Consider the following 105,067-nt stretch of genomic DNA (forward strand, 5'->3'; position numbering starts at 1 on the left):
AACATTAGATCTCCTAATGCTATCCCTCGCTCCTCCCCCCTCACCTTGCTAATTTTCAATGAAAGGATCACTTGAGCCCAGGAGTTTGAGACCCTGTCTCTATTTTAAAAATTAAATTTGGCCGGGCATGCTGGCTCACGCCTGTAATCCCAGCACTTTGGGAGGCTGAGGTGGGTGGATCACCTGAGGTCAGCAGTTTGAGAGCCGCCTGGCCAACATGGCAAAACCCCGTCTCTACTAAAAATACAAAAATTAGCCGGCCGTGCTGGCATTCACCTGTAGTCCCAGCTACTCGGGAGGCTGAGGCAGGAGAATCGCTTGAACCTGGGAGGCAGAGGTTGCAGTGAGCCAAGATTGTGCCACTGCACTCCAGCCTGGGCAATGGAGAGAAACTCTGTCTCAAAAAAAAAAAAAAAGAAAATTTTTTTTCAATGAGAAATTTAATCATACAATAGACTGGACACTGCATTTACCTGATAGTCAATTCTCCTCTTCTTCTGAAGGGAATGGTTCAAGAAAATGCAAATTCTCAGATCTGGTGAGCTTAGGACAAGTCAGACAAGCCTCAGTTCAAATCCTGCTTTGCTGGCTGTGTGAACTTGAGCTTGTTGCTTAACCTCTCTGAACTAAGATACCTCTTCTTTTTTTTTTTTTTTTTTTTGAGACGGAGTCTCGCTCTGTCACCCAGGCTGGAGTGCAGTGGCGCAATCTCGGCTCACTGCAAGCTCCGCCTCCCGGGTTCACACCATTCTCCTGCCTCAGCCTCTCCAAGTAGCTGGGACTATAGGCGCCCGCCACCACGCCCAGCTAATTTTTTTTTTTGTATTTTTAGTAGAGACGGGGTTTCACCATGGTCTCGATCTCCTGACCTCGTGATCCTCTCGCCTCGGCCTCCCAAAGTGCTGGGATTACAAGCATGAGCCACCGTGCCCGGCCGATACCTCTTCTTTTTTTTACAATCCTTTTTTTCTAATATTTATAGACTGCCTGTTATATTTGCTGTGTTCACGAGAGTGAACAAAACAGACATAGACTCCTCCCTTATGGAGCTTACAGTCTAGTGGGGGAGACAAACATTTAAAAACACAGCAAAAATTTATAATGGCAAATATGTAAGTATGAAGTCTTGTGAAGCAGAAGAATAGGAGATAATGCCAGCCTGGGACAGGACCTAATTTAGATGGGCTTAGGAGCCTCTCTGAGGCTTGACAATTTTTTTTTTTTTTTTTTTTTTTTTGAGATGGAGTTTCGCTCTTACTGCCCAGGCTGGAGGGTGGTGGTGCGATCTCAGCTCACTACGACCTCCACCTCCCGGATTCAAGTGATTCTCCTGCTTCAACCTCTCAAGTAGCTGGGATTACAGGCGTGTGCCACCATGCCCGGCTAATTTTGTATTTTTAGTAGAGATGTGGTCTCACCATGTCGGCCAGGCTGGTCTCGAACTCCTGACCTCAAGTGATCCACCCGCCTCGGCCTCCCAAAGTGCTGGGATTACAGGCATGAGCCACTGCGCCTGGCCTTCACATTTGAGCTGAGATGGGAGGAAGGACGTTGGTGACAGGAAGTGGAAGGAGAAGAGCATACCAGGCCGAGGAAACAACTGGTGCAAGAGCTCCCAGCCTGGTTACCGAGAGGCAAGGGGTGGAAGCTCGTACCTGGGAAACAAGAGGTGTCGCAAGCCGAGGCTCAGAGGCAGGGCCAGGTCATGGAAGAACATTTGCAAAAATCCTAAGAGCAGTGTGTATCAGCCAGTATCAGCTGCAACTGGAAATCACAGAGCCCTGAATGACAGTGATCTTAAATAAGACAAAGTTATTTCTCCCTCAGGATGAAATCTGTAGGCAGTAGGTGATCTGTACCTGGTCCACCCAGGGCTGGCACGGCAGCTCCAGGATGTCATCAAAACAGACTCCTCCAGCTCTCTGCTCTGCCCTGCCAGCCGACACAGGAGGAATAATTAATCCCCAGTGGAACATTATGAGGAGAAGAACTGAGAATAGTAATATAAAGCTAAATGTTTGTTATATAGAGAGTCAATAGATAATGTCTAAAGTTGAAAATAAAGGCTGGGTAGTATGGCTCATGCCTGCAATCCTAACACTTTGGGAGGTTGAGACAGGAGGATCACTTGAGCCCAGGAGTTTGAGGCCAGCCTGGACAACACAGTGAAACCCCGTCTTTGCAAAAAATAAATTAGCCAGGTGTGGTGGTGTGTGACTGTAGTTCCAGCTACTTGGGAGGCTGAGGCAGGAGGATCACTTGGGCCCAGGAGATTCAGGCTGCAATGAGCCATAATCACGCCACTGCACTCCAGCCTGAGCAACAGTAAATGAATAGATGATTGATTGATAGATAAAAGATAAATAAGTAAATTAATAAAAATAGTACCTATATTGATATTTTAAAATCTATCATCTATGTATCTATCATCTATTGTATGTATAGAAGTTGCTACCAGAGGCCAGGCGTGGTGGCTCACGCCTGTGATCCCAGCACTTTGGGAGGCCGAGGCAGGAGGATCACAAGGTCAGGAGTTCGAGACCAGCCTGGCCAGCATGGGGAAATAACGTCCCTACCAAAAATACAAAAAATTAGCCAGGTATGGTGGCGTGTGCCTGTAGTCCCAGCTACTCGGGAGGCTGAGGCAGGAGAATTGCTTGAACCCGGCAGGCGGAGGTTGCAGTCAGCCAAGATCGCACCACTGCACTCCAGCCTGGGTGACAGTGACACTTCGTCTCAAAAAAAAGAAGAAAAAAAGAAGTTGCTACCAGAAGTGAAAAAACAGAATGACTTGTTTGTAATTGGGTGGGATTTGAGGAGCAACGGGGTTGGGGTCTGGCTTCCCGGGCTCTGGTCTCCCCAAGCCTTTCTAGTGGTGACTTCCGTTCAACTTCCTTTGCTGGTCCATTATTTGGACCTTTCTTGAAATGGAAAGGCCAGCAGAGCGACTCCGACCACCTCCTTCTGCTTCAGGAGCTGCCTTAGTGGACTAGGTCCCTCTCAACCGAGGCAAATCCGAGCTGCGTTGTTAAGTTTCAGCGGCGGATACAGGATGTCTGGAATTCAGTGGGATGGCAATGTCTGTCTTGAAGAGGCTCTTGGTGTTTGGGCTGGAGCTATCTCTGGACAGGAGGCGCCCCCTACTGACACCCAGAGGCCCTGGAAACTCACTTCCCATGAGGCACTGTCCGATCTCAGAACTGACGAGGTTCAGAAATGGCCCTTTCTCATTATTTCCAAAGGGCCTCAGGGGACACACCACACACGAGGGTGAAGGACCCTCAACCTGGAATTTGAGACACATTCCTCATGGTAGAGTTTCAACAGGACATGACCACATGGATTTCTGGGCTGAGTTAGTGTCCAGTCAACCGCTGTGGCCACTGGACTTTTTTTTTTTTTACGAGATTGAGTCTCGCTTTGTCACCCAGGCTGGAGTGCAGTGGCACAATCTCGGCTCACTGCAACCTCCGCTTCCAGGGTTCAAGCGATTCTCCCGCCTCAGCCTCCCGAGTAGCTGGGATTACAGGCATGTGCCACAGCACCTGGCTAATTATTGTATGTTTAGTAGAGACAGGGTTTCGCCATGTCGGCCAGGCTGGTCTTGAACTCCTAACCTCAAGTGATCCTCCCACCTCAGCCTCCCAAAGTGCTAGGATGACAGGTGTGAGCCAACGTGCTTGGCCCAGCCACTGGCTTTTGAGTGGTTGGAGTAGTGCACCCAGGCTCAGCATGGGACACTTTCCCGTGGAGTCCAGCCAGCTGACAGTTCTGACCAAATTAAATACTCTGGTTTCACACTAAACTGCCTTGATTCCATCAAACCCCTGAAAAAGATTCTCATCGGAACAAAGCTGTGGACAAAGCCAGGGTCCTCCCTAAGACTCACCCACTTCAAGGCAGGCAGAATGCCTATGAGGGAGAAGCCCTGCCTGGTCATGGGCCCATGCTTGCAGTGGTCCACAGGAGCCTGCACCCTGCTTCCAGCCAACAGAAGCAATCTATTCCTACCTGTAGTGGATGCTGCTGGTGCCCTGCCCAGATGCCCTTTACCATGGGGAACCCATCCCCCAGGCGCTGTTAGTTGGTAGCAACTCACAGCTGCCCCTTCTCTGAAGCATGCTGAGGTAGCTCAGAGAATAAGAATCAACTGCTCCAAAAACATACATTTTGAAGCATTGTCCTGAGCCAAATGGAAGCCACCTCACCCGGGAGGCAATCCCCACTTCCACTCTTAATCCTTGCCCCCATCCTTGGCCCATGACTAGCACTGCTACAAAAGGCTGTCCTTGCTTCACCTCAAAGTGGAAGGAACTCCATGGGAGAGTTTGGGCTCTAGAGTGTGTCTGTGGGATCAGACTAAAGCCAAGCCCCAGCCGAGACCACACTGCTGCTTCTTCCCCTGGCCCTATTCTGCCTCCCTTATCCCCTTCTCCCAAGAACACTCCCCCAATAAATCACTTGAACAGACTCCCCATCTCAGGCTAAGGAATCTGCATAAGATCCATCAGGCATCCTGCTGTGTTGGCGCTCGCTGACAGAGAAATTTCACTGGGACTCTTCTTTTCTTTGCTTTCTTTCTTTTTTCTTTCTTTCTTTCTTTCTTTCTTTCTTTCCTCTCTCCTTCTCTTTCTTTCTTTCTTTCCTTCTCTTTCTTTCTTTCTTTTTCTTTCTCTCTCTCTCTCTTTCTTTCTTTTTTTTTTTCAGGATCTTGCTGTATTGCCCAGGCTGGAGTGCAGTGGTGTTATCATGGCTTACTGCAGCCTCAAACACCTGGGCTCAAGCAATTCTCTCACCTCAGCCTCCCAAGTAGCCAGGACCACAGGCATGTGTTACCATGCTGGTGGCTCATCTTTTCTTTTCCGTCTTTTTTTTTTTTTGGAAATAGAGCCTTGCTCTGTCGCCCAGGCTGCAGTACAGTGGTGTGATCTTGGTTCACTATAACCTCTGCCTCCTGGGCTCAAGCAATTCTCCTGCCTCAGCCTCCCGAGTAGCTGGGACTACGGGCATGCACCATCATGCCCACCTAATTTTTATATTTTTAGTAGAGACTGGGTTTCACCATGTTGATCAGGCTGGTCTCAAACTCCTGACCTCAAGTGATCTGCCCGCCTCAGCCTCCCAAAGTGCTGGGATTACAGGCGTGAGCCACTGCGTGAGGGCTCATCTTTTCTATCATGGCAAAATGTGTATCCTTGCAGCAGTTGGATCCTTATTCAGGGTATGGGACTGACTGTCCAGTAAATCAACCCTTGCAGAATTCACACTGGGTCTTACCCAGCAAGTCATTCAGAGACACGGTAACCCTGATGACACAGAGTCTGACCAGAGAACACAGTCCACAGCAGTAGAGTCCAAGTGTGGGTCCAGAATCCATCCTGCCTGCCATGCAGCCGATGAGATGGTCACATGGGGCAGACACCTCAAGAGCTAGCTCAGATCTTCCAAATACTAGCACGCAGCGCGGTGGCCCCTGGCTTTACCTCAGGCTGGCCAACTTCTCAATAGTTGCTCCCTTTCGGGTACTGGCTCCCCCATCATACTCCCCCATAGAGGACAGGTAGGGGAAACGGTGGCCAGTGCCTACCTCACTGGGTTATTGTGAGGGTTCATTGAGATAGTGCAGGTAAGGCTCTTATCACAGAGCCCGGCATCTGCCAAGCTCTTAACTGTGCCAGCTGGTACCATTGTTGTCACCATCTCCTGGAACTACAGGATCCATCTCAGGGCCCCTCACACACTGCTCTTCCCCTCCAACCTGGAAGCTCCAGTGCCTCTCCATTTCCTGAGGTTGGGGTGGTTAACAAAGCTCTTTGCCCAAGCCTCTGAGTACTACCTTTCCAGCTCTCATCCCTGTGGGGACTAGCACTGCCCTGGGGAAGGAGACTGGTGAGAACCAACAGGAAATGTTACAGCTGAGGCTCCCGGCCCATGAGCTGGCCAGTATTGAGCTTCTGTGATGGGTCAGATCTCCACGGCCACAGAACTGAGGGAATTGGACACAGCCCTTGGAATCAGGAACCTTGCTTGTACAGGCATAGTGAAATGGAAAGGAGTGTTTCCAAGTGAGTCATGGCGTCTGATTGGCAGGCCCATCCAGGAGCAACAGTGAGAGTACCAGTGAGAGTAGAGCGAAAGACGCAGCCACGCCCTTGACTCCATGGCAGGACACTAGTGGTGGAATTCCACGTGGGGGGTAGGGGACGAGATAAGCTTGGAGAGTTTCAGTGTCTGAATATGGGATGTGACAGTCACAGGTGTCCATTTTTGTTCTACCTAACAATTGTATTTAATTTGTGGTGCCCTACTTGTCAGCACTTCTGTATGGACCCTGCTGGTCTTTGGTAGATTTGTTTTCCTGGCTCCTGCCAGGAGGCCTTAAGTCCTCTTCATGATTACTCCTGTAAAAATATCTGGCTTCACCTTAAGGCTCAGTGAGGGCCACATCAGACCACTTCTCTGACAGGGGGAGAAGATGGAACAATCAAGGAATTATTTTTGCCTGTATAGCGAATCAGCTTATCAACTGTGACTTGATCAATAAGGCAATGGAGACCCAAATTAATAGTCTCCACAGCCCCTGCCAATAGCTGGAGGAAGTGTACTTTAGAAGGAAGATATAGCCTTTAGTATAAAACCTGTAATAGACAGGGACATCATCCCTGAACCCAACAGCATAACATGAATTAAGACCCTCGGTTTGCAGAACATCTTGATCTGGATCAAACTGAAAAGAAACTATCTCAATTTCTCACTATATGAAAAGCTGATATGAGGCTGGACACAGTGGCTCACACTTGTAATCCCAGCACTTTGGGAGACCGGGGCAGGAGGATCACTTGAGCCCAGGAGTTCTAGACCTGGGCAACATGGTAAGACCCTGTCTCTACAAAATAAGTAAATAAATAAATATTAGAACAACTGGGATGAAATTTTTTAAAAAAGAAAAAAAAGTTAGCCAGCATATGGTGCACAGCTGTAGTCGCAGCTACTCTGGAGGCTGAGGTGGGAGGATTGGTGGGAGGTCGAGGCTGTAGTGAGCTGAGATTGCGCCACTGCATGCCAGCCAGGGAGACAGAGTGAGACCCTGTCTCAAAAAATAAATAAATAAAATGCTAATATGAGCTGGAGAGGCAAGAGGAATAGAAGGTAAAAACAACAACAAGGGAAATACACTTTATAAGTACAATCGATTAAATATTAAATATTTGGGAACAGTGATCTCTGAACTGCTTGGGTAAAATTCACCCTGCCTGGTGGCCTTAAGCACTCCTGCAGGTGGGACCAGGCATCCTAATTCTACGAGGCCTCTTGTTGCTGCCGTAGGTGAGCCCCAGACTCGGCCTTTCATTTTGTATTGGATAATGACCACGAGTGCCCAGATGTTCTCAGTGAGTACAGTGGGTCAAGGAGTAAACTATATCGGAGACCGTTGGATAATCATGCCAAGCAGGCTGGGGGGTTCCAGCCTTTGGGGTACTGGAATGCTTTCTTCCCCTGAGACCAGCTGAACTAGCTCTGTAGTTGCCAGGAGAGCAGTGTGCTCTAACACTTGGGCTAGTCTGTTCCCACAGGAAAACTAGAAGAGTTACAAGCAAAGAGTATAAAAGCCCAAGATATTTCTTTAGTCTTTGTATTTAGCTCTATGTCATCAATTTTTTTTAAAACAGGGTCTCACTCCTGTCGCCCAGGCTGGAGTGCAGTGGTGTGATTATGGTTCACTGCAGCCTTGACTTCCGAGGCTTAAATGATCCTCCCACCTCAGCCTCCCGAGTGGCTGGGATTACAGGTGCACACCAACACACCTGTCTAATTTTTTCTATTTTTTGTAGAGACAGGGTCTCCCTATGTTGCCCAGGCTGGTCTTGAAGTCCTGGGCTCAAGCAATCTACCTGCCTTGGCCTCCCAAAGTGCTAGGATTATTGCTACTTTCCAATATTTCTACTACAGACTACAGGAAGCCCATTTTTCAATGCCAAATGCAGAAGAAAAAGTTGTATGGATGCCCTTTCTGCCAATCATTCCAGGTTTAAGAGAGAGGAGCGATGAGGTCAGGTTCATGGAACTTGACGAGGGATGAGCCTCTTTATTTGTCCAGTGCTTGGATACACGAATCAATGCAATGAAAGACCTCACCTGTGAAGAGCTAGGAAATGTGGGCAGAATCATGAGAAGAAAATAAAGAGATTGCTGAGCAACTCTTCTGATAGTTCTTGTGCTTTTTGAATGTTTCACTCACTACTTATAAAATAACCTATTATGTCAGAGCCTGGCAAGAAGGGATTCTCTCCAACTCTTTGACTAATAATTCCCTAAAACAGGAGGTGGCCTGCAGAAGAACTAAAACCAGAAAAGTTAGGTGGTTGCCTCTGAGGAATGGGACAGAGTTGCAGGGGCGGAGCAGCCCCTTTACTGTCAACCCTTCTGAGCTCTGCTGGATGGTGAGGGAAATTATCTGTGCATATTTATGTGGTCCTCTGCCCACTCTGCCCCGGCCTGGCTCAGCTCTAGGTCTTACTCAGCGGGCCCCAGCGGGTGTGCCGGGCCTCAGAGACTGTCTCCTAAGGAAACAGGCCACCAAGAAGCCCAGGGACATGCTGAGGTCCCACAGCTGGATGGGCACAGCCGGGACACCTGAGGTCCTGCAGCTGTTGGTCTTTCCCTGGGGTCTCCACCCCAATCTATCCAGCCTCCCAACTCCCCAGCCTGTGGCTTTTCGCCAAATTCCACCTGAAAAGACCGCTTGGCTTCTGGGGGCTGGGATCCCTGCTGGCCATGCCTCCTTGAGATGAGGAGCAGGGGAGAAGCCCAGAGTCTCCTGGCCTGGAGGAGGGGAGCAGTGTCAGGACAGCCCTGGATGGGACCTGTGACAGCAATGACACCTGCCAGCCTGATGCTGCTGGACTCCCTGCCAGGCACTTCCTAAGCAGGAGCGCATTGACTCCTCAGAGGTTCTATTACCCACCCCCAAATAAGGCAGCAAGTTAACTTTGACAGGCAGGAGTAGAGACCTTTGAGCTCCAAGCTCAAGGTCCACCTCAAGACACACAGCCCATTAAATCCTTGTTGTAGAGATTACGGCCTACAACGATGTGAAGGTTATAAGCTGCAGTGTCGGGAATGTTTCGAAGCAAGCATGGTTGCTGCTGGACGTGTTGTGTTCTTGGCTTCCCTCTGGATGCTGACAGAAACAAGGGTGAGAGGAAAGGACAGTAGGAGAGGAGGGAAGGCAGGACTGGAGAAAGGAGGGGAAGGGGTAGCACAGGGCAAAGTGGAAAAGCAGGTAGCGTCCTTTTTTTCTTCACTAGGGCTTGGTGAAGACCCCTTCGAGGACAGCTCCGGGCCCATCCCTGTGGTGGCCACCCGTGGAGACAGGAGTCCTGCTCAGAGACATCATTTAGTTTTCTTTTCTTTTTTTGAGGTAGAGTCTCGCTCTGTCGCCCAGGCTGGAGCACAGTGGTGTGATCTCTGCTCACTGCAGCCTCCACCTCTAGGGTTCAAGCAATTCTCCTGCCTCAGCCTCCCGAGTAGCTGGGACTACAGGCACCTGCCACCATGCCTGGATAATTTTTGTATTTTTAGTAGAGAGGGGGTTTCACCATGTTGGCCAGGCTGGTCTCGAACTCCTGGCCTCGAGTGATCTGCCCACCTTGGCCTCCCAAAGTTCTGGGAGAACAGGTGTGAGCCACCGTGCCCCCCTTCTTTTTTTTTTTAAAGGTAGAGTCTTGCTCTGTGGCTAGTTTTCAATCAAGGTAACACATGGGCTCTCAACAGTGTGTGGAACTCTGCTAGAAAAATCAAATTATGAGAACACTTACTGTGTGATCCCCTGTTGGAAAATGAATAACATAAAATAATACACATTTAGGAAAAAAAAAGTGGAGAAAAGGCCAGGCGCAGTGGCTCATGCCTGTAATCCCAGCACTTTGGGAGGCCGAGGCGGGTGGACCACCTGAGGTCGGGAGTTCGAGACCAGCCTGACCAACATGGAGAAACCCCGTCTCTACTAAAAATACAAAATTAGCCAGGCATGGTGGCGCATGCCTGTAATCGCAGCTACTTGGGAGGCTGAGGCAGGAGAATCGCTTGAACTTGGGAGACGGAGGTTGCAGTGAGCCGAGATCACACCACTGCACTCCAGCCTGGGCAACAAGAGTGAAACTCCCTCTCAAAAAAAAAAAAAGGAGGAAAATGCCCCACAAACTCAATAGCGGTCATCCCTGGGGGCTCAGATTCCGGGGATTTTAACTTCTCTCATTCTGTATATTTCTCTAATGTTTAAATATTTAATGATACACTTGTAATGCTTTGGTAATTCAAATGACAGATGAAGAAAAAATGTTTTCAAAAAGAGGGGGTATCCATCCACCATCCTCTCCAAACTTCCAAAACAACCAGGATGTGCCGGTACGAGGAAGTATTTATGCATCATAAAGGATTTTGTCCTGAGCGCGTACCATTAATTATTAAAGAGATGTTGTCAATCCCATCAGATGAGTTTAATGTTTAGTTTCAAGATTGAAAAACTAAAGCGTTCAGTCCTTCACTTTGCACACTGTTGGCTTAGGTATTCATTTAACAAAGATGAAATGAAGGGGAAATGGTGTGATTTGGTTTTGTTTTCTTGACAGACCTGAAACACTTTTACTATTTCTGACAGCTACACTGCTTTCCTCATTTTCCAGCGTAGGAAAATTGGTTGCTGTTATAATAAATCCCCATCTAGTGAGAAAGGGAGATAGAGCAAGATGCAAAATGAAAGATAAAATGCAAAAAGCTAACAGCCTGGCTGGAGAAAGGAGGCCATGGGAGGGAAGGAGCGGGAGGGAAATAATCACATAGGTGGCTTCCTGGAAGAAGCGGCCCTCGTAGGCCTGGAAGAGGTCAGTTTGGGAACTGGGGAGAGGGCAGAGGAGGGCATCTCTGATGGAGAAGCAGCAGCCAGTGGGCAGGAGCTGCAGGGAGCCAGGTTGCAAGTGGGCCTGCTTCCTGTATCCCTGAGACCGGGTTGGGGTCCCCACCCTGGCTGTGGCCCTGGCCTCTGGGGAGGCGCTGGGCAGAACTGGGTGGCAGGGCCCAACCTACTCCGACCCTGGACTCTGCCCAGGAATTTCTGCTGAAGTGACAAGGCAAGCCAGAGCAAAAGCAGGTTGGACCCAGCTTGTCCCCACAGAGACGTGTGCTTCCCTCTCTCTCTGAGAGCGACCTGCTAACCGCAAATACGTGAGTAGAAACAGGGCCCTGCCTCTGTGTGCACTGCTGTGTGTCTGTGTGTGAGCCGGGGCATTTCCAGGCTCTGCCTGTGTGTGTGCACACAAGTGCACGGGTCTCTGAGTATGTCAGCCTAACTGGGCTGGCATTTGGATGGAGTAGGGCACCACCCAAGGGGAGAAAAAGGAGCGGGAACAAGAGAAGGGAGAGACGAGGTGTTAGTTACCACTCTTATTTACAGATGAGCTTAAGCCTATGAACTGAGCTTCAGCAAAAAATGAACTATATTGATTCTTGCAATGGAAAGTCCAGGAGTAGGATTGGTTTCAGGTATAGTTGGATGCAGGGACTGGAATGATGCCTTTAAGGATGTCGCACCTCCATCTTTCAGAGATGGAAAAGTAGAATACAATGAAGATCTCGCTTAATGGTAATAGTTTTAACCAGTCGTAGGGAGTGATGAAAGCTAGGTCCTCTCTTTAGAAAAATGCCTGTATCAGATACATATGCATGCTGTATATAATTCCTTAGTTTCCTTCCCTATGAAGTGGGCAGAATTTGCTGTTTCTGCCTGGAACTCCCAGAGTTCACAAGGACTTGCCTCTTACAGGTTCAGATGTGGGTGCAGGCTGGGGTGGTGGCTCACGCCTGTAATCCCAGCACTTTGGGAGGCTGAGGTGGGAGGACTGCTTGAGCCCAGGAGTTGGAGACCAGCCTGTGCAACATAGGGAGACCCTAGAAAAAGGAAGGGTACCTCCTCCATGTGCTGAGAAGTCAAGGTTGCAGTCCCAGTCACAAGGAGGGGTGAGCTCTGGGATGGCATAGGTGGCCCCCAGGCAGGGCTCTGGCTGTGCCAGGCATCTGCTCCCCCCACTCAGTCCTCTCCCCCTTCCCCAGGCCCCTAAACTGGGCCCTGCCTGGCCTCCCTTTCAGCGTTGGGCCCTCCCTGATTTGTCTTTCAGCTGGAAGGTCTGGGACATGGAGAACCACCCCTCAAGACGAAGAGAATCCATCTCTCTCACATCTGTGGCCAAGGGTCTGGAGAACATGGGGGCTGATTTCTTGGAAAGCCTGGTCTGTACCCTTCCCCATCAGTCATCCCGACCCCTCAGCCTCTTTGGCTTGAGCCCGGCTGCCGAGGTGATGAGGCTTTTGTTCACCACCTTCCCTCACACCCCATTCTTCTGCCCCCTCCTCACCTCTTTGCTCGCACAGTTATGAACCTCCCAGTGTGTCGGCCTCCTCAACACAAGGCAGCCCCCTTTATTTCACTCATTAAACATTGACTGAGCACGTACTGTGTGCACTATAGTCTGAAAGGGCAGGGCAGGCTCCAATGAGGAAGTGACATTCAAGCTGTGACCTACAGAATGAGAATCAAAACCAGATGATGGGGAAGGGGGGTCTCGAAGGAAATCTCAGCCTTCAAGGAGCTTTGTCTTTGCTTTCAAGTGGCCAGGTCAGGTCGAGGCACACCACCCAGAACTCGGAGCCTGGTAGGACAGCCTGCACGCTCCCAGCCTCCTCTGACAAAGCCCCCTCCCCTTCACTGCCCTTGTCTCTTGGGGTGCTCCTTTCACGCTATCATCTGCAAGAATACCCACCCCCCACCCAAAACAGCTCCACAGACTGGGGGGTGCATGGTGCCCTGAGGTCACGTGATGAGGTAGCCCTGCCTAGGGCCTCCGTTGCAGGCCTCGCCTCAGCCCCTCTCAGTCACAGCTGGGCCGCAGGTGTCTGTCCCTGCGCAGACCATGAGCTCGCTGAGGGCAAGATGTGTCTGGCATAGCCCTGCTCACAGTAGGTGCTCAGTGCCTGCCTTGCAGAATTCAGTTCAGTAGCCTTCTAATTCCTCCCTGTGCCCCAGCCCAGTCCCCTTCTCAGCCAGGGTCTCACCGTGGCCCCCCACCCCCAGCTGTAAGTTCCTGTGGGTGGGGAAGGGGCAGGCCGACCTGACGGCCCCCTGCTGGTTGTAGGAGGAAGGCCAGCTCCCTAGCAGTGACTTGAGCTCCACAGAGATCAGGAGCAGCTGGAGCGAGGCGGCGCCGAAGCCCTTCTCCAGATGGTAGGTGATCTCTGCAGAGACAAGGGCGGGCCTGGGGTGGAGGCTGCTTGGGAACAGGATGGGGAGCCGGGCCTCCTGGCGGATGGGAGCTGGGGGACGTGAACCTTTGTTGAAGGAAGGAATAAAGGCGCTTTAGCCAACACGCACAGGCACATGACCCTGGAGGGTGAGCCAAGTCACAGGCTCCCCACCGGCTTTTGAGCAGCTGAAATGAAATCCCATCAGGAATCCCAGTATGTACCGCGGGGCCTGCCCTGAACCAGCCAGGCCTCCCTCTCAACCTCCCCCTTCTGCCTTCTACCCCCATTCAGTCTCTGGGGTACCTCGGGGAGTCTGAAGACTCCGGTTAAAAATCCTGAACTGGGCAAGGTCCCTGTTTTCACACAGGGAGGTAGAAGCCTAGAGAGGGGAAGGGGCCAGCCCAGGTGGCATAGGCAGCGAGTGTCTGAGGTGAGCCTAGAACTCCGCCTCCCGATGCCTGGGCCATCTGGGTCCTTGCTGGCCAGATCCTGGAGCTGAGGACACCGTGATGGGCAGGGGGTGGTGGTGGGGGAGGGATTCTGTCTGTCTGCCTGGGCAGGGGGTATGGGAAGAATGCCTCCTCCACCCTCTCAGGAGGTGGGAGGTGGGGACTCAGAGGGGTGAGGCGCCTTAAAATGGCAGCTGGTGGGTGGATTCCAATTAGCATTGATTGGGAATCTACTCAATGTGTGTCCCATGGGCAGGTGGATGAACAACAGGGGAGGGGAGGCAGCCATCCGTGTTTTTCTTTTTTCTTTTCTTTTCTTTTCTTTTCTTTCTTTCTTTCCTTTCTTTTCTTTCTTTCTTCTTTTTTTCTTTCTTTCTCCCTTCCTTCCTTCTTTTCTTTTTTCTTTCTTTCTCTTTCTTGCTTGCTTTCCCTTCCTTCCTTCCTTCCTTTCTCTCTCTCTTTTTTTTTTTTTTTTTTTTTTTTTTAGGCAGGTCTCACTCTTTTGCCTGGGCGGGAGTGCAGTGGCACGAACCCCTCTTGAGCTCAAGCGATTCTCCTGCCTCAGCTTCTTGAGTAGCTGGGATTACAGGCGCATGCCACCATGCCTGGCTAATTTTTGTATTTTTGGTAGAGACGGGGTTTGTCATGTTGCCCAGGCTAGTCTCGAACTCCTGGGCTCAAGTGATCCACCCTCCTGGGCCTCCCAAAGTGCTGGGATTACTGGTGTGAGCCACCGCGCCCCCCACCGGCCACATTTCTGTATGTTGATAAGGTTCTGCCTTTTCAGTGAACTTCCTCCCGAGCCCTGGAGGCAGAGACTATCACTGGGGTAGTGGGGCCTGTGGGTGCTGCCATAGAGGCAGGAAGGCCTGAACCATTCCTACGTTCGCCCTGGGCTGGGGTTGCCCTGCAGCCCTGTGGGGATGTCAAGGCAAGCCCTGGCTTGCCCCTGTTGCCACTTTACCGGGGACATACCTGAGTGGAGGTTCTGAGGATCTCCCCCAGGTGGGGTCTGCTCATGCACTCATGGACCCTGCTGGTTCTGTTCCCAGGAGGAACTTGCAGCCAGCCCTGAGAGCCGGAAGCTTCTGCAGGGAGCACATGCAGCTGTTTCGATGGATCGGCACAGGCCTGCTCTGCACTGGTGAGGCTGGGGCCCAGCATTACCCAGGACACAATGACTCCTGCCTCAGCTATCCATGTCTCAGGGCAGGGTCATTCACTCACCCAGTCATTCAACAAACGGTTGTTGAGCACCAACTCAGGTCCAGCTCCCTTGCCAGGTACTGAAGCATCTGTTAAGCCAGGCCAGATCTTGTTCCCAAGGCACTCCCTCATCAGTAAGGGAGGCGGAAGAAACAGTCCCACATAATGCAGCATGTCATCTGGGAGCACCAAGGAGGAATGGGGGGTGGTCAGGGAGGACTTCCAGGAGGAGGTGACATTGGAGTCTCACAGGCTAAGTAGGAGTTAGCCAGGTGGAGGGGAAGGATACTAAGGAGGGCAAAGGCACTCCACACAGAGGAGTCACAGGAGCAAAGGTGAAAACTGGCAGGGTGTGGGTTTCGATAAAGTTTGACGTCTGCACTGTAAGGTCTGGAGGGTAAAGTTCTAGACAAGGAGTGCCAGGGGATGGGGCTGGAGGGATAGGAAAGCACCCAGGATGGGGAGTGGGTAGAGATATGGGAGGATGCTCGGGGACTTGGATTTTACCCTCAAGGCCAGAGAGAGCCACTGAAGGGTTTGAACAGGGAAGCGTCAAGGTGGAATTCACACTGTGGGACACTGGAAGGAGGGCAGGAAAGATGAGGAGACGGAGACATTGAGGGCTGCAGTGCCTGTGTGAGCATGAAGCTGTGGAAGGTGGGCGGGGCAATGGAAGAGGTCCTAGAGAAGCAATGCCAGCTGCACTTGGCAACGACTGGGTGTGCGGCACGAAGGAAACCCTGAATCAGGGCTGCCCCAGGGGCCTGCTCGGGTGACGGGAGGATGATGGTGCCTTCCACAGAGCTAGAGAACATGCGTGCAGGAGGGAGTCTTGGCAGGAAGGGGATAATTAGGATAGTTTGTTGGAGGTGCCACTGCCAGGCCATGTGAGGGAGAGAGCAGGCTCCCCAGGCACACTTGGAGAATGAATTGAGAAGTGGGTCAAGGACAGAAGCCTGGAGACCAGCCACACAGAAGGGGTTAGCGGCAGCCAAAGGAGCAAGGGTTTCAAGGAGGGAAAGATCAGCAGCATCTCTGCAAGACCCGCAGGACAAAAACTGAGCCACGTCCACCGATTTAGGGACAAGGAGGCCACTGGTGACTTAGGGTGTAGGTGCAAAAACTGAATCGGAGCGGACGGGAGATGAGGCTGTGCAGACAGCAAGTGCAAATGGCTTTTTGGATCAATTTTTATAAGATCAGGCGGGGAGGCTGAATGGGCAGGGTGTGACCCAGTGTCAAGGATGGGCACGAGTTTGGGGTGGGAGACACTTTGTGTGTACAAGCTGAGGTGGGGAATTTGTAGAAGGAACGTGAAGGAATGGGAGATGAAGAGATGTCCGATGGAGCAAGGTCCCCTGGCACGGAGTAGAAAAGCTCCCCACCCCACGGGGAGGGCTGGGTCTTTGCAGGAGCAAGCTCACCTCATCCTGACAGGTTGGAATTAAAGAGGGGCCAGGCATGGCAGGTGGTTCATGCCTGTAATCCCAGCACTTTGGGAGGCTGTAGCGGGAGGATTGTTTGAGCTCAGGAGTTTGAGACCAGCCTGGGCCACACAGCAAGACCCCACCTCTACAAAAAGTTTTAAAAATAAAAATAAATTTTAAAAAAAGAAAAAAGAAGATGGGTACAGATGCAGAGGTTATTATAGGTGCTCTGGAGGGGAGGGGCAGTGAGAGAGGTGACAGCAATGACCTGGCCTGCTTGGTGAACTTGAAAGCAGGGTCAACTGCTGAGATGGGGTGAGTCCATGTCCCTCACAGCTTCCTTCTAGAGATGGTGACGTCCACCTTTGGCAGGGTCTAAAGCCAGGGCCATCTCTGTTTCCTTGGCTGCCTCCTTCACTCAGATCTGATTTGTTTCTCTTAAAGAACAATTGAATTCTCTCCAGTAGAGAATGAAAATTACCCCTCTCATCCTATTTCCATGTTTGCCATGGCTGTCAGGAATGCAATCTGAATCATTAAATGATCCCTTGCAATGGTCAGCGGTGACTTTCTCTGTTTCTGGGTGACTTTGATTTCTCTGGCTTTTCAGTATCTTTATTACATCACCTCTTTCCTGGGGAGGCTGTTCACAGATGTTCTTGGAACAGCTGTGATAGAGAAATGAAGCTCATATTCTCAGGACTTGGCCCCTGAGCTGTGACAGTGGCTTGCTCACCTTAGGTAGGCCTTCTTCATGGGTGCAGCATGAGCCCTGGCACCATTAGACTAACAAGGATGGCCTTGGTGTCCCCAGTCTTAGAAGAAGGTGATGCCTCTTGCCAGCTGTCCCAGCCAAAGTCCCAGGGAGGTCTTCAAGGAGCTTAGCTCAGGTCCTGCCCGTCCCCAAACCAATCCCTGTGAATGGATCCTAGATGAATAAAATACTTCCAAAAGCACTTCTGTCCTTGTGCCTCGCCTGGAGCACCCCTCCACACTGCCCCCTCTCCCCGAGTCCCCGTCCTGGCCTGCCCAGACCCCCCCAGCCTTCCTGGCCTGCCCCGACCACAAAGCGCAGGTTCTGAGGCGCACAGACCTTCTTGGCCTCCTAGCCCCATGCCCTCCCTGTGTGAGGCACTCATCTCGGCTGGCCTCAGAGGCCCCACTCTCCAAGTGGGCATCACTGTAGACCCCACCTTGTAGGGGTCTTATGAGGATTCATTGTGAAAATGCATCTGAAGTGCTAAGCTCACCTCCTGGTGACCACGGAGCCTCTCCCTGGCCAGGTCCCCCTCCCCTGGTACCAGCAGCCCCAGCACCGCCCTGTGGGGCTCCACCCGTGTGTCTCAATGACACCCGTTCAGGTGGGAACTCCAGCCCACAAGCTTCCATGTGAGAGAAAGGCCATTTTATTCTTTATAACTCAACTTATCTTCTACCTCAATTTTATTCCGTGAGTGACGGGAACTCAGTTTCTGTCCAGTTGGAACCTCCCTTCATCCCTTCCTCTGGGGGTCACTGGGGGGGCTTATGTATCATTACTCCTCAAGTGTCTCCTGACCTGTCCACTTCTCCAGCTGGTCCTGGGTCCTCTGTCCTTGCAGGTGGCCATGGCGACTTCCTCTTCTCCATGGTGGGCTCATTCTGGTCTCCCACCTCTCTCCTCTTCAGGCCTCTCATAGAGACTAGTTCTGCTGTTTTGGTGCCTGCAGAGCCTCACTGGCTTTCTAGGGCCCTGCTTGCCACGCACCGCATGGACACTACTCTCTCTGCAGTCCTGGGACCTCCCTGGGACTCGACCAGGAAGCCAGGCACAGGGCTTCACTGCTTGCAATGCTGCAAACACACCTGGCTTGGCGGCCTTGCCAGGCTCAGGCGCTTTCTCTGTGATACCAGTGTCCTGGTTATTGCCTGTAGCAGAGGGGTTGGGTAGAACTTACCTTTATTCGTGATGTTTCAGATCACATTTTTTATCCATGGCTATGAGTCCTTTCCATTCTTCGAGGATTCTGGATTCTGAAATTCAAAAGCCAGGGAGAGGCCGGGCGCGGTGGCTTACTCTTGTAATCGCAGCACTTTGGGAGGCTGAGGCGGGCGGATCACTTGAGCCCAGGAGTTCAACACCAGCCTGAGCAATATGGTGAAACCCTGTCTGTACCAAAAATACAAAAATTAGCCAGCCATGGTGGTGGGCACCTGCAATCCCAGCTACTCGGGAGGCTGAGGCAGAAGGATTGCTTGGACCCAGGAGGTGGAGGTTGCAGTCAGCCGAGATCGCGCCACTGTACTCCAGCCTGGGCAACAAAGTGAGACCCTATCTCAAAAAAAAAAAAAAAAATCTAGGGAGAGACATCTCCCCCTCTGCTATCCATTCTCACATGCCTTTCCTGATGGACTGGCTGAGTGGCTCAAAGGAGAGAAGGGCAAAAGGGGAAAGGAAACTCCAGGAAGCATGGTCATTGAAGAACATTTCAGAACACAGTCCGGGCACACATGTGTGAACTCCTTCATGGAGTAGCTGATGGGCTCATCTCCTTCCTCCGTGGGGCCTAGCATGGCGCTGGACCACAGCAGATGCTCCACTGATGCCCAGTGCCTCTTACTGTTTGGCTTCATGGCCTCCTTACACATCTCCCTCACATCTGGTAAGCACTTTACAGTTTGCAGGGCCCTTTCACAACGCCTTCTGCCAGTAACTCCTAACTACTTTTTGGCACAGTAGCGGTGGTTGTTTTTATTTCCAGATGAGGAAACAGGCTCAGTGAGGTTGGGTGACTTTCCTGCCCTCCACGCTCTGGGTGGAGTAAGGTGGAGTCCGTGGGCGGGGCTGCAGGGGTCTGAAGAGGTGGTGTCCTGGCCGTTGACCCCTCCTCTGTCTCGTCCCCCAGGGTTCGCTGCCTTCCTGCTGGTGGCCTGCCTCCTGGATTTCCAGAGGGCCCTGGCTCTGTTTGTCCTCACCTGTGTGGTCCTCACCTTCCTGGGCCACCGCCTGCTGAAACGGCTTCTGGGGCCAAAGCTGAGGCGGTTTCTCAAGCCTCAGGGCCATCCCCGCCTGCTGCTCTGGTTTAAGAGGTGAGTGAGCTCACAGCCCCGAGGCAGGGCAGGGGAGGGCCCATGAGCTGAGGGGTTGGCTCCAGGGTTATGGCCAGGGCTGGAGGAGGAGGAAGGCTCTGTATCATGGAGAACTCTCTGGGGCCCCAGGGCAGGAGCTGGTGGGTGGCTTCAAACAAAGCAGCATCTTTGTGGTGTTTCACCAGTTCTTAGTCCCAGTTACAGCAGGTGACTGTGGTGGATGAAAACTGGACTCAGTCGTTTCCTCCATTCAGGGATCCCAGCCCATGGAGCAAGGAGGGCCTGAATCAGTGCCTCCCTCAGATCACCTGGGCAGTGTGAGCCAAAAAGCCACAGGGACCATCCCTGGAGTGGGATTCAGCAGGCGCGATGGGGGTCCAGGTGCTAGTATTTCTCATTAGCCTCCAGGGGATTCTGATGTAGCCAGCAGCGTCCTTGGACAACAGTTTGAGATCTGCTGCTTTTCAAACTGGATTCCTTGGAGCGCTGGAAATCTCAGCGATGTCACAGGGTAGGAGAGGGAGGCTGGGGAGGGAAAATTCAGACTTCCCGCCCAACCCACCATTTCACCAGGCAGCTCTAAATTTATGTGTTTTATAAGCCAAGGTTCACACAAAAAAAAAATTTGCTGGGGGAAAAAAAAACGGTTTCTATGGCTTAAAAAAAAAAGTCTGAGACCACCAATCTATTTCAGTACTCTATTTTGTTGACGAAGAAGCTGGTGACCAAAGATACCCAAAGACTAAGTCAGGGGGACGCAGGGGTACAGGGGTGCCTCTCACTTTCCCAAAGTGAGATCCACATACCACAGCAAAATGATTTGAGCCAGCCTGTGGATGAACACATTTAAAATTTTATTTATAAATACATTTACTGTTACATTTGACTTCTCTTTATTAAATACATTTGTAATTTATTTTTGCAATGGTCTTCTATGACAAGTCATTGATAATGGTTTTCCACTTGAGGGACTGATAGGAAGTTTCCTTTAAAAAATGCATGCAGATAAACTGGACTTCATAAAAGCTAAAAACTTTTTGATGCAATGCACACTATCAAAAAAGTGAAAAGACAACTCACGGAATGAGAGAAAAGATGTACAAATCATATGTCTGCATAAAGTGTATGCAGAATTACAACTCAACCATAAAAAGACAACCCATTTGAAGAATGATAAAAGGTTTTGCTATAGCCAAAAAGCTCATGAAAATGTGCTCAACATCAGTAGCCATCATGGAAATGCAAAGCAAAGCCACAATAAGATACCACTTCATATTCAGTCAGATGGCCATAATCAATAAGACAGATGATAACAAGTGTTGGCAAAGATGTGGAGAAATCGAAACCCTTAGACACTGCTGGTGGAAATGCAAAACAGTGCAGTTGCTTTAGAAAATGGTTAGGCTGGCCGGGCACGGTGGTTCATGCCTGTAATCCCAGCACTTTGGGAGGCCGAGGCGGGTGGATTACGAGGTCAGGAGTTTGAGACCAGCCTGGCCAACATGGCAAAACCCTGTCTCTACTAAAAATACAAAAATCAGCCAGGCATGGTGTTGGGCGCCTGTAATCCCAGCTACTCAGTAGTGAAAACTACCCATAAGTCTATAAACTGAAAAATGGATAAAGAAAATCTATATATCCATACAATAGAATATTATTCGGCCATGAAAAGGAATGTAGTATTGATAAATACTACAATAATGACAAACCTTGAGAACATCACGCTCAGTGAAAGAAACCAGTCTTGAAGAACCATATAGTGCATGATTCCATTTATATGAAATGTCCAGAATGGGCAAATCTGTGGAGACAGAGAGTTGATCAGTGACTGCTAGGGTGGATGGGAAGAAGAGGTGGTGACCGCCAGTAGTTTGGGGTTTCTCTTTGGGCTGATGAAAATATCCTAGGATTATGGTAATGGTTGCACAAATCTGTAACTATACTAAAAACCATTAAACCATACACTTTTGGCCAGGCGCGGTGGCTCACACCTGTAATCCCAGCACTTTGGGAGGCTGAGGTGGGTGGATCATGAGGTCAGGAGATGGAGACCATCCTGGCTAACAGGGTGAAACCCCGTCTCTACTAAAAATACAAAAAAAAAAAAAAAAAAAAAAGCTGGGTGTGGTGGTACGTGCCTGTAATCCCAGGTACTCAGGAGGCAGAGGCAAGAGAATCACTTGAACCTGGGAGGCGGAGGTTGCAGTGAGCTGAGATTGCACCACTGCACTCCACCCTGGGTGACAGAGTGAGACTCTGTCTCAAAAAAAAAAAAAAAAAACCAAACCAAGCAAACAAACAAACAAAAATACACTTTAAAAAATTGCTGCATAATATTATTAGATTGGTGCAGAAGTAATTTTGGTTTTGCCGTTATGCAATAAATTTTGCACCAACCTAATAAATGTGCATAGTTTCAGGGTACATGTGATAATTTAATACATTCATATAATTTGTAAAGATCAAATCAGTGTACTTGGGATATCCATCAACTTAAATATTTGTCTTTCTTTATGTTAGAACTATTCAAATTCTCCTAGCTATTGTGGAATATGCAATACATTATTGTACACTGTAGCCACCTTACTGATCTATCTGTCACTAGGTCTTATTTCTTCTCTCAAACTGTATATTTGTACCCATTAATCAACTTCTCATCATCCCGCCTCCCTCCTCCCCTTCAGAGTCTCTGGTAACCACCAAACTGCTGTCTATCTTCATAAGATCTACTTTTTAAGCTCCCACACGTGAGTGAGAACATGCAATATTTGTCTTTCTGTGCTTGGCTTATTTCACCTAACATAATGACCTCCAATTCCATCTATGTTGCTGCAAATAACAGGATTTCATTGGTTTTTATGGCTGAATAATATTCCATTGTGTATATATACCACATTTGCTTTATCCATACATCTATTGATGGGCACCTAGGTTGATTCCATATTTTGGCTATTGTGAATCATGCTGTAATAAACATGGAGTGCAGATGTTTTTCAATATATCGATTTCCTTTTTTTTTTCATGTATACCCAGTAGCAGAATTACTGAATCATATGGTAGTCCTAGTTTTAGTTTTGTGAGGACCTTCTATCCTTGAACCATACACTGTAAATGGGCAAATTGTATGGCATGTAAATTTTCTCTCAATGAAGCTGTTAAAAAATACATGAATTTGGCTGGGTGCAGTGGCTCACGACTGTAATCCCAACACTTTGAGAGGCCAAGGTGGGCGGATCATGAAGTCAGGAGATCCAGACCATCCTGGCTAACATGGTGAAACCCCATCTCTACTAAAAATAGAAAAAAATTAGCCAGGCGTGGTGGTGGGCGCCTGTAGTCCCAGCTACTCAGGAAGCTGAGGCAGGAGAATGGTGTGAACCCAGGAGGCAGAGCTTGCAGTGAGCTGAGATCACACCACTGCACTCCAGCCTGGGCGACAGAGCAAGACTCCATCTCAAAAACAAAAAAACAAAAAAACAAAAAAAACCCCATGCATTTGATTTTGGATCCCAGTCAAGATGCAGTAACAGAGACCAGGTTTATTCTCCCAGTTGAAACAGCTAAAAAACTGGAATGAATACATGAGACAAGAGTTCTTAGATGTTGGACATCAGGCAATAAAGGACACTGACCCTTGAGAATTAGGAAACAAATGAGTTTAGCCCTATGGTCTCCCTAGCTGACTGCCTGGAGAACGTTTCCAGACCACAGCACAGGGAAGGAAAACTGAGGTGCGACCAGGAGATTCCCTAAGTTGAAGAGACAGAGCTGGAAATCCAGGGAAGCCAAGGCAGGCAGGGTTCACATTGCAGAGCACAGAGACACAGTTGAGAGATCACAGAGCAAAGCCCAGAGCTATGCAGAGAATCCTCCTTGAACATGCAGTTGAGTTCTGCTCAGAGAATACAGACAAGGAAACTACCCTAGGGCTAGGAAAGAACCACCCAAAAGGAGAAGAGGGAGTCATACCTGGAATCACACAGGGCCAGGAATAGTGTCTATTCCTGACAGGTGAATAAACCTCAAAATTCACAGGGCATTGTTTAGCACACTAAGAAGGTTTTGGCTCAGTAGCAGAGAAAAAAAAAATCAACTCTAGAATAAATGCTTCTCACCCCTGCCTAACACATCTTAAAGACAAAACCTGAAAAAATTCAAACCGAGCATCGTGGCAAATATACACAATTGAAGTCTCCAGAGGAGAAGGAGGGCAGAAAAAAAATATTTGAAGAAATTATGTCCAAAAAAAAAATCCAAATAGGATGACAATTGGACACCCAAAGATTCAAGAAACTTCATGAACCCCCAGCACAAGAAACATGAAGACTATACCAAGGCAATAATCAAATTACTTAAAATCAGTGATAAAACCTTAACAACAACTAGAGAAAAAAGACATGTGGAGAGGAGCAGGAATATGGATTACTAGCAGATTTCTTGTCAAAAATGAGTGAGAAAATAGTGGAACAGTAAACAACAACAATAGCAAATACCCAAAAGGCTGTCAACCTAGAATTCTTTACCAGTGAAATCTATTTCAGAAAAGAAGAGGAAATAAGAACTCTTTCAGTCATACAAAAGCTGAAATAATTTTTCAGACATAAAAAGCAGATTTACGCTACAAGAAATGCCAAAGGAGTGGCGCACACCTGTAGTCCCAGCTACTCAGGAGGCTGAGAAAGGAGGATCGCTTCAGCTTAGGAGACATAGGCTGCGGTGAGCCATGATCGCACCACTGACTGCTGCCTGGGTGATAGAGGGAGATACTATGGCAGAAAGAAAGAAAGAGAAAGAAAAAGAGAAAGAGAGAAAGAGGGAAAGAGGGAAGGAAAGAAAGAGAGAGAAAGAAAGAAAGAAAAGGAAGGAAGGAAAGAAGGAAGGAAGGAAGGAAGGAAGGAAGGAAGGAAGGAAGGAAGGAAGGAAGGAAGGAAGGAAAGGAGGGATGGAGGGAGGGAGGGAGGAAGGGAGGAAGGCAGGCAGGCAGGCAGGCAGGCAGGCAAGCCGGCCTGCTGGGTGTGGTGGCTCATGTCTATAATCCCAGCAATTTGGGAGGCCGAGTTGGACAGATCACTTAAGCCCAGGAGTTCAAGACCAGCCTGAGCAATATATGGTGAAATCCTGTCTCTAATAAAAATATATATAAAAAAAATTAGCCAGGCACGGTGGCATGCGCCTGTAGTATCAGCTGTTACACTTGGGTGGCTGAGGGACAAGAATTGCTTGAACCTGGGAGGTGGAGGTTGCAGTGAACCGAGATCATGCCACTGCACTCCAGCCTGGGAGACAGAGTGAGACACTGTCTCAAAAAAACAAAAAAACAAAAACAGGAAAAAAGAAAGAAAGAAATGCCACTGCACTCCAGCCTGGGAGACAGAGTGAGACACTGTCTCAAAAATAAAAAAAAATAAAAAAAAGGAAAAAAGTAAGAAAGAAATGTTAAAGGAAATTCTTCAAAGAGAAGGAAAATGCTACTAGACAGAAACCTGGTTCTACAAAAAGAAACGAGGTCGGGTGCAGTGGCTAATACCTGTAATTTCAGCACTTTTTGAGGCTGAGCTAGGAGGACTGCTTAAGCCCAGGAGTTTGAGACCAGCCTGGGTAACATCATAAGACCGCATCTCTACAAAAAAAATAGATAAATAAATTAGCCAGGTATGGTGGTGTGCACCTGTGATCCCAGCTACTTGAGAGGCTAAGGTAGGAGAATCGCTTGAGCACAGAAGGTCGAGGCTGCAGTGAGCTATGCACAATATGCCTATATGTCACTGCACTCCAGCCTGGGCAACAAAGCAGACCCTGCCTCAAAAAAGACAGACAGAAAGGGAAGGGGAAGGGGAAAGGGAAGGGGAAGGGTGAAAGGCAAGGAAGGAAGGAAGTTCATTAAAATTTAATCAATTTAGGCCGGGTGTGGTAGCTCACGCCTGTAATCCCAGCACTTTGGGAGGCTGAGGCAGGCAGATCACGAGGTCAAGAGATTGGGACCAGCCTGACCAACATGGTAAAACCCAGTCTCTACTAAAAATACAAAAATTATCTGGGCATAGTGGCATGCACCTGTAGTCCCAGCTACTCAGGAGGCTGAGGCAGAAGAATCACTTGAATGTGGGAGACAGAGCCATGGCACCCGGCCTTGTCATAAATCTTTAATAAGAAAAATAACCCAATTTAAAAATGAGCTCGAGGCCAAGTGTGGTGGCTCACGCCTATAACCCCAGCACTTTGGGAGGCCAAGGTAGGTGGATCCTCTGAGGTCAGGAGTTCAAAACCAGCCTGGCCAACATGGTGAAACCCTGTCTCTACTAAAAATACAAAAATTAGCCAGGCATGGTGACGGGCACCTGTAGTCCCAGCTACTCGGGAGACTGAGGCAGGAGAATTGCTTGAACCCAGGAGGTAGAAGTTGTAGTGAGCCAGGATCTCATGCCACTGCACTCCAGCCTATGTGACAGAGCAATACTCCAACTCAAAAACAAAACAAAACAAAAAGGCTCAAGATATGAACAGACATTTAAAGAAGATGCCTAAGTGGCAAATAAGTACATGGTAAGATGCTCAACATCATTTATCAGTAGAGAAATGCAAGTTAAAAGCAGAAAGAGATACTACCATACGCTGATTAGAGTGGGTAGAATTCAAAAGACTAACCATACCAAGTGTTGGCAAGGATATAGAGGAACTGAAATTTTTACATACTGCTGGTGGGAATACAAAATTGTGCAATTGCTGGAGAAAACAGATTGGCAGTTTCCAGGCCTATCATATAATCTACCTATTTCACTTATAGGCATTTACCCAAGAGAAATAAAAGCATATATCCACACAAAGACTTGCACATGAAGTTTTGAATGTTCATAGCAGCTTTATCTGCAATAGCCAAAAACTGGAAATCACCAAGGTGTCCATCAATAGGTGAATTGATAAGCAAAGTGTGGTATATCCGTATAATAGAATACTACTCAGCAATAAGATGGAACAGACCAGTGAATCATGCAGAAACCTAGATAAATCTCAAAATAATTACACTAAGTGAAAGAAGTCAAACAAAAAAGGACATGTACTGTATGTTTCTATTTATATAAACCTTTCTTTTCTTTTTTAAAAATTTATATAAAATTCTTAAAAATGCAAACTAGGCAGGGTGCGGTGGCTCATGCCAGCACTTTGGGAGGCTGAGGCGGGCGGATCACTTGAGGTCAGAAATTCAAGACCAGCCTGGCCAACATGGTGAAATCCCATCTCTTCTAAAAATACAAAAATTAGCTGGGTGTGGTGGTGCATCCCTGTAGTCCCAGCTACTTGGGAAGCTGAGGCAGGAAAAGTGCTTAAACCCCGGAGGTGGAGGTTGCAGTGAGCCGAGATCGTGCCAGTGCACTCCAGCTTGAGCAATGGAATGAGACTTTGTCTCAAAAAAAAAAAAAAAAAAAAAAAAATGCAGACTAATCTAGTGGCAGAAAACATATTAACTGTTACCTGGGAACAGGGAAGGAGGCAAGGAATTACAAAAGGCGTGATGGATACATTCACTCTCTTGACTGCGGTGATGGGTTCAAGGAGTATACATATGCCAAAACATATCAAATTGAGCACCTCCAATATGTGCAATTAATTATATATCAACCATACCTCTAATAAAGCTGTTAAAAATAAAAAATCTGAGACAAGCATTTAAGTTTCTTTTTCTTTTTTTTGAGAAGGCGTCTTGCTCTGTCACCCAGGCTGGAGTGCAGTAGCGCGATTTCGGCTCACTGCAACCTCTGCCTACCAGATTCAAGTGATTCTCCTGCCTCAGCCTCCCAAGTAGCTGGGATTACAGGCACCCACTGCCACACCCGGCTAATTTTTGAATTTTTAGTAGAGATGGGGTTTCACCATGGTGGCCAGGCTGGTCTCGAATGCCTGACCTCAAGTGATCTACCCACCTTGGCCTCCTAAAGTGCTGGGATTACAGGCATGAGTCACTGCGCCCAGCCACATTTGAGTTCTTATAAAGTCAGTTAACCTCAAGAGAGATAGTAAGTAAAGAGAGGTACAGCTGGCACAAAAACAAGGCAAAGATTGTGCACATTGAACTGGAATGAGAAGAGTTTAAAAATATGAGCAGAAAGAAAAGCAGTAGGCTCTGGAATTAGCCTGCTTGAGTTCAGATCTTTGGTCTCCTGCTTACCAGCTAGGACCGGCCTGGATAAAACTGTAGTTAAGTGAATAGACCTAGCTTCCAGAGTGCCTAGGTTGAAATCTCAGCTCTGCCACTTTCTAGATGAGTGGCCTTGGGCCAGTTATTTAACCTCTCTGTGCCTCAGTTTCCTCATCTCTATCAAAAGAACATGTCTCTCAGCATCGGTATAGTACTTGGCATATAACGGGTGCTCAATGAACATTAACTGTCATTAGTAGTACCCAGTGAGTTGATGACCGGATTGAGTTGATGACTGGCTTGGGGTGAGATCTTGAGTACTTGATGCCAAAATCTGAGCTCTCCCACTGTTCAGGCTGCATCCTGGACAAACAAATCCCAGCCCCAGGGAGGGAAGTGTTGCTGTTAAGGTTGGATCCGTTCCTTGGTCTCAGGTGCTCAGCTCAGTGGTCCAAACTCACATCACATCCTTCTAGGCATTTTGCAGTCATGGCTAACAGTGTTGAGTCCTGGGTGGCACAGGTCCTTTCTCCCCTAAGGTCAGAGGCTGAGCTGAGCATCTCTGCAGCGGTAAGATTCCTGTAGCTGGATGGAGCCAGGTGCTTGTCACTAGGCTCAGCTTGGTACATACATCCCCTTATATAATCCTCTCAGCAACCTTGAGAAATGAGGGGTCTCTGGCTTCATTTGACCCATGAGGAAACTAGACTCAGAGAGGCAAGGCGATCTGCCTGAGGTCACACAGCCAGGTCAGCCCTTCCCAGCGTGTGGTTCCAGAGCTGGTGCTCTTTCCACTCTGCTGTGCTGTTTCTCCTCCTCCCAGCCCTGAGCACCTTTTCTCTGGGTCCCTGGGTGCTATTGTGTGTGGTTGGGGTGAGGGTGCAATGCTGAGGGTGATGGCTTTCTGCCTCTTGCCTGGAGGGGCCTAGCTCTTGCTGCTTTCCTGGGCCTGGTCCTGTGGCTGTCTCTGGACACCTCCCGGCGGCCTGAGCAACTGGTGTCCTTCGCAGGAATCTGCGTATTCATCGCTCTCCTCTTTGCCTGCTCAAAGCATCATTGCGCAGTGAGTGCTGGTTGTGGGGCCCAGGGCTGGAAGTGTTTGCCTCTCTCTTCTGCCCCTGGGCTGGATCTGGGAGCTGGGGTATAGGCAGATGCTCCTGTTGGGAGCGCCCTGGAGGCTCAGGGCCTGGAGAAGACCAGTGTGTATCAGGACAGGCTTCCTGTGAAGCAGAAGTCTTCAAACTCCCCAGCAGGATGTCTCTCCAGACTCCGAGGCCACCAGGACATTTGTTTCCTTGGTGACGTGTCCTCTGGTCAGTCTCATCCTGGTCTTCAGGTCTGTAGGCTCAGGAACCACCTCCACCCCCAACCACAGAAAACGCAGGCCAGAACTCCAGTCTGTCTGCAGAGCCAAGGGTTTCCTGGAATCATTAGCTTAAAATAGTGCTTCTCAAAGTCTGTGCCCCAGTCCAGCAGCAGCAGCACCTCCATGGAACCTACCAGAAATGTAACTTCTTAGGCCCCACCCTAGGCCTACTGCGTTAGAAACTCAAGGGCAAGGGCAGCAATCATCCTGTCAGCAAGCACAATTCTGACATGTACTAAATTCTGATGTAGACTAAATTCTGATGTAGACTAAATTCTGATGTAGACTAAATTCTGATGTGTACTCAGGCAGCCACACACCCATTTGGGAGGGCCCTGACATGGGCAGATGAAACCTTCTCTCTCTCTGCCTCCATAGCATAAGATCCCTCCCTGTTTCACAGTGTGGCTACCACCTTCCCCAGGCTACAGCCAAGCCTCCCAGGAGCTTATGATACACACCTGAGCTTGGACTCACTGCTAAGGAATTATTAAATGCTCATCAAGGAACAGCAACCTGAGGGGCCCAGCTCTCATCTGCTGGGAGGGGCATGGGATGTGGGCATGGAGAGAGTCGGGGTTGAGGTGGCTGGGAGCCCAGCCTATGGAGGAGAGATTGGAGACGGTCAGGCAGACAGGGTTCACACGAGCTGGAGAGGAGCTGGGCCCAGAGCAGTCTGGTGCTGATCCTGAGGCCAGACCCCCAGGCCACATCTCTGGCAGTGATGACCAGGAGACGAAGTGCTGTGGCATGCCCAAGGCTGGTCCAGTTTCACCTGAGTTCTTGGTTAGAATCTTGGCCCACCCCTGCTCACTGCCCAGGCCCATTCCTACCGGGCACATGGCCTGTTCTCAATCCCAGTAAGGGTGAGACCACTGGCGACAGGCCTAGTACTCTGTCTGGCTCCAGCCCCATCCTCTGGGCAGGCCAATGCCCCCTGCTCTCACCCCCACCCGGCTCCCTGCCCATCCCTCAAGTTGCTGAACTCACCTTTCTGTTGGGTGGGGTGGCAGGTGTCCTGGCGGGCCGTGTCTTGGGGACTTGGACTGCAGTTTGTACTTGGACTCCTCGTCATCAGAACAGAACCAGGATTCATTGCATTCGAGTGGCTGGGCGAGCAGATCCGGGTAGGTACGTGGGGCCTGGCTGCCCAGAGCATCTTAGGTTACTGGGAGTAGGGGAGAAGCCACTTAGCAGGGGGAAAAGTGGGTGGTGAGGCCATAGAGAAGGCTTGGGACCAGGAGGGTGGGGTAGACTGGCGCCCCAGACCAGGTGGGCAGCTGGGGGCCAGGCAATGCAGCTGCCACTTCCCTCACGCCTGGTACTGAGGCCCCAGTAGAGTAGTCTTTTCAGAGGCTGGGTCTGCAGTCAGCAGTGACTTGGAAATTGTAACAGTTAAAAGTGCTAAAAAAAAAAAAAAAAAACCCAAATCTGCAAATGATTTACTTCTGTGTGTGTTTACAAAAAATGTTTATTGAAGTTATACATTTTTGTTTTTGTTTTTTTTGAGACAGAGTCTCGCTCTGTCGCCCAGGCTGGAGTGCAGTGGCACAATCTTGGCTCACTGCAACCTCCACCTCCCTGGTTCAAGCAATTCTCCTGCCTCAGCCTGCCCAGTAGCTGGGATTACAGGTGCCCACTACCATGCCCGGCTCATGTTTATATTTTTAGTACAGACAGGGTTTCACCATGTTGGCCAGGCTGGTCTCGAACTCCTGACCTCAGACGATTCGCTTGCCTCAGCCTCCCAAAGTGCTGGGATTACAGGCATGAGCCACCGCACCTGGGACTATTTTGTTTTGTTTTGAGAGAGTCTTGCTCCGACATCCAGGCTGAGTGCAGTGGTGTGGATACGGCTCACTGCAGCCTTGACATCCTGGACTCAAGTGATGCTCCCCCCTCAGCCTCCCCAGTATTGAGTAGCTGGGACTACAGGTGTAAGCCACCATGCCAAGCTAATTAAAACATGGTTTTTTCTTTCTTTCTTTCTTTTTTTTTTTTTAGGTACAGGGTCTCCCTATGTTGCCCAGGCTGGTCTCAAACTCCTGGGCTCAAGTGATCTCACCTTGAGCCACGGTGCCTAGCCAATTCTGTTTTTTATTTTGGTAAAATATACGTAACATAAAATCAACCATTTTAACCACTTTGAAGTGTCATTAAATTCATGCACACTTGTTGTGCAACGATCATGATTTACTTTTGTCAAAAGAAAATTAGAACAAATTTAGTTTAAAGATCTTAATTGGCTTTTATTTGTGATTTTAGAACTAGGCAACACCTCATTCTGTAAAAATAGAGTGAGTGTTCCGATGAGTTGAGCAGAGGAGGTTGGCTTTATAGACAGAGAAAGGCTGAAGAAAGCAGAAACAGAAAATAAAAAGCAGATTGGTTGTTTCAAGGTCACTTTCCTTGTAAAGGTCAAAGCTGAAGGGACTGCCTGTCATGCTGCATTTGGGGATTTGGCTATACGTCTCATTCTCCTGATTTTTTGGAAGGTCAGGAGACAGCTTAGTTTTGACTTGTGATGTGGAATTTTATAGCATGAGTGATTCCATTGTGGTTTGGTCTGTTGGGAGTAGTGCAAGAGCTCAGTCCAAACCAATGGTCTCCTTTATTTAACACTTAGAATTTTTTAAAAATCTATTTATTTGTTTATTTATTTTGAAACCAGGTTATGAGACTAGCTAATTCTTCTATTTTTGGTAGAGATGGGGTTTCACCATGTTGCCAAGGCTAGTCTCAAAGTCCTGGGCTCAAGTAATCTGTCTGCCTTGGCCTCCCAAAGTGCTGGGATTATAGGCATGAGCCACCATGCTGGCCTTTTTTAAATTTTATTTTAATTTAGTTTAGTTTAGTTTAGTTTAGTTTTGAGACAGGATTTCACTTCCATCACTCAGGCTGGAGTGCAGTGGCATGATCTTAGCTCATTGCAGCCTCGACCTCCTGGAATCAAGGGATCCTCCCACCTCAGCCTCCCAAGTAGCTGGGACTATAGGCATGAGCCACTACACCCGGCTAATTTTTGTATTTTTAACACTTTAAAAAATATAAATTATCAAGGACATAGGTTAAATATGTTAATCTACTCACCTCCGTCTCACCAGCTTGCAGTTCCCTGTGCTCTGCGCAGGATGGAGCATGAGAACGCTGCCAGTCCAGGAATGTGCACACCTCCTGGCCTCGCTGACAGTAACTGTACAGGGTGTGGAGGAAAAGACAGAGAATTGCTTTTCTAGTCATGTCCCCATTTTATAGATGGGAACACCGAGGCCTGAACAAGAGAAATGACTTGCTGCCCCTGCAGTCACATTGCAAGTTCAGGATATAACACAGGTCTCCTGTAGAAGCATGGCTGGGCTCAGACTCCAAGGCCACAAGCCCGGGATGGGGACAAGATGAGGGGAGGCTTTGCCGTTGGTTGTCAGGGGCCTGAGCGGCACAAGAGGCACTGCCTTCTTCACACATCTCGTGGTTACTTCTTCCGTTGTCTCTTTTTTATTGTCCTAACAACTCTCAGAGCATTTCTTTTTTTTTTTTTTAAGACGGAGTCTCGCTCTGTTGCCCAGGCTGCAGTGCAGTGGCACAATCTCAGCTCACTGCAACCTCTGCCTCCCGGGCTCAAGCGATTCCCCTGCCTCAGCCTCCTGAGTAGCTGGGATTACAGGTGCCCACCACCACGCTCAGGTAATTTTTGTATTTTTAGCAGAGATGGGGTTTCACCATGTTTGCCAAGCTGGTCTCGAACTCCTGACCTCAGGTGATCCGCCTGCCTCAGCCTCCCAAAGTGCTGAGATTACAGGTGTGAGCCACCGCACCCAGCCCACAGAGCATGTCTTTAAAATTGACCAGAAAGGTGTCTCTTTGGCAAATATGCTTAGGAGTGAGTGCCTGTGATGGCAGCTTTAACACACCTTGCCAGGTGGTGCCCGCCCCCCAGATAAGGGCCTGGGGGAACTACGTCCCTGGGCCAACCCGCCTGTCTCTGGCCGCTGCTTCCTCCTTCCTCCCTTCCCAGCCTCACTGCCTGTTTTTGTTTGTTTTGCTTTTTTCTTTCAGATCTTCCTGAGCTACACGGAGGCCGGCTCCAGCTTCGTGTTTGGGGAGGCGCTGGTCAAGGATGTCTTTGCCTTTCAGGTCAGCTTGACTCAGGGTCCCAGAGGCCTTTAGCAGCCACCGCCCAGGGACTCCAGCTAGAGGGGAGTCTGGGCATGGTGGGGGCCTGGGTGGAGGGGAGGAGTCCTGTGGGCAGAGGTGGCCATACTGGGAGGTTAGTGAACCTTAAGCCTGGGGCCCGGGAGGAGCCCAGCAATGTTCGCCTCATGAGAAGTTTTTACTATATTTTGTAAAATTTGCAAAAGTAAGATATTTCTGTGTGTTTTTTTCTTAGAGATGAACCTCCAAATTATAGAATTACTGAGTAGCTGAGGACAAGAAGTGGGGGTAGGGGTCGTGGGGATAGCTCCTGCTGAGACCTTAGCCCCTGATGTGCTGCAGAGACTCTGGGCCTAGAAAGCAGTTTCCAGGAAGGCTTAGGCTCAAATGATCCTCTCAGCGCTCCTCCTTCAGGGCCCCTCCTTCCTGCCCCACCTCTGCCAGGAAGGCAGCCCTTACTAGTCCCGCTGCAATAGCTCCCTCCTTCATGTCCTCCTAGACCTACGATCCCCCTTTCCCTCCCTCCCTGCCTCCATCCATCCTTCCTTTCTTTCCTCCAACAAAAATCTATTGTGCATTTACTGCAATGCAAAATATTATAGGGGAAATGGAGATAAAAGCACTGTTCTGTTTCAAAGACCTTATTGTCTAATGGTGGAGCCCCAACCCTAATTTAAAAACAGGGCAGCCTGTGCGGAGGATGAGGATGCTACCGGTGGGACCGCTTCACTGTTCTGGGTGGAGCTGTGGTTGTATTCTTTTTTCCCCAGTTAACTGTTTAAGCACCAAAATGCCTTGTTTAGTAAGAACTCTAGTGTAGCCCTCTTCTGCCTGCCTCACACTCCAATTGTCTAAGACCAGCTTGCTCTAGGCTTAAGCTCCCTTGCCAGGCAGAAGAGAAAGACCTGGGGCCCCACTCACCCAGTAGCTGGCCTCAGTTTTCTGCCACTGATGCATGGCACTGAGAGGGAAATCAGGGCTGCCCACTCTGGTACATCTGGGACCACCATCACCATGGAGCTGTTATGCAAGACCCCACGTGCAGGTTCCAGAGGTTTCTGCTGTTTTTCATTATGCTGGCCACTGTTCCCAGAGCCTCCCCACCCTGCTGGGGGTCTTGGACCCAGGAGACTTTTGGCCCAAGCCATGGACTTGGCTGGACTTCTGGGCTGGTGTTGAGCCGGATCATGAGTTCAGACCCTCCTGCCTACCCCTGACCCTGACCCTGACCTCTGGTGAGTTCCCCTTGGAGCCTTAGCATCTCTTGTGCCAGCAGACTCCTAGGGAATGTCCAGTCTAACATTGTCAGCCCTAGGAGGAAAGGGAAGGGCCCAGGTTCCTATCTTCTCTGAAGTCTTCTTGCCCCCTGGGCAAATTTGCCCACCATGTTTTCTGAGACCAGTTCTGCATAGGGAGAATATTGGGAGGGGGAGCCTATGTCAGCCCCGCAAAGGCCCCTGATACCATATTCTTTTAGGGTAACGAGCGGCTGCTCCCTTACCTTTGCATAACCAATGCGGGGGTAACCGAGGTTTCAGAAAAGACCAGTAAGGTCTGCTTCAGGGTAACTTCCAGCGTCCACCCAGGCAGGGAGGCTCCCGCAGCTTCTTACACTTTAAAACACACACACTCAGCCGGGCGCGGTGGCTCATGCCTGTAATCCTAGCACTTTGGGAGGCTGAGGCAAGTGGATCACTTGAGGTTGGGAATTTGAGACCAGCCTGACCAACATGGAGAAACCCTGTCTCTACTAAAAATACAAAATTAGCCAGGTGTGGTGGTGCATGCCTGTAATCCCAGCTACTTGGGAGGCTGAGGCAGGAGAACCGCTTGAACCCAGGAGGCAGAGGTTGCAGTGAGCTGAGATCGTGCCATTGCACTCCAGCCTGGGCAACAAGAGCAAAACTCCATCTCAGCAAAACAAAACAAAACAAAAACACACACACACCCGACACTCTGCAGTTCAAACTTCCCAGGCAGCTGCGTTCAAGTGCAACAACGGAAGGGCCTGAGGAGTGCCTATAAGGAGAGATTCTTCTAACAAGAGACCGTGAGGGAGAATCCTTGAGGAGGTGGCATTTGACACGGAGTTTAGGACAGAAGAGATTTGGACACACTGAGCTAGGCAGGAAGAGGAAATGGCATGGGCAAAGCGTGGAGGTGAGAACGTGCTGGTGTGTCCACAGTGCAGGGCGGAGTTCAGTGGATGGGCAGATAAGCTGTTTCCCAAAGGGAAATTAAAGCCTCGTTAGCCAAAAAGCAGGGAAAGAGGTGCTGGGCGGGCAACGCAGCTGCTGTCCGCTGGAGCGCCTTCCCCCGCCCACCACTGGCCTGCATCTCTCCCGCGTCATTGCTGGGCTTGCCTCTGTGTCTGCCCCCTGGCACATTAGCTATGTCTCCTCCCAGCCTCTCTGGAAGGATGTGTGCACACCTGCTGCTTGCATCTCTCCCCGAATCACCCTTTAGAATCATGGATTCCTTGACCGTTGGTACCAGGAGGGAGCTCAGTGGTGTTTGGGCCTCCCTTTTGTATTACCGATGGTCCAGCCAAGCCCCAGAGAGGAGCAGTGAGCTGGCCACAATGGCACAGTGAGTTAGGGCAGAGCCAGACCTAGAACGCCTCCACTGGACTTCTGGTTAAGGGATGTATTCTTCCTCATACTATCAGCAGAAATCAACGGCCTCATGTGTCTCCCCCAAATACAAAAAGCACTCTGAATAACAAAAATGATCATTTAAAAATGTATCCATTAGGCTGGGCATGGTGGCTCACGCCTGTAATCCCAGTACTTTGGGAGGCTGAAGTGGTTCGATCACTTGAGTTCAGGAGTTCGAGACCAGCCTGGCCAATATGAAACCCCATCTCTACTAAAAATACAAAAATTAGCCAGGCGTGGTGGCGGGTGCTTGTAATTCCAGTTACTCAGGAGGCTGAGGCAGGAGAATGACTTGAACTCAGGAGATGGAGGTTGCAGTGAGCGGAGATCGCACCACTGCACTCCAGCCCAGGCAACAGACTGAGACTCAATCTTAAAAAAAAAAAAAAGAAAAAGAAGAAAATAAAAATGTATCAGTGGTGGCAAAAAACTTTGAAGTTGAATGTTCAGTTAAGACAAAAACAATAGTGAGGTGGGTTTATCATTAACCAGCCTCAGCATTTCCCAACCAAACACTAGCAGTTTCCTGGCCCCTGGCAGGCCCCGTCCTCTGGACAAATTCCTGGACAGTGTATTGGCTGATGCACCATCCTTAGCAATGCCGGGAAAGAGGAAGGAGGACTAGGATAAATGCTCTGTGGCCACAGAATTCTCTTTCTCACTAATCACAGCATTTTATTCAGCCTCCCCCTCTCCTCTATATCACACACATATGCTTGGGATTTGCCCTCAAGGTAGGGGTGGTTTTGTTGAATGCTGAGCTGAACATAAGACTCAGGAAGTTCTCTCTGTTCTTTCTATGAATCATACACACCTGGTCCAAGGCCTTTGGCCAATTTCAGTCTGGGGAAGTCTTCTCTGAGCTCACTCAGATTTTCAGAATCCAAGCTACTTCCTACTGGGCCATGGTCCAGCTGCTGTCTTCTGGGGGGAAGTAAAGTCTCTCCCTGGGGCTTCTTCAGCCCTCAGCCTGCCCTGGGCCTGGAGTCCAGCACAGTGGATGTGGCAGTCACCCCTTGGCTGTATCAGCTGGATTAGTCATTTCACCTTGGCTCCGTCTCCCTTCTAGTAACTTTCCACCCTCATGTTCATACTCCCCTGGGTCTGGCTGACCCGGGAGCAGACTCTCATTCTTTCACTATTGTTCTAGCCTCTGGAACAAGCACCCACTGCTAAGCTCAGCAGTGCTGCTCAGATTTTCTCTGGAGGAACCCCTAGGGTCATGGAAAATGTCTTCATCTCCTGAGAGTTCCGGGATGTCTGATGTAGACTCTGCAATCCCCAGGGGTCAACAGTGCCAAATTTTGCACACACACACACACACACACACAAAGATCAAATAAGGACCAAAAGGTACCAATGGATTTGGTAGTTAAGGGGTAACCGGTAACCTTAGTGAACATGGTTTTTGGTGAAGGGAATGGGAAGTAAATGAAGCCTGCAGTGGCATGGCTGAAAGAAGGGAGATGGGACAGCCAAGGCAGGAGGCATCTTGTTGAAAACCCAGGATCCAGGCAGAAATGGGAATGAGGGGCAGAGTGCTGAGGCCATTCTGGGCAAAGGGATGGCACAAACAGGAAATCAGGAGGCGTAGCTAGGGGACAGCCAGAAATGCAGCTGCTCTGGACTTGCAGATGAGTCCCTTCCACTTTCTGGTGGTGGTGCTGGTACAGTGCGCACCGCAGCTGCTGCCCTGAGCATCTTCCAGCTTTGGGTTTTTGTGGCTTACGGTGGCCTGGGGCTGGTGACAGGGCACTGTCGACAGTGCTCAGGCCTTGGGATCTGGGGACATGAGGGTTTGCCCAGACAGCCTTGGGAAGTCAGCAGGAGCCCTGGCTCAGCTTCCTCCAGGGAGAGGAGAGAGCAGGGCGTGTCCTTAGTGGGTTTTGTCTGGCCTTCAAAGCCTGTTTCTTGTCCCAGGTGATGAAGTTTGCTCAGAGTGTCTAATCTAGGCTCCAGGGCTGTGGTTGTCAGAGCGTGGTGTCCAGGTCAGCTGCACCAGCAGCATCTGGAAAGGCCAAACATCAGGCCCCACTGTAGATCTATTAAATCCAAAATATTTCTAGCAAATTCTCAGAGGATGCTGCTGGTCCACGTGCTGAGAACCACTGGCCTAGAAGAGCTAGAATTTCCTTCTTCCTTAAGTTATGGTACTAGCAGGACCAGCCTCCAAAGCCATTTCTACAAGGCAGTGGTCAGGACTTACTTGGCTCTTCCTTGAGGGGGACTGCCTTCGTCCGTCCAGGAGGCCATAATGAAAACCATAGACTGGGTGGTTACAAGCAACAGAAATTGATTTCTCACACTTCTAGAGGCTGGAAGTCTGAGATCAGGGTCCCTGCAAGGTTGAATTGTCTTGAGGCCCACTTTGCTCTCTGCCCACTTGGTCGTCTGTGTCCTCACATGGTAAAAGAGGTGAGGGAGCTCCCTGGAGCCTCTTTTATTTTTCATTTTTATCTTTTGAGACAGGATCTCACTCTGTTGCCCAGGCTGGAGTGCAGTAGTGTGATCACTGCTCACTGCAGCCTCCATCTCCTTGGCTCAAGCGATTCTCCTGCCTCAGCCTCCAGAGTAGCTGGGACTGCAGGCACATGCCACCATGCCCAACTAATTTTTTTGAATTTTGGTAGAGACAGGGTCTCACTATGTTGCCCAAGCTGGTCTTGAACTCCTGAGCTCAAGGGATACTCTGGCCTCAGCCTCCCAAAATGCTGGGATTACAGGCGTGAGCCATTGTGCCTGGCGTGGGGCCTCTTTTCTAAGGGTACTAATCCCATTCATGAGGGCTCCACCCTCATAACCTAATCACCCCCAAAGGCTCCACCTCCTAATACCGTCACCTGGGGAATTAGGTTTCAATATATGAATTTAGGAGGACACAGACATTCAGTTTCCAGCAAGGATGCATGCTGCCCCTGAAGGCAGAGAAACAAGCCTCCAGGACTGTTGCCAGGGCAAACCTCCCAAGGGGCATGGCAGGACCTTGGCAATCTGCATGGTGGCTGGGAGGTACATCTGCCTCTTTGCAGGTGTGTGACCTCGGGTGGGTAGCCAAGATCTTACAGCCTCCGTGTGCCCATTTGTGAAGTGGCAACAGTTACATCCACCACAGATGCTGTGAGGATTGATGAGTCCCCACATATTAGGGACCTGGCCCAGGACAGGCCCTCATGCTTGGCACACAGTGGAATTTAATGGCACTTGCCTCCCCTTTCCACAGCAGCGCTGCCTCGAGCTGCTGCCCTGTTCTGCCATCTCACATCCTGCAGGCCCCAGAGGTGTTTCCTGGGCTGTAAGATGATATTGGCCACAGGGACCTTATTTAGTATTCTATCCTACCTTAGAAAATTGGGGCCACCTCTTTTCTCTTTCATTCCCCTCCCCTCCCTAGACAGTCCCCACTTAATCCAAAACATAGCTTCTCTTCCACCATTCTCCATCTCACAGATAGAAAATCTTTTGATTGCTGGCAGGAGAAAGTCCCAGTGCTGCAGTGGGGTCCTGATGCCCCGGGCACTCTCCTTCCTGGCGCGGGCCCATCCCTGCAGGCCTGCCAGCTGCCCTGCAGTCTCTTTCAGGATCCGCTGGACAAGCAGTCTAGACAGTACGTGACCCTCTCTGCATCTCAGTCCCAGGAGTGGTGGAATGATGTCATCATACTCCTGCTGGAGGTGTTTCTAGCCCCAGGCGGGAGGAGGAGTCACAGGGCAGGAAAAGGGTTTCTTGAGCCAGTTCTGGTGCTCTCTGTCAGGTGACTTCCCCACCACAGTGACGTTGGTGACAGATGACAGCAGAGCAAGTCCAGATACAGCCTGCAGCATTGGTCTGGGAAGGGACAGAAGAAAGAGAAGGCCTCAGCAGGGCTTGCTTCCCAGCTGCCCGGGGCAGAATCTCCATTCTCTTCAGGGTCCATTCTGTAATCCCAGGTCACTTTGAAGTAGGCCTAAATTTGGTTGCTGAAGACTCTCCCTTCTTAAAAAATAAAAGCAGCCCTTTCTGGGCCCTCACCAGTCTCCAGCAGCGAGCGCAGTGCTGCTTCTTGCACGGGCTGTCCATTCTTGTAGTCTCTCCTTCTTCATGTCCCACTTCCACCTTGGCTCCCTGACATCAGCCTCAGTCCCCACCCTTCCTCTGACACTGCTCTCACCTAGATCACGGGCGCCTCCAAGTTGCTAAGTCCCAGGGGTCTGGCTCAGTCCTTACCATTCCAGAGTTCTCTGATGCCCCTGACACAGCTGCTAGTGACTATCCCTTCTTGAAAAGCTGCCCCTCGATTTCCATCCTGCCTCTCTCCTGGCTGTCCTCCAACCCTTGGCTATTTCTTTGTCTCCTTCACAGGCTCCTCCTTCCCCTCTCACCCTTTAATGACACACTGACCACAGGGCCCTGTCCTTAGCCCCTGCTCTTCTCACTCAGGGTGATTTCTGCAGTGAATTGCATCCACCAGCCACCTCAACCTGTTGTTGTTGTTGTTGTTCTTCTTCTTCTTATTATTATTTTTTTTTAGACAGGGTCTCACTCTGTCACCCCAGGCTGGAGTGCAGTGGGATGATCTCGGCTCATTGCAACCTCTGCCTCCTGGGTTCAAGTGATTCTCATGCCTCAGCCTCCCGAGCAGCTGGGATTACAGGCACCCGCCACTATGCCTGGCTTATTTTTTTCTATTTTTAGTAGAGACAGGGTTTCACCATGTTGGCCAGGCTGGTCTCGAACTCCTGACCTCAAATGATCCATCTACCTCGGCCTCCCAAAGTGCTGGGATTACAGGCCTGAGTCACCATGCCTGGCCATTTTTTTTTTTTTTTTTTTTTTTTGACATGGGGTCTTACTCTGTTGTCTGGGCTGTAGTGCAGTGCTATGATCATGACTCACTGCAGCCTCGAACTCCTGGAATCCAGTAATCCTCCCGCTTCAGCCTCCAGAGCAGTTGGAACCACATGTGTGCACCACCATACCTAGCTATTAAAAAAAAATTTTGTGTGTGTAGAGATGGGGGCCTGCTTTGTTTCCTAGGCTGGTCTCAAACTCCTGAGCTCAAGCAATCCTCCTGCCTCGGCCTCCCAAAGTGCTGGGATTACAGGCATGAACCACCATGCTAGGCCAGCCTGTACTTCTTATGAAAGAGCCCCAAGCCAAAGCCTGGCCCAGATCTCCCTAACCCTCTTATCCAGCTGCGCACTTGATATTCCACAGGCATCTCAAATTCAAAGTTCAAAGCCAAACTGATCTTCCCACAAACCTCTCCTGCCTATGCTTCTTCCCTTGAGAAATGTCCACCTATTATTGAAAATTATAGGAACAACTGGGCACGGTGGCTCACGCCTGTAATCCCAGCACTTTGGGAGAATGGGGCGGGCAGATCACTTGAGGTCAGGAGTTCGAGACCAGCTTGGCCAACGTGGTGAAACCTTGTCTCTACTAAAAATACAAAAATTAGCTGGGTGTGGCAGCAGGTGCCTGTAATCCCAGCTACTTGGGAGGCTGAGGCAGGAGAATCACTTGAACCCAGGAGGCGGAGGCTGTAGTGAGCCAAGACTGTACCACTGCACTTCAGCCTGGGCAACAGAGTGAGATTCTGTCTCAAAAAAAAAAAAAAAGTAGGAACAGATGAGAAATTCAGAAATAAAGAAAAAAGAAAACAACATTTCCATAGCCCCAGCACATAGAAACAAGTCCTTTGACTATTTGGGAGTGCTTCTTTCTATAATTTTAATATTCCAATTTTCCCATTTAACATTGTAGCATAAGAATGCTCCCGTGCTATTACCAGTTCTACATGACTATTTTAAACTGTTGGGAACACAGGACACAGAATAGAGCAAACATTCCAACACAAAAGTGTGTAAGGTAAAAAAGAAACCTTCCTCTCATCCCTGGCCCCCAAGGCACCCAGTTCCCTCCCCAAGGCACCTGCTGTTGCTGGCCTCTTGCACATCCTTCTAATGATTCCTGCGCCCATACAAGATCACACCCAATGCCCCTCACACACATGCTTTTGGAGAGGCAGGGGATCTTACTATGTTGCCCAGCCTGGCCTTGAACTCCTGGGCTCAAGCAATCCTCTTGCCTCAGTCTCCTGAGTAGCTGGGACTACAGACAACGTGCCACCATGCACAGCTACCCCCCACCCCCTTTTTAAACCCACATAACAGCATAGCATACACTCTTGTGGTACACCTTCTCTTTTTTCATTTAACAACATATCTCGGAAATCAGTCCACAGCTGCCCATAGACAGCTTCTGCATTCTTGTTTCCTGACCTTTAGTGCACTAGTGTATGTCTGTATCCTAGGTGATGAAACTAGTCTTCCACTAAAAGACCTCTCCATTTTTTGCCAGTTTGTTATTAAACATCAGACTACAGTAAAGAAAGACCAGGGTGCAGAAAAGCAACCTCCTTTTCCATGGGCCTGGAAAGGAGGGAATGGGTGTGAGAGAAATTCTGAAGGGAGAATGGGTGAGCTTGGAGTGAAGGAAGAGGAGTGTTAATTAAGCCTAGTACTAATAATAGGAAATGGGGTGATAGGAGGAGATGCTGGCTCAGGTCTGGGATAAGCCTAATTCTGAGCCTGTTGGTGCTGAGGGGAAGTGGAGCCCCAAAATGATGAGGGTCCCCTCATTCAGGCCCAAAGCCTGAGAGGGAGGTTAAGGCCAGAGTCTGAGGCCAAGGATTGAGCTCATGGAGAAGGGTGCACACTGCCACCTTCACAACGACCCTCAGATGTGGGCATTTTACTCCCATTTTAGAGACAAAGAAGCAGGAGATAAAAGTGGTGCACTCAGGCCCCACCCTACCACAGCACAGGCCTACCTGTGCTGAGGAGAGGGGGCGGTCTGGCAGCTGGTCACTATTTAGAGGGGAGCCGAGAGGACAAGGCTGCCTCCAAAGAGGCCCTGCCTGTGGAACCCTGGGACTTCATGCACTGATCTCAGAGCATCTTCCTGGATCCTGTCAGGCATCTGAGTGGCAAGGTCTGGGATGGAGTGGGCTGTCTGGGGTCTCCCGGGCCCTGTCTGGCACCCTGAAGCCTGCCTGCCTCTAACCTGTGGTCCTATGCTCTCCTTCCCGGCAGGTTCTGCCCATCATTGTCTTCTTCAGCTGTGTCATATCGGTTCTCTACCACGTGGGCCTCATGCAGTGGGTGATCCTGAAGGTAAGTTCCCAGTGCCCATGACCAGGGCTCTCCCAGAGTCACCAGCTCACAGGGTTCATACTCTCCCAGAATGCCTTGCTCCCAGAGCCCAAACCTCCCCAAATACACTGCTCCCCAGGCCCACACCCTTCCAGAATCCCCTGTTCCCAGAGCCTCCACCTTCCCAGAATCCCCAGCTCCCAAGTTCCACACCTTTCTGGAATCCCTTGCTCCTGAGGCTCATACCTTCCCTGAACCCCCTGCTCTTAGAGTTCACACCTTCCTAGAATCCCTTGCTTCTGAAGTCCATACCTTCCCTGAACCCCCTGCCTCCAGGATCTTCATCCTCACAGAATCTAGTGCTGACCAAATATCCTTTCCCAGGGTCTCCTGTCATGATACTAAAGAGAAATAGCACCAAAGTCTAATGTGGTCTTTGCTGGAGGAAAGGTTGCAGTTTTGAGGCGGCACTGGAAAGGTGTAGAGGGAAGAAAATAATTTATACCGAAAAGATATTGAGAGACCGTAGCAGTGGACCATATTGGCCAGACTTAGCTGGTATAAATGTCAGATCCTGTGCTTATGTTCATAAAACCTGCTGCACAAAACCAGGATGTAGAAGATAGCATTGGACAGCAACAGATAGCATTGGACCTGGCAAAAGATTCCAAGGTTTTAGCCGATTGAGCTCAGAATAAATCAGCAACATCAGATGGCTTCCAGAAATGCAAAAGCAACCTGTGGTTATTATCTTTGTTCATTTTCTGTTGCTATAACAGAATATCACAGACTGGGTAACTTATAAAGAAGAGAGATTTATTTGGCTCATGGCCAAATAGAGGGTATGGTTTCAAGATTGAAACCTTGGCTGGGAAGGCCAAGAGCATGGCACTGACATCTAGTAAGGGCCTTCTTGCTGTGTCATAACATGGTGGAAGGGCAGAAGGCAGAAGTGAGCATACAAGACACAGAGAGATCAGGGCCAAACTTACCCTTTTTATCAGGAGTTCACTCACATGATAACCAAACTACTCCTGCAATAACAGCATTAATCCATTCATGAGGGCAGAGCCTTCATAACCTAATCACCTCCTCAAGGTCATGCCTCTCAACATTGTTACGATGGCAATCAAATATATATATATATATTTTTCTTTGGCAATCAAATTTCAACATGAGTTTAGGTGGAGATATTCGAACCATAGCAGTTATGTTAAGAGCACACACAGCATAGCATAACGGAGGTGATTCTCCCCAGACCTGGAGACTGTGTTCAACCTAGAGGCCATGACAAACTGAACTATAAGCAGGAGAGTGAAAGGGCTTGAAACCATACCCTCTACAAAATGGTTGAAGGAATAAGGAATGAGGAGCCTGGAGAAGAGGAAGTTAGGGGAGGATAGCTGTCTCCAAATACTTACAGAAGAGAGATTAGGGAAAGGGCAACCTGAGAGGCACCAGCAGTGGAGAGAATTCCAGGGAAGCAGATTTCATCTTGATTAAAAAAAGAGCTTTCTAGTTGGGCGTGGTGACTCATGCCTGTCATCCCAGCACTTTGGGAGGCCAAGGCAGACAGATCACCTGAGGTCAGGAGTTCAAGACCAGTCTGGCCAACATGGTGAAACCTCATCTCTACTAAAAATACAAAAATTAGCCGGGCGTGGTGGCGGGTGCCTGTAGTCCCAACTACTCAGTAGGCTGAGGCAGGAGAGTTGCTTGAACCTGGGAGGCAGAGGTTGCAGTGAGCCAGGATTGTGCCACCACACTCCAGCCTGGGTGACAGAATGAGGCTCTGTCTCAAAGAAAAGAAAAGAAAAGGAAAGAAAAGAAAAGAAAAGAAAAGAAAAGAAAAGAAAAGAAAAGAAAAGAAAAAAGAGCTTTCTAATAGAGTATTTCCCAAAACCTTTTCCACAAAACTCTAGTTCCACAGCGTGTTAGTAAATGTTACCAGGTAAAGGTAGCCTAATCCCATGGTCAAATAATTTAGGGAAACTAGGCTAGACATTATGCTACATAAATTTAAATAGGCTTAATGCAGGACTTCTCAGAGGATTTACTAAGCTAATGTGTATTGGTAATCTCCAAGGTGTGTGTGTGTGTGTGTATGTGTGTGTGTGTGTGTGTGCAATTCACAATTCTCAAATATTTTTGGCCAGGAAATCCTTTCTGCATTCCTATGGTGAAATGGGTGGCCTTGGGAAGGGGTAAGCCCCCATCAATGAAGATACCGAAGAAGATGAATGGACCTTTTGGGAAAATGTAGATGAAGGGGTCCTGGGAGTTGGGAGGAAGGTGTGTAAGGTTTTCCACTCCAGCTCCCTCTGACTCTGGGGTTTGCTGATGTCAGCCCACAAAGAACACTCTGCTTCCTTCTAGATTGCCTGGCTGATGCAAGTCACCATGGGCACCACAGCCACTGAGACCCTGAGTGTGGCTGGAAACATCTTTGTGAGCCAGGTGAGTATGGCAGCCTCCTACCCTCATGCTCATCAGCAGCTTCCCCAAAGAGGGCAGTTTCCCTGGATCCCCAGAGCTCTGATTCAGTCCAAGGAAGTCATTTGAACCTTCTCGCAGGGTTATCAAAGTCTGCTGCCCCAGGGATACTCTGTTTGGGGGATGCCTGGGTCATGCCAGGGAGGATGTCATCTGTCTGGCTTCTCTTACCACTCTAGCCCTAGGCGGTCTTCATCAGCCCAAAGACTCACAGATCCTACAGATGGAGTCCAGCTTCTTATTTTACACATGAGGAAACAGGCTCAGGGGATGGGAATCCCTTGACCAAGATCCCACACATAGAAGCCATGGCTTCAAATCCAGGTTTTCTTCTTTCTGGTCAGAGTTTTTTCCACTGCATCATTTTGTCTTTTCTTTTCTCCCTCTTTCTTAAAATGTGTTTTCCAAAGTAAATGTGACTCTGAAAGTACCCTCGGTGCTGAGTCCCTTTCAGAAAGCCTGATCCCCCTGAGGATGGCCCTCTGGAGACTCTGCCAAGGCCTGTCCTGGCCCATCTGCCTAATGTTTGAGTCACCAAGAGTCACACTAGTCAAAAGATGCCATATTTCACTGGACAGTTTAGGAAACTTTGGAGAATATTTTTATCTTTTTTGCTATGGTGCACGTGTGTTGATTTGAAAGTTTTTGTTCTGGTTATTTTTTGTTTAGTTTTGTCTTGTTTTTAGCCGATGAAGGTAGACGTGCTCTCACATTAATTGTCAAAAAAATCCCTTAAGGTGTTCAAAATGAGGCAAAAGAGGAAAACACTAGTAAAATGCAAAGCAGTTATTTTATATAAAAGGCTGCAAATGTGTTCCATGTGCTTTGCTGGGAAAATCTGTAGGTGAAGGTGACATTGGGCGATGCGAAGCACTGCCAAGGTGAATTCACTTTGGACAAGTTGTTGATCAAGCTGACCTAGATGCCGGGGTCTACGCCTCATTTCCCCCAAGAGGGGGCAATGGGGAGCCTTCAGGGGTCAGTGGCATCATTTCAACCTCTCTACATGTGGCAGGCCTGGGCCCTCTCCTCTTGTCCATCCACACTCCCTCCCTGCAGGATCACATTAGCCCCATGGCTTTAAACACTTTAAATGTCTCCCAGGTCCTGCTCTGCAGTCCTGATCTCCCATGAACTCAGGACTGACAGGTCAACTGGCCCCTTGGCCATACACTTGGAGATCTAAGGGTGTCTCACATTAAGACGCCAAGTCCAAACAACCAGAACTGTTGCCCTCCTCCCTCATCACCCCTGCCCCTCTCAAGCCCTTCCCCTCTCGGCAAGTGGGAACATCTTCCACAGGATGGTTCAGACGGAGCTGGAAGAGCTGCCCTGCCTTCCTCCGCTTCCCCCACTGCGGCATCTAGTCTATCAGCATTCTCGCAGCGCTGCCTCTGTGGCCCATCTACAAACCCCCGCTGCCCGGGCCACCTGCCTCTCACCTGGACACTGCCGTCTCCTCCTACCTCTTCTTCCTTCCCGTACTATCCATCCTCCACTCATACACCCGAGTGACCCTTCAAACACACAAAGCAGATCATTCCACTCCCGTCTAAGCAAGCGCGTCCCTCACCCTGGCTTCCCAGCCCCTCTGTGGCCCACCTGCCCCATCTGCCTCTGTCTCAGCCAGCTCCCCTGCGCCCATCTGCAGCAGACATGCTGACTGCTATGGCTTTTGGACCTTGCGGAGCTTCTTGCTGCCTTAGGGCCTCTGCTATTCGCTTGCCTGGAATGCTGTGCTATCAAACCACGTCACTGGCTCCTTCAGGTCTCAGCCAACCCTAATCTAATGTCACCTCCTCAGAGAGGCCTTTGCCGATTTCTCAGTTTCTTTGTTTTTGTTTTCTGAGATGGAGTCTCGCTCTGTCACCTAGGCTGGAGTGCAGTGGCACAATCTTTGGCTCACTGCAACCTCCGCCTCCTGGGTTCAAGCGATTCTTGTGCCTAAGCCTCCCTAGTAGCTGGGATTACCAACATGTGTCACCATGCCCAGCTAATTTTTGTATTTTTAGTTGAGACGGGGTTTCACCATGTTGGCCGGGCTGGTCGGGAACTCCTGACCTCAGGTGATCCTGCCACCTCAGCCTCCCGAAGTGTTGGGATTACAGGTGGGAGCCACCATGCCTGGCCTACTCAGTTTTAAACACCCCTAACCAGTAGGCATTCTCACACATCTCTCCATAGCTTTCATCACCATCTAAAATGACATTGCTTACCTGTTGGTTCCTTGTTGATTATCTATATCTTCCCACCACCTGCTAAAGCCCCCCTCCCGCCCTCCAGTGCTCCCAGGATATAAGCCCCATGAAGACAGGGACTTTATCCTGTTGACCCCATGTTCCTATTCTATAGAACAGTGCCTGGAACACAGTAGGTGCTCAATAACTAGTTACTGAGTGAGTAATGAAGGGCTTCGGGCTGCCCAGATGCCCAGAAATGCACCCGTCATCCAATGCCCAAGCTCCTTTCTTTTTGGCCACCGCTGTGGCTGCCGGAGAGCTTGGGCCTGCAGCAGGACCTGCTTCCCATCCTTTTACATGAGCAGGGGTCATTCCTGGAACCCCTCCAAACCTCTTTTGCTCTCCTGGAAAATGGAGATGCCCAATTCTATCTCAGAAGGTTGTGAGTAACAAAGGTGACATGCTTAGCGGGGTGCCTGGCACGTGGCAGGCCATCGACACGGGAGCATTGTCAGGCCGGGAGAGAGGGATGGGGGTCCTTCTGCAGAGGCAGGCAATGCTGAGGTTCAGAGAAGCTCAGCCAAGTACAGACCCTGGTCCTTACCCCATCCTGCTGCCTCTTACCGTGGGACTCCCAGGTGCTCACTGTGACCTGTGAAGGGAGAGGGTGTGCCCAACCACTCCCACCCTGCTTGTCTGACGTCTTTTCTGTTTGCAGACTGAGGCTCCATTACTGATCCGGCCCTACTTGGCAGACATGACACTCTCTGAAGTCCACGTTGTCATGACCGGAGGTTACGCCACTATTGCTGGCAGCCTGCTGGGTGCCTACATCTCCTTTGGGGTAGGTAGAGCCCTCCTTCTGCTTGGCTATGTTGAGGACCTGAAGCCCATCTTTGTGGGAGCCCCACACAGCTCCTGGCCAGAGCAGCCCTCGAATCTTCTCTCTTGGGCCTGCTGTGCTGGCAAAAGGAGTGGCTTCCCCTGAGCCAGGCAGGCCCAGTGGGCTGGACCATTTGCTCAGGCTTTGAGCATGGCCGCCTGGGGCAAAGCTTCCCGGTGTTCCATTTACTGAGTGCGTACTAGGTACCAGGCAGTATGCTAGCTGTTTTAATATCCCCATTTTCCAGATGAGAAAATTGAGGCTCCAGAGTAAGTGAGATGCCCAAACCCAGATCTGTCTGACTCCAAAATTCGTGCTCATTTCTCCAGTCTCACACCTGGGCTGTCCCTAGAGATCCGTCCTACTCCTTCCCTCCTCCCCTTCCCCACACTCTCTCTGGGCTTAAGTCCTGCCTCTGCTCCTAAATTATTGCCTGTGCAGTTTACACAGCACAAAGCATTTGCAAGTCAAATTCCAGTGGTGTGAATTAGGCCCTTAAAGCAATCACAGTGCTACTGCATGGCGGGCAGTGGGGAATTTTCAAATGCATCCTTCACATAATGCCCAGTAATAATGCTTTGCATTCATAAAACACCTTATGCTTTCACATTTGTGCTTTCACAGGCAAATCTTCAAAGGTCTCAATTTTATTTCCTTAATGATCAAAGAAATTCTTGCTTATTGCAGAAACAAATAAGTTTTTAAATCTCTTTCTTAACCCCACTTCCCATGGGTAACTGCTTTTATTTTTTTATTTTTTATCAATTTTATTTTTTTTTTGAGACAGAGTCTTGCTCTGTTGCCAGGCTGGAGTGCAGTGGCGCAATCTTGGCTGACTGCAACCTCCAGCTCCCCAGTTCAAGTGTTTCTCCTGCCTCAGCATCCTGAGTAGCTAGGATTACAGGCACGCCCCACCACGTGCAGCTAGTTTTTTGTTTTTTTTGTTTTTTGTATTTTTAGTAGAGACAGGGTTTCACCATGTTGGCCAGGATGGTCTCGAACTCCTGACCTTGTGATCTGCCCACCTCAGCCTCCCAAAATGCTGGGATTACAGGCATGAGCCACCACAGCTGGCCTGGTAATTGCTTTTAATAGCTTAGAACAGCTATTCTGAAAGTGGGGTCCATGGACCAGCATTGTCAGCATCACCTGCGAACTTGTTAGAAATACAAATTCTTGGGCCCACCCTAGACCTGCTGAATCAGAAACAATGGGGGAGGCCAAGGCGGGTGGATCACCTGAGGTCAGGAATATGAGAGCAGCCCGGCCAACATGGCGAAATCTCATCTCTACTAAAAATACAAAAAAATAGCTGGCCATGGTGGTGGGTGCTTGTAATCCTAGCTACTCGGGAGGCTGAAGCAGGAGAATCACTTGAAACTGGGAGGCGGAGGTTGCAGTGAACTGAGATTGCACCACTGCACAGTAGCCTGGGCAACAGAGTGAGACTGTGTCTCAAAAAAAAAAAAAGAAAAGAAATGATGGGGGTGGAACCAGCATACTGCGTTGCAACAGGCCTCGCAGGTGATTCTGATGCTCGCCCAATTTGAGACCACTGACCTAAAATGTCATTCCAAATCTTTCTGTGTAAGTAGTCTTTTAGGTATACACACCTGAGTACTCACATACTTTCTCTCTCTTTTTTTTAATAAAAGATGAGAATCATTGATCAGGAGAAAATAGTTCACAAATTATAAAAAGATATTCAAGCTCACTGATGTTCAAAGGAATTAAAACAATAATAACTTATCTTTAAGAGATATGCAACCCTTTATGTACCTCCAACTGGCAAAAGTGTGTGGTCCTCACCCACTCACGGTAAGAGTTTAATTTACTGTAACCTTTTTGGTGAATGCCTATCAGTCTATTTATTTTTTATTTATTTTATTCTATATATAATATTTTATTATTTTATCATAGATCACTTAAATTTTTTATTTATATAATAAAATATTATATTTTTATTATATAGAGCACTTAAAAATATTTATTTTTTCTTTTTTAACTCCCCACATGACACCAACATGTATTTATATATATAGAGAGAGAGAGAGATAGAGTTTCCCTCTGTTACTCAAGCTGGAGCACAGTGGTGCAATCACAGCTCACCATAGCCTCAAACTCCTGGACTCAAGCAATCCTCCCACCTCAGCCTCCTGAGTAGCTGGGACTACATATGTGCGCCACCACCCCTGGCTATTTTTTTTTTTTTTTTTTTTGGTAGAGATGAGAGCTTGCTGTGTTGCTCAGGCTGGTCTTAAACTCCTGGGCTCAAGCAATCCTCCTGCTTTGGCCTCCCAAAATATTAGGATTATAGGCATGAGCCACTGCATCAAGCTTTAATCACTTTAAAAATACTCTTTCCCTTTGATCCAGCTAGAAAAATTATGATATAGGGACATTCTCACAAGTGTTCAAGAAATGCAAAATTTCAACATTATTTGCAAAAGCAAGAAAACTGGACAGCCTAAATGCCCAGCAGTACAGTCATGAGCTGGGTAAGTTGCTCCACACAAGGTGGTAGCATTCAGCATGAGAGCGAGGTGGCCTCTGTGTGATTTGGAGACTGACCCTGCCCTGCCTTAGCCTGACCCCCAGGCTCTCTGGATGCTGTGTGTGTGCGTGTGGGGGGCGGGGTGGGGTGGTGGGCGGTGACCAAAAAATGACCTACACTGTCCCCTTCTTTAGTCCCAAATTCTACCTGTCTCTCTCATCTCTGTCCCTGGGGATGATGAGGGATGGGTGAACAAACAGCCAGCCTGCCCCTCCATCTCTCCTTCATTCCGGACGCCTGGACCACACCAAGAAGCTCAGCTCTACGTCCCACAGAGCTGTCTGGGCAGGGCCGGCTGTTGCGTGACTTTTCAAGAAGTCCCCTTGGGCTCGGGCTTTGGTTTCTGGCCTGTCACCCTCCCATCTAGAATTCTAGAGACTGTCATCTGGTTTGCACCTGTCTTGCTGAGGCCTAGAAAGGGCTCATTAAATCTGGTGTACCCACCCACCCCATCACCAACTGTTTTTGGAAGTGTAGGGGCCAAGGGAAAATTTCCCCTATGCCCTCTGAAGGTTCACTGAAAAATCAGCTCACAAAAGGCAGATTAACAGGAGAAAGGCACACAAATTTATTTAATGTATACACACGGGGGTCTTCAGAAAGAAGACCCAAAGATACAGGGAAAATTGTCCATTTTTATGCTCAAGTTCAACAAAGTATGGACAGCCACATAGAAATAGAATTGGACAAACAGAGTGTGATCTAATACTAATTGACTGAGTGGAGGAAAAACAGCAAAGCCTGTCTGTGTAGACTCTTCTTGGCCTCTCTGAGCATTTCTTCCTTCTGGGTATGGAGCAAGATCCTCTCTGGAAGGGGGGGTCTTATGACCTACAGTCAAACAAGGCAGGTCAGATAATTTCTTTATTGCCACTTTTTACCCAGAAAGGCAGAGGGAAGTTAGAGCAATGTTTTTAGGCTTTATGGCCAGCTTTGGGGAAAAGGGCTTCTGGTCTCCGTGCTCTGCCTTGGAGAAGGGGAATTCTAGTTTTTATGGCTAGCTTTGAAGGAGAATTGGACTGGGAAATGGGAGGGCAGGAGAGAAAAACTTCTTCTGAAGCTACTTCTGAGCCCTTCATTCTAGGTTTTGTTTTCAGAGTCCCAACAGAAGGAATTTGATATTTCAAAAATAGAAACCCAAAACTTTGTTCCTGAAACTTTTTTTCGTGGCAGGATATTAGGGGAGGGGATGCCATAATATTTTCAGAACTTAGGGCTTTAAATGTCTTAACCTTGCTCTGGTCCCCTTAGCCAACGAAAAGAATAACCCTGGTGTTCTTCCTAGTCATTACTTAGAACTTAAACCCTGGAAGAATGCTCGCCCATTTCCACAATCTGGCTTAAAACTCAGCCCTCTTTTCTTCCCTTTCTCAGGCAAAATTCCAGGCCCAGCCCTGGGCAATCTGGCTTCCCCATTGACAGGGCCTGGGTACCCACTTCCCTTCAGCTGCACAGAATGGGCAGAGGCAGCCAGGATCATCCCTAGGTGCCCTTGAGCCTCCATTTACAGTCTCTGGTTTGAAAGCCCCAGACTACAACTATAGCTGGCCCAGAGGAAAAGCACCTAACAAACCTTCCTTCCCTTCAATCTCTGGATTTGCCCCAGTCTTGTCTCCAGAGCAGCTCTCTTCTGCCCCCACCTGGCTCATGACAGTCACTGCACCAGCCCTGTACTGCACTCCCTCTAACTTCTTCCCCAGTCAGTTCCTCAGTGTCTTTGGCTCTGCCCTAAGCCCCTGAATCCCAGAAGGTTCTCACTTGCCCTTTGCTTCAGGCTCCCAGGTTCTGTTCTTTTCTTTTCTTTTCTTTTCTTTTCTTTTTTTGAGACAGAGTTTCCATCTGTCGCCCAGGCTGGAGTGCAGGGGCTCGATCTCGGCTCACTACAACCTCCACCTCCCAGGTTGAAACAATTCTCCTGCCTCAGCCTCCCAAGTAGCTGGGATTACAGGCATGCGCCACCATGCCCAGCTAATTTGTGTATTTTTAGTAGAGACGGGGTTTCACCATGTTGGCCAGGCTGGCCTTGAACTCCTGACCTCAGGTGATCCACCCGCCTCGACCTCCCAAACTGCTGGGATTACAGGCATGAGCCACTGCGCCCGGCCTCCAAGCTCCCAGATTCTTAAAACCACTTTGTTGCTCAATCTCTGGCTCCCTTCTCCGCACATCCCTCTTATTGCTAATATCTGGATATTTCTAGATCTCCACTGTCCAATACAGTAGCCACCAAACACACCTAGCTATTGAGCACTTGAAATGTGGGTAGTCGTATTGAAAAAATTTTAAGATGTTTTATTAATTTTAAATTTTTATTTTGTCATCCATATTGATAGTTTTATATTGATTACATGGGTGGAAAGAAAATATTTTGGATATATTGAGTTAAATAAGACATTATTAAAATTAATTTAACCTATTTCTTTTTCCTTTTAAAATGTGGCTATGGCTGGGCGCGGTGGCTCACGCCTGTAATTCCAGCACTTTGGGAGGCCGAGGCGGGTGGATCACCTGAGGTCAGGAGTTCCAGACCAGCCTGGGCAACATGGAGAAACCCTGTCTCTGCAAAAATACAAAAATTAGCCAGGTATGATGTCAGGTGCCTGTAATCCCAGCTACTCCGGAGGCTGAGGTGGGAGAATTGCTTGAACCCAGAAGGCAGAGGTTGCAGTGAGCCGAGATCGCGCCATTGCACTCCAGCCTGAGCAACACAGCAAGACTCTGTTTCAAAAAAACAAAAAATGTGGCTACTAGGCTAGGTGCAGTGGCTCATGCCTGTCATTCCAGTACTTTGGGAGGCCAAGGCGGGACGATGGCTGAGACCAGGAGCTTGAGACCAGCATGGGCAACATAGGGAGACCCCTATCTCCACAAAGAATTTAAAAAATAAAAAATCACTTGGGCATGGTGGCACACATCTATAGTCCCAGGTGTTGGGGAGGCTAAAGTGGGAGGATCACTTGAGCCCAGGAGGTCAAGGCTATAGTGAGCCATGATCATGCCATTACACTCCAGCCTGGGTGACACAGCGAGACCCTTTGGGTCAGAGAGAGAAGGGTCATGGGCAGGCGTGGGCCCTGGGATGCTAGGATGGAAGCCTCTCCTGACCAGGTGCCTGGGAGGCAGGGCTGGGGAATGTCACAGCCCTGCAGAGTAGCTGGCAGTGGGGAGGTGGGTGTGGGCTGGCCCAGTGCCCAGGGAGCCCTGCCTGTGCAGGACTCAGCCCTTTCCATGATGAGCTGGAAACTAGCAACTGCAGCATTTGAGGCTGTGACCACAACTGGGTCACCCAGGGGACAGTGTCCAGGAACGTGACAACTGCAGGGTGTGTTCTCTGCTGTGACTCAGGTTTACAAATCAGATGTAATCTACAAGTCAGAGGAAGGGGCAGGGTCCTGCCTGGTGGAGGGAAAATCCCAAGATTCCAGGTGTGGCACCATCCCAGCTGGGGCTGGGCAACTGAGGAGGAAGCAGGTGAAGTCCCAAAGCCCAGCCCAGGAAGTCCAGAGAAGACACCTGCCCCGAGTGGGTTTCATCCAGCAAGGGGCAGGGGCCCAGGCTTGCACACCCAGTGTCCACACAGGGCCCTGGGGAGGTATCAGGCTGCTGCCAATTCTTGTTCACATTTTAAGGAGTTTTGTCAATCATTAAAAAGAAACAACTGGAGTTTAGAAAAAGAAGAAGGACCCAATACCTGGGATTCAGAGCCTGAGAGGGTCTCCAGCCTGGCTTCTCAGCAGCAGGCCTGGCACTTCCCTGCTTTTTTTTGAGATGGAGTTTCACTCTGTCGCCCGGGCTGGAGTGCTCGGCTCACTGCAACCTCTGCGCCCCGGGTTCTATCCATTCTCGTGCCTCAGCCTCCCAAACAGCTAGGATTACAGGCACCCACCACCACACCAGGCTAATTTTTGTTTTTTTTGAGATGGAGTCTCGCACTATTGCCCGGGCTGGAGTGCAATAGTGCGATCTCGGCTCATTGCAACCTCCGCCTCCTGGGTTTAAGTGATTCTCCTGCCTCAGCCTCCCGAGTAGCTGGGATTACAGGCACACACCACCACACCCAGATAATTTTTCTCTATTTTTAGTAGAGATGGGGTTTCACTATGCTGGCAAGACTGGTCTCGAACTCCTGACCTCGTGATCCTCCCGCCTTGGCCTCCCAAAGTGCTAGGATAACAGGCATGAGCCACCGCGCCTGGCCTAATTTTTGTATTTTTAGTAGAGATGGGGTTTCACCATGTTGGCCAGGCTGGTCTCGAACTCCTGACCTCAAGTGATCTGCCTGCCTTGGCCTCCCAAAATGCTGGGATTACAGGCGTGCGCCACTGTGCCTGGCCTGCTCTCTGCTTTTATCAGCCTGAGTGTCTGTCTTCAACTTGCCTCCCTCCTCCTTTTTGTTTTTATTTAACACTGTAGAACGCAGTTGGCTTATTACAAACTTTAAGAAGAAACATCTATTTTGCTTTTTTGTTTATTAAAAAAAATATTATTGTGGACATTGTGAAAGATACCAAAACGCCTGTAATGCCAGCACTTTGGGAGGCCAAGGCGGGCGGATCACGTTCAGGAGATTGAAACCATCTGGCTAACACAGTGAAACCCTGTCTCTACTAAAAATAAAAATAAAAAAAAATTAGCTGGGCATGGTGGCAGGCGCCTGTAGTCCCAGCTACTTGGGAGGCTGAGGCAGGAGAATGGCGTGAACCCGGGAGGCGGAGTTTGCAGTGAGCCAAGATTGCACCACTGCACTCCAGACTGGGCAACAGAGTGAGACTCCGTCTCAAAAAAAAAAAAAAGATACCAAAATGCAGAAAGAAAAGAAAATCGGCCAGGGATGGTGGCTTATGCCTGTAATCCTAGCACTTTGGGAGGCTCAGGTGGGCAGATCGTGAGGTCAGGAGTTCGAGACTAGCCTGGCCAACATGGTGAAATGCCATCTCTACTAAAAATACAAAAATTAGCTGGGCGTGGTGGTGCACGCCTGTAATCCCAGCTACTCTGGAGGCTGAGGGAGAATTGCTTAAACCCAGGAGGCGGAGGTTGCAGTGAGCCAAGATTGTACCACTGCACTCCAGCCTGGGCAACAGAGCAAGACTCTGTCTTGGAAAAAAAAAATAAAGCAAGAAAGAAAATCACCCCTGGCCCCAGTAGCCAGGGACAGTCCATTCATTGCCATTTTGGTGTATTTCTTTCTAATCTTTTCAGGCGTCATTTTGGAGTTTGTTGCCCCGCTGCCCCCAGTTTTGGTTATTCTCTACCTGCAGTGTTGTGGGCCCTTTCCCACTTCATTGTGAGGCCTTGATGACCATCATTTTCAATGACAGCCTGACGATGCTTAGCCAGTCTCCCATTGTTAGATGTCTGAGTTGGTTCTAGTTTCCCTGCTTGGTAAATGACACAGTGATAGGGGGAAACGTGTCATATTTCTCTGTGGAAAAGAACAGAGAAGCAAAGGGTTTGGGGTCCCAATGAAGATAAAAATTCAGGAAGGGAGAATCCCAGGGGCCGACATTGCTCTGCCATCTTGCTGGGAATGGTTTTCACAGCGTGGCTCCCACAAGGAGACTCAGGGCCAAACAGTGGCTGTCATAGAGGCAGATTGCCTGAGAAGGAGTTCTCAAACTGCAGGACTGGATGTGATGGATTGCCTTGCAGTGGTGAGTTCCCCGTCACAGTAAGCATTCAAAGAGAGAGCCTAGAGAGGGAGTACCTTCCTACGCTAGTACATACCTACACTAAGGTGGAATTGGGTTAGCTCTTAAATCCATTTCATTTCAACTCTCAGGTTCTGGAGCTTTGTCTGAAACCATCACAAATTCCTCCACTAAGGGGGAGACCTCAGCTAACGGAGATTAGTGGTCAACAGTGACAGCCTAAAAAGGAAGAAAGAACCTTGAACTTGGAGTCAAAAGATGTGATGGGCTCTATTCCTTCTCTTCCTTTATTTTGGGAAGCCATATTTAATCCTTTGGAGTCTCAGTTTTCTTGTCTGTAAAATGAGGATAACGATATTTGTCATTCCTAACTTAGGGAAGCACCAGGAAGAAATAGAAGGTCCTATACATATAGCCTGTGACCTTCTACACATAAAAGGTATTATTATTATTATTAGTGATGACAGCAGTTATGACAATGAGGACGTATCAGTGGGACAGACTACACATGTGTAGTCTGCCCTGGGCCGCACTCCTTGGTCACCAGCATTTCTTCTGACTGTCCACCTAGAACCTGCACTCTCGCTCTTGCAGATCGATGCCACCTCGTTGATTGCAGCCTCCGTGATGGCTGCCCCTTGTGCTTTGGCCCTCTCCAAGCTGGTCTACCCGGAGGTGGAGGAGTCCAAGTTTAGGAGGGAGGAAGGAGTGAAACTGACCTATGGGTGAGTACAGCAGGAGGTCCTGCAGATAGGGTAGTGGTACAAGGTGGGGAGAGCAAAGCAGAGGGTCCCGTTCTCTCTGTCCATCACTGTCTTCCACTAGCCCGGGCCCATCTCTCCACTTTCTCTGCCCTGGTTTTGGCTTCATTTGCTGTCTTAGTCCATTTTCCATTGCTTATAACAGAAATCCTGAAACTGGGTACTTTATAAAGAATAAGAATTTATTTCTTACAGTTATGGAGGCTGAGAAGTCCAAGGTCGAGGGGTCATATCTGGCGAGAGCCTTCTTGCTGCTGGGGATTCTGCAGAGTCCCAAGTTGGTGCAGGGAATCACATGGCGAGGGGTTGAGGGGTGCCAGGCAGAGAACTGAGCATGCTAACTCAGATCTCTCTTCCTCTTCTTAAGAAGCCACCAGTCAAGGCCAGGTGCGATGGTTCATGCCTGTAATTCCAGCACTTTGGGAGCCTAAGGCAGGCAAATCACTTAAGGTCAGGAGTTCGAGATCAACCTGGCCAACATGGTGAAACCCCATCTCTACTAAAACTACAAAAGTTAGCCAGGCATAGAGGCTCACGCCTGTAATTCCAGCTACTTGGGGGACTGAGACATGAGAATTGCTTGAATCCGGGAGGTGGAGGTTGCAGTGAGCCTAGATCGCACCACTGCACTCCAGCCTGGGCAACAGAGCGAAACTCCGTTTCAAAAACAAAACAAAAAGCCACCAGTCCTACTCCCATGATAACCCATTATCCCATTAATCCAACATTCAGGAATGGATTAGTCCATTCAGGAGGGCAGAGCCCTCATGACCCAATCACCTCTTAAAGGCCCCACCTCTCAATATTGCCGCATTGGGGATTAAGTTTCAACATAAGTTTCCAAAGGACAAACATTCAGACCACAGCATTTGTAAAAATGCACACTCCAGTTCTCACATCTTAATTTCCAGTCTTTGACCAGCAGGAAACAATGGACTGGGCAGGGCTTGGGAGTGTGGCCTGGTTCTTGGGTCTGTGGCCTGGTGTGTGTACATGTTGAGGAGGGTCATAGAAAGGCCCCATGCCCCCATCTCTGTGTGCCTGAATTCTGACTGTCAGGGTGTCAACCACACATTGACATGCTGAGTGCCATCTTCGATTTCACTCACCTCCTAACATCCCGTCATAGTCTTAATAACTGTTAAGTAACATTTAAACCTTAAACAATGTTGAAAAGGCACCACATTGGACACTTGTGCTTGGGCACAGTGGATGACCCCAATCTCACTACCTTCTGAGGCACTGGAACAGCGCTGTCCCATGGAAATGTAATGTGAGGCGCCTGTCATTTTCTAGTAGTTGTCTTTTAAAAAGTGAAAAGAAATGGGTGATTTTAATAACCCATATTACTTAACCCTATATACCCCAAAGTATTGTCATTTCAACATGTAACCAGTATAATCATTATTGAGATATTTTGCATTTTTTGGTACTAACTCCTCAGAATCTGGTCTGTATTTTGTACAACACAACTCAATTCAGACAGCCTCCTGTCACGTGTGGCTGATGGCTTCCATCTTGGACAGTTCAGTGTTAGAAACCTGAATCTTATCCCGGTGCTTCGACCAGCCCCTTTTTCTCTCTGGGTCTCAGGGAAAATTAGGATTTCCCGCTCTGAAATGCCCTTCCAGGGTTCCTATTTGAGCCTATAGGATAGGTACCCTTGCTGGTTGTGGAGACAGGCCAGTAATGATCATTCTTGATCCCACCAACAGAGATGCTCAGAACCTCATAGAAGCAGCCAGCACTGGGGCCGCCATCTCCGTGAAGGTGGTCGCCAACATCGCTGCCAACCTGATTGCATTCCTGGCTGTGCTGGACTTCATCAATGCTGCCCTCTCCTGGCTAGGAGACATGGTGGAAGTCCAAGGGCTCAGCTTCCAGGTGCGTTTCTGGCCGCCACACTCAGTCTGCAGAGAGGATGGCCCCAGGTGGGTGGTGAGTGGTGGCTGGAGACCTAGCAGAGCCCAGGCCCAGCCCTCGGTGCCAGCCATACCCTTGTGCCCTCAGCTCATCTGCTCCTACATCCTGCGGCCTGTAGCCTTCTTGATGGGTGTGGTGTGGGAGGACTGCCCAGTGGTAGCTGAACTGCTGGGGATCAAGCTGTTTCTGAACGAGTTTGTGGCCTATCAAGAACTCTCCAAGTACAAGCAACGCCGCCTGGCAGGGGCCGAGGAGTGGGTCGACGACAGGAAGCAGTGGATCTCCGTGAGTGTCCCAGTCCCTTCCCTGCGGCAGGGGGATGACATGGCACAGCCACTCCTGAGGGCCCCTGGCAGCTGCTCTCCTGCTCCCTGGGCCTGGCTGAGACACACTGAAGTGGTGCTTCACCTCCTACATCCTGTAGTCCTGGGAGACAGGACAGCTTCGGGCTTTGCTGCCATCTCTCTCAAGGCCTCTTAGGAGGCTGAGGTGCGGGGAGAGAGCATTGTTTGGGATGTCTGAAAGCTAGCTCTAGATGGGTCGTTTTTCACTGTGGCCTTGGGCCAGCCACAGTACCTTGCCTCTTCTGTTGGAAAATGGGGTGAGATGACTGCCACATCTACTCCAAAGGCATACACGTGTGCACCCAATGAGCTAGGAGAGTGAGTGAGATAAGGAGACTTCACTAACACCTTCACTGTTTTTTTTTTTTGGTTTGGTTTGGTTTGGTTTGGTTTGTTCTTCTGAGATGGAGTCTCCCTCTGTCACCCAGGCTGGAGTGCAGTGGCACATTCTTAGCTCACTGCAACTTCCACTTCCCGGGTTCAAGTGATTCTCGTGCCTCAGTCTCCCAAGTAGCTGGGACTATAGATGCCTGCCACCACGCCCAGCTAATTTTTGGATTTTTAGTAGAGATGGGATTTACCATGTTGGCCAGGCTGGTCTTGAATTCCTGACCTCAAATAATCCACCTGCCTCGGCCTCCCAAGGTGCTGGGATTACAGGTGTGAGCCACCACACCCGGCCATTACATTCACTGTTAATATAGTAGATTCAGTGCAGGGGTAGGCTCTTTCTGTTAAAATTTATTTTTAAACACTATAAAAGCTCTATAAAATGAACCTTTCTAAAAGAACAGTAACATTACTGAGAATGAAAAAATTACCTATAATCTCACCACCCCAGATAATAGTTATTGTTGTTTGTTACATTTTCTTCTATTCCTTTAAGAGAGAGTTTAGGCCAGGCACAGTGGCTCCTGCCTGTATTCCCAGCACTTTAGGAGGTCAAGGTGGGAGGATCACTTGAGGCCAGGAGTTCAAGACTAGCCTGGGCAACATAGTGAGCCCCTGTCTTTACTAAAAATTTTAAAAATTGCGGGGTGCAGTGGTGCATGCCTGTAGTCCCAGCTACTTGGGAGGCTGAGGCAGGAAGATGGCTTGAGCCCAGGAGTTTGAGGCTGTAGTGAGCTAGGATTGCATCACTGCACTCCAGCCTGGGCAACAGAGCAAGACCCTGTCTTAAAAAAAAAAAAAAAAAAAAAGAGGGAAAGAGAGAGAGAATTTACATAGTTGCTGTTGTAGCAGCCAAACTGTGCTGTAGCCATTTTTGTGTTTTTGGTTTTTTTTTACTTAGTATTACGACATAAGCATCATTTTTGATATATGTGTCCTAACATATTTACCCAATCCCCTGCTGGTGGGCCATTCAGACAATTCTATTATTTGGTTTTTATCCACATGTTGAAATGAGTATCTTTGTGCATATAGCTCTTCCTTCCTTTCAGATCATTTCTGCAGCGTTCCCAGGTGTAGGCTGACTGACTCCCACATGAGTCTTCATGTGGCTGCTGCAGCTGAAATCAGCAGCACCAGCTGTGCCTGCGGGCATTTATTTCACCACACAACTAAACAGCATCGAGTAGCTTCTTTTTAAAAACAAGATTCACTACTTCAATAAGCAAATAATAGCTCATTGTTTTAATTTGCATTACTTGGGTGACTGGAAACTTTCAATGGGAAGTCCTTTTGCTTGTCTTTTAATTATTTTTTAAATTGTAAAGGAATGGACTCTTTAGGTTTTTTAAAAAAGAAAGTTTGTGGCCAGGCACGGTGGCTCACACCTGTAATCCCAGCACTTTGGGAGGCTGAGGTGGGCAGATCACCTGAGGTCAGGAGTTTGAGACCAGCCTGACCAACATAGCGAAACCCCTTCTCTACTAAAAATACAAAAGTTAGTGGTTGTGGTAGAATGTGCCTGTGGTCCCAGTCTTTGTGCTGAGGCATGAGAATCACTTGAACCTGGGAGGAGGAGGTTGCAGTGAGACAAGATTGTGCCACTGCACTCCAGTTTGGGCAACAGAGTGAGACTCTGTCTCAAAAAAGAAAACAAAACAAAAAGCCAGGCATGGTGGCTCATACCTGTAATCCCAGCACTTTTGGAGGCCGAGGCTGGAGGATCACCTGAGGTCAGGAGTTTGAGACCAGCCTGACCAACATGGAGAAACCCCATCTCTACTAAAAGTACAAAAATTAGCCAGGCGTGGTGGCAGGCGCGTGTGATCCCAGCTACTCAGGAGGATGGGGCAGGAGACTCTTTTGAACCCAGGAGGGGGAGATTGCAGTGAGCCAAGATCACACCATTGTACTCCAGCCTGGGCAACAAGAGTGAAACTCCATCTCAAAAACAAAACAAAACAAAACGAAACAAAAAAAGTTTGTATAGAGTAAAAAGCACAAGTTTCCCCTCACTGCTTACTCTCACCTCTGGTCTCACCCCCTCCTCAGACGTTAATAGAGGGCACGCCCCCTCCTGTTCTTTTTTTTCTTATTTATTTTTAATTTTTGTGAGTACATAGTAGGTGTACATATTTATGGGGTACATGAGGTGTTTAGATACAGGCACGCAGTGTAAAAATATGGAATGCTTCATGAATTTGCACGTCATCCTTGCGCAGAGGCTGTGCTAATCTTCTCCATATCATTCTGATTTTAGTATGTGTGCTGCCGAAGCAAGCACTTCATGATCTTTTTTTTCTGAATTTCATTCCTTCAGCAAGTATTTGTTGAGACCACTTAGGTGCCAGGCATTCTGCTAGGCACTGGGGTTAAAAAGGAGAATTACACAGACATGGCTCTGGTCTCATGGAACCGACATCTAGTGAGAGACACAGGCAAAACACAAGAAAGCAAAGGAACAAAAATTAAAATAACCACAATTTGTGGTAAGTTCTATGAAGAAAACAACAAGAAAAAAAAAACAGGGCAGGGTCTTCCTTGGCTGGACTGGTCAGAAAAAATATCCGTGAGGTGTGGCATTTAAGCCAAGACTTGGAGAGAAGATGAGTTGCACAAGCTGGGAAAAACATTCCAAAGGAAGAGGCATGTGCAAAGTCCCTGGGGTTGAAAAGCACTTGGTATGCTTAGAGAGCAGAGGCAATGAGTACAGCTAGAGCAGGTGGTAATCACGGGCCAAGGAGCTGTTGGAAATCACTGAAGATTTGACATTTTGAATTTTAAGAAGATGGCTGGAGGCTGGGTATGGTGGCTCATACCTGTAATCCCAGCACTTTGGGAGGCTAAGGCAGGTGGATCACTTAAGACCAGGAGTTCAAGACCAGCCCTGGAAACAAAGCAAGACCCTGTCTCTACAAAAAATTTAAAAATTAGCCAGGTCTTGGTGCCTGCCTGTGGTCTCAGCTACTTGGGACACTGAGGCAGGAGGATCGCTTGGACCCAGGAGACTAGGGCTGCAGTGAGCTATGATTTTGCCGCTGCACTCTAGCCTAGGTGACAGAGCGAGACCCTGTCTGAAAACAAAAGACAGAGAGAAGGAAGCAAGGAAGGAAAGAAAGAAGGAAGGGAGGGAGGGAAGGAGGGAAAAAGCAAGACGGAAGGAAGGGAGGGAGGGAGGCTGGGGCTGCTCTGTGGAACACAATTGTAGGTGGGCAAGCAGAGATACAGGTACCTTCATATTTTTTCCAATAGTATTTGTATCAACCCTTTATGTTATAAAAGCATTAACTTTTTTCTGTTATATTTTCTACATATACTTTTCCTAGCTTTTTCCGTTATTGCCCTTTATGTTGTATATTGAAATTTATTTTTTGCTGTTTAGATGTAGAACACTTCATGAATTTGCATGTCATCCTCGGGTAGGGGCCATGCTAATCTTCTTTGTATCATTGAAGTTTTAGTATATGTGCACAAGAAGCAAGCACAGGAATGTGTTGTTTTTTTTAATTAAAAAAATTGTATTTACTTAGAAGCATTCAGAATGTCAACAAAACAGCTGTAACTTTTTAAAAAATTACAGAGTGGTATGTATGTATGTATGTATGTATGTATTTTTGGAGACAGGGTCTCACTTTGTCACCCAGGCTGGAGTGCAGTGGTGCAATCACAGCTCCCTGTAGCCTCTGCCTCCTAGGCTCAAGTGATCCTCCTGCCTCAGCCCCTGTGTGTGGGATTACAGACGTGTGCCACCACACCTGGCTAACTTTTGCGTTTTTTTATAGAGACGGGGTCTCACCATGTTGCCCAAGTTGGTCTCAAACTCCTGACCTCAAGCAATCCTTCTTCCCTGGCCTCCCAAAGTGCTGAGATTACAGGCATGAGCCACTACGCCCGGCTCAAGTGGTATTTAGTTAACAGAACAGCAGCTATTTTGTGTAAGCTGCATCAGAGACAACTAAGGATGAAGGCACTATCATCCACATACATAACTAATTTGTGCCGTGCACCAACAAGAGACTGCTTTAAATTTCCATGCCAATTTATAACCCCCATACTGCACCAGGCAAGGTTGGTGGCTATTGAAAATACCACCAGGACAGAGTTATCTAAAGACACATTGGGTAGTATGTTAACCATACAAAAAAAAAAAGACACCGTGCTGTTTAAAAACAAATCTTACATGGCCTTACATTTTAATTTATTTCTTTAAAAGGAATGAATTTAGTATGGGGGGGTTAAATACATTATATACAAGAAAAAAAACTACTAGAACTAGCTTATTCATCATCTTCATCTTCCCCATCTTTCCTTCCTCCTCATTCTCTTCCTCTTTCTTATGTTTCTCCTATTCTTTCTTTTTCTTGCTTTTTCAGCCTTGACAGCTCCCTTATTTTTGCTGCATCAGGCTTTCCTTTAGCTCGATATGCAGCAATGTCCCTTTTGTATTTTTCTTCCAGCTTCGCAGGTGTCTTTTTCTAAGGCTGCTTATCCTCTACAGCGGTTTTATAACCGCATCTCTCCTACTTTCTTTGCAACATCAACAACGGATAGGCTGGGATGTTCTCCTTCGATTTTTGGGTGATGCTTGGAATAGAACAAGAAGAGGCCAAAGGAGGCCTCTTGGGTGCATTGGGATGCTGGAACTTCTTTTTTGTTTTCCCTTTAGGAAGGATGTAAGTTTTCATTTCTCTTTCCTAGCCAGCCTTGTCCGCCTTTGCTACATCTTCAAATTTTCTTTTCTCTTTAGCTGACATGGTCATCTGCCTCTCTGGCGCTTCTTTGAAAGCTCTGAGGAGTTGCCTGAAGCATCTGTGTGCTTCTTCTTGTGCCCCTACCGACAAGCTTAGACAGGGAGTGCATATGATGACATTTTGCCTCTTGGCTTCTTAGGGTCTCCTCTGCCCATGTTTAGTTATTTTTCCTCAGTGAGGCACAGAGTCACCCCAGTACCTGTCAGCTCTCACTTGACCCAGCATTTGGGTTTTTTTTTTTTTTTTTTTTTTTTTGAGGCGGAGTCTCGCTCTATCACCCAGGCCGGAGTGCAGTGGTGTGATCTCAGCTCACTGCAAGCTCCACCTTCCCGGGTTCACGCCATTCTCCTGCCTCAGCCTCCCGAGTAGCTGGGACTACAGGCACCCACCACCGCACCTGGCTAATTTTTTTATTTTTAGTAGAGACGGGGTTTCACCATGTTAGCCAGGATGGTCTTGATCTCCTGACCTCGTGATCCGCCCGCCTCGGCTTCCCAAAGTGCTGGAATTGCAGGCGTGAGCCACTGCGCCTGGCCAGGATTTTTTTTTTTTTAACATAGATTTTAACCAAATATTTTCTTTTGTGATTTCTTCCGTTATTTCTAAACTTAGAAAGTTATCTGGAGAGTGCAGCTGGGCACGGTGGCTCATGCCTGTAATTCCAACACTTTGGGAGGCCAAGGAGGGTGGATCACTTGATGCCCAGAGTTTGAGACCAGCCTGGCCAACATGGCAAACAAGCAATACAAAACTTAGCCAGGTGTGGTAACACACACCTGTAATCCCAGCTACTTGGGAGGCTGAAGCATGAGAATCACTTGAACTTAGGAGGCAGAAGTTTTCAAAAAAAGGAAAGAAAGAAAAAGAAAGTTATCTGGAAAGTTTTAAATTCGTGAAATAATGTGATGAGATAATTCAGACCATGAGCTTTGGAGTCAGAACTGAGTTCAAATTCTGATACAGCTACCTTCTTGCTGTGTGAACTTCCTTAGTTACTTAACCTCTCTGAGCCTCGATTTGCTCCTCTCCAAAATAAGAGTAATAATACTACCTTGTAACTATATTTATTATCCTATATTTTCTATCATTTTATGCTTAAAATATTAATATTTATTTAGAATTAATTTTTATATAGTGTGAGGGGAGGCTCTACCAATTTTTTAAATAATTTTTAATTTTTGTGGGTACATAGTAGGTGTAAATATTTATGAGGTATGTGAGATGCTTTGATACTGGCATGCAATGTGAAATAAGCACATCATGGAGAATGGGGTATCCATCCCCTCATGCATTTATCCTTTGTGTTACAAACAATCCAATTATACTCTTAGTTATTTTTAAATGTACAATTAAGTAATTATTGATTATAGTGACCCTGTTGTGCTATAAAATATTAGCTCTTATTCATTCATTCTAACTATTTTCTTGTACCCATACACCAATTTTGTTTTCAAATTATTTCATTTTGGCTCTTAAAACTTCTTTCTGGGAAATAGGACAGTTGTTAAGAACAAAAGCGAATAACTATCATGTTTAAACACTTGCTCTCTGCCTGGTGTTTCCCGTATATTATATAATCCTTTTTACAGCCCTCCCAGGCAAGTACTATTATTTTCCTATTCCAGACAGGGAAACTGACACTGAAAGAAGTGACTGACTTCTCAAGCTGATCGTTGGTGAGACAACCCTAGAAGCCAGGCTGGCTGGGCTCCAAATCCCTTACTCTTTCCTGTGGGCCACACTCCCTCTGTCAGCCTGAGAGCATTCACAGGAGTGCTGTGAACTGGAAGCCCAGGACTGCAGGGTCAGGGAAGGGACTGTCCACCAAATGGCTCCAGGACAGAGCTTAGTAGGGCCAAAGCGAGAGGACTAAGAAAGGCTGAACCCCATCCAGAAAGGCTGGTAATGAAGATTAAAAGGTCGAAGGACAGGCTGGGCGTGGTGGCTCACACCCGTAATCCCGGCACTTTGGGAGGCTGAGGTGGGTGGATCATCTAAGGTCAGGAGTTTGTGACCAGCCTGCCCAACATGGCGAAACCCCATGTCTACTAAAAATACAAAAAATTAGCCGGGCATGGTGGCGGGCACCTATAATCCCAGCTACTTGGGAGGCTGACGCAGGAGAATCGCTTGAACCCAGGAGGCAGAGGTTGCAGTGGGCCGAGATTGCGCCACTGCACTCCAGCCTGGGTGACAAGAGTAAAACTCCATCTCAAAAAAACAAAAACAAAAACAAAAACAAAAAAACAAAGAAACAAACAAAAAAAAGTTGAAGGGCAGATAAGAGAGGGGGCTGTGTTTTTGATGCGGTGCAGTTTGAGCCAACTTAGAGGTGGGATTGCAAGGCTGGGGAAGGGGCAGCACAGAGGGCTCGAAGGTCAATTACATGTAAGAAATGGATAAAATTAAGGCCGGGGAGCCTGGGTGTTATAGGGGTGCCCCAGGCCCATCTGAGGGGAGCCCCTCCTCATGCATCTTCTGTATTTTCAGGTCAGAGCTGAAGTCGTCACCACGTTTGCCCTCTGTGGATTTGCCAATTTCAGCTCCATTGGGATCATGCTGGGAGGCTTGAGTGAGTCTAATCAGGGCCTCACCAGTGTCTAAGAGGGTCTGGGACTTGAACTTGCTCGGGACATGTAGGCCTCAGTGGTCCCATTTCTCTAAAGCAGCACCCAAACAAGATGGCCATAGAGGCCAGGTGTGGTGGCTCATGCCTGTAATCCCAGCACTTTGGGAGATCCAGGCGGGTGGATCACTTGAGGCCAGGAGTTTGAGGCCAGCCTGGCCAACATGGCAAAACTCCATCTCTACTAAAAATACAAAAATTAGCCAGGCATGGTGGTGCACGCCTGTGACCCCAGCTACTCAGGAGGCTGAAACCAGGCACGAGGATGCTTGAAACCAGAAGGCAGAGACTGCAGTGAGCTGAGATCGCACCACTGCACTCCAGCCTGGGCTACAGGCTCTGTCTCAAAAAAAAAAAAAAAGAAAAAGAAAAAGATATTCATAGAGCTTCCTCCTAGCCCTAGAATTCCCTGATTCTCTGCTGCTGCTGGTGGCCTAGGAAGTTAGCACCTGGGCCTTGAAGGCCAAGCCTGGCTCAGGGGAAGGAGGTGTGGTGCTTGCCTGTCCCCAAGGCTTTGGCCTGCCTGTTCCCACACCCACAGTGGACAGGCAGGCAGGCCTGGTGGGGCTTAAGGTCAAAGGGTCTGCACAGTTCTCAGTTCTTTACAAATAACATTTCCAGTCCTGGCAGCTACACTGCCTGGTGGTGTAATCATCCCATTTTACAAAGAAGGAAGCTGAGTCTTCATGAAGTGAAGTGGTGGCCCAAGTCACTCAGCTAGTGAGTGGCTGAGGCTGTATTTAATCCCAGGTCTGCCTGACTCCAAACTCACATTCTTTTCCTGCATCTGCCACTCATGATGTGTAGGGAGATGTGGGGCATTGCCTAGGGGTCCAAGCCAGGCCAAAGAGGACTCCTGAGCTCAGCAAGCTGTCAGGACAACGTCTGTCCCTCTGGCCATCTATTAATAGAAGAGGAAGGGAGGTCAGCAGATGCAGCCAGAGCTGCGGAACATGGGCAGAGAGGGACACAGCTTCCCTGGCCCTGAGCACTTCTGTCCCCTTGCAGCCTCCATGGTCCCCCAACGGAAGAGCGACTTCTCCCAGATAGTGCTCCGGGCGCTCTTCACGGGAGCCTGTGTGTCCCTGGTGAATGCCTGTATGGCAGGTGAGTGTAGGCCTGGCAGGCTCAGAAGGTGGAACCCTGACTTTCTGGCTAGCCCGGGGGCCCTGCCCACCCTCCACTTTTCCTCCACAGGGATCCTCTACGTGCCCAGGGGGGCTGAAGTCGACTGTATGTCCCTCTTGAACACGACCCTCAGCAGCAGTAGCTTTGAGATATACCAGTGCTGCCGTGAGGCCTTCCAGAGGTGAGGGCCTGGGCTGTGGGACCTGCAGGGTACCCACAGTGATAGACAGAATGCCTGAGTGCTGGGGGGATGCCGTTGGTACCAGGGTGAGGGTAGAAATGTTATGGCTGCAGCTAAGGGGGAAGTGAAGGCTCGAGGACCAATGGAGGAAGGGTGGACCAGAGACTTGAAACAATGTTCCCAGTGTTGCACAGCCTGGTGGTGGCCAGCAGAACCGGGCCTGGAGCTCACACTGCAATCTTTGCTTTCTTTTTAGCATCAACCCAGAGTTCAGCCCAGAGGCCCTGGACAACTGCTGTCGGTTTTACAACCACACCATCTGTGCATAGTGAGGACAGAACATGTTTGTGCTTCTGAGGGCTGTTCTCCCCCAGGATCCATCTGTCCCCACCTTCCCTTTCCCAGGGCCCTCTTCAGGGAAGCCACAGGACTTAGACCCAGCTCAATCCCACAATTGGGAAGGGGTCATGGAGTGAGTGTGCAGAGTGAGTGAGGACACAAGGAAGGACATGTGCCACTCCATCCCCCTTCCTGCTCCATTTCCTAACTCCCCTAGTGTGAATTCCCAGGGTCACTTCTGCCTCCTCCCCTTTCCCCTCCACATCCAAACAGCACTCTGGTCCTCTCTATCCCCCATCTCCTGGGGTCCCTCACATGCCCCTTCCCTTCTGTTGTGGGCCGCACACCAAATCCTCCTCCCCTCCCCACTTCCTGGGCACTAGGATCTCTCTGTGGCTTCCCCTGCTGGGTGGTGTCACCTCTTTCTCTGCTTTCAGAAGACTCCCTTCCCGCCTTTCCTCAGAGTGCTTCCCAAACTGAGGTCCCGTGGCACACAGTCCTGGGAGGCGTTCAGAGGGTTCCATGATGGACTAGGTTTGGAACCACTGGGTTAAATAAACTTAGAGAGGGCTATTTAGGCTTTTTGTTTGTTTATTTTTTTGTTTTTTTAACTGTGAACTTGTCAGAGCTTGGTGTGGATATGAGGCTTTTTCTAAATTTACTTGACCATAAAAACCTTTTCACTCTGTCATCCAGGCTAGAGTACAGTGAGGTGATCATGGCTCACTGCAGCATCAACCTCTCAGGCTCAAGCGATCCTCCCACCTCAGCCTCCTAAGTAGCTAGGACTATAGGCACGTGCTACCATGTCCAGCTAATTTATATATATATATATACACACACACACACATACACACACATATATATACATACATATATATACATACATATATACACATACATATATACATACATATATATACATACATATATACACACACATATATACATACATATATACATACATATATATACATACATATATATACACACATATATACACATACATATATATACATACATACATATATACATATATATATATATATATTTTTTTTTTTTTTGGTAGAGATGAGGTCTTGCTGTGTTGCCTAGGCTGGTCTCAGACTCCTGGACTCAAGTAGTCTGCCCACCTTGGCTTTCCAAAGTGTTGAGATTATAAGCATAAGTCACTGTACCTGGCCCATAAGAACCTTTTTGATGGAAGTGTCTCAGTTGAAGATTTCGTGGAATACAACTTGGGAAATATTGACTAGTGTTCAAACTGCTTTACTCTAGGCAACTGTAATATTAGCAAATGCCTATGTGGCACTGTATGCCAGGCACTGTTCTCAGTGCTTTATATATTTTAACTGAATCCTTTCAACAACTTCATGAAGTAGGTGTTATTATCACTAGTTGAGGAATCAGAATCTCAGACAGGTTAAGTTATATGCCTAAAGGGACACAGCTGGGAAGAGGCAGAGGCAGGATTTGAGCCAGGCCACCTAGTTCTGGGTGGTAGAGGGGTGCCCTGGGCCCATCTGAGGGGAGCCCCTCCTCATGCATCTTCTGTATTTTCAGGTCATAACACAAACTGTGATGTGGAGCCTCTCTGTTGGGCTGCTGGTGTTCAGGGAACCCTGGTGTGTGGCCTGCCTTCACCTCCCTCCCTGCCTTTCCTCCCCACCCCAAGCCCTCTGTGCCATTAGGTGAGGCCTGACGTCCCTCCCCTGCCTTCATTTCTGGAGTTCCTATCACCAGCATGCCCTTTCCATCTCCCTGCCGCCTGCCCTGCTCCCATCGCAGTTCTCATTTTCCCCAGCAGCTTTGGCTTCCAGGACCTGCGATGCACCCTGCCCTTGTGGCTGCTGGGCCCCTACACCCTCACCCCTACCTGCCAGGTCCAGCTTCCTTCCTAGCTGGGGCTGGCCCTGACCTAGGGCAGTGGGAGGATGGAGCCCTGGGCAGCAGTTATTCAGCTCAGCCCCAGTGAGCCAGGTCCTGCTTCTGTTCTGCCACAGACTTTGGTTCCAGTGGGCAGCAGCCTTGCTCCTTGTGACCCGCACAGGCTGACCTGGGTCCCCATCCTCAGGGACTGTGTCCTTCCCTGAGCTCCACAGAGTGGAGGCTTGGCCTGACTCCTGTAGCTCCAGCTAGGCTCTTGCCTTCTCTCTGCAGCCCTCCCTCAGTCCTTGCCACCTGCTCCAGCTGCCCCTGGGCTGTGGGCAGGGTGCCCTGTTGATGTGGACAACACAATCCTCTCCCAGGATTGGCCCTCCGCCCCTTCCCTGCCTGTCTGTTGGCCTCAGCTCCACCAGCTGGGTCATGGAACACCCCAAGGACTGCCCTTGACCCCCTTCTCTGGACTCCCTGCACACTCATTCTGTGGCCAGTGGCCTTCCATAGAAGACTGCAGGCCACTTGAATATAGGGCTCACAATGTACCCTTGTGTCCTAGTCAGTTTTGGCTGATAACAAAATACCATAGGGGATAGCTTATAAACAAAAGAAATGTATTTCTCACAGCTCTTGAGGCTGGGAAGTCCAAAATCAAGGTGCTAGAAGATGCTGTGCCTGGTGAGAGCCTGTTTCTCATAGGTGGCACCTTCTCCCTGTGTCCTCACATGGCAGAAGAGGCTAATGAGATCCCTGGGGCCTCTTGCATAAGGACACTAATCCCCTTCATGTGGGCTCTACTTTCATGACCTTATCACCTCCCAAAGGCCCCCCTTCCTAATAGCTTCACCTTGGGGGCTAGGATTTCAGCATATGAACTTTGAGGAGACATGAACATTCAGACCATAGCACACAGTAGTGTAAGCTATTAACAAGAGGGGAAAATGGGTGTGGGATATATGGGAGCTCGGTAGTATTGGTGCAACATTTTGTAAGTCTAAACTATTCTAAAATTTAATCGTTTATTTTTTAAATGGCATGGGAAAAAAAAGGCTGCGTGGACACAGATGCTGTATAACTTGTAATTCAGCCCATGGGTAACTCTGTCCTAGACAATGCATGTTCCAGTAGGCAACCTGCCAAGGCCTGTGAGTTGACTAATGGGCTTCATTGACCCCCCTTCTGCCCATTTCTTCCCATGGTCCTGCCCTCACCTCTGTTGCCCCTTCAATTTAATTCAAGCTCACGCCTTCAGCTGAATGTTAATTAGTCCTGACCTCTTTGCAACCACATGAAGAAAATCATCTGCTTGAAATTACTTTTGACTCGCGATTAGTGAGCCCCGAGGTTGGACAGGACCTTAAACATCATTTTGAGGGTGTCTACCTCCCCATCCAGCTTTTCTGAGAATGTTTACACCCACTGCATGGATGGCCTCTGTCACCATGTTTTTATGTTTGAGTCATGAGACTCCATTCCCATGAGTGATTTGCTATTGAACCAGGACTGAGCGCCTGACTCAGGGCAGGCCAAATCTGTACTTTTGCCAGTGGCCTTTCGGATTCTCGGGAAGGAATATGAATTATAAAACCCAGAAACAGAGCTGGGAGCTGAGTCACCATGGTGGGGCTATGGCTTGGAGCTGATCTCATTCCCTTCCTTACTGCAGCCCAGTTGTTCTGCTTTTCCTTGGAGTCCATGAGAGCCAAATTCTTTCCAGAAATTCCCTCTAACCTAAACTAATTGAGAAGGTTCCTCTTTGTAATGAGAAGGACATTGCCTAGGATAGTCACTTTGTTAACCCCCTATTCTGCTTGAAATCCAGTGGTCATTCATCATTTGCTTAAATCTCATCAAGATACTAACCTCACGCCTCTCATTGCTACTCCACGTTGATGAGCTCCACTTCTGAGAAGGTTCTTTTTTGATTTTGCATCAAAAAATGTTTTGCTTTGATCCATCCCAGCTTTGCCATTCTGGGCCACTCTGAATGGGTCTCATCTCATATGTATATCTTTGTTGTCCTTTTTCCTACTTACCAAAGTAATACTTGCCCATTAGTTTTAAAAAGTCAAATATTGAAACTTATAGAAATGTTTTAATCCCTTTTCCACATGACAGTCCTTCAACTATTTGAAGATGATGCCCATCCAGGCTTCCCTTCTCCGAGCCAGGCACCCTTAGTTCTTTCAGCTGTTTCTCACATAACACATAGCAGGGTTTCAAAATTTGCTCCAGACCTGATTCTAAGCTGTTCTGCATTTGTGTGCAGACAGTGCATGAGTCATGAGCAAGTCTAAGATGAAGCCAGAACACAGCATGGTAAGTATGATCTCATGGGTGGAACCAAGATGATGTGATGAGACTAAAGATTGGATATGGTCTTAGGAAGATATTTGAAAGAGGCAGACTTATTAGGAAGGGTGTTTTGCTTTGTTGTTTTGTTTTGTTTGAGATGGGGCCTCTGTTACCCGGGCTGCTGTGCAGTAGCACAAAAATCCCGGCTCGCTGCAGCCTTGACCTCCTGTGCTCAAGGGGTCCTCCCACCTCAGCCTCCCACCTCAGCCTCCCAAGTAGCTGAGACTACAGGTGCGTGCCATCATGCCAGGCTAATTTTTTTTTTTTTTGTAGAGATAGCGAGGAGTCTCGCTATGTTGCCCAGGCTGGTCTTGAACTCCTGGCCTCAAGTGATTCACCCATCTCTGCTTCCCAAAGTGCTTGGATTACAGGTTTGAGCCACTGTGCCCAGCCTTAGGAAGGGTGTTAAGAAGCTACATGCCTGCTTCAGAAATCCTCAAATCTGAGAGCTTGCATGTTGAGGGTATAACTTGAGGAGCAGTTGTCATTTAGGAGATAATGAGAGAAAGTCCTGGCCTGGATCATAAAGGCAGTATCTTTAGGACACAGCAGGAATGGGGTGGGAAGGACCTTATCTATGGGGGCATCCTACTTGCCCACCACCAAGGGCTGCAACAAGTTCCTACCTTGCCTGGAGGTTGCTTTCCATTTCCTGAGAGAGAGAAATTGCAGCTTTGGATGAAGTTCTGACAAAGATAAGGAATGGTGAAATGGGGACAATTTGCCAACAGAGACTTTGTCACTGGCAGGGATGGGGAGGCAGCACAGCCAGGCGCTTGTCCCATAGTTGAATATAAAGGCATTTAGGAAAGAGACTCTGCAAGGAATGGCAGCACTTGAATTGAACCCTGTCTCTGCTGGGCAAAGTATCCTAATGAGGAAGGAAAGGCAGAGGCAACAAAAGAAATCAACGTGGCTATGAGTGAATAGCAAGGATCTCATTCATAAACTCAAAATTGTAAAATATCAGGCACCAACATCAGGCTGAAGAACACGTGACCCATGCAGAAAGACAGCTGGCTGTCCTCCAGTCGCCAGTCTCCCCTTTTTTTTAGTAAAAACTGACAATCTAGCTGGGCATGTGGCCACTTACAATAAAAACTACATTTCTCAGCCAGGCACGGTAGCTCAGGCCTGTAATCTCAACACTTTGGGAGGCTGAGGTTGGAGGAGTTCAAGATCAGCCTGGGCAACATAGTGAGACCCTGTCTCTATAAAAAGTAAAAAATTAGCTGGGCATGGCAGTGTGTGCATGCAGTCCCAGCTATTCAGGAGGCTGAGGTGGGAGGATCACTTGAGCCTGGGAGATTGAGACTGCAGTGAGCTGATAGCACCACTGCACTCCAGCCTGGGTGACAAGAGTGACTCTGTCTTAAAAGAAAAAGAAAAAGGACTACATTTCTCAACCTTCCTGGGCTAGGGGTGGCCATGGCCTGGCCAGTGGGGTGTGAGCAGAAGTACAGTAGTCAGCCTCCCATCGTGCCCTTGGAAGAGGGTTCTGTTGACTTTTTCTTAAGAGCCAGATAGTAAATATTTCAGGTTTCGTGGGCCATATTGCTGTGTTGCGACTATTCAACTCTGCACTTGTAGTTGAAAGCAGCCATAGACAAACAAAGGAGAATGGCTGTGTTCCGATAAAGCCTGTTTACAAAAACAGGTGGCCAGCCTGCAGGCTGTGGTTGCTGACCCCTGCCTTAGATAAATGGGCGCATCCCGCACGTTCCTGGTATAGTTCACATTTTTGCTCCATGCCAGTTGGAAGGCAGATGGGAAGGTGAGCAAGCTTGGACCATGAAGACAGAGGCAACACCCGAGAGATGGAGCAGCTTCAAGTTAAACGGAGCCTGAGGCCATGGCTCGCCTCTGTAGTCCCAGCACTTTGGGAGGCCAAGGTGGGCAGATCTCTTGAGCCCCGGAGTTTGAGACCAGCCTGGGCAACATGGTGAAACTCCTTCGAGAAAAATTAGCTGGGCATGGTGGTGGGCACCTGTAGTCCCAGCTGCTTGGGAGGCTGAGACAGGCTTGAGCCTGGGAAGTGGAGGCTACAGTGAGCCATGACCCACTGCACTCCAGCTCAGGTGACAGAGCGAGACCCTGTCTTAAAAAAAAAGAAAGAGTCTGGGGTACTGATGTCTTTGCAGAGCAAGACTGCCATGACAGCACAAACTTTATGTGAGAGGAGAATAAGTTTCTATCTCATTTATGTTGTTATTTGGGATCTCTTATATGAGCCTGCTAGTAGACAGGAAGAATAAGATAGGTGGTAAGAAGGAGCAGATTTGCCTCTTTCCTGCAGGGGTCCTGATGAACAAATGGGAACAAGCTAAATTAACAAAGTGCCCATCATCTCTGCCTGGCACTCCTGGTTCTCTGGTAACATGGGGCTGGTACAGTCACCTGGAGTCCTAAATGGGCCCACTCCTTCTGACAAAGTCTAAATCTGAAACATACCTCCCGCTGGCCACCAAGACTTCAGAGAAAAAAGAAAGACTCCTGATACACATGCGAGGGGAAGTGGAAAGAGAGCCAGATGGTCAAACTGCAAAGTTTTCCAATTTAGCTTCATGATGGGAAAACACCAGAGACAGAAGGCAAGGCGAGGCAAGGGAGGCTTACAGCAGCTTCCAGCCTCAGGCTTACAGAAGCAGGAGTCGGCAGAGGTCCATGTGCTGTGTATAACCTTTCAACACACAGTGACCTGATCTACTGGTAAGTGTGGCCCAGTCTACCCGCTAAGATCCGTGTTCCCTCCCCTTGAAGAACAGCAAGGAACTAGAACAGGAGCTAGAAGAAGGACAGGCCTCTCAGGTCCCCATCCTGCTCCCCTCCCACCTGCCAAACACTGCAAATTATGTTGAGAGCAAAAAAAGAACAAGGAAGAGATGATCCCACAAGGACTGCTTGGAGCAGCTTTCTCATCCTCACACAGGCTGTGTGGGTATCTGCTCTCCATACAGACACCTTTCCTATCTTTCCGAGGTGGGACTTGTTTCTCATCTACAAGTAAGAAGGCAGTAACCCACAGATCAGACTGCCCACCAGATGCACAGACTAAATGCTGCTACACACTCTCCTACACGTCAGTAAATTCCTTGCATCCAATGACTCCACGTGCTTCAGTGACGGACCATGAGTGAGCCTGACCGGGCTGGAGATGCTACCACGCAGGCTACTTCCTCCACTCAGCCCCAGCTGACAAAGGACACATTTTTATCCCAGCCAAAAGTCACCGGTCACGGTGGTTTACGCCTGTAATCCCAGCACCTTGGGAGGCTGAGGCAGGAGAATCACTTGAGCCTGGGAGTTTGAGGCTGATGCCTGGGCAACATGGTGAAACCTAGTCTCTACAAAAAAAATACAAAAAATTAGCCAGGTGTCGGAGCGCATGTCTGTAGTCCCAGCCACTCCTGAGAGGTCAAGGCTGCAGTGAGCTGTGATCATGCCACTGCACTCCAGCCTGGGAAACAGTGAGACCCCATCTCAAAAAATAAAAAAAAATTAATAATAAAGTATAAAGAAAAGTTATTTAAAGATAGAAAACTCACTTTATAAACAAAAGATTGCTTTTATCCCTTGAAACTTCCTTCCTCAATAAGATTCTTCTCTACTTTTAGGGAAGTCCATTGTTTATATTACCAAACTATTCTTTTCAATGCCATCGCATCAATTAGAAGAGAAATAAGCTCCATCAAAGCATACAGCTTTCAAGGGATCTTTTCTTGGGCAGTGCCCAGAGGGCAGATATTTCTAATCTCTAATCCTCTTTGGATCTGGGGCATGTCATTATTTCAGTGTCAGCTGCTCTGAACCAGAGTGTGGCCCGACGCTGCAGGCTGGGACCAGAGTTCCCCAGGTAGGCACAGAACCCAGAGGTGAGAAAGTCTAATGGCCGGTATGGAAAAGACAGGGCCTCCTGAAAAGTTCCGTAACTCGGTGAATCATCTTCAATGACTTAAACTGTCAGGAGTCTCAGGAAGTTCATGTCAAGAGCTCTTAACAGCTGGTGGGTTTTATCACTTAGAGGTGTGTCACTGTAATTAATTGATTCCTTTATAACAGTGGAAAGCCTGAGCGAGGTGGCTCACACCTGTAATCCCAGCACTTTGGGAGACTGAGGCTGGAAGATTGCTTTGAGCCCACGAGTTCAAGACCAGCCTGGGCAACACAGCAAGACCTTGTCTCCACTAAAAATTTACAAATTAGCCCAGCATAGTGACAAGCACCTGTAGTCCTAGGAGTCTGAAACAGGAGGATTGCTTGAGCTCAGGAATGTGAGGCTGCAGTGAGCTATGATCATGCCACTGCACTCCAGCCTGGGTGACAGAGTGAGATGCAGTTTCAAAAATAAATAACAAAAATAGAAAAATATAATAGTGAAAGTGCTAGAGTTTATGAATGATTTACCTTATTTGTAAAAAATGTATAAATCAGAGGGGTATATTACTTAGGATTCTTTTGGTTGCAAATGACAGAAAACAAATCAAATAGCTTAGGAGAAGAGGAATGTATGGGCACCAGGAGGGATGAGGGTGTAGCTGCAGGCAGCTGGGCCTGGGGACTTCATGACCCTAGGCCTCTGCCTACCGCTCAGTTCTTGCTTTTGTTGTGTTTGCATCTTCCTGCACCGTGACCTCCTTCAACTGAATTGGATTTCTCCATAAGACTGGACCATGGCCATCAGAAAATCATGGGTTCATATATTAGCTTGTTTTCCTGATAGCTAGTTGTGGCAAAGAAAGCAAACCTCCAAGAATGTGATTGATCTGTCAGGGCCATGTGCCCTCCTCCAGACCCATTGTTGAGGCCTAGAAAATGGGATAGGGTGATCAGTGTGGCCTGGCTCTTCTGCCCACCCCTGAAGCAATCACTGTGACCAGGGAGGTAGAAGCTGGCAGCTCCTATTTGAATAGAAAGGGAAGAAGGAGCAGTTTCCCACAAGATCGGGGGCATTGTTTCCTGATGAAAGCAACCATTCTTTCCATTTATCTATAAAGATTTCAAATGATAGCATATCTTCAAAAATCTGAGATAATAGAAATAATGGAAATGTAGCACTTGAAATAATTTAGGGAAAAAGGGACTAACATTTTCTGAATGCTTATTGTGGGACAAGTTATTTGCATATGCTGTCTGTGTAATCCTTAAAAACAAACAAACTATATGAAGTAGATATTATTATCCCCATTTTACCAATGAGGCAACTGAGATGTGGAGAAGTGAAGTGGTTTGCTCAAGGGCACACAGTTCAGTGGCTGAGCCAGGTTTTGAACCCAGTTCTGTTTGGTTTTAATGCCAGACACTTAGCCATCATAGCACGTTGGCTTCCTCATTGATCTATCTAGTAAACAGGTATATGATATGTGTAAAATACTTTACATTATTTTGATTTTAATTAATAATACTGGGTCATTGTGGTATTTTTATGACATGGCTGCAAATTTTCTACCACTCATCCCATTAAGCAGTCAGATCTATGTCCTCTCCCTGTTAATCTGGGCGGGCTTGTGACTGCTTTGAGCAAGACAGCATGGTAGGAATGATGCCATGTGACTTCTCAGGCTGGGTCGTGAAAGGCCAGGCAGTTTTGGTCTTGTTCACTGGGACACTCACTCTTAGCACTCTGACCCACTACAAAGAAAGAGTTCTCCCTACTCTGTGGCTGCCGCGCTGTGAGGAACCCAAGCCATCTGGAGGAGTAACATGTAGGCACCAGGTCAACTGTCCCAGCTGAGCCCAGCCTGGAAGTCATCATAGCCCAAGTGCCAGACACGAGCGACAAAGCCTCTGGGTGGTTCCAGCCCACAGCCATTCGAATCTTCCCCACTGAGGCCTCAGATGTCATGGAACCGAGACAAGCCATCCCCTTTGGTGCCCATCCAAATTCCTGAGACAATGAATCCGAGAGCATAATGGATGGTAGTGGTTTTATGCAACAGGTTTGGGATGTTTATTCCATAGCAACAGATAACTGCAAGAGCCCCAGAACAGGAATCAAAGATGTCTGACCATGAAGCATCTGGAATACAAGAAGACGAAACTGAGGAACACCTTGTATCAGTAAAGTAGCAAAGTAGTGATTTTTCCCAGTACAGAAGCTCTTGGAACACTCGCGCTGCAGTCTCCCTTCTTCCACCAGGTGGGGTGGATGCATTGGTGGCTGCCTGCACAGCAGTTCCTCACAGATCAGTGGAAGACTGGGTTTCTTTGGTTCAGCAGGACTGTGGCTGACCCCACCCCAGCCAGGATCCCTGGCTGCGAGGCTGCAGAGCACAGCACAGGGCACCAGGAGGGCTTGGGTTTGGCTGCTGCTGCTGGGAGCCTCTCCCTTTTGTGGGGGAGGTCGGTGCCTCTGAAGGAGGATAGAATCTGAAAACAAATTCTCCTGGCAGGCTCTACCATCCCACTGCACTCCTGTCAGGGTTGTGGACAGGGAGAGTCACTCTCTGCGTAATGCAACCCCTTCGGTGTGGCTCAATTTTCCCTCCCATTGGACCTGAGGTAGGGGCATTGCCCCCAGCCTTCCTGATCAAGGGATAGAATCCACAGAGAACCCCCAACTTCCTCCTTCCCTCTCCCCATTTCCTTTTTCCTTCCATTCAAATCGAAGTACTACAGATACATGATTTTTAAAGTCAAATGGTACCATAATTATATCAGCAACAGTAACCCGAAAACATTTCGGTAATTCCCTCCCCATCCCTGACTTCTCCCCTTCAAACTCTTTCAGTCACTTCTGTTACAATAATGCATCCATACTGCTATTTTCTCAAATTATTGATTTTAGATGTCTTTTTACTCCCCATTACAGAAGATAGAGCATTAACTCTTTCATACCACCCCATATTCCATTTGTCCTCCCTTTATCCTCCCAATATGGTAATATCACAACTTTCAGAAAAAGCTGTATTTCATTAATGTGTTTCTGTCTGATTATGGCTATAAGACTTGTGCATTGATGAGCCATGGAGTATATTATAATTACATTTCCAATCTTGCACATTTTTCTCTTTCTTTCTTTCTTTCTCTTTCTTTCTTTCCTTTTTCTTTCAACAGGGTCTCACTTTGTCACCCAGGCTGGAGTGCAGTGGCACAATCATGGCTCACTACAGCCTCAACCTCCCAGGCTCAAGAGATCCTCCCACCTCAGCCTCCTGAGTAGCTGGGGCGCACCAGGCGCGCACCACCACACCGGGCTAATTTTTACTTTTTTTTTTTTTTAATAGAGATAAGGTCCTCCTATGTTGCTCAGGCTGATCTCAAACTTCTGAGCTCAAGCAATTTTCCTGCCATGGCCTCCCAAAGTGCTGGGATTACAGATGTGAGCTACTGCACCTGGCCTCTTGCACATCTTGTTCCTTCTGAACATATCACTATAATTCTTCTAATTTAAGACAGTAAGATGTGCCATTTTTTATGTACCACTAAGAAAGAACACTCCTAACGAAACTGTGACACTCCATTGTTTGTAGGATGCATCTCCATATCAGAAATGTTAAAATGTGAAAAATATATGCATTTTCAAATCCATATAATACCATGTTTTTTTGTTTTTGTTGCTTGGATTTCTTTGTAACTGTCATGATTTCTCCCCAGATTTGTTAAGAAAATTATTTTTAAGTTTGTTTTTTTTTTTTTGAGACGGAGTCTTGCTCTGTTGCCCAGGCTGGAGTGCAGTGGCGCAATCTCGGCTCACTGCAAGCTCCACCTCCCGGGTTCACGCCATTCTCCTGCCTCAGCCTCCCGAATAGCTGGGACTACAGGCGCCTGCCACCACGCCCAGCTAATTTTTTTGTATTTTTAGTAGCGATGGGGTTTCACCGTGTTAGCCAGGATGGTCTCGATCTCCTGACCTCATGATCCTCCCGCCTCGGCCTTCCAAAGTGCTGGGATTACAGGCTTGAGCCACCTCACCCGGCCTTATTTTTAATTTTTAAACAACTTTATTGACATATAATTATATATTATAAAATTACCCTATAGTGTAAAATTCAATGGTTTTTAATATATTTAGTTGTACAGCCATCACCAGAATCTATTTAAGAATATTGTCATCACCCGAGAAGTCATTCCCCAACTCCATTCTTTTGCACGTAGTTTTTTTTGTTTATTTGTTTTGTTTTGTTTTTTGAGACACAGTCTCACTCTGTTGCCCAGACTGGAGTGCAGTGGCGCAATCTCCACTCACTGCAACCTCTGCCTCCTGGGTTCAAGCGATTCTCGTGCTCAGCCTCCCGAGTGGCTGAGAGTACAGGCAAAAGTGACCATGCCCAGCTAATTTTTGTATTCTTAGTAAAGACAGCATTTTGCCACGTTGGCCAGGCTGGTCTCAAACTCCTGGCCTCAAGTGATCCGCCCATCTAGGCCTCCCAAATTTCTGGGATTACAGGCATGAGCCACCATGCCTGGCTGACAAGACTATTCTTTCTGATTGAATTGTTTTGGCACCCTTATCAAAAATCAATTGACCATAATATAAGAGTTTATTTTTGAGCTCTTAATTCTATTCCATTTATCTATAGTCTATCCTCATGCCACTGTCACACTATTTTGATTACCATAGCTTTGTAGGAAGGTTTGGAATCAGGAAGTATGAGTCTTCCATCTTTGTTATTGTTTTTAAAGATTGTTTAGGCTATTCTAGTTCCCTTGCACTTCCATATGAATTTTAAAATCAACTCATCAATTTCTGCAAAAAACCCAGCTGGGATTTTGATAGAGATTGCATTGAATATGTAGATCAATTTGAGGGGTACATCCATTTTAAAATATTAAGGCCTCTGATCCATGAACATGGGGTGCCTCTCCGTTTGTTTAGATCTTCCTTAATTTCTTTCAACAATGTTTTGTAGTTTTTGTTGTACAAATCTTGCACTTCATTTATTAAATTTATTCCTAAGTACTTAGAATTTCTGAAGAAAACAGAATTATTTTCTTCATTTTGTCATTGGATTGCCCTTTGTAGAAATATACTTGATTTTTGTATACTGATCTTATATCCAGAGAAAATTGTTTATATATATAAATCTGCAAGCCCTGAGAGCTATTTTCTATAAGGTCCTATATCTGATTCCCTCTTTTCCTGAGATGTTCCTTCTGGAACCTGTGTTATCTTATTCCACCTGGTTCTCTTCAGGCCTGCTGCTCAGCTGTCACCCTGGGACTTGCTTACACCTCCATCTTGGGTGGATGTCCTATTTTTGGAACCCTTGTTGTTCTCTTTCTTGGGTTATTCCCTCATTTTGGTAGAACACCTGAGAAAGTATACACAAGAGATCAAATTTTGTGAAGAATTGCATATCTGAAAATATCTTTATTCTACCATCACACTTGGTTAATGGCTTAGTAGGGAATATAATCTAGGTTTGGAAATCACTTCCTCTTACAGTTTTTTATTTGTTTGTTTGTTTGTTTGTTTGAGACAAGGTCTCACTCTATCACCCAGCCTGGAGTACAGTGGTGCAACCAGAGCTTACTGAAGCTTTGGTCTCTCAGACTCAAGCCATCCTCCCACCTCAGCCTCCCGAATAGCTGGGACTACTACAGGCAGGCACCACCACACCTGGTTAATTTTAAAATTTCTTTTATAGAGATGAGATATTATTATGTTGCCCAGGACGGTCTCAAACTTTTTTTTTTTTTTTTTTTTGAGATGGGGTCTTGCCGAGCGTGGTGGCTCATGCCTGTAATCCCAGCACTTTGAGAGGCTGAGGCGGGTGGATCACTTGAGGCCAAGAGTTCAAGACCAGCTTGGCCAACATGGTGAAACCCCATCTCTACTAAAAATACAAAAATTAGCAGGCTTGGGTGGTGCACGCCTATAGTCCTAGCTACTCAGGAGGCTGAGGCAGGAGAATTGTTTGAACCCGGGAGGTGGAGGTTGCAGTGAGCCGAGATTGTGCCACTGCACTCCAGCCTGGGTGACAGAGTGAGGCTTCATCTCAAAAAAAAAAAAAGAGATGAGGTCTCACTCTGTCACCCAGGCTGGAGTACAGTGGCACGATCACAGCTCATTGCAGCCTTGACTATCCCAGGCCTAGGTGATCCTCCAACCTCAGCCTCCCAAGTAGCTGGGATTACAAGCCTGTGCCACCATGCCCAGCTAATTTTTGTATTTTTTATAGAAATGGGGTTTTGCCATGTTGGCCAGGCTGGTCTCAAACTCCTGGCCTCAAGTGATCTGCCTGCCTCAGTCTTCCAAAGTGCTGGGATTACAGGCATGAGCCACCATGACCAGTCAGGGAAGTTTTATATCCTTTCTTTGTTAATTTTCTCTCTTTCATTTTCTCTATTTTCTCTTTCTGAAACTACTTTTTTTTTTTTGTAATGTTAGACCCTCCAAATTTATCTTCTAATTTTTTTAACTCTCTTCTCTTATTGTTTTCTTTATAATTTTGTTTGCTTTCTGAAAATTGTCCTTAAGCTTGTCTTCCCACTTTTCTATCAACTTGTTTCCTGCTATCGTAATTTTAACTTTCCAAAGCTCTTTCCTTATGGTTGGCTGTTCTTTGTTTCTAATATGCCCTTCCTGTTTCATGTGAGTAATATCATTTCCTATGTCTCTGAGAATATTAATAGTTTCGAGGCATTTTTCTTTGTCCATGTGCATTGTCTCTGGACTCTCCATTCCTTTTTGTTTTGTTTGTTTTGATCTCTGTCTTCCATATTAGATTCTGTCCTCAAATCTATGGTGACCCTTTGTTTTATGTTCATACGTAACAATGAGTCCCTGAAGAGGTGCTTAAACACTGAGGAGTTGGGGAGGGGTAAGGCTTATCAACTAGTGTATCTTACTGTGAGATAACTGGGCTGAGACCATCTATTTCAATGGGGGGAACTCTTGGATTTCAATACCTATAAATCTATTTTCTGGGGTCATGATGTTTCTCCAGAGAAGAATCTTCCAGTCTCCTGCCTGGAGAGGGCACACATAGGGTAGAGAAAATTCTAGGAATACAGTGGCACAAAGAGGGAGGAGGTGGTGCTCAACATTCAGTTTATAAACTCTCCCTTAATCTTTCTTTAAAATACGGAACATTTTCCACTCTACTGTGCCTGCTTTTTTTTTTTTTTTTTGAGACAAGGTCTTGCTCTGTCGCCCAGGCTGGAGTGCAGTGGCGCAATCTCAGCTCACTGCAACCTCTGCCCCTGCTGAGTTCAAGAGATTCTCCTGCCTCAGCCTCCCAAGTAGCTTGGATTATGGGCATGTGCCACCATGCCCAGCTAATTTTTGCAATTTTAGTAGAAACAGGGTTGCACTATGTTGCCCAGGCTGGCCTCGAACCCCTGTACTCAAGCAATCCACCTGCCTCGGCCGGCCAAAGTGCTGGGATTACACGCATGATCCACTGTGCCTGGCCTGTGCCTGCTTTTCTGATTCAATATCTCCATAGGATAAAACTCTAGTTTCCTGTCAGAGGAGAAGGAGCCACCTGGGTGTGGGTGATGGGCAGATGGGCCTGGGGCTCTAGGCTGTCAACTCCGCTTCTTGTTTTCAACCCCACCTTCGCCCTCACTTTTGCAGTAATAGGTGCCTCCAGTTCCTGAGCTTCACTGTTCCGCTTTATCGCTTTATCGGCTCTGCTTCCAAAACTTCGTTAACATTCCTTATCTCTCCTGTTGCTGCTCTCATTCTCTTAGTCCTTATTGCTTTATAAATCTTTTCTTCCTTTACCCTTTTTTAGTGGAGTTTTGAGCGACAACAGTGCTAACTACAGGTGCTCTCAATTCAGCATGTTTAACTGGCTGATCCTGAATTTGCTTTGCAAGGACAGAATAGCAGGGTGAGTGAAAGTCTGGGCTTCGGAACCAGACACATACATACATGGTTGAGTTCCAGCTCCACTTCTTCACATCCCTGTGTGTCCTCAGGCAAGATAATTTCAGGTTTCTCATCTGTAAAATGAGAATATCACCTCCTAACTTGGAGGGGTGTTGTAAGCATTAACTCTGATAATGCAGGGATTTTTGCCCAGCCTTATCTGAATGCAAGGCTGTGCTCTGAACCATCCAACCAGCCTGTCTCTTTTGAGAACAGCGTGACTCAGAAAGGGGCTTCTCTTTTCAGCCTGGATTTCAGAATAAAGAAATGCATGGAATACAGCCACAGCAATCTCAGGTGACTCATTCTGTGAGTGAGAGAGAATTTTTTTTTTTTTTTTTTTTTTTAGAGACAGGGTATCACTCTGTTGCCCAAGCTAGAGTACAGTGATATAATCACGGCTCACGGTAGCCTCAAACTCCTGGGCTCAAGGGATCTTCCTGCCTCAGTCTCCCAAGTAGCTGGGACTACATGTATGTTCCATCACACCTGGCTAACATTTTATTGTATTGTATTGTATTGTATTGTATTTTTTGTAGAGACGAGGTCTTGCTATGTTGACCAGACTGGTCTTGAACTTCTGGCCTTAAATGATCCTACTGCCTTGGCTTCCCAAAGTGCTGGGATTACAGGTATGAGCCACTTTGCCTGGCTGAGAGCTAAATCTTGATGGTCGTAAGACACTAAGATTCCGAGATTGTTACTGCAGCATCATTTAATGACAGTTAATTAATACAGCAGCAGTTTAAGGTGGTCCAAGTACTCCAAGATGTTGGGTGAGAGAAGCTCATGCCAGGTAAAGTCACTAGGTGAGACAGCCTTGAAGAGTTTGAGATTCACAACAGGAGCACCTACGACAGAGATACTGCCCTTCATCAAACCACTGGCGCAAGATGATTCATTGAAATGTTACCCTGTGCTCATTTGGTTTACATTTGCTCCTCCCCTGGCTCTTTCAAGCAGAGAGTGAGTCCCCTGGTGTTTCCTTGCCTTGGGTATTTCTGGTGGTCAGAGCATAAAATCTGTTGGAAGTTGGTGGGTCTTTCTGTCTTTTGTAATAATCTTGACCTAATTTTTTTTAAATTTCTTAATTATTTTTAGAGACAGGGTCTCACTCTGTCACCCAGGCTGGAGTGCAATGGTGTGATCATAGCTCACTGCAGCCTCCAACTCCTGGGCTCAGGTGATCCTCCCGCCTAAGCCTCCAGAGTAGCTGAGACTACAAGTGCTCACAACCATGCCCGGCTAATTTTTCTTTTTTGTAGAGACAGAGATCTTGCTATGTTGCCCAGGCTTGTCTTGAACTCCTGGCCTCAAGTGATCTTCCCTTCTCAGTCTCTCAAAGTATTAGGATTATAGGTGTGAGCCACTGCACCCAGCCTTCCTTGACTCTTTTTTTTTTTTTTTTTTTTTTGAGACAGAGTCTCAACTCTGTCGCCCAGGCTGGAGTGCAGTGGCGCGATCTCGGCTCACTGCAAGCTCCGCCTCCTGGGTTCACGCCATTCTCCTGCCTCAGCCTCTCCGAGTAGCTGGGACTACAGGCGCCCGCCACCACGCCCGGCTAATTTTTTTATATTTTTTAGTAGAGACGGGGTTTCACCCTGGTCTCGATCTCCTGACCTCGTGATCTGCCCGCCTCGGCCTCCCAAAGTGCTGGGATTACAAGCGTGAGCCACCGCGCCCGGCCCTCCTTGACTCTTTATAGAGACTCTGTAAGGTGTCCTGGAGAAAGAAGAAAAAAAGGGTGGGCCTGTGATTTTTTGTTTTTTGAGATAGAGTCTTGCTCCATCGCCCAGGCTGGAGTGTGGTGGCATGATCAGGGATCACTGCAACCTCCATCTCCTGGGCTCAGGTAATCCTTCCACCTCAGCCTCTGGAGTAGCTGGAACTACAGGTGCATGCCACCATGCCTGGCCCATGTTTTGTATTTTTAGTAGAGATGGGGTTTCACCATGTTGCCCAGGCTGGTCTCAAACTCCTAGTGCTGGGATTACAGGTGTGAGCCACTGCACCAGGCCAAGGGTGGGCCTTTGAGAGCAGGAAGAAGGGAGAGGAAAAGATTTTTACCCCGGAAGGGAAAGGGGCAGAGTGTGACTAGGGCTGGGGGTAGGGAGGAAAGGTCTCAAACCTTGACTCTAGGCAGTGTCCAAAGGTGACAAGGCCTTAGAGGGCATGGCTGCCTGGTACACTCAGGGAGAGTGGACTTGAGCACAGAGCTTTTGCCCCTCCCTCACAATTCCCACATTCCAAGGGTGACACCAAATCAGCAGAGCTACCAAGCCTGAGGTGCCACACGGCTGGGATGATGGATGTTCTGCATTTGCTAGTGTGACCAATGGAGCCAGCCTGAGGCCTCGGCACTGCCTAAGACCCTGGGACCTTGACAAAATCTTGAGAATGGGGGAGGGAGACTCAACGATATGCCTGAGATTGAATTTCTTGCCAGCTCAATGGGATAGTGGCTTAGAGTCAGATTTAAATTGAATTAGAAAAAATCAAGAAACAGGCCAAACCACTCCAGCCTTGCAATCCCTCGGCCTATCCCTAGCCACACCCCTTACTCTCATGCTCACCAGCAAGCAGTGGCTACCATCACGGATGCCCCATGTGACCCATAGCTGAGGGTCTTTATATACCCTCTCCCCAGGAGTGGGCATCCACTTGTGTTTCCCTGGACAGGGAGCTTCCAATCTTCCATCCTGAGGTCCTGCTAGAATGGGCTGTCAGAATATTCCCTCACTAGATAGAGGGGTGGGGAAGCAGGAGTCCAGTTTCAGAAGCAGGGAAGGGACTATAGTCATAGCAAGTGGCGGACACGTGGCGGGGGGTGGGACACCCTTTCACAAAGTGGCCCATCACCCCACAACACAGTATGGGACAGGGCTGGCTTCTTTTCAGCTCTGGCATGGCCAGGGAGGGTACCTACCTGGGGTCCAGCTGCACCCCGAGCCTATCTATCAGCCATTGTACACCAGGCCAGTCCATGATGGGGTCACCCAGGATGAGACCTGGACAGCAGCTGAGCCATGCAGGGCAAGTGGGTGGTTAAGAGGCAGATGGTCCAGTTGGTGCTTTCAGGCAAAGTGCCAGCTCCTCATCGTGGCTCACAAGGATGCTTGGATCCAGCCCCTAATGACCCCCTATTTCATGTCTAGCCATTTCCCAGCACAGCCCCTCCCCTGTCCTAGCTCCAGCCTCACTGAGCTGCTTTCAGTCCCTTGAAGGAGTTGCACTCTTCTTCCTCTCAGCTCTTCCACAGGCTGCTCCAGACGCTTGACCACTCCTTTCTTTCATGTACCTAACTCCTACTCATCCCTCAGGACCCAATGTGGCTGTCTTCTCTAGGAAGCCATCTGAACTCGCAAGTTGAGTTGGGAGTCTGTTCTGGACCTCCCACAGCACCCTGATTCTCCTGTCTTGGCCCCTGTCATACCTTGTGAAGTCCTGTTTAATCATCTATCTCATACGTGTCAGTATGCTTCTGGGGGCAGGAAATGTGTCCATCTTGTTTAAAACAGTATCTTTAGGGCTTGATGTCTAGTGAGAGAGGAAGGGAAGGGGAAGGAAAAGATAAGGGTGTGGGAAGGAAGGATGGAAGGAAGCTGGGAAGGAAGGATGGAAGGAAGCAGGGAAGGAAGAAGAAAAGAAGAGAAAGAGGGAAGGAGGCAAGGAAGATGATGAAGGAAGATTGCCCACTCCTTTCAGGGCGCTCATTGCCCCAACAGATCTTCCCAGCAGGAGCAGCTGCACAGAGATCACCTATTCCTTCCTCTCACTCAGTAGGAGACATGCTCTTTGTTGGTTAGAATGATTGACATTACCCAATATCAATTGCAAGTAACAGTGCATTCAATAGAAAATGGTTTACATGATGTGAGATTTTTAATATCTCACATAGTAGCAACTCCAGGGGTAAGTGGCTCCAGGATTAATCCAGGCATCAATGATGGTATCAGGGACCCTGGCTCTTGCCACCTCTCTGCTTTGTTATTTTGGTTTTATCCTTGGATTGACCCCTTGTGGTCACAAGATGGCTGCTGAAGTTCTGGACGTTACACCCAGACAGGGCCATGACTAGTAGAAAAGGCTTTTCCTCCTATGCATTCATTAGATGGGAAGAATCCTTCCACAGAAGCCCCCAGCAGATATTTCTTTCTATCCTGGGATTAAGCCAGAGGCCCATGCTGTAGCTGCAAGGGAGGCTGGAAAAGCAAGTGTGTCTGCAGCTGGAGGCAGACTGCCAACATAGGAGCAGGAGGGGATGATTGATGCTTCCCTCTTTGTCTTGCCTGTGAGGCTTGAGACTTCCTTGCCTTTGAAGGTCCTCAGTATGGAATCCAAGTGCTTGGACCTTGATATGGCTTGGCTGTGTCCCCACCCAAATCTCATCTTGAATTGCAGTTCCCATAATCCCCACGTGTCATGGGAGGGACCTGGTGGAAGGTAATTGAGTATTGTGGGTGGTTACCCCCATGCTGTTCTCACGATAGTGAGTTGAGTTCTCACAAAATCTGATGGTTTTATAAAGGGCTTTTCCCCCTTTGCTTGGCACTTCTCTTTCCTCCCACCATGTAAAGAAAAATGTGTTTGCTTCCCCTTCTGCCATGATTGTAAGTTTCCTGAGGCCTCTCCAGCCCTGCAGAACTGTGAGTCAATTAAACCCCTTTCCTTTATAAATTACCCAGTCTCAAGTGTTTCTTCATAGCAGCATGAGAATGGACTAATACAGACCTGCATGGCAGTTTTTTGGGGGCAATACATGGAAGTCTCCTCTCTGGATTTAGGCTGGAGACTGCTTGTTGATTCCAATAGCCATTTTCCCTTCTTTTCTCAAAAGTGTATAGTTGGATATATGGCCACCCAGAATAAAATCAACATGTCCTGGCCTCCTTTGCAGTGGATGGGGGCATATAACTAAGTTTTGGCCAGAAAGATGAAAGCAACGTGCTATATAACTTCCAAAGTATACCTAAGAGAGGGGCCATGCACTTCTTCTAGGATGACCAACTTGTCCTAGTTTGCCTGAGACTTTACTGGTTTTAGCACTAAGAGTCCTGTATCCTAGGAAATCTCTCAGTCCTGGGCAAGCCAGAATAGTTGGTCACATTCTCCATCCCTTCCTCTTTCCTTCTGGCTAGAATGTAAGTGTGACAGAGGCCATTGTGGAGCCCCAAGGTGGAAGCCACACACTGAGGATCTCACAAGATTAGGCTGCTAAGTTGGAGGGAGGCAAGGTGGGGGAAGATTAGGCTGCTGGAATGGTGCAGGCACACTGATTTTAGGTTACTCAAATTGTTTCTATAGAGAGGGGTCCTGAGCCTAGATCTCTGATTAATCCCTTTAGGTGTCAGTGATCTGAGAGAAAAACAAACTTCTATGTTGTTGGTATTTTTTTAAATGTAATTTTATTCATTTATTTATTTTTGAGACAGAGTCTTGCTCTGTCACCCAGGCTGAAGTGCAGTAGTGCGATCTTGGCTCCCTGCAACCCTCCCGGGTTGAAGAGATTCTCCTGCCTCAGCCTCCTGAGTAGCTGGGATTACAGATGCCCACCACCATGCCCAGCTAATTTTTGTATTTTTAGTTTGACCATGTTGGCCAGGCTGGTCTTGAACTCCTGACCTCAAGTGATCTGCCCGCCTCAGCCTCCCAAAGTGCTGGGATTACAGGTGTGAGCCACTGTGCCCAGCTTATTTATTTTTTCTTTAGAGTCAAAGTCTTGCTCTGTCACTGAGGCTGGTGTGTGCAATGGCATGATCACAGGTCACTGCAGCCTTGAACTTCCGGGCTCAAGCAATCCTCCTGGGGGGTCTTGCTATGTTGCGTAGGTTGGTCTTGACCTCCTGGTTTCAAGCAATCTGCCTGAATTAGTCTGTTTTCATGCTGCTGTTAAAGACCTACCTGAGGCTGGGCAATTTACAAAAGAAAGAGGTTTAAAGCACTTACAGTTCACATGGCTGGGGAGGCCTCACAACCATGGCAGAAGGTGAAAGGCGCGTATCACATGGCAGCAGACAAGAGAAGAGAGCTTGTGCAGGGAAACTCCCCTTTTTAAAACCCTCAGATCGCATGAGTCTTATTCACTATCATGAGAACAGCACAGGAAAGACCTGCCCCATGATTCAATTACCTCCCATCAGGTCCCTCCCACAATATGTGGGAATTCAAGAGGAGATTTGGGTAGGGACACAGCCAGACCATATCACCACCTGTCTCAACCTCCTGAGTACCTGGGACTACAGGAACATGGCACCATGCCCAGCTAAGTTTTTTATTTATTTTTTATTTTTTTTAGAGGTGGGGGTCTTGCTACGTTGCCGAGGTTGGTCTTGAACTTCTAGTTTCAAGTGATCCTCCTGTCTCAGCCTCCTGAGTAGCTGGGATTATAGGCATAAGCCACCATGCCCAGCCCTTCTATGTCATTTTAGCTTCTGTTATTTTGGATTATCTATGACTTGCAGCTGCAGCAAATCCTAACAGAGAAACAAGTCTAAAGCCTTGGAGGATGCTGGGGTGTTGGAGATCTGCTTTATGTTGCTACTCGTGCACATTGGGGAGCAGGTGTTAGTCCTGAAAAGTTAAAATATTTTCCACACAGGTGCTTCAGGGGCTGCCTTGGGGGATGAGTGGCTGACATTATGGTAAACTTTCTACCCCCAACCTCACCAAAGGCTTCAGCCAGAGTGGTTCTTGCTCTCGCTTCCTTTAGCAAAAGGGTTTCCTTCCTAAAAAGCAATTTGAAAGCCACTGGTTCTTAAAGGAATAGTGATGGCCTGACCCCCTGTCATGCTCCGACCCTCCCCTCCCAGCTATTTTGCCACTTCTTGCCAATTTACATATGAACTGCACAAATTCATTCAGACACAGACATAATAGTGAACTTAGAGCCCAAAAAGAAAGAGGAAGTTAAATCCTAGAAAAAGTTGCGTCAGCCTAAATCCCTAGGAGAGACTTGGCAGTAGATGTTGTCCCTGGTAGCAGCCCTGTATGGGACTTGCTGCTACAGGGACCTCTCTGGGGGCCATCACCTTGGAAAGGGAACCTACGAGACCCTGGGGTGTTGTATTATGTCCCAGGTGACTGTTGTTTCTAAGAAAGTGTCGCTGTTCCTGGAAATACTGGCTTCAGGTGCACCTGTGCAACTCAGGAACTGTCTGGGTTTGTGGGTGAGTCTGAGGGTAGACTGCCAGGCCAGGGAATGAAGATGCAGGCAGGGTTAGGGACAGACGCACTTCAGAGGCTGGGGCAAAAGAAGGGCTCAGATTTAGTGAATCTTGGAGTCAGGATTTCCTATCTGGTCCACTATTGGTTGGTATGGAGGATACAAGCAGAGCCCTGTACTTGAGGAATCACTGGGGACCAAGACACCCAGGACAAGGGGCATAGTTTAGGGGATTTCTGAAGCCTGTACAGGTAAGCAGGGCTGGGCTATCTCTCCCAAACTCATCTGGCCAGAACCCATCTGGCCCATCTAACCCTTGAAGAGAGGTCTTGTTGTATCCCATCTCTGTCACTTCCTGGTTGAGCCTTACTTTCTTCTTCTGCAGCATAGGGTAATAATAAAGCTTGCTTGATGGGTGTTGTGAGGGTGGGATGCAAAAACTCAGTCTGATGCCTGGTTTGGTGTGGCTTAGCTGGTTGTTCTGGCTCAGGGTCTCTCACGCTGCAGTCATCTGAAGGCCTGACTGGGGCTGGAAGATCTACTTCCAAGATGGCTCACTCACAAGGCTGTTGACAGAGGCCTCAGCTCCTCTCTACATGGGCCTCTCCTTAGAGCTGCTTGAGTGTCTTCATGACATGGCAGCGGGCTTCCTCCAGAATGAGTGACCCAAGGGAGAGAACAAAGTGGAAGCCACAATGTCTTTTATGGCCTAGCCTTGAAAGTCACATGCTGTCACTTCTGCAGTCTCCTATTGGTTACACGAGCCAACCCTTTCTAACATGGGAGGCACTGCTACCAGGAGGTGGGCAGCATTGGTGCCATCTTGGAGGCTGCTACCACAATGACCTAATTGAGCTGTGGAACCAATCTTGAGAACGATGTGTTGCCTTCTTGTTAAGTAATGTAAGAAGTCCTGCTGTTATGTTACTTGTAACTGAGAACATTCTGATATCTCATCCCCAGAGTTCTTTTTCTTGGTTAAGGTAGCCAGAGTCAGATTGTGTGACTTACAACCAAAGCCCCTGACTGATCCCAGACAGTAAGCCCAGCCCATCAGCCCGGGTAAGGGGAGAGGGAAAGGAGGATCCTGAGCTGGGGCACCCTCTGGGACACTCACTTTGAACCTCAAAAACCTGACCTGGCCTTCTAGGATCCAAGAACAGGCACTGTGAAGGGAGAGAAAACGTGGCTTTTATATGCACAAATAGTCACGGTTAGTTAAAAAGAAAAAGAAAAATGCTTGTATAGTAACGATATGACTCTGGTTCTGCCAGCTTCTACAGCTGGCTCTGTGGCTGAGTCTCTGTGGAAGGACAGAATCCTTCTCCTTTCTGATTCCCTGCTTAACTTTGGTATTGGACTAGTTCCAACAGAGATTCCTAGCAACCAGGAGAATTGCTGAGGTTGCCACCGTGGGCCAGGAGAGCACTGAATTTATACAAGTCAGATCTCCTACCAAAGATAGGTCAGAAAATCAGGATTCACTGAGTCCTCCATCGCCTTCATGTGGGCCCTGGCAAGCCTTCACACTGCAGAAGGAAGAGAAGCCTGTGTGAACTCAGACCCCTCTGATCTTCTGGATCAGCTGCAGCTGGGAGCACAGTGGCTGGGTGGTCCACAGACGCTCGCAGCACCATTGCTGCCAGGCCTGGTAATTATGTGCTGGGAAAGAGAGCACCCTGCCCCCCACTCAGACTTCTGTAATTTGCTGGATCCCAAGAGTACACATGCAGGGGGCAGACTGCAGGGTCCCAAGCACAACATGCAGAGGGGCAGGCTGCAGGAAATGATCCAGGGTCATCTTCATCCAATACCGTAATCTTTTGCATCTGCGAGAAGCTGTAGGCGAGTGAGACACTGAAGCATTTCTTAGAAACAATAACTATTTAGCAATAATCTCCATCGCTATATAAAGGGATTGGGCAAAGGGGTGTAGTGGGAGAGAATGCAGGAGCCCGGGGTCCTGGCTCTGCCACACATGTCTGGCATAGCCTTCAACTATTTCTCTCTTGTCGAGCCTTGATTTCCTTCTTTGAAAAGAGAAGTTGAATCACAAAATGTTACATGTAATAAGGACAGAGGGATTTGACTAATGGCCTAATATGTAAAGTACAATGCTTCTGGCTGCAAGTAACAGAGGACCTAACTAGAAATAGCTTAAACAACAAAGATGTATTACACCACGTAGCAAAGAGTTCAAATGTTGGGTCGTTCTAGGGTTGGTTAATTTCAGCAGCTCTGTGATTACACTTGGGAATCCATTCTGCCATCCCCAGGTGCTGGCAGCTCTGCTCATGGATAGCTGAAACAGCTCCAGGTACTGCTTTCTCACCCAGTCATTCCAGAGGCAGAAAATGGTTAGGTATCTTTCTCATGTCTCTTTTTTAGGAGGAAGGAAACGTTCTCAGAAGCCCCTCTCCACACCATCCTCCAAGACCACCCCATACATCTCATTGGCCATGGTTGTGTCACATGCCCGTGACTAACCAATCTCTCACATGGGGAAAGGAGTGACCACAGTTGGTTGAAACCAATCAACCTTGACCCTTTGTGCATGGGAAGGGTCTATACAGGACAGGAAGAAAAGTGGGAAGTAGGTGAGGGGGGGAATGGATGTTGGTTGGACAGAAAACAAACTGTGTCTTTTATGGCTCAGCTGCTCCCCTCACAGATGGGGACCTGAGCTTGAGCGAGATCTCCTCAAGTCAAGTCCCACAGGACTTGGTGGCAGTCAGGGAGTAAATTTGGTTCTCACCTTCTGCTTATGGCCTAGAGCAACTCGGGCCTGGAACTAAGAATCTGATTCTCCGTGAAAACTTTTCCTTCTAAAATCATCTTAAGGGTCGGGCACAATGGCTCACATCTATAATCCCAACACTTTGGGAGGCAGACGCAGGAGGATTGCTTGAACCCAGGAGTTTTAGACCAGCCTGGGCAACATGGTGAGACCTCATATCTACAAAAAAAAAAAAAAAAAAAAAAAAAAAACCAAAAATATAAAATCACCTTAAGTCCGTGGCCAGTCTGAGATGTAATTTTCAGAGCTGACTCAAGCCTTTGACGTCTGTTATGCCTCCAGCCCCAGTGGAATGCCAATGAGAAGTTCAAGGGCACAGTGGGCAAGTGATCTCCAGGCCGGCTGCAGGTTCAAATGCCATCACTTCCTTATCTGCTGTTTGTTGATCTCAGCAAACTATTCTGGCAGCAGCTGGCAGTGATACCATCTGTGAATGACAGTAGCAATCCCTATCAGGCACCCCTGTCAATGAGATTGTATCAGTCAGTGGCCAGCCAGGAAAATGGAAACCACAGAGATATTTCAAGTTTTAATAAAGAGGATTGATTACAAAGCTGTTGAAAGGGCTAGAGAACAAAAATATGATAAGGGGTGCTATAGTCTGAATGTTTGTCCCCCTCAAACCTCATGTCGAAATTTGATCCCTGGTGTCGGAGGTGGGACTGAAAGGGAGGTGTTTTAGTCACAGGGAAGGATCCCTCATGAATGTGTTGGTGCCATCCTCATCCTCAATGAGCGAGTTCTTGCTTTATCAGAGTGTTCTCACAAGAGCTGGTTAAAAAGAGCCTGGTCCCTCCCCATCTCTCTTACTCCCTCTCTTGCCATGTGATCTGCACACACTGGTTCTCCTTCCCCTTCCACCATGAGGGGAAGCAGCCTGTGGCCCTCACCAGAACCAGATGCTGGTGCCATGCTTCTTGTACAGCCTGCAGAATGTACACCAAATATACCCCACCCCTCCCCTCCGCTCCCTTGTTCTTCTCTTCTCTTCTCGACACAGTGTCACTCTGTCACCCAGGCTGGAGTACACTGGCACGATCTCAGCTCACTGCAACCTCCACCTCCCAGGCTTAAGCGATCCTCCCACTTCAGCCCCTCAAGTAGCTGGGATGCCGGGCACATGCCTCCATACCCGGCTAATTTTTGTATTTTTATAGAGACGGGGTTTCATCATGTTGCCCAGGCTGGTGTTGAACTTCTGGGCTCAAACAATCATCCCGCCTCAGCTTCCCAAAGTGCTGGGATTACAGGCATGAGCCACCACACCCAGCCCTCTTTTCTTTATAAATTACCCAGCTTCAGGTATTCTTTTACAGCAATACAAATGGACTAAGACATGGATGTTTCCCAGGGATTAGGAAGCTGCTTTATTCCAGGCACCCATACATGTCATTGCTGAGCTGCTAGAGGGGCTGCCCCCACCCTACACAATAATCCAGCCCCTAATCCAGCCAGAGCCACTGGCACTGCCAGAGCCAGAATGGCTTTTCCCTTCCTCCAGCCTTCTCATCTCTTCAGTACTTCCACTGGCCAGACCCAATTAAAAACCAACTGGTTGGAGGACAGGGATGGAAAGAAATGGATTGAGGCCCCAACAGATCATATGTGGAACAGAAACATGTAAGATGATGATCAATAGCATAGATTTCAGACTCAGAGAGGCCTGGGTTTGGGTCTTTACCCTGTGTCCTTGGGCAAGTCACCTCCCTGGTGTGAGCCTTAGTTTACTCAATCTATAAAATAGGAATGATGATATACCCATTTCAGAGTATTGTTGTAAAGGCTCAAGAAGAAAATTATTATAAAGGACTTTAGCAGTGTCCAGCATCTTAGAAGGGGCTAAACAAATGTCAGTTGCAATTGTGTTCATTACCATCTTCATTATCATCATCACTATCACAATAATCTCAATCTCAATCTGCTAGCCACAGCCTTTGCAACAAGCTCCTAGGCCCCCTTGCATCAGGGTCCCACTGTACCCTTCTAGGGGTAGCCAGGGCTTTCACGGAACTTTTACTAAGACTCCTTTGGACTTCCAAGACATTCTCCAATTTCCACGGAGCTACATTGGTAGCTATGATTCTATTCTCCCAGCTGAGAAAATGTGAAATAACAAATGCCCTCATGAATTCAATAACACCTTTGAATGACCACATAATTTACCAAACGCATTTGAAAAATAGATCTCTCTCTTTCTGTGGGAGGGGTTATTTATCTTGTCAGCCAATGATGGAGATGAAATGGACTCCTCCCAGCAGCCTCCTCTCTGACCTGGGGCTACCTCCTTCACACTTAGAGCCTGTCTGCTTGAGTGTGGACTCGTATTACTCCAAGGCTAAGGACCAAAGTCCTTGTCATGGCTGACAAGGCCCTGCATGCTCTGACTTTATGCCTTGTCCACCTCTTCCACCTCATTTTTCCACTTAGCCCCTTGTTTTCTGTTCTTAGCCATCCTGGCCCTCTTTCAGTTCCTGAATATGCCCTGCTCCTTCCTCCCATTTCAAGGCCTTTGTACTTTCTTCTACCTCTGCCTGGAATGTTCTTTCCCATATTTTTTAATCTCATTACTTCAGACTTATCCCCCTAGTCTAGGTGGGATATTTTTGGTTGTTAAGAGACTAAAAACCAGACCCAAAGTGACTTAAGCAAAAGCAGAAATTAAAAGTCCAAGCATAGTTCTGACTTCAGGTATGTCTCTAACAGGGGCTTAACCATTGACATCAACACCCATTACCTCTAGACTGGCTCATGTGTCCACCTCTAAGCCAATTGCCATGGCCAGGGAAGCGGCACATGCTAAATATCCCACTCATGAGTTGAAGAAAAATCAGATACCGTTCTAAGAAGGATGAGTGGGTGCTGGGCATGGAGACAGTGATCCATTCATGTCTTACTCAGTTCAGGGAGGTGCTCTTGGTGCCCACTCTCCACCCTCCAAGATTAAGTCAGTCCCTACTGCAATACACACTCAGAGCTTCCTGTACATCACAGCACTCATCATCTTGTAATTATATGCTCATGTAGTTGCATGATGTCTGCTTCCCGCACCAGATTATGAGCTCCGTGAAGTCAGGGGCTGTTTTGTCATCACTGTATTCTCAGTGATGTAAAAGGCATTCAATAAAGAGTACGCATTTTAAGGGATTCATCTGGGACCCTGGGTGTGACTAGGCCCAGCCTACTGCCTTGACTTTTCCAGCTGCACCACCATTAAGGTCAGAATCTTCCCCTCCACAGTCTTCTCTTCAAGCAGGCTTGGGGACACTTACACAGGACACATCTCCCCTGACAAGAGAGTGACAATTTTCCCATGGGACCTGGCAGGCCTGCGTCCTAGAACTTGGAGTGAATGATTCAGGCCAGCAGAAAGGACTTGAATCAGGAGGGGAGCCAGGGAGAAAAGGAGGGTCACTTTGAATTAAGAACTTTAAAAAGAGTGATTCACGATCGTTGCGGCTGACATTTAAAAAGCCTCAAATACTTTTGGTAACCAGTGTGCTGCTTTGCATTTTGCCTCACATTTACCCTGGGAATGAAGCAGCCCCCAGTTGCTCTGGGGTAGATCGTATTTCGTTTTCTGCTTCTCAAGCATCAGTGATGTTTGGCTCCTCAGTTTCCCATATTTATCCTATTGCCAAAGCTTATTTTCATGGGAGCTCTTGCACAGTGGAGACATTCTGGGCTTTGGTGTCAGGCAGGCCACGGTTGGCAATCTGACTTTGCCATCTGCTGCATGACCAAGGACAAATTATTTAACCTCTCTGTCTCCATTTCCTCTCCAATCAAGTAACGATGCTAATGCCAACCTTGCAGGGGTTTGGGGAGGTGTAGATGGGGATGATTCTGTGCAACCTCCAGCTTTAGCCAAAGCTATGGTGGGATCATGGAAGGCAGGGGAAGAAGCATGTCTTGTGTGAGGGAGGAGAATGGGGAAGCCAGCAGGCTCAGGTATTGCTCTGTCCTACCCTGGTGCAAGTGTTAGTCTGAGTCCTCAAGAGAAAGTCTTGGGCTCCTTGTCCAGATATAGATTCTGTAAGACACACGGCACAAATGGTGTAGCTTTAGGATGCAGGAGACAGTGTGGAATGCTGGGTGTGTTGGGGAGTCGGGGGTTGTGAGGGAGGTCTTGGAAAAACCAAGACTTGGTCCCCTGGACGTGGGCTATTTCCCCACTGAGGCCTGAAACCCAGAGGAACTTCCGGGGCCTCAGCCTTTCCCATACCAGGAGTCGGTGCCTGGGGCCCAGCCATTAACATGGTACAGGGCATCAGGGTAGGGATAGTGATGGGGTGATCGCACTACCTCCCCTTAATCACCCCCAGATATAACAGGGTGACACCCTGTTGGAGGCTGGAAGCCTGCATTAGTAGATAGAGGAAGAGCCAGAAAAATGTGGGTTCTGCCTACTCCAGTAATCCCAGGTGAGGCCTGGGTGACTTAGGTTCCATATGAGGGCCAACATAGTACTCAGCACTTACTGTGATTTTTGTTATTTTATTTCCCAATTGAGTATTTCTAGAATACAGTAGCAGTGACACATACTTTTTTACTTCAAATCTGGCCACTTTAGAGAACTCTTTCGTCTTAATAACTTTTGAGTTGATTCCCAGGCATCTTTGACATAAAGTCATGTCACCTGCAACTAATGATGTTATCTCCAGTCCCAACATCTGTGTTCCAGTTTCTAAGTCATGTCTCATTGCACTTCTCAGAACATCTCGACAATATTAGATAATAGCAGAGATGGTTGTTGCCCCTCATTTTATTTCTAGTTCCATTAGTTATGTTCCAGTAAAGTGTTTCTTGCTCTTAGGATATTCAAAAGTACACCTGCCGAGTCCCAGCCCTGAGGAGTGTTTCTGTGCTTCATTATTAAGTATCTTGAAGGCTCTCAGCTGGAAAAAATGCCCTTCATTTCTTAAAGAAGCATCCTTATATTTTTAAGAGTCTTTGAAAAGAAGGAGTTTTGTGTTTTATTAAGAACATCAGCCCTGGTTCTAAAACAAAACAAAACAAAACAGAACAAAACCAACCAACCTGTGTCTTTATCTATAAAAGGAGCTGAGAGGTATGGAAGAGCAGCAAAGGTAATAGTAACCACTTCACAGAGCTGTTGAGGGTTAAATGAACTAACACGTGCGAAGTGCCTGGCAGGGAGTCCAGCAGCATCAGGCTGGCAGGTGTCATCGCTGTCACGGGTCCCATCCGGGGCTGTCCTGACACACTGCTCCCCTCTCCAGGCCAGGAGGCCCCGGGCTTCTCCCCTGCTCCTCCCCTAAAGTGGCATGGCCAATAGGGATCCCAGCCGCCATTAGCCAAGTGCCCTTTTGGAATTTGGCTGAAAGCCACAGGCTTGGCATTTGGGAGGCTGGATAGATTGGGATGAAGGCCCCCAGGGAAAGGCCAAAAGCTGGAGGACCTTGGGTGTCCTGGCTGTGCCCATCCAGCTGTGGGACCTCAGCACGTCTCTGGGCCCCTGAGCAGCCTGTTTCCCGAGGAGATAGTCTCTGAGGCCTGGCCTACCCGCTGGGACCCGCTGAGTGAGACGCAGGGCTGAGCCGGCCCAGGGCACAGTGGGGAGAGGACTCTTCTTACATAATAGATAACGACATGGCTTGTTCGAGCAGACCCTGTGAATTTCTCCAGAGCCACCATATTACTCCCACACACCCCCACACTGCTTTTCTCCTCTACATGCACCTAAATGGTACGCTTTTTAGGGGGACAGGGATGGGCAGGACTAGCTGAATAATGTGTGGGGCCCATTGCAGAATGAAGTGTGTGGGGGCCCTCTGTTCAACAATGAATAATAATTTCAGGCAGGGCGCCATGGCTCACGCCTATAATCTCTGCACTTTGGCAGGCTGAGGTGGGAGGATTGCTTGAGGCCAGGAGTTTGAGACCAGCCTGGACAACATAGTGAGACCTCATGTCTGTTTTTTAAAAAAATTTGGCCAGGCACAGTGGCTCATACCTATAATCCTAGCACTTTGGGAGGCCGAGGCGGGTGGATCACCTGAGGTCAGGAGTTCAAGACCAGCCTGACTAGCATGGTGATACCCTGTCTCTACTAAAAATACAAAAATTAGCCAGGTATGGTGGCACACATGCCTGTTATCCCAGCTACTCAGGAGACTGAGGCAGGAGAATCGCTTGACACGGGAGGCAGAGGTTGCAGAGAGCCGAGATCACACCACTGCACTCCAACATGGGCCACAGAGTATGACTCTGTCTTAAAAAAGAAAAAAAAATCAAAATGGCGACCTCAGAGCATTAAACCAAGAGTGAGACCCTTGTAGACACAGGCCCTGTGACTGCAGAGGTTTCACACTTATGAAGCCAGCCCTTAGGGTATGAACAGACACCCCCCAGAACACTACCTATTAAGAACTTCGGACAAGAAACTTCCTTGCTGTCGTAGAAACCAACAGTGCAGTCATGGGGCTGTGAAGGTGGAGGGTGGGGAATCCCAAAGGCCTTGGTTTCATCATCACAGAAAACCTCATCAGGAAGATCAAGCTGTCGGGACTGAGAGTGCTAGTGGCATCTGGGTCCATGTTGCTGAGTTCATCTTGACCTTCCTGTATTTTGGGTAGGTGAACCCCTAAGCCCCTAATTACCTATCTTTGCTAAGCTCAATGAAGTTGGGTTTCTGACATTTAAAAATATAGCAGTGTTGAGAATCTTGGACTTTATCTAGTAAGTGGGAGAGGATTTGACTCCCTTGCCTGGTGGGAAGCAGGGGTGAAGTCAAGAGGAGAGGGCGTGTGGGGTGAGCATTGGGGACAGAGCCATTTGTTGGAAGATAAGTCTGAGGCTGTGGCAGTTAATAAGGTCATTCTGAGAAAGAGAGTCCATACTGAGGTGTTAATCCAGGGCTCCAGCTGAACTACAAAAACCAAGGTCTGGAGGGAGATAGATAGAGGTGCACACCTGAACTCTGGAAGTGGAGCGAGGGTCCTCCTGGGGTTTTACTCCTTTACTATTCTGGCCCCGGAGGTGCTGCTCCCTCTAAACTTAAAGTTTTCCCTCAAGGGTGGCCACTTGGTCCCTCCCTTATCTAAAAAAGGCTGGAACATACAAGAACACTTTACTAAAGGCTTGGAAGTACCAAGAGAAATAAAGATAAGGGTGCCCATGAATCTGGAGATGACTGAGAGGCCTTGTATCTGGAGATGGCTGGACTCCCCTTTTCTAGGGGCAGACAGGAGATCCAGGGAGTTCTCCTTTTTAGTCTCTCAGCTTCTGGTGGCCTCTCTCTCTTTTATTTCCCCTTATCCCTTCTGGAGCTGAGGGGGTGAAGGGGATAAAATACCTTTAGATCAAGCAATTCCACTTTTAGGAGTTCATCCTACAGAAAAAGTTACATTCAAGGATGTTCACTGCAGCTGTAATATTGTAATAGCTGTTCATGTGCAAGTGTGTGTGTGTGTGTGTGTGTGTGTGTGTGTGTGTGTGTAATATATGTTATGTAGAAACAGGTCTGGAAGCATACAGTCCAAACTGTTAACAATAGTTACCTCTACGGAAGGAAGGGAGTGGGGAAGGAAGAGAGACTTTCCTTTGCCTCTGTACACTTTATATACTTCTGCTTACTTCGGGTTTTTTTTTTTTTTTTTTTTTTTTACTATTTTTCCAGTATGTATTCATGTGTATAATTATAAAATGTGTAATTTAAACATAATGAAACTTAAAAATCATATTATACAAAATTTTGAAAGTTCGAGGAAAGAACATGAAGTCAGATGCCATAGATTTGTAGGGCTGTTAATCCCCATAGTAATTTCATTTTTTCCACCAGTTTTCAGCAGTCTGGAGGCAGGACTGGAGGAAGGTGATGTTAAATGGACCCGGGAGAAGGCAGCTAAGGCACAGGGGCTCAGTTGTTGTTCTAGGCATTTGACATCAGTGAGCCCATTTACTCTCTGAGGTAGATAGTAGTCCTAGATTTACAGTGGAGGACAGTGGCTGGGAGAGATGAAGTCAGGAGCTCAAGGTCTAATTGATGGCAGAGCTGGGATTCAGACCTCAGGGTGTGGGGCTCTCCCACTTGTGGCTGCCTCCAGCATGGTTCAATGGGGGAAGGCAAGGAAAGGAAGACAAAGAACTGGGTGCAGGTGGCACAGTCTTTGAATGGCTGATCCCTAGGTGGAGACGGAGATGAAACCAGGAGGGAGAACTGGCTGTATAGAGGCTTAGGTTTAGTAGAAAAGGTGTGGAGGCAGAGTAGGTTTGGATTTTAGACAGGCAAAGCTGTGACGGACCCGGCATCTGCATGCCTCTAATGAACTGGTGAGGGGGGCCATGAGGGCTAAGGAGTCTCCTGGGAATGGACTGACCTATAACCCACAAATCTGTGCCAGTCACAGGGGTAGGAGGGAGGCTGGGCCTAGGTCCTTTGGTTTATCTCCTTTCCCAGCCCCATTGACCTCATGCTCGAGTCCTGGAGTAAGAACTGAAGCAGACATTCAGCTACAAGTCTGAGTCTTGTGAAGTCAAGCAGTTCAGGCTGGGGGTCCCTACACCCGGGCAAAATGGATTGAGGCAGCTGGTGAAGCGTGTTCCACTTTGTGCCACGGAATAGTGAGGCTGAACATGGCTGGTGTGGTGGAGGCAGCCTACCTTCCAGCAGTACTGGGATTGTTCATGAGCCCTCTAGACACCTGGTAGGGATAGGATTCTTCGCAGGGGCCTGGGAGTCCTGGGTGACTTAGTGGGTGGCGCACGCCAGTGACGTTTGGGTTACTTCTGTGTGACCCATTTTCTGTCCACTGTCACAGGGTAGAGAAGTGTTCAGGGACCTCAAGGTGCAGGTTAGAGCCAGGGGAGGAGGGGTGGGGTGGAATTGATGTTAGGTGGTTGGAGCTGAGAGGAAAGGCCTGTGACTTCCTGGAGTGTCCCAGGCTGAGGTTCTGGGTATGGGAAAAAGTGGGCTGAGACTCCAGAAGCAGGCAGATGACTCCTATCTTTCCTATCTGCTTCTGCATCATTCATAGCCCCAGGTCTCTAGGGTCCCAGAATTGCAGAGCTGGAAATTAGTTACAGCTTTCTGGGAACAGAGAGGGTAAGTGACCAGCTCAGGAGAGCACAAGGCAGTCCCGGCAGTCAGCGAGGTGTGGGGCGGTGCACACGGGGCTTTTCAGGCCAGCTGATCCCCCAGCCCTAGTCCCCAACTCCCTCATTTGGTGCATGGCCCAAGGACTAACAAGGGAGGCGGGACGCCGAGGTCCTGCCTAGGAGGGGAGGGCCGAGAGGACTAGAGCTGCCTGGAGCCCCAGAAGCGGCAAGGTCAGCGCCGGGAGTCGTCAAGGCCGGACTTCTCTGCAGGGCGGGGAGGAGAGGTCGCGCTTTAAACTTCCATGAACTCTGGTGGTTCCAAGCATTTTCTCCATGAAGTATCCTTTATTTACAGAGCTCCAGATTCTACCTGGAAAAAAGACCTCTAAATTGCAGAGCAAAGGCGGAAAAAAATTCTACGATTTAGGCGGAATAAGGAGTGATGTTTAAAAATCTTTTCCTTTGTTTTTTAAGACATCTTCATCAAGCCAGAAGACATCTTCACCAAGCCAGTAGTACTTTTATAAGGCAGAGAGGCATAAATATTAATATTGCTTAATGTGCTTAAACTTGGTAATAGAGCCACGTGCCAGTGGTTCGGGGCAGTTTGGCCAGTAACGTGCTCTCGGGTTACCCTGCTCGGGCCAGAGATCGAGGCTCCACGGAACCGGCACCTGAACCTGTGCTGCTGTCCCAGCGCGACAGCAGGGAATCCAGCCCGCAGCACGCCTCCGGGTCTTTACAGCAGCCGGGCCCGAAGTGGGAGCGGCTGCCTCTCAGGGTCGCTCCAGGGCCGCGCTAGGAAAGGTGTGGACGGTCGGAGAGGACAGGAAGGAGCCGGCTGCACCGCACCAGGGTCTCCGCAAACGCGGAGCCCAGGGAGGACGGGAAGACTGGCGGGGGT

General features: G+C 48.3%; 1 protein-coding gene and 2 non-coding genes across 7 annotated transcripts; 1 reads left to right on the forward strand and 2 right to left on the reverse strand.

The window, feature by feature from the left end:
* The first annotated feature begins 9,085 nt into the window (after positions 1-9,085).
* On the forward strand, positions 9,086-100,063 carry SLC28A1 (solute carrier family 28 member 1). Of its 5 annotated transcripts, XM_032174348.1 has the most exons (19): positions 9,086-9,196; positions 11,108-11,223; positions 12,174-12,285; positions 13,188-13,276; positions 14,798-14,889; positions 19,264-19,447; positions 28,503-28,644; positions 29,961-30,074; positions 33,004-33,081; positions 42,830-42,910; positions 45,266-45,346; positions 48,281-48,406; positions 57,245-57,375; positions 59,127-59,295; positions 59,422-59,619; positions 67,310-67,391; positions 68,454-68,552; positions 68,643-68,754; positions 99,920-100,063. In XM_032174348.1, exons 3-19 carry the CDS (start codon positions 12,190-12,192, stop codon positions 99,954-99,956), a joined length of 1,911 nt encoding a protein of 636 aa, XP_032030239.1. In that variant the 5' UTR covers positions 9,086-9,196; positions 11,108-11,223; positions 12,174-12,189; the 3' UTR covers positions 99,957-100,063. The 5 variants fall into 5 exon arrangements, with proteins under 5 accessions (XP_032030239.1, XP_032030244.1, XP_032030238.1 ...); XM_032174347.2 differs by lacking the exons at positions 9,086-9,196; positions 11,108-11,223; positions 99,920-100,063 and adding an exon at positions 69,011-69,502 and having other exon boundaries at positions 12,190-12,285; XM_032174352.2 differs by lacking the exons at positions 9,086-9,196; positions 11,108-11,223; positions 57,245-57,375; ... (1 more) ...; positions 59,422-59,619; positions 99,920-100,063 and adding an exon at positions 69,011-69,502 and having other exon boundaries at positions 12,190-12,285.
* On the reverse strand, positions 62,246-62,352 carry LOC116482860 (U6 spliceosomal RNA). The gene has a single exon (XR_004252108.1). It is a non-coding gene; the product is annotated as a U6 spliceosomal RNA (small nuclear RNA).
* Positions 63,447-63,553, reverse strand: LOC116482655 (U6 spliceosomal RNA). Its single transcript, XR_004251936.1, has one exon. It is a non-coding gene; the product is annotated as a U6 spliceosomal RNA (small nuclear RNA).
* Positions 100,064-105,067: the final 5,004 nt, after the last annotated feature.

This window comes from Hylobates moloch, unplaced genomic scaffold, assembly GCF_009828535.3.
Source record: "Hylobates moloch isolate HMO894 unplaced genomic scaffold, HMol_V3 SCAFFOLD_14, whole genome shotgun sequence".
Lineage (NCBI taxonomy): Eukaryota > Metazoa > Chordata > Mammalia > Primates > Hylobatidae > Hylobates > Hylobates moloch.

Excerpts from the sequence above, each read along its gene's own strand:
- SLC28A1 (XM_032174347.2), top strand. The coding sequence starts at position 12,190 with ATGGAGAACCACCCCTCAAGACGAAGAGAATCCATCTCTCTCACATCT. Across the intron at positions 14,890-19,263 it reads CACAGGCCTGCTCTGCACTG|GGTTCGCTGCCTTCCTGCTG; the intron begins GTGAGGCTGGGG and ends CTCGTCCCCCAG. Across the intron at positions 42,911-45,265 it reads TGCAGTGGGTGATCCTGAAG|ATTGCCTGGCTGATGCAAGT; the intron begins GTAAGTTCCCAG and ends GCTTCCTTCTAG.